Raw genomic sequence first — 144,179 nt, forward strand, 5'->3', positions numbered from 1 at the left:
TTTCCTTTTTCCTAGGGGTTGTAGTATAAGAAAACAAATAGAATATATTTGAAGTATGATTGGTTGGAATTAATGTGATTGGAATTTGCAGCGCCAAGGCAACAGGCTGATAAAGGAGATAACAACTCCAGTTTGATGCCTGCTGACTAAGGAAGTCGATCTGGGTATCGTTCTGACTGGGAGATCCAACTGTGCGTTATGCAGTTGACTGAGCGAGCTCGACGCTGACGGAGCGAGGGAATGGCAAATCCCCTACTTCTCACCAACAAGCCCATGTCTTGTAACCAACAATGGACAGTCCAGAACAATGGAAGGACATCCTCTCCTTCCACAACAAACATCTGGTAGCGGAGGAACCCCTTGGACATTCAGCACTCACGTGCCACGGAGGCTGGCAAAATCCTCTTCGTCTGGGTCTGTTTGCTGTTTTTGCCTTGCTGTCTGATTGCTGTCGACTTGGGATAAATTGTAAACTTGTGTTTCGAAGCCTTTTTCCGGCTTTAAAATGGAGTCAGTACAAGGTGTTAGAACTAATGTGAGTTTGGCTTTTTGCCCAAGTTGTTAGGGTCGCGCCTGCCGGGGTCGTTGGAATTGGGCTAGCGTGGTTCTGGTGATTTGGCTGGCGTAATTCCAGCAATCTGGCTAAAAGGTCAAATTCTGACACCAAGAAATCATAACTGACATCGGAAAATTGCGTTTGAGAGAAAATAATCATAATAATAATTATTGCTATAATAATAAAAATAATAATAATTGAACTGCTTTTAATTTGTCGCATGCACCGTTAAGGGATTCGAGGATACGTAGATTAGGTTTCCCTGAGACCTAGGTGATGTGTGTTGTTTGAATCGCAGCCGTAAAATTAAATTTGTCCACAGACAAGGTTCGTAGTCGTCAAAAAGAGGGTTGTATTTACACAGCTACAAAAAAAAAAATCCGACCTCAGAATTTTGTGGTCACAGATATAAATGCCTATATACGAACACGAATGCTTAAATATGAGAGCGAATATTTTGTATATGAAAACAAAATACTAGTAAAAATCTTTTTGACATCTATATTACGCGATATGTTCAAGTCATCAGCTAATCAGATGTGTGTTTCCTTAAGTCTGTTAAGCTTATTTTCAGTTAAATGAAAGTCTAGATTTTTTTTTTTTTCAAGAAATGTAAGGGCACTTTCATTTTTCATTAGACCAAGAGGAGCAGCGTCCAATTGGAGAGCTTCCTCGCAGCAACACTTGTAAATGACTTGTTGAAAAGGTTCAGTATTTACACTGCACCAACTGAACTTTCCGAGTAGCAACACGTGGACAAAAGGTGCACTCATTAGCCACGTTCACATGCTGACTTTTATTCATACCGATTCAAATCATTCCGAATGGAAATTTCAGATCAGCTGTTTACATGTCACTTCATCTATTCTGATCCAGCGTTTACATGTGACTGCCTTTATTCCGAAAGGACGTTTGACAACTGCCGTCTGACATGCGCACATTAATCAAAACAAAGCGTCACGGTGCAAAACATGGAGATCGATCGTCGGAGTGCTGCTGTTTTAACTTTAACCCACTTGTTGTGTTTGTGGGGTCGTATCCGCTTCTGCTGTTTTGCTCTTTTGCCTTGTAGTAGCCGGTTTTCCACCGATTTCTAATCTGGTCAACGCTCCGGTCAACGCAACCAGACACCATTCCGCTTCCCTGTTTACATGATATAATTTTACTTCTAATCGGTTTGGGAAAAGGAATATTCCACCCCTGTGAATCGGAATGAAATTCCATTCGGTTTGGGCCTGTTCATTCCGAATGAGGTGTTTATATGGAACAAATTTATTCGGTTTGAACAAATATTCCGATTGTAATTGGAATATTTGGCTCCATGTAAACGTGGCAAATGATTGGACAAATAGAAGAGGAAATACCTCCATCCTGGGATGGGAATGAAGCATAAATTAATTCACCGCTTGGCCAGCGGTGGGGTCGCTCGCTTCCGAGTCTATGCCAAGCAAACATGAGTATATAAAAAATGCATAGGGTAAAATTAAACCATGAAAGAGAACCGCGTGGTACCCCAAGTCACACAGGTGTACAATCGCTCTTACTTTTGTGACTTTTTGGACTGCCTAATTGTAGCCACTTCCAGGGGAGCAAGACTCACGAAACGGCAGCCCCAAGAGGCTCCGCCTCTGTCGACTACTGTCACTCTAACACAGGAATGTGAAAAAAAACACATACTGTTCAGAAACAGCATGCAAAATACAACCACCACATTAGGACATTTGGACTCGTTTCTGTGTATGAAATGAATCAACAACATTTTGCCATGGTTCATCGTCTGTCATCTTGCCATTGTTGATTTTGAATAGCATGCGTGCTGTACTTCCAAGGATGCCCTGCGTGTAGCGTCACAGCCTGAAGCATCACAGCTCCAGGCTGTGATGCTGCACATAAAGAAGCAAAAGCGCACACTGCTCCTGCTGTATTCACAAGCAAAGCAAGGTGCGCTTATAGCGGACCGAGACCAGAGTTCGTTTGTGTGGACCGAGTTCGGATGCGTGTTCACATCAACAAAACGAAGCGGACTATCTGGGAAAAAGAACTCTGATTTATAATTATATATTAATCTGATTTAAAACGGACCACACTCTAGTGTGAAAGCACCCTCAGTCAGTATAATTTACTTAAAGCACTGGAAGATAATTTCACTTATTTCTAGTAGATTTACACTGAAAACAAGGGAATTTAACTAGTTTTAAGGAGCTGTTTTTGCAATGTATTAAGCTGGATGATATCGTCGACGCTCGCATCACTGATTTAAAGTGCTAAGTGTCTTCTCACTTGTTCTCAAAGATACGATGAAGTTTACTGTTTTATTGCTTTTATGTATAGTATACAAGTGTAACAATATGCATTTGTATTTGGAGTGTTTTTTCCACTTGTGACAATTATAGACATTTAGAACAATAAATATGTGACAAATTTCCAGAAAATTGGAGTGTGAAAACCAGAGAAACCCTTTTCGAGGACACGATGTAGTGATTTACTGTGCATCTCCGCAGGTGTAACTCATCCCATTGTGTCGAAAACGCAGTAGGAGCTGATTGTCTCCCCTATTCATGTCAGCTGCAGATCATCATCAGCACTTAGGGGCTATTGTTTGAACCTTCAACGACAAGTTTTTTTCCTCCCCACCATGCGGAAATTTGTCTGAAAAGGTAGATGATTTAGATGATTTCTCACAACAAATGTTAACTTTATGTCTACCAAATGGCCCTTGATTGACACATCCCACGGGACTAGGCTGTGCCTGTCTTACAGTGTGAACCACAGCCCATCTTGAGTCAGTTTAGTTAAGGTAGTTTCGCCCATTTCAGAGAAACCTCCGTGACCCATCAATTTTCAACCACAAAGCCACAGACTCCACTCGGAGCCAAATTGACTCTGTCTTGACGACGCGAGAGAGGCAATAAGTAGGTTTGAAAGTTCAGATCCCTTAAGTGTCGCTATTGAGGCAACGCTGTTAAATAAGGAACATGTCAATAAGGCTCACCGAATAGAAACCAGCAGGGGTTACCTATCTTTTCAAGGCACTTTGAATCACAGAGAGATCCTGCATAGTTTCCTCATCAGAGTCGTAACACTAGATGCACCATTAAACCGCCGTTATACTAAACCCAAGTGAAATGGGATATTGCTGCAACTCTGTGTATTTTTAACCAACAAAGACTTCCCTCAATCAGATTATGTTTACACAGGACTATCTTTGACATACAATATAGTAGCGATGTGACTGAAAATTCAGCGCTGAAAACTTTCAGCCGAAAATAGCTAAAGTAGCATTTTCGGTTTCGGTTTTCGGTTAAAAGGCAGAAAGTTTGCCATCGAAACGTGTGAAGAACCTTAGTCCGCTTGTGTTGACATCATCAAAAGACGGCGAGCTAACATGGTTGGCTCACAGCCAACATGTTCGCTGTTTGGAAGAATTTTTTAGGTATCAAAGACAGAGGTCGACCGACATAGTACTTTCAAATGCCGATACCGATATCGAAACACATTTTCAGCCGATTGACGACTTTATAAGCTGATATTTGAGATGATATACCGTATTGGCCCGAGTATAAGACAGTGTTTTTTTGCATTGAAATAAGACTGAAAAAGAGGGGGTCATTTTATATTCACAGTCTAGATATTATATCCATTCACGACGCTAGATGGCGCCAGATATCAATGAAGTGATGTTCTGTCATGACAGATCTCAGCTACTCTCCCCATTCACGGCGCTAGATGGCGCCAAATATCATTGAAGCGATGTTCTATCATGACAGAGCTCAGTTTCTCTCAAGTTTAACCAGTTTGCAATTTTTTATTGCAATGTTTTTCCTTATTCAGATTTGTTTCAAGACCACAGTTACAGTTAGACTTCACTTTGATGGTTAATGCAATTATTGCAATTTAGTTGTTTTATCACAATAGATTGGTTTATTTACATTTCAAAAACCAGAAGCCATTCATTTACGAATGTGATTACACTTTAGTTTACATATTTAAATGTTCAGATATTAAGATTTGAATGAGGCAAAATAACATGTTTTTTCTCTCAAATATATTGTTATAATCATTTGTTTCGGATGTACTGTAATTATTTTCTGTATAAAAATTAATTTGGTGTTCAAAAAGTCTTTTTTCAAAATTGAGTCTTGAAAAAGAGGGGGTCGTCTTATAATCAGGGCCGTCTTATATTCGGGCCAATACGGTACTTGTTTTTTTTCAACTACGTTGATTATGAAAGGCAATTTTTAGAAAAAAATCTTCAACCGCTTCAAATTTACAATGATGAACTAAGACTTAAACGATTAGTTCAGTCTAGTGCTACCAAACCAACGAACGCACCACTTCTTTTTATGAATATACACACTCAGCAAGAAAAGTACATTATTTTCAAATAATTACACTCACCAGGATGTCACAACGAGATGCAAACAAGTGCTAGTGAGAGCTAAAGAAGATGCTCGTCATGCTAAGGCTAATGCTAGCGCGAATGCTATGCTAACGCTACAAGTTACATTTAAAGTGTAAGGATCACTTAGTAAACGCCTTAAAAGGCTAAAGCAACACTGCATATTGTCTCATGGAAAATTAAAAAAAAAACAATATTTACAAAACAGGCAACCCTGAAGCTTCCAGTAGCAGCCTGCCATCAAGCTGCTGCGGGGTCCTACAGCCAGTCAGCGGCAGCCACAGATGCCAACACTGATGCCTGATCAAAAATATTTTTTATTACTGGCTTATTTTTGTTAATCGGCCGATGGCCGATGTTGGAAAAAAGTCCATAGATCAGGCCGATATATCAGTCTACCTCAAGTCAAAGAAATATATCAATTATTAAATGAAGGAAAATAAAACAAATTTACTTCATTGCTGTGAAACGCTTTTTCTAAAGTTGCCTTCCATTGATGTCCCACGTCACATCGAGTAGTACAGTACATTTGAGCCCGTACAGTACGTGAATAGGTTGGAGTTTACAGTACATTTGAGCCTGTACGGGAATAGGTTGGAGTTTATCTGTTTACTGTTCTCTTGAATAAAGTAGTATTTTAAGGAATACATGTGCATTTGCTGTGGTTTTGCACAATGCGTTTATAGCACGACCACTTCCTCTTTTTGTCACTTTTTTCCCGCGACTTCCACACCCCCTCTGCCAATCGCCATTTAATCTGGCTGGGAGGTACTTCGCTTGGTTTCGTCGCTGATAGAACTCGGCCCTCTTGCCTCTCAATTGATTCCACTTGTTGCACAAGAAAATGCCGAGTCTTATTTTAAGGAGTATGAGGGATTGTCATAGCCTTGTAAACACCTTTACTAGTTTCAGTGAAAACGAAATAGCTTTTTGGTGTCGTTGTGAATTATAGTTCCACATAAACGTCATCGAGATCTCATTTATCTTAGCAATTGGAGGTGTGAGACACATTTTTCGAGTGTCTCAAACTTGCCGCGAGTACCAGTTTCTGATGGGGTGCAAAATCTGACAGAACACCTGGATATCACCCTCTCATGGGTTTTCAGAATCGGCAACTTTCAAACTAAATGTCTCTAGCCTCCAGGGTTGTAGAACCAATGCCAAGGCAAAGGCCATTAATCGGAAAATAATGAAATAAAATAAAAAATAATAATAAAAATAAAGAATGAATTATATGCACGCGTATTCTTCGGCCTTTCGGTTTTCGGTTTTTCCAATATTCGGTTTGCAGTTTCGCCCAAGAATTTTGCTTTCAGTGCATAGCTACGAAATAGTTGTTGGACAGTTGTTCTCAACACAACAAAGCGAAAGAAGGGATTGTTACACTTCACACCCTGGTTTTGTTATAGTGGAACTCCCTGAGACGTCTCTGTCGTGGTAATTATATTGCCTCCTAGGCTACAATATTCTCACGTCAGCTTCATCGCACCCTTTTGTGCAACAGCTCATCACCCTGATCCTGGCTGCCTACCTACAGTACTGGCAGACTGACTTGCTGGCAGACTATTTGGTTTACAGACTGACTGACTGACTGACTTTTCAAATGTTTAATTTTTTTTCAAATGGTATATGCACTTTCTTCTTTCATTATCGCTTTAATTAAGAACAGAGCTGGAGTCTGTTGTGTAAATAAAATGCTCTTAATTCCAAGTGATTGTTCTTTGTGTATTAACAGAGTTAAATTTACTGGCACTTTCAGTTCTAATAAAGAAAAAAATAAGTTTAACATCTAAGACATTACAAATGACTTTATTTGTCATTATTTTCATTTTACCAATTAATCGTAATCGACATCCAAAAATCGGATTTGAGAAAAACTAATCATAATATTAATTATTATAAAAATAATTGAACTTCTTTTGATTTGGCGCATACGACATTAGTGGATTCAAAGATAGATTAGTTTTCCCTGAGACCTTTGTGATGTGTGTCGTTTGAGTCACAGCCTTAAACAGGCAAGATTTGTAGTCGTCGAAAAGAGAGTTGTTTTCACACATGTACAAAAAAATCTAACGTCAGAATTTTGTGGTTACAGATACAAATGCCTTAATATGAATACGAATGCGTAAATATTAATACGAATCTTTTATATACGAACACGAATGTGTGAATGCTAGTACAAATCTTTTTGACAGCTATCTCACAGACTTATTACCTTTTTTCATGTTTGAGTTTGCTTCACTACAGTGATCCCTCGTTTTTTGCGGTTAATACCCGCCGCGATATGTGAAAAAACGCATTTATTTATTTATTCAATGTGTTCAATGGTTTTATTCAGATTTATCATTGGAAAGAGATACATATAATAGTAAGACATGTTTTTTCACTTTTTTTCCCCCCCAAAGTATAAGAAGGAAAAAATATATATATACAGTGTATAGCTTTATACAGTGTATCACAAATGTGAGTACACCCTTGCATTTCTGCAGATATTTAAGTATATCTTTTCATGGGACAACACTGACAAAATGAAACTTTGACACAATGAAAAGTAGTCTGTGTGCAGCTTATGTAATGGAGTTAATTTATTTTCCCCTCAAAATAACCCAAACTATAGCCATCAATATCTAAATCCCTCGCAACAAAAGTGAGTACACCTCATGGGAACTACATACATCCCTAAATGTCCAAATTGAGTACTGGTGTCTTTTTCCCTCCAAAATGTCATGTGACAAGAAGAATCAAGAAGAATCATTTTGAACAGGAGGGCATTTAAAAAAAAAATTAAACAGCAAAACCCTATCAGGAGGTGAGAGCATGAAAGAGCAGAATTAAAGACGCCATGACTTTAACGAGATATTATCGCGTACTTACCTTGTTTCGATCCAAAAACTCCCTGTAGCATGTATCACTGAGTGTCAAGACACAGCTGTGAATAGCCACAGCTGGATTTTTGGGGATTTTATGAGTAAAACATGGTAATATAACAAGGGTCGCGATGCAGAAATCGCTGACATCAAGGAGTGGTCGAGATTTTCTTTTTCATATATTTACCATTTTTTAAAAAATGGTTCAATTTTTCCTTGTTTGGATCGATTATTTATCATCTAACATATTGGAGAAAATCCGACAGTAACAAAAAAATACAATTAGGCGATAGTTATGAGGTAGATATCCTTGACTTTTTTACAGACACCATTTTTTTCATTTTGACGTAATTTGTTTAAAAGTTTAAAATATGCGAGTCAATAATGTTTTAAAGTCGTCTTTTTTTAAAAAAGAAATATTAGACACCAATTAATGATCCTAAGCTAAAAATGACAGACATTTTAAATAATAAATACAATTACTTACCTTCTTTTTAAGGCTGGGTTGAATCAAAAGCTGTTGGACGGTGGCTGTAAACGGGGGTTTCCAGGGTAAAACGGACAAACTAAAAATAGTTCGGGGGCTTTATGCGCAATGAATCTGCTATGGCAGCATACAGACATATTGTTCTATCAAATACAACAGTTGTTTTGGCTTAAAATTCAGCAGTTTCTTTTAAAGAGGAGTGCAAGAGCAGAAGCTGCTTTTTCAGTGTTGTCTGTGTTTTCCGCCATATATTTTTTTAGGGCTGTCAAACAATTACAATTTTTAATTGAGTTAATTACAGCTGAAAAATTAATTAATCGTAATTAATCGTAATTAATTGCAATTCCAACCATCTATAAAATATGCCATATTTTTCTGTAAATTATTGTTGGAATGGAATGATAAGACACAAGATGGATATATACATTCAGCATACGGTACATAAGTACTGTATTTGTTTATTATAACAATTAATCAACGAGATGGCATTAACGTTATTAACATTCTGTTAAAGCGTTCCATGGATAGAAAGACTTGTAGCTCTTAAAAGATAAAGGTTAGTACAAGGAATAGAAATTTTATATAAAAACCCCTCTTAATGTTTTCGTTTTAATAAAATTTGTAAAATTTTCAATCAAAAAATAAACTAGTAGCCCGCCATTGTTGATGTCAATAATTACACAATGCTCATGGGTGCTTAAGCCCATAAAATCAGTCGCACCCAAGCGCCAGCAGAGGGCGACAAAACTCCAAAAAACACAAGTAACAAGTTGGCATTGCACCGTGCTGTCATTTTAATCTGTTTGAGCGGGGCATGTGCGTTAATTGCGTCAAATATTTTAACATGATTGATTTAAAAAACTAATTACCGCCCGTTAACACGATAATTTTGACAGCCCTAATGTTTTATTAATAAATGGTTTTTAAGGACTTCATTTGTAAAAATTATGATAAGTTTTCAACATGTTACTGTCCCACCGATTTATTTTTAAACAAAGAGTAAAGTACGTAATGTAGTAGAAAAATGCATGGCTTTATTAAATTCTCCTGTTACCTTCCTTGGCTGTAACTCTTGGAGTGACATGTGATAATTACAAACTGCTCAGGATCACTTTTAACATGTGGCGTTTATTGCCGCGAGCACAACACATTCGGCTGCCTCGAACGTCGCCACACACACATTCATTCCAGCGCACGCTTCTTTACCCCCCAACCCCCCCCCCCCCCCCCCCCCCCCGCCCGTGCAATGCGCACACAGAGCCTGTCTGTTCCAGGCCAGCACTTCATTGAGTGAGTCTACTCAAATCCTCTCACTTATAGAAAATGAGTTGCCACAGCAACTGTTTAACAAGTTAAACAATGATTGACACATGCAGCGCTTTTGAAGCCCGTGACTCTGGCAAGATCAGACACAAACATCTGTCAGCATCGTTAACATCGCATGTGCACTGCCTGCCTGGGGAACAAAGAGCTAAATTGAAAAAAATCTGCGATGGACTGAAGGCGCGAAATTTGAAACGCGAAGTAGCGAGGGATCACTGTATATGCACTTTTTTCTTTCATTATCGCTTTAATTAAGAACAGAGGGTTATTTTGTTTTGAGAGAGTTCAATTCACTTTCAATTTCACTTTCAATTCTAAGAAAGAAAAATTAAGTTTAAATAGCAGAGATTCCAAATACTTTATCATTTTTTATTTTGGCAAAAAATCGTAATCGAGATCTGAAAATCGGGTTTGAGAGAATATAATCAGGATTTTCTTGTTGGGCAAAATTGAACAGCCCTAGTCTAATCCATTTGAATTGGGAGGGTTGGCAAATGAATGGTAGGCAATGAGTTAACATTACCGTAAGATTTTATGTGTTCTATTATGCTTTCAAAGCAGGAAAATATTGAATTTACCTTCAGCGCCATCAGTATATTTAGATGACAATGCAATACTAAAATGCAGATTTTTGCTGTTTTTGATTCATTTTTCTGGTTTACCCAAACCAAAGCATTTCGCCGTTGGCTGCAAATGAATCTAAATAAAAGGATTCTGGTTAAAAAAAAAAAAAAAGACTTGATTTGAATTCACAAATTTTATTCACTTCAACACTGAATGAACATTTTGAAATGAGCAATTTCATCGGAACTGTATTCAACCCTGATTCCTGTCTTACAGAAAAGAACAATATCTGATCCATGTTGATGTGATAATTAGAAGGCAGATCAGATCGTCTGTTGGAGTGTACGGTCATGAGAAAAACAATCCATTCTCTTATAATGTTTTGAACATATGTGTACACCACGGCACCAGACGATAAACACTAAACACGTTTCACTTCTTAAATACTCTTTAAAAAAAAAAAAAAAAAGATCGGATTTAGCTGGCACAATGCAACAAACTGATTTCACAGAGTTGACACAAAAAAATTGAGGAAAACGCTCCTCTGCTGCTCTATACTGGCTCAAACACTTAAAAGTCACTCTGAAAAATTAAAAACAAACATACATTGATAACAATTTCTCCCATTCTGGGTATTTACAGACATTACACACTAGAAATAAAACTGCCATGTTGCTGCATGGCTCGAAAAAGTAGATTGTCATCAACTGCAGCAAAGTTGAGCACAAATTCTCCTTTTTTTAAGTTCTCCTCTAGACGTTTTCCCTGCAACTAAATAACACAGCATGACAGGGATTGTTTTTTTTTTTAATCAGGGATTTTTTCCCCTCCCGAATATCACTCAGTAACTGCTTCATTTTAAAGTACTCCCTCTCTTTTTCGTCTTATCAAAATAACTGCCCTTGTTTAAAGCCAGAGACATCAAAAATTAGAAGTAGCACTTAGCAATCCGAACCATAATGACAACAATAATAACAATAATAATAATCATAGATAAAGATAGCAATAAATAGGGTTGGTGAGGTTTAAGTGCGGGGAGGTGTGGTTAGACACAAGACCGTGGGCACCAATTAGAGAGGGGAAAAAAGGGCGTGGGGAGGGGGTGTGTGTTGAAGGAAGGGATAGACTACCGCTTGTAAAGTGAGTGATTGCTTGCCTGCTGAATCTTTGCACGATTCCCACTTCCTTTTTTGCGGGGCTTCCTGCCACACATGATGATGTTGCCGGGAAAGGTCTGAGGCATGGAGTTGAATGTCCTTTTGCACACATCATTATTGAGTTGGCCTCCCTGCCAAACTGTCCACAGTGTCCTCTTGAGGTCTCACAGTTAGTGGGACTAACAAGTGGGAATGGAGCTGGATAGGTAAGGTAGGCTAGGCACGGGTACACCACATCCATGAAATAGTCATAAGTGCTAGATTGAACTGGTAGTGATTCTTAAGTGTACGTGGGATGTTTGTTTGGTCTTCCCCATCAAGGAAAAGCAATAGCAACACAAGCGTCCATCCTGAGGTTTTACGAGGTGTCAAGAAGTCCGAGTCTGTCAGAATCTCTCCTCGACTCCAAGGGTCTTCCGTCACTGTGCTGCTCAGACTCAAGAAAGAGATGACGTCAACTGTCTTTGGCCAGAGCTGATCCTACCCTGCCAACCCATTTTTAGAAGCACTCGAGTTGTTCTTGAGTATGTCGACCACATCAGCAGCTTTAGTTGCGCTATTGAGATGTTTCACATTTACACAGAGCCCTACAATGGCGTCTCAGGGCCAAAGTAAATAGTCCACGATTGTCATCATGAAATGTTTCTGGCCAGTGGTTTATGTTTCATTTATTTACTTCAGCTGTACACTTATACCGTACTCCATTTATCAATAAACTATCAGTTTGATTGTCTTTTCAATCTCTTATCCTTTCGCTATTTCTTTGTTGTGTTTTGATTGTCTCTACCTCTGGTAGTCAGGCTGCTCTCGTGGGCTAGATGAGGCGCTTCCTGGAGCCAGAGGGCCACTTGTTCGGGAGAGACCCTTGTCCTTGCCCTCCTCCTGGGCCAAGTTGTTCCCAGAGTTCCCCTGGCTAGAGTTGGAAGAAGCCTGAGGCTGGCTTAGTCCTGCTGTGCTCCCAGCACCACTCGCTTCAGACTGGTAGATTTCCTCCGCCCCATCCTCGCTGGACTCTGGATCTTCGGAACCCGAGAGCAACTCCTCCTCGCGATATTCGCTGACATCCACGCCTCCGCTGGCGGTGGCTCCCTCACTAAGCTCTTTGAGGCGGCCGTGATGCTTGACGTGATACCGCTGGTTCTGGAAGAATTTGATGATGGTGTGCTTGGGCAGGTCTAGCTGTGCCGACAAGGTGTGGATGGCCTCTTGGTCTGGATACAGGCCAACATCCTGGATGAAGCTTTGCAGTATGCCGAGTGCCTCCAGAGAGATCTAAAATGGATTGGCAGAAGATATTTAGCCCAGCCACAGTAGCTTTCATAGAATGAAAGCTTCTTAGTGCCACAACATGGATACCCAAACTGTGGCATGCCATTGACGTTGTCTGCGAGAATGAAGATGATGCCTTTATTGGGTGTGTGAATGTGTGCTATTGTAGCCTTTTGCTTCTAACAACGTCACAGATAAACAGAGCAGTCAATCATTCAATCAACAGATCTTTGCACTATGCAGTTGCATTTGTCATACACAACACTGTTACATTTATTATTTTACTCCCCAAGCTTGACTACATTATTACAGCTTCTGACTGGTTTATAGTCAATCCTTGTTCTCCTCGACCTCACAGCTGCCTTTGACGCCATTTCTCACACAGTCCTTCTCAACCGGCTCTCCTCCATTGGTATCACCCACACACCACTTTCTTGGTTCACCTTCTACCTGTCTGAAGTTGTCAAATTTGGCCCCTACAAACCCAAATCCCTCCCTGTCTCCGCTGGCGTGCCCCAGGGCTCTGTCCTAGGGCCACTCCTTTTTATCATTAACATTCATCCACTCGGCTCCATATTCCGTAAATACAACATTCACTTTCACTGCTAAGCGGATGACACCCAGCTCTACATTTCTTCAAAACAAACTTCCTCCCTCAGATTCTCCTCTCTAATCCTCTGCCTAAAATACATTAACTCATGGTTCTCCTCTAAGTTCTTACTACGCAATAGCTCATAACCAGAAGGTCTCTTGTAGGCACCTCCGCCATGTTCACTAATGACAATAACTTCTCTATTACAATCAAAAATGGATCCATCTCTACTTGTAATCAGGTTAAGAGTCGACAGCACGGTGTCCTCCCATGCTCATATTAACGACATTACCAGATCCGCCGACTTCCACCTTTGTAGTATTTCTTGCCTCCTCCCTTCTCACCCCCCACACTGCTTCCACTCTCGTTTGCAGTCTAATCACCTCCCGGCTTGACTATTGTAACTCTCTGCTCTTTGGTCTCCCAAATAAGTCCCTCCAGAAACTGCAGCTCCTCAATAACTCATGAGTTAATGCCTAAAAGACATTAACTCATGGTTCTCCTCTAAGTTCTTAGTACGCAATAGCTCATAATCAGAAGGTCTCTTGTAGGCACCTCCGCCATGTTGACTAATGACAATAACTTCTCTATTACAATCACCAATGTACGCATCTCTCCTTGCAATCAGGTTAAGAGTCGACAGCACGGTGTCCTCCCACTCTCATATTAACGATATCACCAGATCCGCCTACTTCCACCTTTGTAATATTTCTTGCCTCCTCCCTTCTCTCACACCCCACACTGCTTCCACTCTCGTTTGCAGTCTAATCACCTCCCGGCTTGACTATTGTAACTCACTGCTCTTTGGTCTCCCAAATAAGTCCCTCCAGGAACTGAAGCGCCTCCAAAACTCAAAGCACACCTCATCACTCGAACCCTCAACACAATGCATCACCCCCATTCCTCGTCAACTCCACTGGCTCCCAGTTAAACAAAGAACTTACGACAATATCCTAATATTAACACTCCCCCCCGTTCACTTCACTCTTTTTCTACCCTCCACCTTTCTGTCCCGTGTGTCCTGTCACCACCTTCGGTTTCAGAGTGTTTAGTCACTGTGCCCCCCAGCTCTGGAACTCCTTACACCCTGCCCTTTGGAACATATCAGCTCGTTCTCTTTTCAAATCCCGACTCCAAACACATCTGTTCAATCTTTCTTACCCACATTGATCTTTAGCTCTGTTTTGGCTCAACACTTTTATCCTGCTTTTAATATGTGTTTGTTAATTGTAATGTATCTCCTGTACAGTGTCCGTAAGTGTTTTGAAAGGTGTTTGAAATTAAAAGCATTATTTTTATTATTCTAAAAGACCTATCTAGACTATACCTTTGTGCGCAATCTGGGCTTCTTGCTGTTGCCAGAGCTACCAGTGTTGCTCTGTGCACCTCCTGCAGCCGTTACCACAGTCTGCGTGCCCTCCTCGTTAACAGGGGCCGATAAAAGCTCCTCTCGCATGGGTGATGAACGGTGCTCCTTCATCTGGGTTGGGGGTGGTCTGTGGAGTGCCTGTCGAGAAAGGCAAAAGAGCTAATTAATGGGGCGCAATGACCCCTGATCAAGACTACAGCCTGGGTAAAAGTACTAAAGTCAGTGCCTTAAACAGCTAGACTTCATTTCACATGTTTGGCCATATTTTCACACCACACTGTAAGAGCTTGTCATTGGAGCACACAGCAGCTAGGCCTTTCAGGGTGAGTGAGGGCGTTCACAGTCCACAGTTTGTCACGCACTATTAAACTGCTAGACGAATGGACAGTCTAACTACCATTTATCCATTATACCTTTGACCTAATGTGATGCAGGCTGACAGTTCTAGTAAAACACCAACTCTACATGTCTCTCAATTATTAAATTGTTAACTTATTCATAGTGACAAAGTGTATCTTACATAGATGATTAAATCACATCAATTTAACGCGGTGAGTCTGTGAGAGGAATTGGATGAAAATGTTATTAATTTTGTATATTCAAAAAAATTTAAATAAGGAGATTGAATTTGACATGGAAATTGATAGTCACTTTAAATACCTTTGAGCTGACCTTGATATAGGAGCGACTAAACCAGGGGTATCCAACTCCGGTCCTTGAGAGCCTCTATCCAGCTTGTTTGTCATGTCTCCGTCCTCCAACACACCTGACTCAAATAATCAGGATCGTTATCAGGCTCCTGCAGAGCTTGCTGATGAGCTGATCATTTGATCCAAATGTGGTAAAGGAGGGAGACATGGAAAACAAGCTGGATAGACGCTCTCGAGGACTGGAGTTGGATACCCCTGGTTTAGTTGAGTGAACCAGGGCTCATGACTACAGTGTAAAACAAAAGTGAGTACACCCCTCGCATTTATGCAAATATTTAAGTATATCTTTCCATGGGTCAACTTTGACAAAATGACACTTTGACACAATGAAAAGTAGTCTATGTGCAGCTTATATAATAGATTTAGTTTATTTTCCCCTCAAAATAACTCAAAATATAGCCGTTAATATCTAAACCCCTGGAAACAAAAGTGAGTCCACCCCTTAGAAACTACATACATCCCTAAATGTCCAAATTGGGTACTGCTTGTCATTTTCCCTCCAAAATGTCAAGTGACTCGTTACAGGAGTGCTGTCAGCATTGCTGCAGAGATTGAAGAGGTGGGGGGGTCAGCCTGTTAATCCTCAGACCATACGCCACACTCTACATCAAATTGGTGTGCATGGCTGTCACCCCAGGAGGAAGCCTCCTCTCTACACAAGAAAGCCCGCAAACAGTTTGCTGAAGACATATCAACAAAGCACATGGATTACTAGAACCATGTCCTATGGTCTGATGAGATGGGCGGGCTTTCTTGTGTACTGTCGCTTCAATCTCCGCAGCAATGCTGACAGCACTCCTGTAAGGAGTCACATGACATTTTGGAGGGAAAATGACAAGCAGTGCTCAATTTGGAAACTTAGGGATGTTCGTAGTTTCTAAGGGGTGTACTCACTTTTGTTGCCAGGGGTTTAGATAATAATGGCTATATTTTGAGTTATTTTGAGGGTAAAATAAATATATAAATTCTATTATATAAGCTACACACAAACTACTTTTCATTGTGTCAAAGTGTCATTTTGTCAGGTTTGTCCCATGAAAAGATACACTTAAATATCTGCAGAAATGCGAGGGGTGTACTCACTTATGTGATACACTGTACATTTCACAAAGGAAACTAGATTTGCTGACTTTGTTCTTTTAGATTTATAGTTCTTTTTTCCTCTCATTTCGGGAACTGGAGGTATAAAAAGAGGGAATAAAATAGGAGGAGGCAGAGATGCAGAGTTCCTGGCATTATCCAGTTTGAGCTGGCTGAGCTTGACAGAGTCCTTCTTCAACTAATCACTCATGATGCATTAGACGTGAGCAGGGATGGAGGAGTGACTGGGTAAAGTTTTTAAAGGAATTTCTCAACAACTAAATATGTCACTTTCCGTTAAAGAAGGCGAGTATGGCCAGGGAGGGAAAATATAAACATACCAAATTCCTGTAAGCTGACCATTCCCCCCTGCGATTGAAACTGGAGCCTGCCCTCACCATTATTGAAGTAATACCCTGTCATTATTGAAGAGAGAATGACTATTATCTTTACGTGACTCCTTTAATTTTAATGCGCCGCAGATTTATAGCTGGGCATTCCAGTGGTGGCGGACCCCGCCCTGCTCTTTAAGTGACACGACCACAACACGCTGCCACCTTCTGACAAACAAGCCAAGTCTCACAGCACTCGATCCCCGAGCTGTCGGAATGGCAAAAGCATTCACAATCCCAGCCTCATTTTGTCCGCGTGCAGCTCTCAAGGCTGCAGGCAAATTCTTCCATTCTGCCTTACAGAATTTTTGCATATACAGTGGTATTGCTACTTACGAATGTCTGTAGATACGGAATTTTCAGGTTAACTGGAAAATATTGCCTCTTGTTATGGAAGAAATTTCATGACACAAAAGGCAAGAATACAGTTTGGGCTGCTGCTTGGAGCTCCCAGAGTATACTGAACGTAACATACTTATAGCTGCTCTGCCATTGGCTTGCCTGGCTTTCCTGGCATCCATTTGGCTAAGAGGGACCTACACTGTATATGTACAGTGGGGCAAATAAGTATTTAGTCAACCACCAATTGTGCAAGTTCTCCTACTTAAAAAGATTAGAGAGGCCTGTAATTGTCAACATGGTTAAACCTCAACCATGAGAGACAGAATGTGGAAAAAAATTTAAAAAATCACATTGTTTGATTTTTAAAGAATTTATTTCCAAATTAGAGTGGAAAATAAGTATTTGGTCACCTACAAACAAGCAAGATTTCTGGCTGTCAAAGAGGTCTAACTTCTTCTACGAGGTCCAAAGATGCTCCACTCGTTACCTGTATTAATAGCACCTGTTTTAAATCATTATCAGTCTAAAAGACACCAGTCCACAATCTCAGTCAGTCACACTCCAAACTCCACTATGGCCAAGACCAAAGAGCTGTCAAAGGACACCAGAGGCAAAATTGTAGACCTGCACCAGGCTGGAAAGACTGAATCTGCAATAGGTAAAACAGTTGGTGTAAAGCAATCAACTGTGGGAGCAATTATTAGAAAATGGCAGACATACAAGACCACTGATAATCTCCCTCGATCTGGGGCTCCATGTAAGATCTCACCCCGCCGTGTCAAAATGATAACAAGAACGGTGAGCAAAAATCCCAGAACCAAACGGGGGACCTAGTGAATGACCTACAGAGAGCTGGGACCACAGTAACAAAGGCTACTATCAGTAACACAATGTGCCGCCAAAAACTCAAATCCTGCACTGCCAGACGTGTCCCCCCGCTGAAGAAGGCACATGTCCAGGCCCGTCTGCGGTTCGCTAGAGAGCATTTGGATGACCCAGAAGAGGACTGGAAGAATGTGTTATGGTCAGATGAAACCAAAATAGAACTTTTTGGTAGAAACACAAGTTCTCGTGTGTGGAGGAGAACGAATACTGAATTGCATCTGAAGAACACCATACCCACTGTGAAGCATGACGATGGAAACATCATGCTTTGGGGCTGTTTTTCTGCAAAGGGACCAGGACGACTGATCTGTGTAAAGGAAAGAATGAATGGGGCCATGTATCGAAAGATTTTGAGTGAAAATCTCCTTCCATCAGCAAGGGCATTGAAGATAAGACGTGGCTGGGTCTTTCAGCATGACAATGATCCCAAGCATACAGCCACAGCCCCATAACATCATTGCTCTAGAGCAGATATGCATGGAGGAATGGGCCAAAATACCAGCAACAGTGTGTGAAAAGCTTGTGAAGAGTTACAGAAAACATTTGGCCTCCATTATTGCCAACAAAGGGTACATAACAAAGTATTGAGATGAACTTTTGGTATTGACCAAATACTTATTTTCCACCATGATTTGCAAATAAATTCTTTAAAAATCAAACAATGTGATTTTCTGTTTTTTTTTTTTTTTCCCGCCACATTCTGTCTCTCATGTTTGAGGTTTACCCATGCTGACAAATACCGGCCTCTCTAATATTTTCAAGTGGGAGAACTTGCACAATTAGTGGTTGACTAAATACTTATTTGCCCCACTGTATGTATGTATTCCAGTGTCGTCTTCATCCGCCCCTCATGTTCTGACAGCTTTACATGAGTGTATGAACTTTTATTCTTCACTCTATTCTTGGTTATTTTCATTATGCACATCTCTGATTGTATGCTTATTGAGAAATAATCTCATTCGAACATGCATTTGTTAAATGTTTTGATGCATTTTTATGCATTATGAAAGATTAATGTCTTAATTTTAGGGAGCTTGGAATGGATTAGGGCAATTACATAGAAACACATCTCTACTTACAGAAAGTTACAAAACTACTTCCAGAACCAAATAATTTCGTATGTAGAGGTACCACTGTATTTCTATCTTGAACCTTTCACTAGAGATGGGAATTTCGACAAATTTCCGTGTCATCTCCATGTCAGTCGACCCAGGAACTGGCTTTCAGACATAAGGGCTACCTGTTTAAATCCCGGGACTTATGCTGCATTTAACCGACTAGTAAAATACAAAACGTTTAATTATGAGTAGGCGTAGTAGAGTAGTAGAGTATTAAACTACCTTTAACTCTCTAGTTTCTTGCCCCCCCCCCCACACACACACACACAGTATGCATGGCTTTAAAAAAAAAAAAAAAATCAACTTTCCCGTGAATTGAGGCAAATTATGACTAAGAACGATAAAAGAATTATAAAACATCAAATATTCATCTCGTCTTTAATGAGCCCTCATCCTCACCCTGTGAGATGTAGGGCTGGGACAAGCACACGTGTGATCACTAGAGACACCATTAACACAGAGATAAATTTGTAATGAAGAGAAAAATCACTTTTCTGTTAGTTTTGTGCTTGACTTAAGACATCATGTTATCAGGGAGTGTGTTTTTTTGTTTGCTCATTTACTCACTTTTATTTATCTATGTGCGTGTGTGTAAGGAATAGATGAAGTCACGGCACTTCTCTCTGATACCGTGAAATGATTCTTAGATGAAAAGCCAGTATATATGTTGTGTTATTGAGACCAACCAGTGTTTATAATTGTAATTTTTGCTTTAATCCAAAGGCCTCGTGTGTGTCAGCAGCATTAATTCAGTTTTTCTCTAATTAATGTATGTGTTAATTGTGACATACCCAAAAAAAAAGAAAAAAGAAAAAAGAAAAAACAAGTTTCAAAAAGGTCACCAGGGAGCTGAAATCCACTTGCTTAAAAGTCCAGTTTTAGCTGAGTTGAACAACAATTAAGAATTTGATCATTTTTCATTAAGTCACATCAAACTGTAACCCCTCACAAAGATCTAGTTTGTTTGGGATGCACTGCATTTATTGGCCAGGGTTTTACTTGTTTATTTATCAAGACTGTTTATATTTACAGTGGGGCAAATAAGTATTTAGTCAAACACTATTTGTGCAAATTCTCCCATTTGAAAATATGAGAGAGGCCTGTAATTGTCAACATTGGTAAACCTCAACCATGAGAGACGGAATGTGGAAGAAAAAAAACAGAAAATCACATTGTTTGATTTTTAAAGAATTTATTTGCAAATCATGGTGGAAAATAAGTATTTGGTCAATACCAAAAGTTCATCTCAATACTTTGTTATGTACCCTTTGTTGGCAATAACAGAGGCCAAACATTTTCTGTAACTTTTCACAAGCTTTTCACACACTGTTGCTGGTATTTTGGCCCATTCATCCATGCAGATCTCCACTAGAGCAGTGATGTTTTGGGACTGTCGTTGGGCAACACAGACTTTCAACTCCCTCCACAGATTTTCTATGGGGTTGAGATCTGGAGACTGACTAGGCCACTTCAGGACCTTGAAATGCTTCTTACGAAGCCACTCCTTTGTTGCCCTGGCTGTGTGTTTGGGATCATTGTCACACTGAAAGAGCCAGCCACATCCCATCTTCATTGCCCTTGCTGATGGAAGGAGATTTTCACTCAAAATCTCTCAATTCATGGCCCCATTCATTCTTTCCTTTACACAGATAAGTCGTCCTGGTCCCTTTGCAGAAAAATAGCCCCAAAGCATGATGTTTCCACACCCATGCTTCACGGTGGGTATGGTGCAATTGAGTATTCTTTCTCCCCCAAACACGAGAACCTGTGTTTCTACGAAAAAGTTCTATTTTGATTTCATCTGACCATAACACAATCTCCCAGTCCTCTTCTGGATCATCCAAATGCTCTCTAGCGAACCGCAGACGGGCCTGGACGTTTACTGGCTTCAGCAGGGGGACACGTCTGGCTGTGCAGGATTTGAGTCCCTGGCGGCGCGTTGTGTTAATGATAGTAGCCTTTGTTACTTTGGTCCCAACTCTCTGTAGGTCATTCACTCGGTCCCCCCGTGTGGTTCTGGGATTTTTGCTCACCGTTCTTGTTATCATTTTGACGCCACGGGGTGAGATCTTGCATGGAGCCCCAGATCGAGGGAGATTATCAGTGGTCTTGTATGTCTTCCATTCTCTAATAATTGCTCCCACAGTTGATTACACTAAGCGAAGAGTGAAGAGTTACAGAAAACGTTTGGCCTCCGTTATTGCCGACAAAGGGTACATAACAATGTATTGAGATGAACTTTTGGTATTGACCAAATACTTATTTTCCACCATGATTTGCAAATAATTTCTTTAAAAATCAAACAATGTGATTTTCTGGGTTTTTTTCTCCACATTTTGTCGCTCATGGTTGAGGTTTACCCATGTTGACAATTGCAGACCTCTCTAACCTTTTCAAGAGGGAGAACTTGCACAATTGGTGTTTGACTAAATACTTATTTGCCCCCACTGTATAATGTAAGCTTATCTCTACTGAGCACAGCTAGCGCCTCTGCATCACAGGTCAATGGTTCTGGGTTTGAAACTCAGCTCGGGCCTTTTCAAGCTTTTAATTTTTTTTTTTTTTTTTTTAATTGTCATTGTCATTGTCATCATCAACATCATCAGATCTTTAACAGGTTCCGAGTATGGACATTATCGGAGTGTAATTTGTTTACCCGAAGGAAAGAGAAGATGAAGACAGACAAGACAAGGAAGACGGGAAAAGCAGAAGCTTATCGGAAACCCGTCCCCCTTCCACCTGGGTCGCACAAGCAGCATGTTATGTATCAGTCCAGTCCACATTTCGTTCAGATTTTGTTGAGGGGCATGTCCTGATATGTCTTATTTATTTGACCCTGACATTTAAGCGTCCTTTACTGTGAGAACATCTTATCTGTGATGTGTGTGCATTTTACAGCTGAGTTTGGCCCATGTACTGGTTTATTATATCTCGTTTATACTTTTTTTTTTGAAGTAACTTAATGAATTAATATTCGTTAGCGCTGCATCACATGTATTCCACAGGCGAACCCCAGTGTTTACAATCGAGAAAGATTTCATTGTAGTCCTAATGGTCTGGTAGGAAAACATTCTGCTTACTCTCAGATCATAGGAGGATTCTTTTATTTGGAATAATACTTGCAGGTTAGTCGGGAGACTGTTTGTGTTGTATAGGATGAATAGTTTCGGTCCCAGGACGGAGCCTTGGGGCACGCCACATGTAATTAGACGTGTTGACGATCTGCACCCATCATATGTAACATATTGCGAGCGCCTTTCCAGGTAGCTTCTTACCCAGTTTAGAACGATACCTCGCATTCCAAGTCTCTCTAGTTTGTCCAGTAGGATGTTGTGGTTTACTGTATCAAAGGCTTTTTTTAAGTCCAGGAAAATGCCCACAGAGTATTTTTTTTGGTCAACAGCATCTGTGATCAGTTCTACAGACTCAGCTAGGGCCTGCGCCGTGGAGTGGTTTTTCCTAAAGCCGTATTGGCTATCGTATAGTAAATGATGTTTTGTTATGTATTTGTCAAGTCGATTATTAAAGAGCTTTTCAAGAATTTACGAAAGTTGGGGCAGGATGGAGATAGGTCTGTAGTTGTTGAAGTCATGTGGGTTCCCACCTTTGAATATTGGGATAACTTTAGCTATTTTCATTTCATCAGGGAAGATTCCAGTCTCAAAAGATGTATTAAAAATCTGAGTTATGGGGAGCAGAATTTCATTATGAATGCTTTTAATGAGTTTCATGTCAATTTCCTAAAAGTCAGTGGAATCTTTATTGTCACACTGCATAATTAGACTCTTTACTTCAGTTGTCAGTATTGGTGCCAAAAACATGGATTTTAGAATGGGGTCAGGGCGCATATGTGTAGTTACAGGAGGAATTTTCTCAGCTAGGTTAGTACCAACTGTTACAAAGAAGTCATTGAATTTATTAGCAATCTCTTCTTTGTTTCTCATTTCACTGTTATCTCCATAGAAGAACTCAGCGCTTTCCCAGGTATTTCAGCCAAAGCCAACGTTCCAAAAGATACATTTTAGGTTATTTGAACAGTCTCAATTGTCCATAGGTGTGAGTATGAAATGCCGTTTTTCTAAATATACCATGAAGTTGGTTACCGACCAAACCAATATTCAACTGAGATAGGCTTCAAGTCACCCACAACTGTAATGTGGACAGGCACAATAGAAAACATAAATTAACTTGTGTAAAAAAAAATAAATAAAATTTTTAAAAAAGCCCCTTTCAAAAGCATTTTTGCATACGTCTGGTGTGACATCTCACAGCAACAACACAGGTGGGCGAAAAGGGTTTCTGGTGTTGGCCCGTCTCAGTATCGAGGCCTATGTTACAGCTGACAAACCTTGGAATATTGGCAGGACAACTTCATCTGACCAATCCCTGTTGTTTTTCATTAATGTCAAGCAGTGCATTTACATAATAGCTGTGCCGTAATTGGGGATTAACCTGACCTAATCCTACTCACCAGTGTTGATTTAATCAACAATGACGATAAAAAAAATATTTTGTCGTAGATTTTTTCATGACGAGCAAAACACATGGTTCGGGAGACTAGAACATCACAAGACAAATGCCAGTTTTCGTCAGACGAGACGAAAATGCGACATAGTTTCTGTCATATGTTCACAATGCAAGACATTTTCATATTTTACATGGAATATGTCAGCTCGCATCTTGGCAGTGTTTGGGTCGTGTCACTCACATACCTGTCAAGTTGTACGGTTTCGGCGTATTTTGTACAAGTGAGCACTGATTTTTAAATGTGTACGCCATACGTTCAAAATCTGTACTTTTTTCGTGAATTATGTGTTTGTTTTGTAACCGTTTCGGCAACGAGACAATGTGCATTACTATGCGTTGCTATGTTGGTTGAATGACGCGTGAAAAGTCAGAGATACGGAGAAAGAAGAGTGGGAGTGGGAAGGAGGGAAGACTGTTGTGACGCTGTTGCAAACGCGATGCTAGGCTAGGTGGCTCCAATATTTCCTGACTGTAGCCGACAGCCTACAATCTACGCCCACTTGATGCTATACTAGATATCATATGTATATAGAACTAGACGCGAAATGACAGACTCGGCGGCGTTAGTAAACAACCGCCATCTTAAAGCAGTACACTTCTCAGAAAGGCTCTGTTGTAATGAACCTTCCTAGCGAACCTAAGTAACTTTTTATCTAAAATATTCATAAATCGGCAAAATCTTGACTTGAATCTATCTTTAAATAAAATTTTCTCATGTCGAAAGTAGACAGAAGCGAACTAATGCAAAAACAGGAGCAATCTTAACAACTTTAACAGTTGATTCACAACATTAAATGACTTCCAAACATAGCAAAAGTTACTATGTTTTTTCATTTTTTTTATTTTTATTTTTTGAAAAAATGAAAAAAAAACATGAAAAGCAACACCAGTTACTTTGCCAAGTAACTCATTACTCTTACATTCAGGTAACTGAGTTACTAACTCAATTACTTTTTGGGAGAATTAATTATTAACTGTAATTAATTACTATTTTAAAGTAAGATTAACAACACTGCTCATCAAGACGCAGTCTGCAGAATAAAAAGTGACGAAAGCGGAGATTTTATTCTGCTAATTTGTTGCCGAACACAATTTGCCTGCAACTATTGCTGATCACTTCTCAGAATTAGCAAAAGAAATGTTCCCAGATTGCATGGGTAAGTTAATTTTATCAATTGACCTTTTTAATTTATAAGTGAACACACTACCGAACTACCTTCAAGTTAAACTGAATTGTGAGCTGAAGTGCTATGAAGTCAAATCCCGACAAAATTTGTATGAGATTTTGTTGACTAAAACTGGACGAAGACTAAAACATTTTGAAATTACTAAAATATGACTAAAACTAATGAGTATTTTCATCCATAAGACTAAAACAAAAATATAAAAGGGCTGAAAAACTAGACTGCAACTCACAATACTAGCACTTTCAATTTCTAATTATACATGCCATTAATATTACACAAAAAGTTTATACAAGAGTTTGCAATTGTAGAGCGTAAATTGTTTGATACAGATCAGAATCATCTAAATTTGTCAAAGCATCCCACATTGAGTATAATAAAACAGTTTTTTTAATCACAAATTTGGGACATTTCTCCATCAACATTTTACACCAGATTTACACTATTACAATTCCGAAATGTTCCGGAAATTGATACGATTTAGGGTTTTATTTTCATTTTTCCATAAATTCAGTTTAACCAAAAACTTAGTTCTTGACAAAAACAAAAAACATTCATATCCAATGACCCTTTCCTCAACGTGGCTCCTTCAATTTACATTGTCACTCATTAGCAACCATGAAAATGTTTCCATTTTTCCTATTGATTTCCAACTTGGACCAACAAAAACCATCACTGGTTGCGCAACATTAAGTTATCCATTATCAACTGGAAGTGTCCCACAAGTGGCCTGAAAATACTCCCACATCAACGCAAAAGTGACCTGAAATCAATAGGAATTGCCCTGAACATACCACAAACTCAAAAGGAGGTGATTTAAAATTACCCCAAAATCAACAGGAAGTGACCAGAATTACCCAAAAATCCCTTTATACGATATTATTCTTCATCAGTTTATGCACTTGCAGTTTAGCGACCAACATGACAGTATTCACACGCATGCTTCAGAAATGGCATTTTTCTAGTTAGCTGATAACACAGCAAAAGTGAGTGAGGAAATTTTACATCTCATCTATTAAACTCACACAGAGACACACACAGAGGGACATCATGTACCCATGAATTGTTTTTTTTCTTTTCTAGTCCTGGACTCCTGGGGTCCAGACTGCCGCTACATAAACCAAAAGGCACACACACATAAACACACAGTGTCTTGCAGCAGAAATCAATTTAGCAAAAACAATAAAGAAATTATTTATAAGGGCAGGCTGTGCCAAATTAGCTGTGGGACGCACTTAACTGCAAACGCCATATGAATAAAAGCTGTACACCAAGCATGGGGGGCATGTCACTCATGAAGAAATGCGAGGCTACTGGGGCGGGGTGGATTCAAACACACAGACGCACACGCAAACACCTACACACCTTCATCTGCACACCTAATAGACACACACTCCCAAAGCCCCCAGACATGAAGCAGTGTTATTTTCGTCAACAATGACGATAACGAAAATATTTCATCGACGAACAATTCTTTTCATAACGATGACGTGACGAGCTAAAACGTGGCTTTGGAGACTATAACATAACAAGACAAATGCCTGTTTTCATCTCACGAGACGACAACGAGACGAAAATGCGACATAGTTTCTGTCATATGCAGGGGTGAAAGTGAGCCAGAACGGTCAGGAACGCAGTTCCGGTATAAGATTCAGGGCCGGAATTCTGTTCCGGTACACAGTGCTTTGATTCCAAAAATATACTTATTCATTTCCCTATGATTTAAAAAAAGTCAATGTATGCGCAATCTTCAAAATATATTCCATTTCACTCTGCATGATATAAGTCATTTGTACTTATTTCATTGGATGTATGTTACTTGTATCTTTATTATTTAAAAAAAAAAAAAAAAAAAAAAAAAAGCAAAAGTAAATGTTTACATTAACTTCAATTTTAATATACATCCTATGTTCTTAAGTAGTTAAAATAGAGATTTGGCATTTAGTATGTGAGGAAATGAGGGAAAATAAAAATTAGGAGATGGAGGTTGGGGTTATTGCTGTTTATTAACTTTTATTTTGCAAATCATTGAAAAACTACAATTTTGAACGAAAATCAGTTTTTGTATGTGTTATAGAAATAACTGTTCCAAAACAGTTTTCTTTGCATTTCAGTAGTTTTAGGAGGTTTGACCCCCCCCCCCCCCCCCCCCCCCAATAAAAATAAATAAATGAATAAATAAACAAAATTTCTGGCTCCGTGGCGACCTTCACGTCGGGGAATTCTGGCAAGAAATTCTAGCCACTTTCAACCCTGGTCATATGCTCACAATGTGTGACATTTTCATGTTTTATGCGGAGTACGTCAGCTTGCATCGTAGCAGTGTTGGGGTCATGTCACTCATGTGAGATGTGCTGAGCCTCTCCCTCACCCTCCTCACTTTAGGATGTGTCTAAAGCTAGGCTGCGCTCCATCTTGCTTGTTTGGATACACGGCAAGATTTGTTTTCCTATCTTAACAAGAGAGAATATGCAATGCTGCTTTAGGCTTTAAAGATCTGTGCTGAGTGATCATCAGATGCTAAATGTAACCCAAAGCATTAGCATAGCATTCTCATTAGCATTAGCTTCAGAATGGTGAGCATCCTCTTAAAACACTGGTGAGTCTTAAGCAGAGCCATTTGGCTTCTCTGGTCAGTAAGTCTTGAGGAGAGCCAGTTGGCGAAATGACTTTAAGCTAATAGCCCACTTCGGCTGTTTTGTATGGTAAATAAACAATTACTGGGAAATAGAAGAAGAACAAAAAAATCCCACACTTTGCAGTTTTGAACACCCGGACAACATTTTTTACATACAGTTTGTGGATTTAATGTGGGTTTAATTGAAAATAATGTACCGTAATTTTCGGACTCTGAGCCACTAATGTTTCCCTCCGCTTTGAACCCTGCGGCTTATAGTCCAGTGCATCTCATATATGGACTTTGTAGGCCGATAAGGTGTATGTCTTTAGTAGGGTTGTTAAAATTATTGATTTGTGTTGATACTGAAATGTTGTATTGGGATACAATATTTGATTACTCAGTTATTTATTGGTTTTTGGGCTACCACAGGTTGAGAGAATTTTGTTGTCATGGGGTAAATGTGATTCTCCACGACTCTCGATAGTAATTAAGGATTTGTTCTATTTTTCTATCTAATTCGTTGACTTTGAATATTGAATAAATGTTCATTCACTTGCTTTAGTCTACTAGTGATAAACTCCTTTAAATATTTGTAATTTTTCATGAGCTACAAGAGTGGACATCTATCATCGTCCAATAGCACTGAAAGGTTTCTTATAAAAAACTTTTTTTTTAAATTATGTAGTATCGAAAATGGAATTTAGTTTTTTTTTGTTTTTTTTTAAATATGGATATCAAGTTGAAAATATTATTGTATCACGACAACAGTAGTCGTTAGGTGTGACTATCCCTTTGACTTTTCCTCCACTGCGGCTTATACATGAACAAAAAGCTTTCTTGACAAATTTGGTAGGTGCGGCTTATAGTCTGGTGCGGCTTATCTATCCAAAAAAAAAAACATTTGTTTTCGTGTCATATTTGTTGGGTGTGGCTTATAATCAGGCCCGCCTTACAGTCCGAAAATTATGGTACTGCTTTTTCTGCTTAGTGTGTACTGTATTATCATCTCCAAGTTGGATTTGTCCTTTTAGATGCTACAATATGTGCTCGTCCATGTTCATTCGAAACTGTTGGAAACCTTTATTTATTTTTGGACTAAAACTAAACTTACAGACAAAAACATTTTGAGTAACTGTCGACTAAAACGAGACAAAATTTATATGAAATTTGAAATGACTAAAATTTGACTAAGTATTTTTGTCCAAAAGACTACAACTAAAACAAAAATTAAAAGGGCTGCCAAAAACAACACTGAAATGAGGCAAAAGCTGGACACAAATCTACATGCATGTGAGGATTTGTGTTTGTGTCTAGTGTACATCCATTTTTAATCTAGCATTGTGTGCTTGTCCCATTGTCCGAGGACAAAGGAGGCATTCTCTGCTATCAATGTGTGTGCGACACATGGGATGCATGTGTGGTGGGTTTGTGGTCACCTCCCACGAAGACGTAGACGCACGTCTCGTATACAGTATATTTAGATGTATTAAATATACACTAGCACCCACCTCATTTACCATTAATAAGTTAGCAGCTCTCCACCACATGTGGCCGCGGGTGAGGAGGCTTTGGAGGTTCTAAAACGGCAACTGTATTTCAAGAGAGCGGAGGAATGTCGTCACGATGCCACCGCAGCTTCCTTCCTTCCTGTCCCGCTATTAGTCTTTAATACAAAGCTAGCCATTTGCTGGCTGAGTCATGACATGTGGTGAGGGGGTAACGATTTTACTCCGGCAATGTGGGGGCAACCACTTTCGGCCTTTTGTTGATGTGGTTCACAGTGAGTAGATTTCAGGTATCTGTACACTACTTGAGTATTTCTCTTCCCAACAACTTTTTACTTTTACTCATATATTTGAAAACAGATTATCTGTCAAAATACGTCACTGATGGAAAAATAGTTTTAAATACAGCGAGGTTAGGTCAATTAAGGGTGAAGTCGTGATTGATGGAGATATGATTGAATGATAAACATATATTTGGAAATTTGACATATACCAGAATATTTCTTTAATGCCACTGGCCGATATGAAAAAAATCCATTTAAAACTGAGTTATTTCGGCTCAGGTGCAGCCACGCCTCTCTCCTGCCTGCTGTCTCCTGCACTAGTATTCAACCCGTCCTCTGATTGGTTAAATAGTAATGTTAAATGGAGTTACACATGTATTGCACCTTTCCACCTTTTTAAGGCCCTCAAAGGCGCTTCACACTATATCTTCATCTACCTACTAGTGACCAGTATTGTTAATAACGGCGTTCGAGTATAACGGTGTTACTAACGGCGTTATTATTTTTTTTCATTAGTGAGTAATCTAATTAATTGCTTTTCTCATGTTTGCAACGCCGTTACCCTTAATGAGGTGTGCATTAGTGCGTTACTGCAATTTGGTTGAGTATTGCAAACGCAATGCTAGGTGGCTCCAATAGTACCTGACTGCAGCCGACAGCCTACAGCCTACATGATGCTACGGTAGATATCACATGTATATAGAACTAGATGCGAAATGACAGACTTGCCTGCGTTAGTAAACAGCCACCATATTAAAGCGGTAGACTTCTCAGGAAGGCTCTGTTGTAGCGAACCTTCCAAGCGAACCTAAGTAACTTTTCATCTAAAATACTCCTAAATTGGCAAAATCTTGATTTTAATCTATCTTTAAATGATGAAACAATTTTAAACCTTTCACATGTCCAAAATAGACAGAAGGGAACTAATGCAATAATGGGAGCAATTTTAACAACTTTAACGGTTGATTCACAATATTAAATGATGTCCAAACATAGCAAAGGTTAAAATCTAGTTATCGCAATAAAAGCAATACCCCTGTGTCTAGTTAAGTTTAGGGTGAAGAATTGGGCTAGGGCCTATTGTCCCAAAAACCCTTTGAACTTCACACAGTGTGACATATGTTTTGTTTTGTTTTTTGCATGAAAAAAAGCAGTTCAATTGAATCAGTTAATATAAACATATTTGATGTGAAAGACGTTATACAATGGATCATTTAATAATGTGTAAAACACGAAAAGTAACGGCAGTTACTTTGCCAAGTAACTAATTACTCTTATATTGAGGTATCTGAGTTACTAACTCAATTACTTTTTGGGAGGAGTAATTTCCAACTGTAATTTATTACTTTTTAAAAGTAAGATTAACAACACTGCTGGTGACGCAGCACCAGGAGCAACGTGGGGTTTAGTATCTTGCTCAAGGATACTTAGACAAGGTCATCGGAGTGCAGAATCAAACCAACTAGTCCCATGTAGAATCTTCCACACTTTCCTTATTATTTCTAAAATATTTTATTAATGTCTGGGGATGTCGCTACTCACACCAGCTGTGATAACACATAACATTTTTGCCACACACATAGCCACAACAAAATGTTCCCACAACAAATAGATGCTAGAATGTCAGGGACAATGACAAAGCCATAACCTTGTACGCCCTAAAACTCAGACCACCAATCTTGTGCACGAGAGCTGCTTGACTGGACGCTGAGCTATTGTAAACCCAAATTGTTGATTGTGTTATTGTAAAGTTTGTGGCCATGTGATGTATCTAACTGTACCATGTCTGATTGTGCGTCTTTAGGGGGGGGACGGGAAAATGATAAGCTTATGCTTCCTCCCGTCTGCCTTTGTCTTTTTTTTTCGGTTCTTTCTTCCTTCGGGCAAATCATATCACATTTTGTAATTGTCAATGATTGTCAATGATACCGATGATGATGACAATAAATATTTCATTCATTCATTCATTCATTCATTCATTCATGTTAAATTAATATTCTTTTGCACATATTTATCGTTTAGCACCTTCAACTGGTTTGATAGCGTTAATAAATGTAATATTCTTAGCAAATACTGTGTTTTGGTTGTTGGGTAGTACTAAGTATACTTCATGTGCTGGATTTTGTGGGTCAGTCGTTATTGTTTTTTTGTTTTGTCTTGTCTTTTTTGGGGGGGGGGGGGGGGGGGTCTTGTCGCCCAGGGCACCATGTAGGCTAGGAACGCCACTGCTCAAAAATTTCAATTTTTAGTCACTGCCTCTGGTAGGTCTTGCTGATCGGCTGAAGAGTAACCAAAGAAAAGAAGAAAGAAAAATCCAAACACAAACAAGTTAATCATTTGAGGCTGAACTGGGCGGTCAAATTCAGAATTTAACGACATGATTCGTGTTTACTTAAATGGTTTTCACTGTAATTTATTTCTTTAATGGCGGGAAAGCCACTTTAATCTTCGAGGTAATTAACTGCTTGCCTTCCTATTGTTTGGTTTTCTCATTTTTTGTGTGTGACATTCTTCTATTTGGCAGAATTGATTTATGCATTAAAAAAAAAAAAAACAGCTCATCCATAAAGGTAATTGTTTGGCCTTGAGTTTAATTTATTAAAAAAAAAAAAATAGATTTTTAGAGATATTAAATCCATAGACTTGCTACTCACTAGTCATGGTGCTTGATGTCAGACCTAGAGTGTAAACATGTACACGTTCCCTCTTTTAGGCCTCCTCAAAATGTAATGTGGCATTTCCTGTTGTGCCACCCAGCAACAATGTTTATTCCCCACTCAGCTGGGACAAATACTGATGAAAAAGTAACAATAGCCACATTTCTCCCAAAAGTTAGATTATGTAGTAAATCCTTCAAATAAAAGATTATATTCAAATGTGTTCTGCATGACAAACCCTGACCAGAAATTTCCTTGGCCTTTAAATGTACTTAGTAGCCGAATCATCTTTTGCTTTTAATTGAAACTAATACCTAATTAAAAAGAATGCGCAAATAAAATACCTCAAAAATGGACTCTAAGGACTTGTTTAAATAACTCTAGCAATAAGCACATTTTTTTTCACATTGATGTCTTGTGCAGGGACTTATATGATTTCGCAAAAACGAATGAATGAAAATCTTCCATGTGGCCATGAGGGCGTGAACGTGTGTGCCCTTTAAGGACATGTTTAAGTTATAGTCAAAAGACATTTGAAGGCAGTTTTTCTACCTGTGTGTCTTGTGGAAGGTGAAGGACAGTGTGTAGCCTCTCGCTGTGATGGTGCCGAGACTCTTCCTCATATGCCAGGTCCCGGTCGGTCTGCGGAAGCGCCAGGAACCGCCGGATGGTGCACAGGTTCTCCCACAGGGTTCGGTTCTCCGGGCTGGGGTTTTCTTTCCAGCGGAGCAGCTCGCACAGCCAACCCTGTGATGACAGTGTTAAAGCTGTTGCTCGATGATTTATTTTGAGGCATTGGTGTCTATATATTGAAATAACTACTTAATTGTTTGATGTGTTGGACTGTAGCGACAGATTGGTTTTGGTGGAGGCCTACGTCATGGGAGAAGGTAAGTACAAAAAGTAGACAAAAGTTACATTGTTTTTCTTTGGAGTCTGCAGGGTGTGTAAGGTAGGTGTATATCCAGAAAGGGAGATAGAGAAGATTCAATTATGTCTGCGAGACTGGCTCTGTTTGTGACACCAGCTGGTGCGTTCAAGCCGCCACCTCAGGCATCGTGCGACGCTAATAGCCTGATCATCTCTTGCTGCTGCTCATACCATACTGGTGGCCAGCTGCAGCAGATGGGTGCACTGAACTGTGACCCTCCTACCCACTAACCAACTCCCATCTTGACCTGGGGGACTTCGCTAATCATGCACACACACAAGCACAAGCATGCAAGTACTGTATAGAAAGTGCATATCAGCCCTTGATGGTCTTAGGCATGCTAGCAGCCACACGCTACTGACCTACTGGTTGAATAGCTTGATTCCTGATGATGCAATCCATGGAGTTGGACAAACCTTTTTTTGGAAGAGCAACCGTTATATGCCATAGGCCAGTGGTCCCCAACCTTTTTTGCACAACAGAGCGGTGTGTTGTAGGCCTTTTTTTTCACGGACCGGCAATGCATGGCAGAAAATTACAGTAAATATAAAAATGGGCCGAAAAACGAACATTATGTGCAGGGAAAATTTAATTCGCCATACGCTGAGTCAACCTTTTTAACAGCAGCCATAATGAGTTCTTGTCCAATCGTGAAAGGTTTTTAGGCTTTAGCAATACAGTTCGCTATGAGATACGATGCTGTCAGTGCATTTGGTTTTGTTGCCTCATTTGCTAGCTTTTAGCCACATCTTATGCAGAATGGACTTCATTGTAGGCTCCTTTTCTTGCTCAGCAGGAGGCCTTATCACTGTAAAAAAGTTGTCCAAAGACAACGGATTTAGAGTCATCTTCGCTAACGTGTGAGCTTATTATTTCCAGGAACAAATTTGATGCGCCTACGTCATTATCAAGGACGAGTGCACATAGATCTAAAAAATAGATGTTGGCTGCTAGCTCCAATGGATTTCAATGACAACGTCCTATCCAGTTTTATTATTTTATACTAGGGCTGTCAAAATCATCGCGTTCGGGCGGTAATTAATTTTTTAAATTGATCACGTTAAAATATTTGACGCAATTAACGCACATGCCCCGCTCAAACAGATTAAAATGACAGCACAGTGCAATGCCAACTTGTTACTTGTGTTTTTTGGAGTTTTGTCGCCATCTGCTGGCGCTTGGGTGCGACTGATTTTATGGGCTTAAGCACCCATGAGCATTGTGTAATTATTGACATCAACAATGGCGGGCTACTAGTTTATTCTCTGATTGAAAATTTTACAAATTTTACTTAAACGAAATAATTTTTAATATAAAATTTCTATAACTTGTACTAACCTTTATCTTTTAAGAACTACAAGTCTTTCTATCCATGGATTGCTTTAACAGAATGTTAATAATGTTAATGCCATCTTGTTGATTTATTGTTATAATAAACAAATACAGTACTTATGTACCGTATGTTGAATGTATATATCCATCTTGTGTCTTATCTTTCCATTCCAACAATAATTTACAGAAAAATATGGCATATTTTATAGATGGTTTAAATTGCGATTAATTACGATTAATTACGATTAATTAATTTTTAAGCTGTAATTAACTCGATTAATAATTTTAATCGTTTGACAGCCCTATTTTATACTAATCCGAGCAAAACAACAGGAAGTACCCCGTCTGCCATTGCTGATGTGTGCCGCCCAATGCACACAGTCAACAGCAGCTAACGTTACTGTTTGCTTTGACTGACGCTGGGCTGCTATAGATGTGAAAACACCCCAGTAATGGCGGCCAACCATTAGAGTACACAAATCTCTACTGGGATTAGTCAATAGAGTGGAAAGGTATATTGATTTGTCAAGTGACACAGGCCAAATTGCTGTCGTTGACAAATGATTTCTTTGTGGCCCGGGAGCAAATGCACCACCGACCAGTAGCGGTCCCTGGCCCGGTAGTTTGGGATCACTGTCATAGACTACTAATTTTGGGCACAGAACTGCCATTAAAAAATTGACATCAGCTACTTAACCTTATTTTAGTTAACATGAAATGGTTGAAGCGGAGATTTCGTTCTCTTTTGTAGTAGATCTTTCCAAACAAAGTACCTACTTTGCGAACAAAGTACCTTCTTTGCTTTGCAATTGATAGCATTGTGCTTCACTTGATTGGCTTCCGTGCAGGTGATATGAGCTACGGTGACCACCTGTCCGATTTTAGGACAGACACTCAGCCTTTTCAATGATGTGTCCGACATCCGGCACAACACATTAGCCGGACGCTATTTGTCTAGCTTTTAAAGAAAATGGGCCGCTGTGCAGTTTGTGTGACGCAACTCAGCCCTACGGTTGTCACAACTGGTCTGTGATTGGCCAAGAGTGGCTTCAGTTAATAACGTCCTATATCATTGGTTCAATAAAACGGAAACAAAGCTTTAGGTGTGGCTATCTGATGACATCATTTCCTCGCTGGGATTTTATAACAGGGCTAGCAAACATGCCAAAACGTTGGACATCTTTTAAAATTGAATGGGCGAAAGAGCACGATTTCCTCGCCAAAAGTAGTCGAGACACATTCCGCGGTTTCTGCACACTTTTCCGGTGTGACGTAGACGTGAGCAGCTGGGGCAAAGCGACCATAGAACATCACGTGGAAAGAGTGAAACATAAAAGAATGAGGCAAGCAACAGATGTGTCTACATTGAAAACATTTTTTCGAGACCACCATCGCTTCTGGATAGCAAAACTGCTGCTGACCTTTGTACAGTTGCTCCACTTATAAAGGGTTCACTTCTTTTGAGCAGTTCAATTCGGACATTGTTTATACACAAAACATCTTTTTCTGAAGCATTTTGTTTGTTACAAATGTTCCTCGTCAATACCGTTACTCTGCCAAAATATCCTACTATCCTATTTGACTCACTAAGTACTACAGTGTGCTTTTAAGATCGTTTTGTTTAGATGTATACAGGAAGAGCGTATTAAAAAATGCATTAAAAAATACTTAAATGTAATAATATCAAATAAGGATGGTGTAAATACATATACTATATGACTAATGTCAACAGTGCTTTAAAGCTACCATAAGAAAACACAGTGCTTAAAGTGCCTATAACAGCAAAAAGCATGTTTATTTCATATTTCACGCAGTATTTTATGCTCCTGAATGAAATGGAACGGTTGCATGTGTGTGAAAGTGATCGTTTTATTCAATTTTTTTTCATCCAGCACCATGAAAATGAGTGACTTCCGGCTTCACTCCCGAATTGAGGACGAATGCGACTGTGACGTCACCCGGGTCAGGATCTCACAATATAGCATTGCTTTAAAGCATGCAGATGGACTGCTGATTGAAATGATTTTGCGGATTGATTTGTGTATTTTTCGCATCACGTCAGCCAAATGTGCTGCAGGGTTTTGTTGCTGCACCAGGGAGAGGTGTGTGAGCCTTTTTGGGTATCAGAAAGTTCCTGTTTTATGTGTGTGCTGTGTTTTTATATGTCACCCAAACTTGTAAATCGAGCACGTAGCACAAAATACTACTGTATATGCTGCCTCATTTGTTCCCTTACCTGACTCTTGTTGGCAGCCACTTTGGCAAACAGCGCTTGGGAAACCTTTGCTCGCTTCATCTCCTGCTGGATTTCGTCATAGATCCCTGATGTGATGTTAACCAGCGATTCCAACTTGATGGGTAGGTCAGGCACAGGGCCTGTTGGCTTTGGCTGAAAAGGGTGTTATGTAACAATAACACAGTGAGTGCGGGTTGGAGGTAATTCTAATCGCTGAAACTATAAAATGGTATATTAACAAATTCAGTATCCATGCTGGAATTGGGATTTGTGCACACAACAAAGGATCGTTTTATTGGAGGATGCCTGCTTTTTCGTTTGTTTTGTTGTGTTTGTTTGGTCATTGTTCTAGTTTGTTTTCAGATAGAAATTTTGCCATTTGAGTTGTATGTTTGGATTTTGTAATTTAAAGGTCAAATGGTACGCAGAGATCTTAATAGGTTGGAAGGATAACTCTAAAAATAATGCTTAATGTAATGGTAAATGGAGAGTACATATATAGCGCATTTATCTACATTGTTACCATGCCCAAAGCACTTTACATTAGCACATATTCACACACCAATCGTCCTGTTGCCATGATAGGCGCTGCCAAACCATTGGGGGGAAATTAGGGTTCCATGCCTTGCCCAGAGGCACCTTGACAGTGGGCAGTTGTAGCCAGGGATTAATCCACTGACCTTTCTGTCCCAGGACTACTGGAGATACCAACTGCGCCACAGCCGCCCTTACAAAGCCATGATTTGCTTTGCTCTCTATAGTCAATGTTAAATGTTAACTGTTTGGCAGTTTCGCGGATTGTTTTGGAACAACTTTTATGGTGGTATCATACAGTACAGTGGTATGAAAAAGTATTTGAACCTTTTGGAATTTCTCACATTTCCGCATAAAATCAATATCAATGATCTGATCTTTGTCAAAATTACACAAATGTAAAAAAACAACAACAACAACAACTAACTAACTAACTAACTAAAACCACCCAAACATTTATAGGTTTTCATATTTTAATGTGGATAGCGTCCAAACAATGACATAAGGGGGGAAAAAATAAGTAAGTACCTGTGCCTCTGTAAAGTCCTTTGAGACATCTGTTGTGATTGAGGGCTATACAAATAAAATTGAATTGAATTGAATTGAATTGAATTGAATTAAGTAAACCCACTGCCTAAGGACACTTAAAAAGCAATTGAAATCAATTTTTACCAAACAATTTAAGTCAGGTGTGCCCAATCACACACACCTGGTAAGAATTGTCTTGATGAGAAGCATTGTCTGATGTGCATCATGGCTCGGTCAACAGAGCGTCTGAAGACCTGCGATCAAGGATTGTGGATTTGTATAAAGCTGGGAAAGGATACAAAACCATCTCTAAAAGTCTGGATGTTCATTAATCGACAGTCAGAGAGGTTTTCTACAAATGGAAAGAGTTTGGCACTGTGGCTTCTCTCCCAAGGAGTGGCCGTCCAGCAAAGATGACGCCAAAAGTTCAGCGCAGAATACTCAGAGAGGTAAAAAAGAACCCTAGAGTGTCTGCTAAAGACTTACAGAAATCACTGGCACAGTCCAATATCTCTGTGCACACATCAACTATATGTAAAACAATGACTAAGAATGGGAGGACTCCACGGAGGAATCCACTGCTGTCTAAAAAAAAAAAAACATTGTTGCTCGTTTAATGTTCGCAAAAAAAGGCACTTGGACACTTTGGGACAGTTTTGGCAAAATATTTCGTGGACTGATGAAAACAAAGTTGAATTGTTTGGGAGTAACACACAATGTCATGTGTGGAGGAAAAATGGAACAGCTCACCAACATCAACACCTCATCCCCAACGTGAAGTATGGTGGAGGGAGCGTCATGATTTGGAGCTGTTTTGCTATATCAGGGCCTGGACTTCTAATCATTAATGGAAGAATGAATTCAAAAGTTTATCAGGATGTTTTGCAGAAAAACCTGCAGCTGTCTGTCAGACAGTTGAAGCTAAAAAAGAGGATGGATGCCGCAACAAGACAATGATCCAAAACACAGAAGTAAATCACCTTCACAATGGTTTCAGAAGAACAAAATACACGTTCTGGGTGGCCAAGTCAAAGTCTAGACTTGAACCCCATTGAGATGCTGTGGCATGACCTAAAGACAGCGATTCATGCCAGACATCCCAGGAATCTGACTGAACTACAGCAGATTTGTAGAGAAGAATGGGCTAAGATTAGTCCTGATCGATGTGCCAGACTGATCTGCAGCTACAGGAAACAAAATATGGTTAAAGATATTGCTACCAAAAGGGGGGCCACAAAATATTAAATGTGATGGTTCACTTACTATTTTCCCTCCTTCTGTCTTTCTTTGCATATTATTGTCATTAAAATATGAAAACTTATAAAAGTTTGGGTGGTTTTTGTTAAAGCAGACACTTTTTTCATCTGTGTGATTTTGACAAAGATCAGATCACATTTGATAGTGATTTTATGCAGAAATGTGAGAAATTCCAAAAGGTTCAGATACTTTTTCATACAACTGTATCTACATGTCAACAGTTTACATATCATACTCATTTCGCTTTTTTGCCTCTATTATGGCCAGGCTTTTTGTTTGCTTCAATGTGTGTCAAGCTCTTAGACCGCTCGCGTTGTTTTGAAGTCGCTCACAGAGACATGTACAGACGAAACTAGCTTACATTCCAGATACAGCGATAATTTGCCTTAGACATAATAAATAATAGCCCACACGGCATCTGAGTTAAAAGGCCTTATCACTAAAAATGCTCTATTACATCCTTTATGTTTAAAATAGGCTCGTATGATAGCTTTGAAGTTGTTGTTCCATTATACGTGGAATTTGTTTGAAAAAAAACCTGTAGACATTATTCACATTATTTACGCGATGTGCAAGATTGCAGAGAACTCACCGAGTTGGCTATCTTATTCTTGTTCTTCCAAATGGAGGCCCACGTATCAGGTGTTATCTGCTCATCCAAGCTCCTCTCCCACACTTTCTAAGGACACACACAGGACACACAACATGTTAAATTTGAGCGTGTCCAATGCCATACAATAGTGATTTAACCTTTAAGTGTGTTCTACCTGCGAGAGGCGTGGTGTGCCAGGATTGGACGAGTTAGAGGGAGGAAGGCCCACAGTAGGGTTCATGGTGCGCTCCCTCTCCTCTTGGTAGATGCGGTCACGCTCACCCTCGGGCAGGTTGAGGAAGTTCTGCATGGCCTTCAGGTTGACCAGCAGTGACTGAGAGGCTGTACGTGGGTCTTCCTCCTTCCTCAGGATCTCAGACAGCAGTCCCTGAATTGCAACACCATTTTGTTAATGTTTGTTAAAATTGTTGAAGTTCTTTTGAACCATATCAAAATCCACTCAAATTAGTAGATCTGTGGTATGAGATTATACTCTTCAAAATAGCACATCTATCCCAGACGTTCAGGCCCACCCCTTCAGCTACAGCAGTATGGCCACACACAAATAATGTTTACCGTGAGGACACCAGTGAATTAGCTAGCCTGACTAGCATGTGCGTCTGAAAAGCAATTTACTTGAGTAACCTTTTGAGAAAAATGTACTTCTATGAGTAGTTTTACAAAGCCATACTTTTTACTTCACTTGAGTAGATTTGTGAAGAAGAAACGCTACTCTTACTATGCTATCTTGGGCTACATTAGTTGTCATATTTTCCCTTTTTATTCTACATATTAGATTTTTCGCCAGAGACGCCAACAGTGGCTCTACCAGTTTCACCAATGAGATGTCACAACAATAATCGCATGACTCCATTATACCAATCAGACTCAAGCTGGCCGTTCTATGATCACGCCAACCTGTTCAACCACGTCTTTAAACTACCGTCTACCATGTATTGACTGTGCGTCCTTGGTTGGTTGAAGGGGACGGGACTTGATAAGCATATGCTTCTCCCGTCAGCCCTTGTCTTTATTGTCTTCGGTTTTGTTTCTTCGGGTTAATCATATCACAAAGCTTGTAATTGAAATGATACCGAAGATGATGACAATAAATAAATAAAGCACCTTAAAATTTTAAATACACCATAGAGTGCCGCCATCAACATGACTCGAAGTCGAAAGAGCGGATTTAATCTCTCTCCCAGTTTCTATATGGCGCCAATTGGCCACGGAAAACTGGAGATATGATCCCTATAGTTTCAGAATACAAAATATGTTTTTTCCACTAGAGGGCACTCGTGCTCTTTGGACGAATAATGCCTCATTTCTGTAGATTTTTTTTCTCTTTTCATAATTCAATGGTTAGTATAATAACAGTTCATACAAACAACTTTGTGTTGACAAAAAACATTTAAAAATAAAATTCAAATAACTTAAGCAGTTAAACATAATGTTACTCATTACTATTTTTTTCGCCAAATACTTTTTTACTTGAACTTGAGTAGTGTTTGGATGACTACGTTTACTTGAGTAATATTATTTTTAAGTAACGCTACTCTCACTTGAGTAAAATATTTGGCATTCTTTCTGTACCGATCGCTTATCCAAACTCAATGGGGAGCGGCTTGTTTCAATGAATGGGGAATGTGGTTATGGCGACGCCTGGGATCAAGACAGAAACGGTAAAAGGATTTTTTTTAAACTGATTTTGAGGACATTTGTTGACCGATGGCTTAAAACATATACCATAATTTTTGGACAATAAGGCGCACCTGACTATAAGCCACCACCCACCAAATCTGACATGAAAACGGCATTTGTTCATAGATAAGCCGCATTGGACTTTCAGCCGCAGCTGTCCTCACTGTATTATTGGATATTTACACCAAAATATATTGAACAGTCACACTTTGACAGTGGCCTTATACGACTGTCATAAGACCAAATGAACCAACATTAAATTTTGAGCCAATTGGCTACAAAGCTTCATTGCTTCAAGAAGCTTCATTTAGCCCTCACTGCTTCCTTGGGGGAGACAGTCAACATCGCTGCCACCTGCTGTCAACACTGCTGTTGTCTAACATGCTTCCTAGCATGCACTGCAGCGCTCCAGATGTAAATAACAATCAAAATTCATGTTCTGTGCTAATTATGTCTTCAGTTACTGTTCCAGTTGTTTCATTAATTGCTTGTTATGGGATTTGGTAACACTTTCTTTGACAGTGGCGACATAAGACTGGCATTAGACAATCATAATTATATCAATCATAACTGTCATGTGCATTAATGAATTGTTGTAACACATGTCATTTAGTGTTAACTGGCCAATTATCTCACTTTTTAATGGATGAAAAAGATCCGAGCTGGACATAAATGGAGTTAGTGACATAATTTGCCGGATGACATTCAATGACTTCGGTCATACGCATTCATTCATGCCCATGATAGTGTCATGTTATAATGACATACCGCACGCATGCTATTTTTAGACCGTGACGTCACATCGTAAAGCGGAAGTAAAGCCGAAGTGGGACATTATAGACCCGCCCTCGCATAGAAACAATGTAATTTGTGGTACTTTTCTCCGGTAATCTTTCAAAAACGAACATGCCAATCACACATTGCTTTTTTGGAACTTGTAGAAACAACTCTAGACATTACGACATATGAAGGATGTTTTCTTCATACGTTTCTGGAAACCAAAAACTCGGGAGGAAAAATGTGAAGACCGAATCAACTTGCGCGGACTTTAACACCAGCTTGGTGAATCCATTCACATTTCATATGCAGTAAAAATTTTGTTGGGTTGGCATGGTCTTTCAGAGGACAAAGAGGTAAGCCATTTTTATATTTTTAACTTATTTTTTAGCGTAACGTTGTGCCGTACTGCTTCTGTCTGACAATGAATGACCTGAAAAGAATTACAATGGTATCTGACTGCCACTGTTACCGTTTCTGTTATTAAAAAAAATAAAAATAAATAAACTTTAGTAAGAGGGGAAGTGTAAATAAATTATAGAATTAAGATTTGTTATCAATGAAAAAATTAAAAGGGTTCGTTGGCTGTCACTGAGTAGCATTTGCGATCGCTACACAAAGCTAACTAAAGTACCCCCAAGAATGGTCAGAGACATAGGACAACCAGAGGATATATATGAAAGACAGTGCTGATGGTAAAGGATAGCTTGTTGAAACAGGAGAATGTCATTGTCAGTCACGTCGATAAAAAAGCTAAGGCTATGCTTAGGTCGGCTCATTTTTTTCCCGTCTTTTTCAGCCTTCGACACTCAAGCCATCTTTTTAACTGAACATTTTTAAGTTCTTTCACATCTTTGCCAGTGAATTTGGCACCGGGGACATCATTTTCGGAGAGAATTGGTAGGTTTAGCTCTGTACACATCTCCTTCGTAGACGATTTCCATTCATTTCCTATTAGGGACAAACGGTGGCATGTCCCTCCTAAGCAACAGTAGCTAATGTCATGAATATTAATGAGCGGAAGTGACGTGTTGCTTGCGGTACACCATTATGACGGTCTTTTGGCACCACTGTCAAATAAAGTGTTACCTGTTAACCCAAAATAAATCAACAAATAAGCCGCACTGGACTATAAGCCGCAGGATACAAAATGAAGGAAAAAAGTAGCAGATTATAGTCCAAAAATAACGGTAAACATATTTTTTTACTGCACTAGCCCACCAAAGTTTGACGACAGTGCAATTTATAGTTTATGAATGAAGCCGGACGGAAAAACAGAGACATGCAAAATCTGGTGAATTATTGCATGATGGTTAATGTTCTAGGGATTTGTTATCTAAAGGTGCCATTCACGGCTTCTTTTAAGTGAATCCTATGTGCCATCTTTAAATTTTTCTATCGACGCATGCTGTAAAGTGTTTAGCTCAGCCTTGAGTGCATCAGGTGCTTGTGCCTCTACAGTGGAAACATGAGGGCTAATGACCTGGAAGCTACCCCACCACGCTTTTGGCAATCCTGCTGAAAATACCTCGAAAGTGGGTGTCCACAAATGAGCCCAACCCTGCGTGAAGAAATAAGCGTCTATAATTTGAATGGATCTGAATTAAGTACAGCAATTATCTCTTCACGCCCACAGTTGATGTGACTGTGCTCTTTGTGTGTACATAATGCATAGGAAATTTCTTCACTATCCCAACTTCGTTTGACTTTGTAATGACAATCATAGTTTCCTTACTTGAGTGCGATTGAAGGCGACTCGGGCAAACACGGCCTGGGATACGCTGGCTCTCTTCAACTCATCTCGAACCTGCTGGTAGATTTCAGAGGAAACCTCAGAGGCTGAGGGATTGCTTCCTGGATGGTCGCCGCCGACTTTGGAGGGTCCACGTGGAATGGGCGGGTGGTTGAGAAACTGTTGGTTGATGGCTTGCGGGTGCTGATGTGCCAGCAACCGGCTGACGGCTATCTGCTGGTTGATAAGGTGGGCCATGGCGAGCTGCTGGCGCACCAGCTGGGGGGAGAGTTGAGGTGAGAGCAGCCCACCTGGGCCCAGCAGGGGTTGGAGGGCGCCAGGCGGGTGGGGTGGTGGTGGCGCGGGCACCTGGCCCGTATGGAGAGGGGGGCTGTGGTGGAGGGGGCCGTGGGGTGAAGGCTGTTGCTGTGGGTGAGGAGGTTGCTGAGGAGGCTGCGACGGTGCCTGCGATTCTCCAGATCCCGCTTTCAAAAGGGGGCTGCCGCCAAGATGACCGAGCTGCGCCAGGCCAGCCAAGTGAGGAGGCGGTCTCTGGCCCAGCATGCAGAAGTCAGCCATGTTGTCCCGTTCAACTGTACAGCAGACCAGATTGTCATTTATTTACCCCAAAATATTGTTTGTGTTCAAAAAGAAAAGAATGCTTACTTTTGATGTCAGCGGGATCTCGTCCTGACCACATCTTCTCCAAATAATCCACTGCTCAAAGCAAACACAACAAGTAAAACAAATGTCCATTTAATGCATGTGCAGCAATATGTACTATTCAAAAATAAACCTATTATCTCTTGGAAAATATCTCCAAACTGTATTTAACCCCTTGATTTGTTGTATCCCTTTAACATATCCAATCAGAATGATGTCCTTTGTATTCTCTAATGCCTATTCTGCTGCTTGAGGCTATATATTTAATGAAATACATATCAGTTATTTTTCTCAGTTACAGTTTTTGGGGGTCATGTTTGACACCATCAGAATTGCTGTACGAAAACAATACTGCGATTTTCCCATATAAATTAAGCCATAGACTTCACTATCAGTTGACGATACAGCTCCCACAGACATTGCGCAACGGCTTCCCGTAGGAGGCCGGGCCACGGAGAGCATCCTGGAAGCCTTCACTGCGATAAACTTAAACATGCTGCATTTTAATGCCGGATTTAGGTGGAAACAGGACAAAGGTTTCCATGCATGAAAGCAAGCAGGAGTGATTTGGTTGAGGATTCAAGGTAATTATTATATAAAATAGCACAATGCATGCACTTTGAAACGCTGTGAAAAAAAAAAATGAATGAAAAAAATTTGCGTAACTTCAGGTTGAAATATTTACCTAAAATGAATGATAACTGCCCGTTTTTTGTTTTTAACCAAGAATCTAGACTGTTTTCTGTTCATATCGATAGAAATTCTGGGATTTTTGCATTTATTTACAAGAATTTTCAATTTAAAAAGCTCTCCGTTTTGTGATGGCCGCCACGTTGGATTTTGTTTCCATACACAATAGCGTAACTTTACATTCAAATAATCAGGTAATTTTCGTCCAACTGCCTGTTATTTGTTCCAAAAACTAGTAATTTAGACATTTCTGCGCCCATAAATCTTTTTTTTTTTTTTTTAATTGTCTTTTAAGTGTTGTATTTTATGTAAACTTTTCAATCTAAAAACGACGAGGGCCGAAAGTGACATCGGAATTCAACCTAAATAAGTTGTGATTTTAAGTAGAAAAATGCCAAATTTGCTTTTGCTGAGTAAAATTAAGATGATTCTGCATGTTTTCCTCAAGTATTGAGTTTCTGATGCGATAATTGAGTGATTTATTAGCTATGGACTACTTATGTCAAAATTGCACTAAATTAAAAAAAACAAGTTGCTATTTCGGGCAAAAAGAATGTGATATGTTAAATATTGCTATTGATCCTGAAAATATTGATGATTATCTCTGCATTTGGTGGTGTTTGTGCATCTACCGTGACATCTGAGAATTTTATAGCCATTTTAAGTTTTGTGAAACTTCTATAACAAATAATTAATCGGGATATAATTAGGATTTTTTTTTTTTTTTTTTTGATGCCGCTGCTCATGTTGACTCATATATGCCGAGAGGAGGTGCCCGTTTTGGTTTTGAAAATATCTGAATTTTAGGTTTTTGAAAATAGGCCCCCTACAGATCGGCCCCGCGCCCAGTTTCCCGTCAACTGATAGTGAAGTCTATGATTAAGCAAAAAATAAAAACTGCAGTACAAGAAGTTTTAAGAAGACCTTAAAGGGATTAGGTCATAGTAATTTGAATTCACCTAATCAATTTGTTTGAGTTGATGTTGCAAGGGTGTTTATTGGCCGTTAAAGCCAAACTGTCAACCTTACCTTTGATTTTCTTGTACTTCTTGTACCAGCGACCAAACTCCTGGCATTTAGCGGTGGAAACGTTGGCATAGTAGGAGCTGTTCACGATGGACGAGATCATACTCTGTGAGAAAGAAAAGACACGGATAAAGATAATTAATAGCCAGAGCGATACCAAATGTTTACAGTCAACCAAACATAAAAAATGCAATGTGACACACACACACAATTGAAACAGACAGTCAGTAATCATGACTGGAAGCCACACGTGGAAATTTGAGCTAGCAGTGAACAGCTAGAGAATCTCCACTCAAACACACACACACATATGCTTGCAATTGATCCACTTGCTGCCATCAACGCCCCCACCAGAGCTCCATTAAAGGCCATAAATCTCCCGCAGCAGCCATTATGATGCGGCGAGAGCGCTAAACATGCAGCTGGGGAGTTAAAACACGCCAGAGTTTGATTAAAATGTAGCAACAGTTATTAATCATATTTATTTTCTAGCTTTCTAATTGTGCAGGGTGTGAAGACAGACAACCTTTCACGCTTGACTCTAGGTTGTATTTTGTTAATGTTTTTTTTCTAACCTGTGACAGAGGACACTCTTTAGCTAGAGTGCTTTGGTTCATTTCCTTGAGGAGCTCCTTGAGAGCATTCCGGACAGTCGCGTGGTTCCATTGTTCACAGGGGAGGTCTTCAAGCTTGGAAAAACTACAATAGGAAAAAAGACAGTCAGAGGTTGCTGGTATGAAAACTTTCTGATATATGAATGGCTATCATCTAGTCACATGGGACTACAGTGGTATGAAAAAGTATCTGAACCATTTGGAATTTTTCACATTCCTCATAAAATCACCATCAAATGTGATCTGATCTTTGTCAAAATCACACAGATGAAAAAAACAGTGTCTGCTTTATTTAAAACCACCCAAAGATTTATAGGTTTTCATATTTTAATGAAGATAGTATGCAAACAATGACCGAAAGGGGGAAATAAAAGTAAGTCAACCCTCACATTTAACATTTTATGATAGGCTCCAGCACCTCTGACCATTGTAAGGATAAGCGGCATGGAAAATGAATGAGTGCCCCCCCCTTTGGCAGCAATAACTTAAACCAGACGCTTACTGTAGCTGCAGATCAGTCTGGCAGATCGATCAGGACTAATCTTGGCCCATTCTTCTCTACAAAACTGCTGTAGTTCAGTCAGGTTCCTGGGATGTCTGGCATGAATCGCTGTCTTTAGGTCATGCCACAGCATCTCAATGGGGTTCAAGTCTGGACATTGACTTGGCCACTCCAGAACGTGTATTTTGTTCCTCTGAAACTATTCTGAAGTTGATTTTCTTCTGTGTTTTGGATCATTGTCTTGTTGCTGAATTCATTCTCTCTTTAGCTTCAACTGTTTGACAGATGGCCTCAGGTTTTCCTGCAAAACATCCTGAAAAACTTTTGAATTCATTCTTCCATTAATGATTGAAGTTGTCCAGGCCCTCAGGTAGCAAAACAGCCCCAAATCATGATGCTCCATCCACAATGCTTCACGTTGGGGATGAGGTGGTGATGTTGGTGAGCTGTTCTATGTTTCCTACACACATGACGTTGTGAGTTACTCCCAAACAATTCAACTTTGGTTCTATCAGTCCACAAAATATTTTGCCAAAACTATTGAGGGGTGTCCAAGTGCCTTTTTGCGAACATTAAACGATTAACGGTGTTTTTTTTTTAGACAGCAATGACTTCCTCTGTGTAGTCCTCCCATGAACACCAATCTTGGCCATAGTTTTACGTATAGTTTATGTGGGCACATAAATATTGGACTGTGCCAGTGTTTTCTGTAATTCTTTAGCAGACAGACTAGGGTTCTTTTTTTTTTACCTCTCTGAGTATTATGCGCTGAACTTTTGGTGTCATCTCTGGTGGATGGCCACTCCTTGGGAGAGAAGCAACAGTGCCAAACTCTCTCCATTTGTAGACAACTTCTCTGACCTTTCTATCCTTTCCCAGCTTTGTACAAATCAACAATCCTTGATCGCAGGTCTTCAGACAGCTCTTTTGACTGAGCCATGATGCACATCAGACAATGCTTCTCATCTAGACATTTCTTACCAGGTGCGTGTTTTATAGTGGGCAGGGCAGCTTTAAAACACTCATCAGTGATTGAGCACTCACCTGACTTAAATTGTTTGGTAAAATTTGGTTTCAATTGCTCTTTAAGTCTCTTTAGGCAGTGGGTTCACGTACTTATTTTTCCCCCCTTCTTTCCTTGTTTGCATAATATCCTCATTAAAATATGAAAACCTATAAATGTTTGGGTGGTTTTAGTTAAAGCAGACACTGTTTTTACATCTGTGCGATTTTGACAAATATCAGATCACATTGGATGTTGATTTTATGCAGCAGTATGAGAAATTCCAAAAGGTTCAGCTGCTTTTTCATACCACTCTAAGTGTACCAGCAAGCGTCAAAGGACAGAGATGCTATGCTGTACAGGAATTGTTACAAAGAATTTAAGAGGAAAATTGAGTCCTTGTAATGAAGAATTTGATCCAAACAAGCAGCAGCTTGTGTCTGTTGTCATTCATTTTCGGCAACAGTTTTTCAAGGATAAGCAGTACGCCATATATCTTTTACCGTTAACACTGTGTGGACATTCAAAATACTAGCGCACCTACGCCTGGCTGATTACAAAGTCCCGCCCAATAAGCCACAGCATTATGGCCAAACACAAATAACCGTTTTGATTCAAGTCACATTTATTCTTTTTGATCCTTGACAAGCCATTCCCATTAGTATCCCTGAGTAAATGCATTCATCAAATCAATGAATGGATGTGCCAGAATTTTCTCCAGTTAAATGTGGAGAAGACAGAGGTGATCATTTTTGGGCCAAAAAAAGAAAGGTCAAAAATAAGCAGGCAACTTAGCTCAATGTCACTTACAGCTACAAATCAAGTCAGAAACATTGGCGTAATTATTGACTCAGACCTAAAATTTGATGGCCATCTAAAGTCCGTCACTAAATCCGCTTATTACCACCTAAAAAACATAACCAGAATTAAGGGCTTCTGACTCAACAAGACATGGATAAACTTATGCATGCATTCATTTTCAGCAGATTGGACTATTGCAACGGTATATTTACGGGTCTTGATAAAAAATCAGTCAGGAAGCTGCAGCTAATACAGAATGCTGCAGCCAGAGTCCTCACAAATACAAGGAAGCTGGACCACATTACACCGGTTTTGAAATCGCTACACTGGCTTCCAGTGAGTCAAAGGATAGACTATAAAATACTTCTGCCCGTCTACAAAACACTTAATGGCCTTGGACCAAAATACATGCTTGACTTGTTAGATTCCTATGAGACATCTAGACCCCTAAGGTCGTCTGGAACCGGTCTTCTGCATGTTCCAAGAACAAGAACGAAGCAGGGTAAGGCAGCATTTGGTTATTATGCTCCTCACCTCTGGAACAAGTTACCTGAACGTCTAAAGTATGCTCAAACTGTTAGCTCTTTTAAATCAGGGCTAAAAACGCTTTTGTTTAGCACTGCATATCCATAACTGTCTATATATTTCAATCTACTTGCTTTCTATTTCTCTTGTGCCTATCTCCATTGCTGATTTCAATTATTAGTAGTAGTAGTAGTTTTTGTTTTATTTATTTATTTGTTTTTTTTTTTTTTTTATTCTATTTGTTATTAAATGCAATTTTTATGTATAATTTTATTTCCGATTTTGATTGTCTTGGTTTTTACGTTGTATTGATTTAAATGTGATTTTTATGATCTTCATGTGAAGTAAAGCACTTTGAATTGCCTTGTGTTGAATTGTGCTATATAAATAAATTTGCCTTGCCTTTTAGCAATTTGGATTAATTTCAGTTCATTTATTTCAATGCCAATCACTTATACCACAGGTGTCAAACCAATTCCAGAAAGGGCCAAGTGGGTGCTGGATTTTGTTCCAACCGATTCCGTGGAGAGAGTTAAACCAATGAACTTCCTGCTGAAACAAGCAGCACCTGACAAAGTTCAACTGATTACACATGTAAAAGATCTGATTGGTGAAAAGGTGTCCTCTTCATTGGTTGGAAAGCAAACCTCCACCCACTTGGCCCTTCTGGAATCGGTTTGACACCTGTGACTTATACAAAATGTAAAGTTCCCATGGTGATGGCACCACTAATAGAGCCTAGTTCGGGCCTAAAAAATCCAGCCCGACCCGACACGGCCCGCTGGTATTGAGGCCCGACCCGGCCCGAGCTCGATCACTTAACTAGATTTGCAGGCCCGAGCCCAAAAAACCCGATTTTTTTTTTTTTTTTTTTTTTTTTTTTTTTGAGTGACGCGGAAAAAACACAGCAGCAGCAATTTATTTTCATTTCTTCGAGTTGGCAGAAAAAAAACGCAAATTTTCTTAATGTTTAAATAATCTACATATTTTTTTTAGAATTATCAAAGCATTCACACAACGAAATAACGCTGGGAAAGTTTGTTAAACATATTTCTGAGTGTGTGGGATATTGTTCTCACATGGACGCGCCTCTCTGACAAGGAGATGGAACAGGAGAGGGGGGCGCCTCGGCCGTGCGCAAACGGTAGAGGGGGAGGACAAGAAGGAAAAGCGGCCGGCGCCACGGCGTTCGTGCACACGCACAAGCAAAAGCGCAATACAGAGAGACTGCTCTCCATTTTTTTTTTTTTTTTTTTTTTTTTTTTTTTGGAGTGACGCGGAAAAAACGTAGCAGCAGCAATTTATTTTCATTTCTTCGAGTTGGCAGAAAAAAACGCAAGTTTTCTTAATGTTTAAATAATCTACATATTTTTTTGAGAATTATCAAAGCATTCACACAACAAAATAACGCTGGGAAGGTTTGTTAAACATATTTCTGAGTGTGTGGGATATTGTTCTCACATGGACGCGCTTCTCTGACAAGGAGAGGGAACAGGAGAGGGGGGCGCCTCGGCCGTGCGCAAACGGTAGCGAGGGAGGACAAGAAGGATAAGCGGCCGGCGCCACGGCGTTCGTGCACACGCACAAGCAAAAGCGCAATACAGAGTGCTTGCTCTCCATTTTTTTTTTTTTTTTTAAAATAATTTATTAGTCCGGCATGGCGGCCCGACCCGACCTGACCCGAACGTGAATGCTTAAAGAGCATACGACACCAGAAAAAAAGTCTTAAATGGCATTATTATGTGAATTAGAATCATATTTTGAGACGATTCGACCATATACAACAATTTAGCAAAGCGCAGATGACGAGAAATTAGTTTTTTAATCTGCCGGTTAGCCACGCCTACAATTATAGGGCTTTAGCGTCCCCAACAGGTGGATGACGTCAGCGGTAGACTAGGCTCATCGGTTTTACTATTCAGCCCATTGAGGGGGAAGTGTTCAGAACGAGGAAAACGAGACGAAGAGAGCTGCAAAATGTCATTGTTTCAGTCTCTCTACTCCCAATATTTTTACAGGATATTCTTTTTATCCAAGTATTTTCCCCAATAGCTATATAAATGGCTTGAGAAGGACCAGTCAGCCCGTCGAGGGGGAACTATTCACAATGAGGAAAACGCGACGAAGAGAGCGGCAAAATGTCATTGTTTCTGTCTCTTTACTTCAATATTTTTACAGGATATTCTTTTTATCCAAGTACTTTTCCCCAATAGCTATATAAATGGCTTGAGAAGGACCAGTCAGCCCGTCGAGGGGGAACTATTCACAATGAGGAAAACGCGACGAAGAGAGCGGCAAAATGTCATTGTTTCTGTCTCTTTACTTCAATATTTTTACAGGATATTCTTTTTACCCAAGTACTTTCCCCAATTGCTAAATAAATGGCATGGTCATGACAAATAACTTGTGCTAAATGGAATATAAAATAATAAAAATCCATTTATTCAAGACGACATGGCAAAATTACTCCATAATGGTCAAAACAGTCGACTTTACCTTTACTGTCACACCTGCCGAACGATATTTTATGACACCTAAATCGGACATATGTCATTTCCCCTCCCCGGCTTCGGAGAATGTAAACAGACCAGAAGGAGTGACAGCTAGCCGACATGCTAACCCGAACCGAGGGATGTTTCAAAGTCTTCGAAGTGGAAAATCACACATAACTAGCCTGGATTATTTGACATGACGACCCGGTTGTCGAGTTTCTTTGCGGATCGGCAAACCACCCGGCGGAGAGCAATTTACAGTTCGTTCCCTGGAGGAGGGTGGCTGGAATTGTTGTGTAGCTAACGTGCTAACAGCTAACTGCTAATGAGCGTGAGGATAGCTTTTTACATGCCTATCAATGATCAAACGTAAGTAGTCCTTTATTTCAAGGAATTTTATAGTGTTTACTTTGTAATCACTGTATTCGTATTTGACATAATACAAAACAAGATGTTTACTCACTTCCTTGTAAGTCCAATGGTCCCACAGTAAATATCCAAGGTGAATGGGAACCTTTTGAAACTCCAAAAAGGCGCATACGCCTCTCCCGCATACAGAATGATTTTTCTGCAGCCGTTTGGCTGGCGTGATGCAAAAAATAAAAGTATTAATCCGCAAAATCAGCTGAATCCTTCGTCCTCATACACAACAGTACACTGTAGCGTGAAGAGGACGTCTTCTACCGTACACGTCACAGCGCCCTCCTCCTCAATGCGAGACCGAAGCCGGAAGTCACTCATTTTCCTGGCGCGGGATTAAAAAAACTAAATAAATATAGCGATCGCTTCCACACACATCCAAGCGGTCCATATCATTCAGGAGCATAAAATACCGCGTGTATTATGAAATAAACATGCTTTTTCGTGTCACAAGCACTTTAAATTGTGGGCCCGACCCGACCCGAATGTCGGGTTCGGGTTCGGGCACAAAATCTAACCTCTAACCACTAAGCAATTATACACTGGCCAAGATACACCCTTCCGCCAAGTTTGACGACTGAGCGTCATGGGCGTCGCCAGACATATTTCACTGGGAAACGTGCCCAAGTATAAATTTCACAGGTTAAAAAACATAAATAAATAAAATACCTTGGAGTTTTAAGTCTTCATAGCATGATCTACAGAATGTGCCTATCTAATATGGTCATACCATTCTATTCACTCCATATACAAAATCTGCACATGGCTCCTTAATATGGTAATTTATGCATTAAGTTTTGGCTGTGATATGAACATGAGTTGATATTTCTGTGAAGCACTTTCAGTTCAGGAGATATGCTTCAATAATATGTTACGGGAAATCCAAGTTCCCAATTTGTGATGTTTCTGATGTGTTGTAAAGTCGTAATGTGGGATAAAAACATGGTTGCTAACTTAGAATGTTGCTGCTTAACTAAGAATAGTAGTCTATTTTTATGCTCCAACGATACATCACAAGTTGCGTGACTGTTTGCCACTTTTTATAGACACAAAGTAATAGAGAATCATTTTTTTCGATTACTCGAACAACACAGGAACGCAGCATCTATTTTACAGTGCATGTGTCAAACTGTCAATCATACAGTCGAGGGTGAAAATTACATCTTCCCACCTGATTTACAGTTTAGTGCCAGATACTGCCCTTACATGCATTTTATTTGTTACTGCAGTCCCTGTAATCTGTAACAAGGTGTACTATTTTTATTTCTATTTGACTCAAACAGCATTACTCTTGCAGATGGATAATAGAAAGTTATTTGCTCGCAGCGAGGAGGAACGAGAGTGGTAAGCTAGGTAGCTCACCTAGGCAACACTTTTAGGTCACAACCTACAAGTTGAGAAACACTAATTGCATAACAGTTATATATCCCTATTTCTGTCCAGACAAAGTAGAGCAGCAGAGCGTAGGAAGAGGTGAAGGAGAGATGGAAGTTGATGAGCATGAGCAGAGCTGAATTGACGATCAACAAGGAATGTCCCAATTTTGATTTTGAAAACTGATGGTTGAAAAACAAAGAAAAACGTAACAGTTTTACAGAAACTTGCACTTTAGTTTGAATATATATTGTTTAAAGCACTATTACTGACTTTTTGTGATAGATATCTGTTTGCTCGCTCGGCAGATTCCCGCTGCACCCCAGTATTGTATTAGGTCTAGTAACGCCCCTACTGTATGTATCTGCGTATATACCCAGACTGGGCATGTACCGGTATGAGATTCTGACGGTATGACAACCTTAAGCCAAAATATCACGGTTTCACGGTATTGTAATTACAGCTCTAAAATGTATTACTTTGAGAAAGCTGTGTTTAAAAAATAAAAAAAAAATAAAAAACTTTTTTCCATTGAGCAGGAACCTAAAACCCACAGCCACAGCTCAACATTATTGCCACCATAAGAAAAATAATTGAGTTATTTTTCCATTAAAAGCATGTGTCAATGACTCTTATAATGTATACACACACTCTCAACACAGACAGTTGCCACAGAGAAAAAAACACCACATTTTTTATCACTGCTAGACACACTAAACACGCTGGAGTTACTTTCGTAACCGGTGGGAAACGTTCATGACAGCTTTTACGAACCTTTATTTTTGTAAAAATACTGTAATATTGGAGATACTGCCTCCTTGGCAGCAGCCCTCCGCAAACATGTTTTACATGTCGGTTGGTCCTCCTCCTCTAAGGCTAGGTTCATACCGCAGGTCTTAATGCACAAATTCGATTTTTGTCATATCTGTTTTTTTGGCTTGCCCGTTAGGACAGCCTTTGTCCGTTGATCCAGTTCAAGTATCACGCATGCAAACTAATTCTCAGTCCGAGATGCGCTAAAGAAACTGATGCGCAAGGGCATCAAAACAAATGATAACACATGCCGGCTCAACGTCATTCAGAGGTGATCATATTTTGATTTCCAAAATGAGGACACAAATAACAGACATAAAAAATCCTCGTTTAGTCTTATATTCAAAGTTTATATGTATCGATAGAATGCACGCACTGTCCGTGCATGACACACACACACGGACTGTTTGCCCTGATTCTCGGCCGTCTAAGCAATCTTGAAATATTGCTCATATGGAGCTGAGAGAAAACCGAGCATTCTCAGGCTTATCCTCAACCCATTTTTTTTTTTATGACTGTTCTCAAGCCTGACCCTTCCCCAAAGCCGTGTTCAAGGCAAGCTAGGCGCTAACGCACAGCTGCACGCACCGCTACCGTAGTGCCCTGTCTTTCTCGCTCTTTGATGAGGTAATTGCTGCATGAATTCAGATTTGGGAGCCTTGCCAGTTCAGACCACCGCAACATTCTGGAAAAGTGTGGCCCAGATCGGATTTAAACCACATACGAAAGTAAGATCGGATTTGAAATGGTTCATTTCAATCCGACTTATCCTGTTCAGACCGTCAAGTTAATGCCTCTCTCAAGTCGGAAAAACGGAAAAATCAGATTCGTGCATTAAGACCTGCAGTATGAACCTAGCCTAAGCCGTGGCTATCTGTAACTTTTCTGTGTTCCCATACCAGCTATTTCATTTTCTTCAATGGGGGAAAAAGTTGTGGAAAAGTGAGGAGGGTTGAGCCTTTTAGCTGCAAGCGAGAGATTTCTCCCTTCATTTGTGGGACATAAAAAATGGCTAAAACCTTAGGGACGGTATGACGGCAAATTTTTGCGGTTTTGAAACCGTGACGTTTTCATACCACGGTATACCTTGAAACCGGTAATCGGAACATGTCTAAGTCCCAGACAGAGATTCTTTTGAATTACAGTATGACACTATATAAAGATATTGATCTCACTCCCAACCCCTTACTAACCGGTGCCTTCCTTGCCATCTTTTAACATCAAATAAATTAACCTAAAGCTCCGCGCACTGCTCTGAAGTCATTACAGATTTGCGCATCAACATGTCAACAAATCCTGTTTGGTATGTGGGAAAAAATGCCTCTCATCTGTACTTTATCTGTTTTTATCTTTCCATCAGGACACTGGCTCCACTCTTTTTCTTGGAGTCTGATGATAGATAAATCCTTACAAGCTTGAAGTGAGCTTTGGTAATCAATTCTTGATGTGCAATCAGACACAATGACATCACCACATGGGCTTCACCGCTGTAATGCGACCATGAAAGCCAAAACCTTTAAATAAATAACTGACCTTTGCAGTTGGATTCTTAGAGTGACCATATGGTAGACCTCCATGAGCATGTCGGCTACCGTCGCCTCCGGAGCGTCCGTCAGGAAGTGGATGGGCAGAGGGTTCCACCTCCCCACCTTGATGATACCTGGGTTGAACCAAACATTTGATTGATTGATTTTGAATTACACAACTCTGAAGTTGGAGTTAGACCTTTTTTTAAATCAACACTTGTATCGTATTTAACAACATTACTTGTAGAGTACATCACATGTTAAATAAAAGTGGTGTTTCAAACAAAACAAAACTGCCACTGAGGAAATTTGTAAAGAAACAACAATATTCAGTAGTACACAGTGAGGACATGTTTGAGTTGTTGATTCTGTTTTGGTTAGCAACAGAGTTCTAATAGGCTGACACGCTGTCTGCGTGTCAATTAAGTGTGACGTTTTTCAGCTTTACTATTCATAGAGGCGTCATCCTAAATGCCTGCTACTACCTCCTAAGGTGAAAAAGTTCCACTTTTATTTCATTAACTCCCATTACTTAAATTACTTGATCATGGATGTATTTGTCATCCACATGGTTTTCATTTAGTCGTCGAACATAGAATGTGAAGCCAATCTAACATTAACTTAATTTTTATGAATGCATCTTCATCACTTAGACTGTGGTCATGTTTGAGTTTTGAATGAATGAGTTGTTTCTTGTCTCTGTAGTTTTTGACATAATGTCAATATGGACCTCTTGATTCAAACAACATGCGTAACGTCTAAATTAGGATTATAAAAATGCGCGCACATAAGAGTACATTTACGTAAATACGTAGATAGACACACACACACACATACTCCGTCATATATGAACAGGCTTGCTGGAGCAGTAAAAACTAAACAAAGCTAATCACATTACTGTCCTCGAAATGAAATCCAGACCAGTCAAAGAGAAAACTCCCTCTTTTTTCCCTCTTACTACCCTCCTTCTTTTGCCCCTCAAATTCCTGTTTCTTGAAATTTGTCTTTTTTAATTCCACTACAATCTAATGGCATTCAATACATTGACCCTCGTGAGGGTCAGCGGTTTAGAAAATGGATGGATGGGTGTTTTTCTGGGTGCTGGCAGAAAATTTGGAGCATGGAGAAAAACTCACTTAGGGCACAGCCACTTCAATTTATAATACGATTTTCTAAATTCCATGTCAGTCATGCCCCCCCCCCCCCCCCCCTCCTTTGGAGGCTTCTGCTCAAGACCACCAAGACAACATCTGTTTGCAACACTTAACTTGGTTAAGAAAATGTGTGTTGTAAGCTGATTATCAAGCAAACATAAACTTTGATTCATGCCCTTCTATTTCCCCTCTTTAAGCAATCTGATACAAAACACTGTCGGAAAACCAAAATGTACTTTTGTAATTTTTCTTTTCCTAAATTAAAACATCACAACCAGACATGTGTTATATTAAAGGGCATCACTATGAACTTTCAAAATAACTGTTTATAATATAAACTTTTATCGCCTCAGAATGTTTTGGGTATTTTTATTTTATTTTATTTATTTATTAGAAAACAACACAACGTTGTAAAAGATTTTTTTTTTAAATATAGCAGCACCTGTTACTTACCTGTGAAACAAAAAAAAGGTGGTGGCAATAACTAAATCATACTTGCAGCCAGTTAAAATGGATTAAAGTTGACTCAACCTCAGTCCTGTGTCCTTGTGTGTACCACATTGAGCATGGAGAAAAGAAAGAAAACCAAAGAACTGTCTGCAAAAGCAAGCAAAATTGTGAGGAAGCATGGACAATCTCAAGGCTACAATTCCATCTCCAAAGACCCGAATGTTCCTGTTTCTATCGTGCGCAGTGTCATCGGTAAGTGTAAAATCCATGGTACTGTGGCTAATCTCCCCTAGATGTGGACGGAAAAGAAAAATTGACGAGAAATTTCTACGAGAGATTGTGGCTGGAGTTTGCCAAAACTTAGCTGAGAGAGCCAAAATGTTTTGGAAGAATGTTCTCTATCAGATGAGACAAAAGTACAGCTTTTGGGGAAAAGGCATCAACATAGAGTTTCAAAGAAAAGAGCACGGTCCCCACAGTCAAACATGGCAGAGGTTCCCTGATGTTTTGGGGTTGCTTTTCTGCCTCTGGGACTGGACTGCTTGACAGTGTGCAAGGCATTATGCAGTCTGTAGACTCCAACAAATTTTGCAGCATAATGTAGGGCCCAGTGTGAGAAAGCTGGATCTCCCTCAGAGGTGATGGGTCTTCCAGCAGGACAATGACCCAAAACACACTTCAAAAAGCACTAGAAAATGATTCGAGAGAAAGCACAGGAGACTTCTAAAGTGGCTAGCAATGAGTTCAGACCTGAATCCCATACAACGCCTGTGGAGAGATCTGAAAATGGCAGTTTGGAGACGCTTCAAATCTCAGAGACCAGGAGTGGTTGGCCAAAGAAGAATGGTCTAAAATTCCAGCAGTGCATTGTAAGAAACTCATTGATGGGTAGCAGAAGGGCTTGTTTGCAGTTATTTTGTCTAAAGGTTGTGCTACCAAGTATTAGGCTGAGGGTGCCAATACTTTTGTCCGGCCCACTTTTTGAGTTTTATGTAAAATGATAATGATTTAATTTTTTTCCTTTCATTCTCTTTTGTGTTTTTTCATTGCAAGCTAAATAAATGAAGATATTACTAACAGAGCAGTTGTAATTGCAATCATTTTCTAGGAGAAATTGAGCATTATCTGACAGAATTGCAGGGGTGCCAATACTTTTGGCCAGCAGTGTATATGCCGATTTTTCATTGGACAACAACATTGAACTACTGTTTTATAACTGTCGTCCAATGAAAGACAATAGTATTTTATTTGTATGTGTATATACTGCATATAGAGGGAATTTAGAGAGTATACATATTATCAATTTTTAAACACAACAAAAAAATTGACCTCATCTCTAACTCCATCTGTCTGCGTGGTTGTTGTTGTCTGCACTCAGCAGGCCTGATAATCGGTTGTTGGAATCAAACGCGTGAATAAGCAGACAAACACAAAAACTCACTGAAGACGTGTCCATGCAGCTTCTGGCATGCAACCACACACACATACACGCCAACACAATATACACACAGAAGCACACTGACAGTGTGATGGCAAGCACATGTAAATAATTGATTTATCATTTCTGGTCAGCAAGGACGCTCTCTGCTTGTTGTCCACATTTCAAAGTTAAAATTGTTGTTTCCCATGTGAAACATTCCAAGTGCCATCTGTGCTCCAGCATGGCACATGCACAATCCCAAGGCAATTCCCAGTGTCCCAGATCATTAGTTAAGAGTCATTTTAACAAGGCTAGACATTTTCAAGTTCAGCATTTTTTGATGCGTGTAACACGGTGAATCGACTGATGTTTGATTCACTTGGTTAAAAGGTTAATGAATAATGACTGGTTACACAATAATGAAAGCAGTAGCCAAAATGAATAGAACAATGGTAACTAGTAAAAACGTAGTACTACGTCAGAGTCAAATCACTTCACCTGCACAGCGATCAATGCCCTGACTGTTTTTTAATGTAATAATGTATTTTACTGTAACTTGTAACAAGGTCAAGCCTTTCACCTCAAGGTCATTCAAACTCAGTCAGTCCCATGAAATTGAGTACAATGCATTGCCTCTTTAACACACCAAGGATACAGCGATACACAATGACTGTCTGTAATATACTGCGCACAGACTATTTTGGGCACAGTGCATGCACCATACAATGTACTGTATAAGATCTGTTTTATTTGATGTTACAGCAAGTGCAACAACATTTCATTTCAGCACTGTTGTTTACGTCAACAATGACGATAATGAAAATGTTTCGCTGACGAGGATTTTTTTCCGTGTCGATGACGAGCTAAAACGTATTTTGGGAGCAATATTCCTTCTAAATTTTCATGTGTCTGAGCAGACACACAAGCTCCCTGAGCACACTGTGAGCAACATCAGATGTGTACCCTGTGGCTACACATCAGAATCACGCTTGTTCAAAACCTTGGATTAAGTAAGTTACATGGCTTATTAAAAGAATCAAATTACAGCAGCAATTTTCATTAGTTTACTTTTAATTAGAGATGCCGATCGATTGGGTCCGATCACGTCATTTTCAAAGTATCGGAATCGGCAAAAAAATATCGGCCATGCCTTTTTTTTAATAAATATATATATATATATATATATATATATATATATATATATATATATATACATTTTTTTTTTTTTTTTTTAAATCGTTTTCTAAATGTATTTTACGTTACAGACAAAATGTTACACTCATCCAAAGTCTTTAGTTTAGGCTTAAGGTAAGGTTATCAAATTTATCCCGATAACGCCGACAATTTTTTTTTTTTTTTTAAATGTGTCACGTTAAAATATTTAACACAATTAATGCATGCGCTGCATGACCCTCTCACTCATTGTCGCGCTCAATCTGTAATGACGCCGTTTTTTCTATATAGAGAGATAAAAGGCAGCGCAAAATGAGTAGAGTGAGTTTTGGCAGCCTTTGGAGCCATTTTTTAATTGTCTAAAGCCTTGCAATCCCTCTCCCTATGATTAGAAATATCATGGGAAGCAATGTGGGGAAGCAAGGTGGCAATTGATCTTTGTCTTAACACCTTATGTTACTTTCCAACGCAGAGAAGATATATCAATTGGTAGCACTACGAACAGTCATGGTTCCACTTCCCATCATGCATTTGGGATGGCCAAAGTATCATTTACTGAAAGCTCAACAAATACACTAAATGGCATTATTTAGTCACAATATACAAAGTCACAAGTCTTTCTACCCGTGGATCCCTCTCACAGAAAGAATGTTAATAATGTAAATGCCATCTTGAGGATTTATTGTCATAATGAACAAATACAGTACTTATGTACTGTACGTTGAATGTATATATTCGTCCGAGTTTTATTCATTTTTTTCTTAATGCATTGCCAAAATGTGTATCATCGGGAAAAAGTATCGGGAGCAAAAAAAAGCAATCGGATCGGGAAATATCGGGATCGGCAGATACTCAAATTAAAACGATCGGGATCGGATCAGGAGCAACAAACATGATCAGAACAACCCTACTTTTAAAATGGTTGATTTGGCCCACTTCAAATGAAAAAGACAAAAATCTTGTTGAGATGTGTACTCTGTTCTATGTGAGAGTCCTGCTTTGGCATGGGTAAGGTCCAGTTGTGGCATGGGTCAGTTAATATATAGTTAATAAATAAAACATAATGAACAACCACAATGGGAGTATAACGAACTGCACTGTTGTTAGGTAGCTAACCTGTAAAGCGCATATGGGCAGAGCCCATATGCAAACACTGTCGGTGCTATGATTGGCTGCGTAGTGTAGGTAAACTATCGTTTTATTGGCAAGACACCTGTCGCTCATTGAGTAACGTCGTTACGTTGCAATTGATAAATCTCATATCTAAATCTAAATCCTAAATGTTGAAATGAGTGAAACTAAATATTTAGCTAATATGCAAATTCAAATGACCGGCGATCGCAAATAACAAAATTAAAGCTGGCTGAGCTCAGACATTTGTTAGTCAGTTAGTTAGCTTGGTTTTAACATTCAAGATTTTGATTTTAGATTTAGATTTAACATTTATATTTAGGTTTTTGGTTTAATATATTATATATATATATATATATATATATATATATATATATATATATATATATATATATATTTAAGATTTATATTTACGATTTATATTCAATATTTAGATTTAAAGCAACACTTTGTAACTTTTCAGTTTTAGTCGATTTTAGCGACGTCGGTGGACAAAAGGGGTAGTGTTTTTTCCTTAGGGAAGAAAGAAGAAGAGTTTCCCATGGAGACCAGCACTGAATTTCCCATGAGAACGAGCGCACACCCGCAGTGTCGTAAAATCATGATGGTCGCGAAAGCGTTAGCATCGACTTCCATCTTTATAATGAATGGGGAAAAGGGGTGTTGACGTATACCATAAAGCAGTCAGCAAAAAAGTTAATTAGTGCCAGTGAAAGTGATACAGACCCTCTAATTATATTTAACAGCTGTGATTCAACTAGTTGTCAGTCAACATATCACAAATATTATGTTTTTATATTTTATAAAGATTAAAAAGTTACCAAGTGTTGCTTTAAGATTGAAATGTAACATTTATATTTAAATCAAATATTTAGTTCTGGATTTCAACATTTAAGAGTAACACTTAAAATTTTGAAATAAATATTTAAGTTGTTGTAAATGTGCAAAAACGATGTGCTAAAATTTTCACACCACAGTGTGACACAAAATGTTGCGGCAATTTTTGGTATGTGCCACTAATTTTTTCTGACTAGACATCAAGTTAGTCATGTTTTCCAGCCCCTTATTACTACTTACTCATTTAAATTTTGTCTTCACAACAGGTTGATAAAAATTGAGTTTGGTTCACTAATCATATTTAATTAAGTTGTATATTACATTACATTTCGTTTTTAATTACATACATGGGTAAGTGCAAATTTAATGATTTTTTGCCCTGAGAAAGTACAATTCAGTGCATAGTTGAAGCCGGTAGAGGGAAAGTCATATAAAGCACACTGCACTTTGTGCAAGAAAATTTGAAAACTTGGAATATTGGGTGTCAGGCATTGGAATCCCATTGCAAATCTAAAAAGCACAAAGCGATCATAAAATACCAGCAGCAAACATCGTTTGTGGTTCACATGTTGGTTCACAAAAGAGAGATTTCTAGTGTTTTTGGTTAGGTTAAGCATTTTGTATCACAGTGTGAAAGAGCTGGGAATAAATTCATATACAGTACTTGTCAAGTAATTCCGGGCCTCCAACTTTCCTTTAAATCTTTTGTACTTTTTTAGTCGGTATCAATGTGAGATGGGTCTTAAATTTTATTCATTATGGTCTTTAAAAAAAAAACAAGTCTAAAAACAAGTCTTAAATTTGGCTTGTAGAACCCTGCAGAGACCCTGACTTGGTTAATATAAGAATGAGTAATCAGTTACACAGTACAGAAGTCAAAAGTGAAAACAGTGCAATAAAAAAGGCCCAAAAAGTAGAATGTCCAGATTCTCGGTGCCGTGAGGACCCATCAGACGTGGCACTGCAACAATGCTGACCACTGTTCACTGTTCGCCGACGTCAAGCCCTAAAGTACACGTCTGCGCCCATCCGTGCTATAAAAGCCTTCAGCCCCTTATAATTGAAATAAACAATATCTCCCACTTAATTACCGGCCTGAGCTAATTAAAGAATGGCCGTGGTCCTCGGCCGGGCCTTTAAATACACCAGTGGGACGCAAGAATGCAGGACACAATTCAAACAGGCAGAAAATAGCTGGGACTCTGTGTAATTTTGGTCGTGGACCGCAGAGGGAAAAATGTATAATTTAAGCCAGAAATTATTCAGTTAACATAAATGGTTGTTTTAAAAAACAAAAAGTATTCATTAGAGAGAAGCCGGAGGGAGGCACGTCTATTTTGTCTGCGACGCTGCATGACTACACACTCTTCTTCTCACAGTGCATGCATGTGTGTTTTTGAAGGCATTTCAACCTAGGTTAAATCAAGTTGACGTGCGTGTACGAGCGCGCGCTCGCGTTTGCGTGTGTGCCTACATGCACAGGCAGTAAGTGGCGAGCGCTGCGCTCACATTGTTTTTTCATTCCATGTGTGGCCTGTGATGCCGACAAGCATTAGAGCCAAGTGGGACAGTACACCATCTTATCCAGTGGGTGGCATTTTGATTTCAAAACAACAACAAAATTGTTGCAGTCTCAAATGTTAGGATTTCATAAGGAAAATATTGTCAGTGAAGAAACTTCACACTTTTTTAAAGTCACTCTTTTAATATAATACAGCAGATATACAGTGGTACCACTACATTTGAATTTACTGTATTTTGTTCCAGGACCTGGTTTATAATAGAGGAAAACAAAAATAATCCTAGGTTTCTGTTCAGCACTGTAGCAAGGCTGACAAACAGTCACACCTCAATAGAACCTTATATCCCAACCACCCTTAGCTGTGATGACTTCCTAAAATTTTTTAACAATAAAATCGCAACTATTAGAAATAAAATAAATGAATCACTTCCAGTTATTAGGTCTGATAAAGTGCAGACAAAGAATTCGGAATCTCCTATAAAACCCTCTAAAATATTAAATAACTTTACCACTGTAGACCAAATTGATGTAATTTCAATTATAATGTCCTCCAAACCATCAACGTGCCTCCTCGACCCAATCCCAACCAAACTTTTTAAAGAGACCCTGCCTCTAACTATTGACACTATCTTAAATATAATAAGTACCTCATTAGTTACTGGCTACGTGCCGCAGTCCTTTAAATATGCAGTTATTAAACCGCTCTTGAAAAAACTTACTCTTGATCCTGATATTTTGGCCAATTATAGACCTATTTCTAACTTACCATTTCTCTCCAAAGTCCTTGAAAGAGTGGTAATTAAACAGCTCTGTCAGCACCTTCAGTACAATAGTTTATTTGAACAGTTCCAGTCTGGCTTTCGAGCTCATCATAGCACTGAAACCGCATTAGTTAAAGTAACTAATGACTTGTTACTTGCCGCTGACGTTGGATTAGTCTCAATCCTGGTTCTGCTGGACCTGAGCGCAGCCTTTGACACAATCGACCATAATATCTTATTGCAGAGATTAGAATGTGACATAGGCATTAGAGGAGCAGCCCTATGCTGGTTTAAATCATATTTATCTAATAGGTACCAGTTTGTCAATGTAAACCAGCAATCATCATCGTACTCTAGAGTTAGTTATGGTGTGCCGCAAGGATCTGTCCTCGGGCCCATCTTGTTTACGCTGTATATGCTTCCTCTAGGTAATATCATCAGAAAACATAGCATTAACTGTTACGCTGACGACACACAACTGTATTTATCAATTAAACCTGAGCAGGTCAGGCAAGTAGAAAAACTAAGCGCCTGCGTCCGAGATATAAATACCTGGATGAGCACTAACTATCTTCTACTTAACCCTGAAAAGACAGAAGTCCTTATAATAGGCCCGAAAAGTGCTAGAGACTCTTTATCTGCCCAGATAGTCACTCTGGACAATGTAAGTGTAGCCTCCAGCGCCACAGTTAAAAACCTAGGAGTTTTATTTGACCCTGACTTATCGTTTAAAGCACACATTAAACAAACCTGTAGAACGGCTTTCTTTCACCTGCGCAACATTGCCAAAATTAGAAATATTTTATCTAAAAGCGATGCAGAAAAATTCATTCACGCGTTCGTTACATCGAGATTGGATTACTGTAACTCCCTACTTGCAGCTTGTCCTAAAAACTCTCTAAAAGGTCTTCAGCTAGTCCAAAACGCAGCAGCAAGACTTTTAACAGGAACCAATAGAAGAGAGCACATCACCCCTGTGCTCCAGGCACTTCACTGGCTTCCGGTCGAGTTTAGAATTAAATTTAAAATACTCCTTCTTACATTTAAGACCATTAATGGGTTGGGGCCATCTTATCTCACCGATGCTCTCGTTCCATACCGCCCCAACAGAACACTCCGATCTCAGAATGTAGGTCTACTGGTAGTTCCCAGGGTTTATAAAAGTACTGTCGGAGCTAGAGCCTTTAGCCACCAAGCCCCTGTTTTATGGAATCAGCTTCCAGCTAGTATTAAAGAAGCCGAGACAGTCTGCACATTTAAGATTAGATTAAAAACGTTCCTATTTGACAAAGCTTATGGTTAGGCTAGTTGAAGTCGGAGTAGACTCACAGTTTAGTTTAAGCTGCACTAGAAGCTATAATGCTGGGGGCAGTACAGCCGCTGAGTTCTATCTCCTTTTCTTACTCTACCTACCACTTGTCTTACTTTATTTCTATTTTCCAATGTTAATATCTAGTTGTCTAGTCTCTTCATCACTAGTCACCCGGTGTCCCCTTTCCCCCCTCCCCTCTGGGGAGAGGCTATTTTTCAGCTGCAGCCTCCTGACTGTCCGGACCCCTGGCTGGATTGACGTCCTCGCTGCTACCCCCGTCTCATCTGACCAGAGGGACCTCTTCTTGCTCCTTTACTCCACTGTATTTTTACGGACTACAATTTCGCTTGCTAATTCCCATTAGCCGTTCTGGGGTTCCTGTCTATCCGTCCTGGGAGTGGATCTCTCCTGACTGTGGTACTCCCCAAGCTTTCTCATTTTTCTCCCAATTGACTCTGGAGTTTTTGGAGTTTTTCCTTGCCGGCATGGAGGGTCTTAAGGATAGGGGATACCCAGGACTTGAACTGTATCTATTCATCTTTGTTGCTTCATTTCTAATTGTGTATCATATTGCCTCTGTAAAGCCCTTTGAGACCTCTGTTGTGATTGAGGGCTATACAAATTGAATTGAATTGAATTGAATTGAATTGAATTGAATTGAATTGAATTGAATTGAATTGAATTGAATTGAATTGAATTAAGTCGAAATGGTCGTATGACGAGCGGGATTTTCCCATGAGAATACATTAGAATTTGATGAATTTGTCCCACAGCCCAAAAAACACCTCTAAATCCTTAATAAATACAATTACAGATAGAAATAAACATAGCAAAACAAATAAATTATAAATACAATTCAGAATAATAATAATAATAATAATTATGTAACGAATCGGGTTCTAATGTAGCTGTTGTGTTTTGCATGCTGTTCCTGAACACATCGTGTGACTGACGACAGAGTGAGAGAGGTGCGTTAAGAGTGGGAAGCTTTTACTTCTTTTCATGTTGTTGTTGGGTCTGAAAGGCGGAAAGTAGCCATGTTGTGTTGCACAAGTTCTGAAATAAATGATTAAAAACTTTCTTGCAGATGTTACAACATCAAATATCTGCTTTGGCTGCTGTTATGTGATTACATGCTATAACTCCATGCATTGCGCAGATCTAGACATCTGTACCAGCTTGATGCAAGGTGTTCTGACAAATTTCCAAATAGGTGCAGTGAGGCTAGCAATAGTGTTGTTTTCATCAACGATGAAACTAACGAAAATATTTCATATACAATTTCTTCATGACAATGACGTCACGATGACGCGCTGAAAACGTGTTTCGGGAGACTAAAACATAATGAGATGGATGCCAGTTGTCGTCTGAAAACACGAGAACGAGATTAAAATTCGCCATAGTTTCCGTCATAAATTCACAAGGTTTGATATACTATTATTGTATATGTAGTTAGCACGCATTTAGCAGTGTTTGGTCGGGTCACTCATGTGACATGCTGCGCATCCCCCCTAACCCCCTTGCCCCACACACACGCTTACTCACCGGTAAGGTTGTGCCCATTCCAGGCTCCTTTTGTGATATATATGTGTCAGTTGCTGCTTGGTAAGTTTTGCTTTCTTATCTTGGCTAGATATGCCTTGTTCTTTAGCCTTTGACGGTCCGTGCTAATTGATCATCACACACTAAACTAACTTGTAGCGTGAGCATAGTGTTCGGGTTAGCATGGCGTTCGGATTAGCATTAGCATTTAGCTCGGTGACTCGGTGTCTTCTTAAACTCTTGGAAAACATTTTACATAAAGTTTGTGGCATCCAGGTGAGTATAATTAATTGCAAATAATGTGCTGTTTTCCTGCTGAGTGTTTATTATCATCATGAAAATGGTGATATCCTTGTAGACTCTACAGTTATATGCTCGTGGGCCATGTTCATTCGAAATTGTTGGAAACCTTTTAGTTATTTATTTATTTATTTATTCATGGACTAAAACTTTTGAAGTTCATTAACGAAAACATTTTGAGAATTGTCAACTAAAACTAGATGAAATTTCTCTTAGTTTTCGTTGACTAAAACAAGATGAAGACCAACACATTTTGAAATGACTAAAATATGAGACTAATAATAATTTTCATCCAAAAGACTAAGACGAAAATTACAACAGCTGGCGAAAACAACACTGGCTAGCACGTGCACAGAATTTTTTTTTTTTTTAAACTAACAAAAAGATATTTTTTTAACACTTCAATAGGTATTCTGTAATGCCTATTCCAATGTGATCACTAGTGACGTTTGACTCCACTAATATTACAGTATATTTGTGATAAGTAGTATTGTTGGACAATAATGTTATAACTAGAGGTGTGCAAAATTTCCGATTCTTAGATTATTCGCGATTCGCCCGTGGAAGATTCGAGAACGATTCACAAACATCCAAATTCCGATTATTGAAATATGCCAAGTAAAGCAGAAGTACGACACACTCAGTGCGCCGCGCGGTACGCAATTAGGGACGGAGCGAGAGTAGCTAAACATCATGCTTCTCATTACCCGGCCCCTCGGGTAACGCCAATGCTCAACTCACGGCTCTAGCTCAACTCATGCCACGAGATAAAAAAAAACAACAACAACATACCTGACTGCTGCCGAAAAGCTGCTACAAGCCACATTATGTTACGGTAGATATCATTTATATAGGACTAGATGCATTATAGCTTCAGTATCGTTACCAGCACATCTACAAAAAACTAGATGCGGGCGTTAGTAACTGCCGCCATCTTAAAGCAGTACACTTCCCTGCAAGGCTGTTGTTGCGAACCTTCCAAGCGAACCTAATTAACTTTTTATCTAAAATACTCCTAAATCGGTAAAATATTGACTTGACTCTATCTTTAAAATAGTTTAAAAACTTTCACATGTTGAAAGTAGACAAAAGAGAAATTATGGAATAACAGGAGCAATTTTAACAACTTTAACGGTTGATTCACAACATTAAATTAATTGAAAGTAGTTTAAAGCTGCTGATATACAGTGCTGCTCGAAAGTTTGTGAACCCCACAGCGATGGTCAGATTTTTTGTAAAAAAAACTAAAATAACCTTATTAAATGTTAAGTTATACCCAAATCCACAATACTGACATTCCAAATAATGGACTGAAACAAAAGAAATAGTTATATTGTCATTCTTTATTTAACAAAAGTGGTTGATTTAAGAAAAACTCAGATATCATGTGTGCAAAAGTATGTGAACCCCTTCAGTTAATAGGATATTGCGCCTCCTTTTGCAGAGATTACCTCAACCAAACGGTTTCTGTAGTGACTAATCAGCCTCTCACATCTACTTTGGGGGATTTTTGCCCATTCTTCCTTGCAGAACGCAGTCAGTTGAGAGAGGTTTGATGGGCGTCTGGCATGAACTGCTCGCTTCAGGTCCCGCCACAGCATTTCAATGGGATTTAGGTCAGGACTTTGACTGGGCCAGTCCAGAACACGAATCTTCTTCTTTTTCAGCCATTCCTTGGTTGTATTGCTGGAATGCTTTGGATCATTATCATGTTGCATGATCCACCTTCTGCCAAGCTTTAACTTCAAAACAGATGGCGTCAGGTTATGTTCTAGGATTTGACAATATTCCTCAGAATTCATGATTCCCTGGACTATGTGGAGTTGTCCAGGTCCTGAGGATGAAAAGCAAGCCCAGATCTTGACATTCCCACCTCCATGCTTCACTGTTGGGAGAAGGTTCTTTTGGTGGTATGCAGTGTTGACTTTTCGCCAGACATGGCGGTTTTGGTTGTGACCAAACAGTTCAATTTTGCACCTACATCAGTTGATGAAAACTCTTTTTAATTTAGTCTCGACAACACAACTGTTAAAAAAACAAAAAAAAAAACTACTGAATTGATTGATTAGGAAATCAGGTTGAAATAATAGAAAATTCCAAAATGTTGAGGGGGTTCACAAACTTTTGAGCAGCACTGTAGAATGGGGACTGGAGTTTTTTATTTACTGTTATTTTTGTATATTTGTTTACTGCTATATGTTAACTTGATACTGAAATAGTAGTTTTGTTTAGCCTGAGAGGATTTTTGAACAATTTTGGAACTAATGTACAAAACAAATTTAAAAAAAAAAAAAAAAGGAGTGGGGTGCATCAATAATCGTTTTATAATCGAATCGGAGCCTCTTAATCGTAATCGTAATCGAATCGTTAGGTGCCCAAAGATTCCCAGCTCTAGTTATAACATTATAATACAGTTCAATGTTACTACTATTTTTGTTTGTTAAACCATCATGCGCAGATGGAAAATTAAAGAATCGTTATGAGCAAAAAATAATAATAACAATAATTGAAGTGTAGCTTTTGTGCAGCATTTGTTGTCAGGTGTTCTACCTTATATAAATGGCTCCTGATTGAGTGGCTGTGATCTACCAACAACCACCTCCCACCCAAAGTCAGTTGGGATAAGCTTCAGTATTTGTGGCGCTAATACAATAGATATTAGATGGATGCCATATACAAATAGGACTTGGTTCAATTTAAAATGAAGGGTACAGCAGTGCTTTTAATTGTTTCAACAAATACAGAACAATCAATATTGATTTTTATTTACACCATAGAAACAAAACCTCCCATTTTTTTGCGCACTATTATCTAAAGGAGCCTTGTAGCAACTTGTAAGGTCCGTCCATTGTATGTTACTGTTCACAAAGCTTAAAACCTGAGCAGGTGAGCTGCAGACCTGATAAGAACCACTGGCCTCGAGGCTGTAAAAGAGCATTTATACACAACAGTGTGTTTATAACTCAAGAAGGAAACGACAAACTCGATCACGCTAAAGGCAGCTTTTGGATGTGTATTTATGCATCCGCTAAATTGAAGCGGACCGGCGGCCGATGACACATGCAAACAGTTGGCTTAAGATTTCCACCAGATGGAAAATAATGGAGCCCAGCGTCTTGACAATAACTATGTTTCTATTTTTTCTTTTCATTTTTTTACCATCAGTGTTAACGTTGTGCATGCAAGGAGGACGGGAGTGAGTGTCACTGTCCTTTTACAGATGACTTCCATGTTTGCAATGGTTGTGTGCTATCATTTTTCTCCTAAATACTATATACATTCTTGTACAGTATATACAGTGGGGCAAATAAGTATTTAATCAACCACCAATTGTGCAAGTTCTCCTACTTGAAAAGATTAGAGAGAACTGTAATTGTCAAGATGGGTAAACCTCAACCATGAGAGACGGAATGTGGAAAAAAAAAACAGAAAATCGCATTGTTTGATTTTTAAAGAATTTATTTCCAAATTAGTGTGGAAAATAAGCAAGATAACAAGATTTCTGCCTGTCAAAGAGGTCAAACTTCTTCTAACGAGGTCTAACGAGGCTCCACTCGTTACCTGTATTAATGGCACCTGTTTTAACTCATTATCGGTATAAAAGACACCTGTCCACAATCTCAGTCAGTCACACTCCAAACTCCACTATGGCCAAGACCAAAGAGCTGTCGGAGGACACTAGAGACAAAATTGTAGACCTGCACCAGGCTGTGAAGACTAAATCTGCAATAGGTAAAACACTTGGTGTAAAGAAATCAACTGTGGGAGCAATTATTTGAAAATGGAAGACATACTGATAATCTCCCTCGATACGGGGCTCCATGCAAGATCTCACTCCGTGGCGTCAAAATGATAACAAGAACGGTGAGCAAAAATCCCAGAACCACACGGGGGGACCTAGTGAATGACCTACAGAGAGCTGGGACCCCAGTAACAAAGGCTACTATCAGTAGCACAATGCGCTGCCAGGGACTCAAATCCTGTGTTCCCCTGCTGAAGCCAGTACACGTCCAGGCCCGTCTGCGGTTCGCTAGAGAGCATTTGGGTGATCCAGAAGAGGACTGGGAGAATGTGTTACGGTCAGATGAAACCAAAATAGAACTTTGTAGTAGAAACACAGGTTTTTGTGTTTAGAGGAGAAAGAATACTGAATTGCATCCGAAAAACACCATACCCACTGTGAAGCATGGGGCTGGAAACATCATGCTTTGGGGCTGTTTTTCTTCAAAGGGATCCGGACGACTGATCTGTGTAAAGGAAAGAATGAATGGGGCCATGTATCGCGAGATTTTGAGTGAAAATCTCCTTCCATCAGCAAGGGCATTGAAGAAGAGACGTGGCTGAGTCTTTCAGCATGACAGTGATCCCAAACACAGAGCCAGGGCAACAAAGGAGTGGCTTCGTAAGAAGCATTTCAAGGTCCTGGAGTGTACTAGGCAGTCTCCAGATCTCAACCCCATAGAAAATCTGTGGAGGGAGTTGAAAGTCCGTGTTGCCCAACGACAGCCCCAAAACATCACTGCTCTAGAGGAGATCCGCATGGAGGAAAGGGCCAAAATACCAGCAACAGTGTGTGAAAAGCTTGTGGAGAGTTACAGAAAACGTTTGGCCGCCGTTATTGCCAACAAAGGGTACATAACAAGGTATTGAGATGAACTTTTGGTATTGACCAAATACTTATTTTCCACCATGATTTGCAAATAAATTCTTTACAAATGTGATTTTCTGGGGGGGTTTTCCACATTCTGTCTCTCATGGTTGAGGTTTACCCATGTTGACTATTACAGGCCTCTGTAATATTTTCAAGTGGGAGAACTTGCACAATTAGTGGTTGACTAAATACTTATTTGCCCCACTGTACATACACTCACACACAAATACTCCCACATAAACACATACATTTTGTTGTTGGCTCTCTGTCTATTGTGTTTGCAGGAAACATTTCATATACTGTCATCAGCTGACAATTCTTGCCTGCTATAAACTCACCAAAAGTTCAACGTCTGCCTTAAACACAATGTAGCACTATCTAATGCTGTCATTCGATGGTAACAATAACAAAGACAACCAAAGACTTTGATTTAAAGTCTCATTGTACAGTGTATTTGGACTCACCGGTACAGTACAGTATCGACAGTACAATATCAGTCTAATACAGTGAATTATAAACACTGTAATGCTACCCTGTGCTAATTGTATTATGGCATATTTTTACAAGTTATTTTTTTCATTACAGTATACAAGCAAGTGTCTCCACTGAAGTTTTTTTTTTTTTTATTATTTACAGTAGGCTATACAAGCGAGTGCCTTCACTGAAGTACCACAATCATGTTTGGAACTTATCCCCTGGAGTAATAAAGTGGGTACACTGTTGTCGTCTATTTACTGGTATGGTCGAGTATGTGCAAGGCTCTTTTCATCATAACAATGACTCCCATCTGCTTTTGTAAGAGGCGTTAAAGCCAAAACACTTAATTGACAACAATGGGCAATGACAAAGCAAGCAGATTGAATCGCTTTCAAGGACAATGGTGGATTTCAGTAGAAAAAACATACTAGGGTGTACTTTGTAACAGAATTTTCTGTACATCCAAACTGCTGCTTAACTAGACTTGTCTCACAATTGCCTTCATATATAGTATTAAAAGTATGCAGTAGTGGGTAGAGTAGCCAAAAATTTTACTCAAGTAAAAGTAAGTCATCCAAAAATGAACTCAAGTACAAGTAAAAAAGGAATTCGTTGAAAATAATACTCAAGTAATGAGTAACATTCTGAGTAAATGCTTACAAAGCCCAATTTTTAATATAATGGGGTTTTTTTCGTAGCACAAATGCATCTATATGAGCTGTTATTATTTTACTGTACTATAGCCCGGTGGTCTCCAACCTTTTTTGCACTATGGACCGGTGTGATGTAGGCCTTTTTTTCATGACTGGCAATGTGTGGCAGAAAATTACAGTAAATATAAAATAACACGACAGGGCTGAAAATGAATATTATGAACATTACCATATGCGGAATCAACGTTTTTTTAACAGCGCCCTCTCCTAAAACTTGAAGGCAACTATCCTTGGTCCCAGGCATAATGAGTTCTTCTCCAATCAGAAAAGGTTTCTTGACTTTAGCAATACAGTTCGCCACGAGGTATGATGCTCTCAGTGCATTCGCTTGTGTTGCCTCATTTGCTAGTTTTTAGCCACATATTATGTAGAATTAAATTGGTTGTAGGCTATTCTGTCTTAGCAGGTGGCCTTTTCCTTCATTAAAAAAAAGCTGTCCAAAAATGTTGCTGCCCGCGGCACACTGCCAACAGCAGCTAACGTTACTGTTTTACAGTACATTGACTGACGTTGGTTATAGGTGTACAAACACCTCAGTAATGGGGGAAAACCACTCGAGGGCGACGGACGCAAATCTGTACTCAGATCAGTCAAGAGGCACAGGCCAGATTGGTCGTCGACAAATTATTGATTATTTCTCTGCGGGCCACTAGCAAATTTGCCACTGACTAGTATCGGTACCCGGTTGATCATTGGGGATACCTGCTGAGTTGCTGAGCCTACATGACCGTATTATGCCAAAATCATCAAATTTAGACCAGAACACTATGACCCGTCCAAAGAGCATGAGTGCACTCTAATGGAGAAAAAACATTGTTACCTCTGAATGGTATAATTGAGTGATGTGTTTATTGTTGCGACATCTCATTGGTGAAACAAGTAGCGCTACTGTCAGCATCCCTAGCAAAAATAAAGTCAATATGTAGAATAAACAGCAAAAATGTAACGACTCTAGTGTAGCCCAAAGCAGCGGAGTAAGAATAGGGTTTCTTCTACAAAAATTTACTCAAGTAAAAGTAAAAAGTATTGTATGGTAAAACTAAGAAGTACATTTTCTCAGAAAAGTTACTCAAGTAACTGTAAGAGAGTAAATATACCGTGTTAATACCCACCGCTGAATGTATGGGTGGCACTTCAACATGACAAATATTGTTCAGCGATTAAAATGTTGTTGATCAAGAGATGTATGAGACTGACCATGAGCTTGTGCGGCTGAGCTGTGCGAGTAGCCGAGGGCCAGAAGTGCTGTCTCCACCAGCTGGGAAAAGAGAATGTCCTTCCGCACCAGAACAAACTCTGCGTGTTCCTCCCGTCCGTCACATCCGTCCACCTGGATCCCTCCATCCGCCTGTTCCACCACACAGTAGACGGGAATCATCAGACCTAGCGGATGAGTCATTAAAAAAACAACAATAATTAAGATTATAAGAGTCATTAAGATTAAGAAAAGTAAGTACCGTATGGTTATATCATCTGTTATCATGAGAGAAGATGCATAAAAAAAGACACTCTGAACATCCTGCATTCACATAATAAAAAGGTGTTCAATTTACGTGCACATTCTCAACAAGCCAAAATGGTTTGCCAAGAAAAGGACCTGTCCAGCGATGGGCAGTAACACATTACATTTACTTGAGTAACATTTTGAGAAAATTGTACTTCTTAAGAAAAGTTTTACCACACCATGCTTTTTTACTTTTGCTTGAGTAGATTTATGGAGAAGGGACTCTACTCTCCGCTACTCTGTACTGCAATAGAGTCATTACATTTTTCCTCTAGGTAAGTACGCAATAATATCTCGTTAAAATCATGGCATTTTCAATTATGCTCTCGAGTGCTCTCACTTCCAGTTAGGGTTTTGCTGTAATTTTTTTTTTGTTTTAAATGCCCTCCTGTTCAAAATTTTTCTTCCCCCAGAAAATTGAGATTTGAAGCTTTCCAATGATGTATCACACATGCATATAGGACAGTTTTGAAATTTGGCAAAATTGGGGGTCTCACAGCGGAACTTCAAGTCACCTGAGTGTTTTCTACTACAGATATATATACTGTATGTAGAGAGAGAGAGAGAAAACGAGAGAGAGCAAGAGAGAGAGCGCAGTTTCTGCTCTTGCACCCCTCTTTAAAAAACACAGCTGGATTTTAAGCCAAAACTGTTGTGTTTGATAGGACAATATGTCTATATGCTGCCATAGCAGTTTCATTGCGCATTAAGCCCACAAACTATTTTTAATATGTCCGTTTTACCCTGGAGACCCCTGTTTACAGACACCACTCAACCGCTTTTGTTTTAACCTAGCCATAAAATGAAGGTAAGCAATTATATTTATTATTTGAAATGTCTATCATTTTTAGCTTAGAATCAATAATTGATGTCTAACATGTAGTTTAAAAAAAAAAAACACTTTATAAAATCATTCACTCGCATATTTTAAGCTTTTAAACAAATTACATCACAATGAAAAAAATAGTGTTCGTAAATAGGTCATGGATAGCTACCTCATAACTATAACTTAATTCTGTTTTTTTGTTACTGTCGCATTTTCACCGATATTTTAGATGATGAATTATCGATCCAAACAAAGAAAAATTGATTAAAAAAAAAAAAAAAAAACGTTTAAAAGGGTAAATATATGGGGAAAAAAATCTCATCCACTGCTTGATGTCTGCGATTTCTGCATCGCGGCCTTTGTTATATTACCGTGTTTCACCCATAAAATCCCCAGAAAGTCCAGCTGTGGCCATTCACAGCTGTGTATTGACACTCGGTGAGACATGCTACACAGAGTTTTCGGATCGAAACAAGGTAAGTACGCGATAATATCTAGTTAAACTCATGGTGTCCTTAATTATGCTCTCTCATACTCTCACCTCTAGTTAAGGTTTAAGGGTTTAATATTTTTTTTAAATGCCCTCCTGTTCAAATTTTTTCTTCACCCAGAAAACTGAGATTTTAAGCTTTCCAACTTTCCTTTTTTTTTTTTTTTTTTTTTTTAAATTTTTTTTTATTGCTGACACTGCCTGTCCCTCTCTGCTCCTATAAAGGTCTTTCAAGGATGTCTACCCAAAATAACTCTACCCTCCTCCCCATTTATGAAAGGGTATTGTTGTGTAGTCACCTGTCAGATGGCACCTCATGAAAGCTGTGTGTGTGGACATGATTGACTTGAGAGTGTTAGGCAACGGCCCAACACTAATAATGCACCGTAGCATTAGTCCCCCCACCCCAGCTGCCCCCCCCCCCACTTCAGCTCGATCCAGCTCATTGTTTTAATCAGTCAATTCCTATATTTCTATTTCCCCTCATTAATCACTCCACTCGCGGGCCCTCCAGGCGCTCATGGAGTGAATTACACACCGGAGCGCCGTGCCAATTGGAGTAAGTGAATTTTTCCCCAACAGGGAAATATAACTGTCAACACACTCCCTTCTCTCTCACTCTCTCTTGGTTCTTGTTGTGCTCGGCCTCGCTCGCCACTGAATGCTCTGGTTTGGATGATACGACGTGGCCTCAAACCTCTAATCCCGCTAATATGTATGAGGGGTGTTTAAAATAAGATGTGTGTGTGTGTGACTTTGCTGCGGCAGCGCGGTTTTGGCCGAGACACGTCCAGTTTCCTGTACAGAAGGAAAATGTTGTCGTTATTCCTACAACGGGAAACCCCTTCCTCCTTCATCGTCACCTTTTTCCTTGCGTCCCATCTAAGCTCCGCCTTGCTTCGATGACCTCTTCAACCTGAGGTCGAAGCCACTCTGTCGCCGCAAAACTGCTCAATTTTATGTTTGGCATTCCGGGAAAAGAACCCCAGGAATGTTTTATGATAAATATTGGGGAGGAGCGGCCAAATGTATAAATGTCCTTCTAATTTTAGCGTGAGTCAAAGGGAACATGACTCTTTGGGATGAAACTGGGGGCAAACATATGGCAGCAGCGTGCACACGTGCATAAATAAGAGTAAATCTCACTCTTTGAAAGCTTTTAGATCGATAATCCACACTGGTCTGCGTAAATCATATTTGCTGCAATCACATTTATATGTTGAGACCTGTCTTCCATGCTTTGTCGTGGTAAAGCGACATACCTTCTCGACAGAGGCGCTTGAGTTCAAAGGTCAAACAGACTACAAGGAAACCTCACAGGTAGACTCACAACTGTCAGATTTATCAGAGGAAATAATTGAAATGTGAATAATATTTCAAAATGTTGTACTTTACAACCTTTGATGACTGTACTGTGTGGTACGCTTTTGGTATGACGGTGCTTGAACCTTTCAAGTGAGACTTGAAAAACTTTTTTTTCCCACAAATATGTCTCGGTTTGGAAGTTTATGACTTCAGTGTTTGACTAGAAATTCAACTGAAAACCAGTTTGAAGGAGATTACTTCAATCTTACGCCAATTTGAAGACAATTTTAAAAACTCAGAACTCGTGCAAGTAAATACTTATTTGGCAAACTGATTTGCGGCCTGAAGTCTTTTTATTGAAGGATTATTTTCTTCCCAAACTACGTTCGTATTTAAAGTTGTCCGATATTATACGGTAGTTTATCATATCGGTCAATAAAAGCATTTTAAAATAATATCAGATAATATCGACATTGGTTTTTTGATTTATCGGTTATGGGCCAATGCGCATGTTGCCTTCAAAGTGAAGGTAGAAGCCTTCTGCCTTTGTACTGACCCCTGTTCTACGCAGGGGCAAGAGGGGGCAGTGCTCCCTCAAATAAATGTATTACCCCCTTAAATCAACATTTTAGAATTTGAGAAAGCACATTTTTAATATACTCACAAAATTAATACATGAAAAGTTGACAGATTAACCTGCAGTGGTGGGAAAAAAATCAGCTGAAAAGGGGACACCAAGACAATATAGCATCTGTTCTCTCTCATCTCTCTTTCCCTCCACTCTGTGTGTATTGATCACAGGATGGTCAGCGCGCGCACACAGTAAAGCGCGCACAGCCCCCAGTAAACATCCAATCACTGTTAGAATGTAAATGAGCCGAGAAATCGCCAGACAATGTCGTGTCAGGTTTCAGAGTGGCCACGGAGTGGGAAGATTTTGAAGAAGCAGTTGCGTTTTCTGAGTCACAACAAGCACAGAAATAAGTCCATGTTCACTTTACATGATAGACTGAAGACAAATGATCGGTGTTTGACAGACCCCTACGTAAAGCCCCACCCCAGACTGTAGTTCTGCACTGCTTTGTTTTGTTAAATAACAATGGTTTTTACAAAGCCATCTCCCTTATTTTCCACTCTAGCTTGCTGCAGCTCACAGAGAGAAAATGTAAATTGGCCCATGAGAAGTCAATAACAAATAACTTTACATGATACATGGATGAATTTGTGAGTTTTTGCAAAGGCAAGTGGGAGATTGTTGTTGTAGAGTGGAGTGGAGTGAAGGGAGGTTTTTGAACTGTTTGATTGCTAACAAAACAAAACAAAAAAAAAAGATAAAATGTTTTGTTCTATATCTCTTGTGGTTTAGCTTGAGAAGTATTTTTATTATTTGGCATTTGTTGTTTGTGTGTTTGTTGTTGTTTGTTGGCATTGCTTGGCATTGGGTTGTTTGTACAAGACTACTTTTTAGTTCTCAGGTTACAATTTATATGAGAATTAGGTCATCCAGTTAAGATATATGTTATGTTGTCCATCCATCCATCATATTCCGCTTACTCTGGGATCGGGTTGCGGGGGAAGCAGCTTTAACAGGGAAGCCCACACTTCCCTCTCCCCAACCACTTCAACCAGCTCCTCCAGCGAGATCCCAAGGCGTTCCCAGGCCAGCCGAGAGACATAGTTTCTCCAGCGTGTTCTGGGTCGTCCCGCCGGTGGGACATGCCCGGAACACCTCTCTAGGGAGGTGTCCAGGAGGCATCCGAACCAGATGCCCGATCCAGCTCAGCTGGCTCCTCTCAACGCGGAGGAGTAGTGGCTCGACGCTGAGTCCCTCCCAGATGACCGAGCTTCTCACCCTATCTCTAGGGGAGAGCCCGGATACCCTGCGGAGGAAACTCATTGCGGCCACTTGTATCCGGGATCTTGTTCTTTCGGTCACGACCCACAGCTCGTGACCATAGGTGAAGGTAGGAACGTAGATTGACAGATAAATCAAGAGCTTCACCTTTCGGCTCAGATTCTTCTTCACCACTACGGACCGGTGCAGAGTCCGCATAACTTCAGACGCTGCACCGCTCCGTCTGTCGATCTCCCGCTCCCTCCCACCCTCACTTGTGAACAAGACTCCTAGATACTTGAACTCCTCCACTTGGGGCAGGATCTCATCCCCGACCCGGTTATTTTGTTAGATAAAAAACCTGGACAAAGGATATTTTATTTATTTCATTGTTCAGTTTACCCCCTTAAAGGATTGCCACCTAATTGTGGTCAGGGGGGTTGCGTGCCTCAGTGACCTTACCAACAGGAGCTTAGTCCTCAGGTGGGACACACAAGTTAGACAGGTCTGAAGGTCGAGGCCTGACTAAGTGCAATCCATTTCTCTAGGTGGGGTTGGACACTGCTAACAACCCAGTTCAATGAAGAAAAAGCTGTTACTATTATCCCGGGGGGGGGGGGTAAGCCTCCAGAACCAGCATACTGTATACACGCTGAAGTGTACTGCTTTGTACGAGAGCTGGTCACAGCAGTTGTGCTTATTGTCCATTAGATGTCTCCAAACTAAGGTGTTTGGGATTTGTTATGTGGGTGAGATCATTATTAAAGCAACCACTGGGGCATCGCACTACAATTAGCCATAATATGTTAATTACACAACAGCATATATCAGTATTGATTTGATATCGGTTTCAAATTTTTGGAGTGGGACAATATCGGAATATCGGTTAAAAAGTCATTGTCGGAAAACTCTAGTCATATTCAGAATTTGATTGGGTTGTTTGGCATTTTCACAGGTTGTGTAGATGTCAACCGGTTTCGATATAACAAAGCAAAAATGAAAAGTGTCCCTTCTAACAAAATTCGAATGTGGCTTTTTGTGTATACAAAACATAACTAGCATAAAATTGTAACGTGTCAGTCACCAATGAATGGAGCAGGAATTGAAGTCTATCTTTGAGCACTTTTAACATAATCGCTCAACCATGTTTTTCCTAGAGCCTCAGAACATCGCTTACCTCCAAGGGGTCTTAGGAGCGCCCCATTTTGCCGTAGACGGGGCCCTGTAGGGCTGCCATTGAGTTCAGTGCGGCCCTTCTTGCCAGGTGGGGGCAGGCTACCAAGGTCCGGGCTGCCACCTCTGCGCTCGGGACTGTCCTGTGTGACGGGACTCTCCCCTCCTCTCTCCATCCTCTTCCAGACCCCCAGTGGAGCTCCAGCCAGAGAGAAAGATGCTAGGGGCATACAGAAAGTAGCAATATGTATTATTCGAATAATTTTCTATTATTATACAATAGCAATACACTAACACAAAAATATTATGGTTGTGTGATGTCTGAGTTAAACCTAATAGGGCACTCTTAGCATCCAACAGATCCATAATTAAATGTTTCATAATGTTATGTGTAAGTCCACTTAAGCATTGCAAAATAATTCATGTAAAACATTACGTAACTGTGTGGGGATTTAGAGTTATGGCTCTAAATTGAATAATAGTAGTTGTGAACCATTTCGGAAAAAATGCCAGACTTACATTTAGAGAACGAACATGTAAGTAGTTGTGTTTTGCACTTATTTTTACACTTCTTGTTCTTCAGGTGTAATGATCTTGTGTTCCATCATAGAGAATTTTCTTCTGACATCTCACTTATCGTGTAATCATTGTATAATGTTATTGAGCTTGACTGAGAAATTTTCATTGTGTATCTAAATGAAGATTGAAAACATGCAGACACAAAAACAAAATACTGTACTTTTAGAAGGAACATTTTGTTTTATTTTTTTGTCTTATCAATTATATGTTTTACTTTTATCCATTAATTTTTTGGTTGTCTTCCATCACGAAAATTATTGCAGTCTCTTTAGACCCCCCAGGGGCGGGCACACGTAGGCTAGGTTCATACCGCAGGTCTTAATTAACAAATCTGATTTTTTGTCATATCTGTTTTTTTGGCGTGCCTGTTGAGACTGCCTTTGTCCATTGAGCCCGTTCAAGTCTCACACATGCGCAATAATTCGCAGTCCGAGACTTGCTGAGCAAACTGACCCGCATTCGCAGGAGCATCAAAACAAATGACTACACATGACGCACACACACACATACGGACTGTTTGCACCAACTCCCGGCCGTGTAAGTAATCTTTAAATGTTGCTCCTTTGGAGCAGAGAGAAAACCGAGCATTCACAGGCTTATCCTCAACCCATTTTAATTTTTTTTATGACAGTTGTCAAGCCTGCCCTTCCACAAAAGCCGCGTTCAAACTAAGCTATTGTAGCGCCCTGTCTCTCGCGCTCTTTGCTTACATAATTTCTGCATATATTCCGATTTGGGGGACTTGATAGTTCAGACCGCAGCCACATTCTGGAAAAATGTGGCCTGGGGCAGATTTTAACCACATACGAAAGTGACCTAGATTAGATTTGAACTGGTCCACTTTTATGCGATTTTTCCCGTCAAGTTAATGCCTCACTCGAGTCGGAAAAACTCAAAAAAGAAATCAGATTTCTGCATTAAAACCTGCGATCAGAACCTAGTCTAAGGCTAGGCTAGGCTAGTCTAGTCTAAGGCTAGGTTCATACCGCAGGTCTTAATGCACAAATCTTCAAGGTTCTTTGAGTCATTGTCTGGTCATTGTGTGATTAGTTACAATGTTTTCATCGACCTAAGTTATAGTGTTCTAAAAGAATTGCATTTTTGCCCTTAAATTTTTCAAAAAGGCCTCTCCTACTAGGTTTTTTCAATGTAAAGCAATGTAAATTGGGGAGTCGATACCTTGTGCAAACCTGCACCAAAAAGTCACTTGGAACCATATCCCAAAACCAAATCAGGTTATTTTGGATTGAATGTGAAATTTTATCAATTTACAGGGTGCATATTTGAGACATTGGCGCCAAGGGAGTAAATTGGATCGTCCTAAAAATGGGTGAGCCTGTTCATGAGACATATGAGATCTAAAGTTATCAAAATGGTGAGCTTTCATTCACGGCCCTGACCTGGGTGGGGTGCCAAAGTCAGCCATTTTTTTGGCAACATGCAAATTTCAGTTAATGACTAATAATTCCCTGTTTGAAGATTCAGTCTTTTTCATATTTGGCATGTATGAGAGGTATCCCAGCCTGAACACGACTGCACTGAAAAATTACCCGTAAGGCCTGGCACCCCCTGCTGGGAAGAGGAAACGCCCTTAGACAGCCCCCTCTTCCAAGGGAAAAAGAATAATTGACCTCAAACCAGCATCAGAGGGGCCTTAAGACATGTGTTCAGGTGCCTGATGAAAAATACTGACATTTCGTTGAAGTAGAGGGGTCCAAACAGGAAAGTGAAAAAAGACTGTCGCCATTTTGTCTCAACACAAATTTTGAACAGTCATAACTTGGCAAATATACAACATATGTGCACCATAGTTCCCCTTACTTGATGAGATTCGTAATCTCAAAGGTCCTGTAGGGGTCATCTGCATCAAGACTACAGCGCCAACCAGTGGCGACAGAAAGTCACTCGTTTACTAACATGTCCAGTTCCTTTCAGGTTGGTCAGTTATAAGACCTTTTGTAATACTATATTTAAAGGCCCATGTTCACTTGTCTCTGTCTGTTGCAATGACGACCCTTTGTTCGCTATTAAGAGTAAGCGGATTTCTTAAAGGATAATTTGGAACACTTTGTCAAATTGGCCTAATTAGAAGATTCATTTTGGTTTTGAAAAAGGGTGTGGCTGCACAGCTCAGAAACACCTCCTTTTTGTAGGACCCTCTTCAATGGGGTTTTTTTCACCTTAGTGTGTGAATGTATTTCTCATCTCAAGATGTAAAAAAACAGCTCTGTCGGCCATGTCCACAACACAAAGATGTGTGTTTCAAGCACATGTTAGTTTCTCAGGAGATGATGAGAGGGGGACGATATCCCACCACCCTCAGCTGGGTGCCGCCGAGTTGCACCAAACTGCGAGGGCTCAGTCCTGCTTGCAGGCCTAGTTTTTTTTTTTTTTTATATAATCTTGATTTCTACAGACAAATGGGGCAGAGATTCACAGGATAACAGTACAAAATAAAACACCTGAGTGCTCGTGTGCTTGCCTGGTACACCAGACTCACCGCTGTTCCAACTATTGAGTCTGGCCACCATTCCCGCGGATACAATTTCCAGGGCGGAGCAAGCCACAGCAAACAGACAGCGGAGTGGACCAATCAGCGATGGGCAGACGTGACGTTAGTAAAATGACGAGGGAAGGACGAGGGACTTGCGCGCGGAAGTAAACATACGAAGAGAGCGGAGTTTATTCAACATGGCTAGCACGAGACAGACTGTTGTCAATGACTCGTGTCGATGTGTTTTTGGTCATTTAAAACGGACTTTACCGTGGATTGGCACATATTCTCGGCCCGTTCACCATCTGTGTTGGAGACGACTTTCGACGCGCAAGACTGACGTTGCTCGTTAAGAACACGTCACGCAAATAAACGAATCCGATTTGTCGATTGATTTTGTACATGCTCAAGAGGCCGTTAATGGGCTGGTTCCCAGACTATACTCTCAGTGTTTGAAAAATACAGGGAGAATAGTCTGGCAGAGCCAGGCAACTCGTGTGCATGTGTATGCTTGTGTGAAACTGTATGTGTGTCTAATACAGTCTAATGCATCAGAAACTGAGCCAAGCTTATTTTCGGGCCAAATAGACTTTCATCTTTTGTCATCATTAGTAGCACAGTATCTGCTGGCATGTGTGACGAAAGAGAAGCGGTGAGCAAGATGAGGAGATGAGATATTTACGGGATTGTATTTGTCTATTAGGGGTGGAAATGGAGGGTGAAAACAAAGTGTGACTTTTTCCATCGATTCGTCAGTGCAAATGAGAATAGATGCTAATTATCTGAACTGACTCTCATGACCATTTGATTAGAAAGTGCTCCATGCAACTCACATTTTTTAGCCCCTCTGCACTTTTTCATGCACCAGCTGTCCAAACCCTGCATGGAAAAACAATTACCTCTGCCAATTCTGATTAGGCATTATGTTGAATTAAAGTTTTCTGCTTTATAATATATATTTATATGCCAGTCCATCTCAGAAAATTAGCATATTGTGATAAAGTTCATTATTTTCTGTAATGTACTGATAAACATTAGACTTTCATATATTTTAGATTCATTACGCACAACTGAAGTAGTTCAAGCCTTTTATTGTTTTAATATTGATGACTTTCGCAAAAAAGTCAAGAAAAAACAAAAATCCCTATCTCAAAAATTAGCATATTTCATCCGACCAATACAAAAAAGTGTTTTTTAAAACAAAAAAGTCAACCTTCACAGACTTCCCACTGAGGTGCCTTGATATAGCACTCTGGGAACAGCCTATTTGCTCAGAAATTTCTTTCTGTGTCTTAGCCTCTTGCTTGAAGGTGTCAATGATGGCCTTCTGGACAGCAGTCAGGTCGGCAGTCTTGCCCATGATTGCGGTTTTGAGTAATGAACCAGGCTGGGAGTTTTTAAAAGCCACAGGAATCTTTCGCAGGGGTTTTAAGTTAATTAGTTGATTCAGACGATTAGGTTAGTAGCTTCTTTAGAGTACCTTTTCATGATATGCTAATTTTTTGAGCTAGGGATTTTTGTTTTTTCTTGACTTTTTTGCCAAAATCATCAATATTGAAACAATAAAAGGCTTGAACTACTTCAGTTGTGTGTAATAAATCTTTAAAATACAGTATATGAAAGTCTAATGTTTATCAGTACATTACCGAAAATAATAAACTTTATCACAATATGCAAATTTTTCGAGAAGGACTTAGAACAAAAATGTTTTTTTTTTCTATATACAGAGGGAAAATGCAGAGATCTTAAGTGTTTTATTAAGACAAATACATTCACCAATCAATAAATACTTTTATCACTTTTGGGAAGATAATTCATGTGAAAAAGAAAAAAAACAAAAAAGCTCATGGAATGTGATGTATGCAACTCTACCATGTTTGATTGTGCGTCCTTGGCTGTAGGGGGACGGGTATTGATAAGCATATGCTTCTCCCGTCTGCCCTTGTCTTTCTTGTCTTGTCCTTGTCTATATTTTATATGTTTAAAACAGAGCCTGGTTGCTCTCTTTAAGATAGGATCACTATCTTCATCCTAGCCAAAAATAACAATGTAAATGAATTAAATCCTTGTTTTAATTTTCAAATCCTTTTGAGATAATTTAAAGACCATAATATACCGGTAATTGTATCATTCATTTTGCGAAAATCAAAGAAACAATCGGTCATTTGCAAGTGATGCATATGTAATTGTAAAGGTTTGTCGTTTGCACTTTAAAATGTCAAACTTTTTAGTTAGGCTAACCGAGAGCTATTATTCCAAAAGTAATAACTTGGAGATTTCATCTACTGTATGTCGTCTATGACAGGTCCTGACCTGTTGTTCTATCTTGATGATGCCTATCAAGAGCTAGCTAGTTGTTGCCGACATCTTGCCATCTAACCTGAACACAACTTCATCTTCGTCATCATCCTAATCCAGCATCGTTGTCTCTAATCTCCCAACAATTAGATCATATTTTGTTTTGTTTTGTTTTGTTTTGTTTTTAACCAAGCAAAACAAAGTCTGCTGGAATTTCAAACGAAAGGTCAGTACACAATTTATCCTAAACTCACCAAACTACCATTGCTTGTTAGTTTGCTGGCACACAAACTTGAGTAATCTTGTGATACAATAACCAACACCAACAAAAAAAAACAACCACAATAGCCACAGCACAGACCCTCTCCCAAATAATTAGCTTCAGATTCCTCAAACTGCATTCCAGAAATTATTGTGACTCATAGTCACCCTGAGAGGAAGTGCCTGCTTGTGAGGGTACTTTTGTTTTTCCTTGCTGTTTTAAGTTATTTGGTAAATTTGGTCAAAGCTTTACCGATCATGACCACATACAGTGTCACCGCTACATACGAATTTAAATCGTTCCTGGACCTGGTTTGTAAGTCGAAACGATCGTATTTCATGTGGGATTTTCCCATAAGAATACATTATAATTCGATTAATTTGTTCCACAGCCCAAAAAACTATGCTAAATCCTTCATAAGTACTGCAGGTACAATTACAAATAGCAATTACACATAGCAAAACAAATAAATTATCAATTCAAATAAGAAAATAAGAATATAACAATTAGGAATCTTCCAATTGTATATTTTTGCACCTGAGTCCGGGTCAGATCATTTTGAGAATCTGCTGATACTGAGTCCTGATTTGATACTGAAAAAAAGTGTTGTTAAAAAAATAATAAAAAATTTACGTGTTACTGTCCCACCATGCTGCCTTCTTAATGTGAATTATTTTTATACAAGAATATGCTTATGCTTATCTTTATGAAATGCTTCATTGAGTGAGTCCAATCAAATCCATTCATGCTTTGACACTCACACTGCGGAGAACAGCCTCTCACTTACACAATGAGTTGCCACACAACACCTAGTGGTAAACAAGCTAAATGATGATTAACACATTGATGGGGGTTTGATGAGGCTCTACCTTTGATGGTAGAGCTACCAAGCTTCTCTGGCAAGATAAAAGTTACACCCCTGTCAATCATTGTTAACTTTAAATATGTAACTCCAGGGTACTGCTGACCAAGAACAGCAACAGGAGGGAAAGTGAGAAGCTGTACGAGCATGAAGCAGAAAAACATAAATATATATTTATGTATATGTATTTTGTATATATATATATATATATATATATATATATATTTATTTATTTATTTTTTTAAATTAAAAACCCGATCCTTTTCACCAGATTCCGATCCTCTGAAAAATGACGCAGTTGGCCCAATTTCCGATTACGTGATCAGATTGAGACATCCCTAATAATAATAATAACAACAATAATGTACTGAATAGGGTTCTAATGTGGCAGTTGTTTATTGCATGCTGTTCCTAAATGCACTGTGAGTTTTTACTTTCACTTTCCATGTTCTGTTGTTGCGTCGGCTACTGCGGACAGTAGCCGTGTTGTGTTGAACAAGTTCTGAATTAAATGATTAAAAACCTGTCGAAGCTTGCTGATGTTTCAATAATAATAATTCTTAGCTTAATTTATAAAGACTGGCGAACGGAGGTCGGAGGAGGACCATTGAGATTGTAGACATATTCCGAGCCACTGACACGCACAGCGCGCTCATATTTTTCTATCATTTCTATTTTAATTTCACTGGTAAGCGTCACCTTTTTCCACCACCTGCACTAAACTTCTTGGGACCCATGTTGATTTCTTTCACAAGAAAATCCGTCTTGGGTCCGTTTGGTGGGAAAACGGTGAAATTGCAACGCTGTCATTAATCGTCGTATTTCGAGCATGTCGTTATATGTCAAGACAAATGACGTGTCAAATTTTACGTCGGATTTCGAAAGGATCGTATGTTGATGCGTTCGTATGTTAAAGTACCACAGTATGTTGCTCACACAACATAATTATCTATGTACATTCAAAATATATATGGCGGAAAGCACAGACAAGACTGAAAAAGCAGTTTCTGCTCTTGCACCCCTCTTTAAAATAAACTGCTGTATTTTAAGCCAAAAGAACTGTTGTGTTTGATAGAACAATATGTGTAAATGCTGCCATAGCAGATTCATAGCACACGAAGCCTCCGAACTATTTTTAATTTGTCCGTTTTACCCTGAAAACCCCCGTTGCAACCGTTTTTGTTTCAACCTAGCCATAAAAAGAAGGTAAGTAATTATATTTATCATTCAAAATGTCTGTCCTTTTTAGCTTAGAATCATTAATTGATGTCTAAATTTCAGTTTAACAAAAAAAAAAAAAAAACTTAAAAAAATTATTCACTCGCATATTTTAAACTTTTAAACGAATTGCGTCACAATAAAAAATTTGGCGTCTGTAAAAAAGTCACGGATGTCTACCTCATAACTATCGCTTAATTGTGTTTTTTTTGTTACTGTCCGTATTCCCCAATATGTTAGATGATAAATAATCGATCCAAACAAAAAGAATTGAAAAAAAAAACGTTTAAAAGGGTAACTATATGAAAAACAAAATCTCAACCACTCTTTGTTGTCTGTGAATTCTGCACCACGACCCTTGTTATGTCACCATGTTTCACCGATAAAATCCGCCAAAAATCCAGCTCTGGCCATTCACAGCTGTGTCTTGCCACTCGGTGATACATGCTATATGGAGTTCTTGGATCGAAACAAGGTAAGTACGTGATAATATCTCGTTAAAATCCTGGCGTCTTTAATTCTGCTCTCGCGTGCTCTCGCCTCCAATTAGGGTTTTGCTGTTCAAAAACTTTTTTTTTTTTTTTTAAATGCCTTCCTGTTCAAAATATTTGTTCCCAGGAAAATTGAGATTTTAAGCTTTCCAATGATGTATCACACATGCATTTTGGACAGTTTTGAAAGTTGGCCAAATTGAAGGTCTCAGAGCGGAACTTGTTTTCCGCCATATACATATATATTTTATTTATTTATCTATTTATTTTGATGCCACGATCTACCCACACTAGTATTGCAATCGACTGATAGCTCGCGATCGACATAATGAGCACCCCTGCTCTACTTCTTCTATTTACTTTTCCATTGCTGCCTCTCACAGGTCTATTTTGATACTACAACAGACATCTAATTCTTTCTAGCGGAAAAAACTCAAGTTTGTCATTGGAGTGGTGGATGGTGTGACGTGTCAGTCATCTCGGTTACACTCCAACACATGTTGGTTTTCTCCTTCACAGTGGAGGCTGTCTCACACACTTAAAAAAAAATTGGTACGGCTATAACACATCCCCATTTGGGGAAAAATTGAGAGACTGTAGCATTGGTGCACCTTGGCGATTACAAGTTTTCTTTCAAGTAGCAATATGTGATCTTCGGTTGTTTGGCCTTGAGACAATCAAAAATGCTTTGGGAAAAAAAAGAATACTTCTCCAACCATATGATTACCCAAAAAACAACGGTTGTCGATTGCCAATGTGAAAGGTTCATCGATGCATTTCGCGCCACTATTCCTGCTAAAATGCTGAGTCACCGTGGACGTACACCCATGTCTAGATATTACGACATGACCTGAGTAAATAATAATGTTTATTATTATCTGTGCAATATTACCCAAACATCAAGCAACTGATAAAAATGGTGATCTACACTTTATGTGCCTTGTTGGGCAACTCCTTTTCTTTTGCGCCGTCTTTTTTACGACTTGATAAGCGAATAATGGCACGTACGACGCATCAACGAGGAAATCGAGCAACCTTTTAACAGTGTTATCGCCCCCCGGATGCATCCCCGAATCAGTCGCCAAATGGGGCGTGTGATCGTTAAAGCAGTTAATAAAGCAGCGATAAGAAGCCCTCTTACGTATCAGCCGAGAGACTGTAATGTCTTTTTGATAAGCACAAGTTCAGAACACATTTTCCAATTTATTGCTGTATGAGAATAAAATACCAAGGTTTTGTTTTTTATTTGAAAAAATATCCTTCTCTGAATGACAAACTAATTGGCACGATGTTTGTTTTGATGCATAAGAGCTATCCGGTTCCATAGTGATGTAACAATTGTTTATTATTGTACGGCATGAATTAAGTAATAAATAGGACAAAAAGCTGGCAACAAGTACAGAGTTACATCACCCGTTTCTATGTGAGCAGCAATTGAAGCTTATCAATTATTAGCACAGATAGCAGAGATAAAAGAAACCCTCTTCCCTGAGTAAGATGCACTTTTATCGGATTATGGAGCCATTGGTTAATTCTTGTCACTGCTGATAAAATGAGGCAGGAAGGAGCATAAAAACAAGCCAAAATTTTTTTTAATCTCCTACGCTAAAGGTCACTTTCCTGTCAGACTCTTATACACCAAAGCCATATGAATGTTTGTTATACGAGGATTAATTATATAATATATAAGAATTATTAGAAACAATTAGAGGTAGAGCGATATGGGATTTTCAAATGCCGAGGCGAATACCGATATCTGAAAAACTTTTCCATCCGATTGCCGATATCTAAAGCCGATTTTGTAAGCCAATGTTTGAGGCCGATATACTTTTTTAAAGCACGTAGATTACAAAAGGCGATTAAAAAAATTTTGTTTCAACAGTTTCAAATTCACAATGATGACATGACAATTAAAGGATTAATTCGGTCTAGGTCTACCAAACCAACAAACGCGGGGCTTCTTTTTATGATTATACACACTCAGCCAGGAGCACTGGAAGTCACTCACCTCTCAGCAGAAGGTGCTGAAAATCTTTTTTTAATTTTTTCCCATCCATAAACAGCCATTTCGGTCCAAATTTGTCATGCTCTTGAGTTTTCTCCATACAAGGCGTGCACAGTGGCAGTTCACACACATGCACGATAGTCTACTGTGGTTATAAAGTATCTGAACCTTTTGGAATTTCTCACATTTCTGCATAAAATCACAATCAAATGTGATCTGATCTTTGTCAAAATAACACAGATGAAAAAATAGTTTCTGCTTTAACTAAAACTACTCAAACATTTATAGGTTTTCATATTTTAATGAGGATAGTATGCAAACAATGACAGTTCGTACGTACTACTACTTGTCTACTACAAAGACAGTGTTTTGGTTCACCTACAGTGTGTGTTGGAGTTTTGCTTTGGAAATAAAAGAGCCTGTATTATAATGCAAATACCCGCTGCTAGACGGCGAAATGAAACACAAACACATTTGAAAACTAAAAGGGCCAATAAACCTAGGTTTAATACCCCCCTTTCACAACACTAAAATAAATTGAAATCCAACAGCACTCTGCAACTCAACTCAACAGCAACAACTAATAATAATGTGGCTACAATGCAAGAATGTCTTACCTATTTGAAGAAACCAAAGCTTAAAAAAGTTAACTGTTGACAGGGGAGTCAATATGGCACAAAAACAAAAATTTATTTCACTATTTTTGTAATGAAAAAATCGCTAATTCGTTATTGGGCCATGTTAACGCCTCCTCTGTCAACAGTTAACGTTTCTGTTCCAATAGCACCTTCGTCAATGTGACCCGTTAGCAAGCAATGTGTCAGGTGGTGACCATGTTATCAACAAAAAAAGTTTCTCAATTTATATATTTAATCCCAAAAGTTAAATACACTAATGTTTCAATGTGTTTTATTCATTTATTTATTTATTTTAGGGCTGTCAAACGATAACATTTTTTAATCGAGTTAATCACAGCTTAAAAATTAATTAATCGTAATTAATCACAATTCAAACCATCTATGAAATATGCCATATTTTTCTGTAAATTATTGTTGGAATGGAAAGATAAGACAAGACGGATATACTGTATACATTCAACATACTGTACATAAGTTTATCTTTTAAGTACATCTTAAAAGATAAATGTTAGTACAAGTTATAGAAATTTTACATTAAAACCCCTCTTAATGTTTTCGTTTTACTAAAATTTGTAAACTTTTCAATCAAAAAATAAACTAGTAGCTCGCCATTGTTGATGTCAATAATTACACAATGCTCATGGTGATTAAAATCAGTCGCACCCAAGTGCCAGCAGAGGGAGACAAAAAACACAAGTAACAAATGGACATGACACTGCTGTCATTTTAATCTGTTTGAGCGGGGCATGTGCGTTAATTGCGTCAAATATTTTAACGTGATTGTCATATCTGTATGCCTTCTCAGTTGTTTTTTCTTTCCAGCATCTGATTCAGCTGGATGGGCGGGGCCGTGGCCGCACACCTGTGGCGCATTAGGAACGCTCATTATTTAAGGACTCCTGTCACCGTCTGCGAGTGTCGGACTATTGCATATGCTTGTTCCTGCCTTGCTTACCGCTGTGTGCTCATCGTCATCCTCGGTGCCTTCCGACGTTCTTTGGTCGTGTTCTGGTTTGATCTTATTTACTTTTGTGCTCTTCTGGATTTTGTAGTTAGGATTTTGTACTCTGTTATATTCACGCCATCTTGGGTGCTCTTTTAGTTACAGGTATATCTTGTTATATCCGCGTTTTCTAGCATGCTCCCTAAGTTGTACTTGTTATATCCGCGTTTTCTAGCGTGCTCCCTAAGTTGTACTTGTTACATTCGCGTTTTCTAGCGTGCTCCCTTTGTTATACTAATTAAACACAAACATTTGCTCTATTGATCTCCTGGTCTGTGTTTTTGGATCCACATTAACGGCTTGCCGTCATAACAGTGATTAATTTAAAAAATTAATTACCGCCTGTTAACGCGATTTTGACAGCCCTAATTTATTTATTTATTTACAACCCACCCCCCCAAAGAATGAACCAAAACACTCATTTTTCCCCCAACACCAGGGGGTGCTGCAGCACCCTTAGCACCCCACTTCTCACACCATTGTCCTCAGCAAGTACTATGAAACCCCAAAATGGTCAAAGTTCAATAAAAAAATGACATTTTGAAATAAATACAGTGGCATTAACTAACCTCTACTTACAAATGTCTCTACATACAGAATTTTCAGGTTAAGCTACGTCTCAACTGGACAATATTGTCTCTTGTTACGAAAGAAATTTCAGGATAGGCATTCATTTGTGTTGCATTGAATGAAGTGTGTCCAAACTTTTGGCCTGTACTGTATATTAAAACAGATTCAACATTTGAAAGCATTGTGTTTACTTCTATCTATTGCATTATCATGGGATGGTTTAAAAAAGATAAATTATCCCCAAAAAATAGAAAAATGCATTTTTTTATTGTTTAATCTAACACGTACATGTCTTTATCTGCTGTTATCGCTCAAGAGAAAATGGGGTCGTTTCGCACATACGCAGAAGCAATCAATCCAGTAGCCCGTCATGTAACGACACTGCCTTCAAGCTGCTACGGGGTCCTTCCGGGGTCCCACCGTCAGTCAACGGCGGCCACAGTTGCCCACACAGATGCCGGATCAAAATACAAGCTGCTACGGGGTCCTTCCGGGGTCCCACTGTCAGTCAACGGCGGCCACAGTTGCCCACACAGATGCCGGATCAAAATACAATACTTTTTATCGGCTTATTTTTTTTGTTAATCAGCCGATGGCCAATGTTAGAAAAAAGTCCATTTATCGGCCGGCAGATATATTGTTCAACCTCCAGAAACGATAACGGTGGTTCAATGTCTAATCTCACATTTCAGATGAGATTTTATTGGTAATTTGAATTCACAGGCAAGCAGCATTAACATTCCCTGTAGGACGCTTGCGTCTCACAAGTTGTAGTTTAACCAACACTGACTTGGAGGTCGTGCATCCACATACAGGGACATACAGTATACATAGTTATGTAGAATATATAAATGTTCCGTTTTTTGTTTTTTGTTTTCGCCGCATTTCGTGTGTGTGTATACATATATATATAATTACAATATATACTTGTGTAGAGTACTGTATATTTTTACAGTATATACAGTATATATACATATACTGTATATGGCGGAAAACAAAGACAAGACTGAAAAAGTAGTTTCTGTTTTTGCACTCCTCTGTAAAAGAAACTGCTGTATTTTAAGACAAAACAACAGTTGTGTCTGATAGAACAATATGTCTAATGCTGCCATAGCAGATTCATGGCGCATTAAGTCCCCAAACTATTTTTAATTTTCCCATTTTACCCTGGAAACTCCTGTTTACAGACGTCGTGCAACAATTTTTGTTTCAACCCAGCCATGAAAACAAGGTAAGTAATTATATTTAATATTCAAAATGTCATTTTTAGCTTATAATCATTAATTGATGTCTAATATTTTGTTTAAAAAAAAAAAAACTTTAAAAAATTATTGATTCGCATATTTTAAACTTTTAAACAAATTACGTCACAATGAAAAAAATGGTGTCTGTAAATAAGTCACGGATATCTACCTCATACCTATCGCTTAATTGTATTTTTTCGTTACCGTCGCATTTTCCCCAATATTTTAAATAATCGATCCAAACAAAGAAAAATTGAAAAAAAAAAAGTTTAAAAGGGTAAATGTACGAGAAAGAAAATCTCGACCACCCCTTGATGTCTGCGATTTCTGCATCGCAACCCTTTTGTTATATTACCATGTTTCACTGATAAAATCCCCCCAAAATCGGGCTGTGGCCATTCACAGCTGTGTCTTGACACTCGGTGATACATGTGACATGGAGTTTTTTAATAGAAACAAGGTAATTACGCGATAATATCTCGTTAAAGTCATGGCGTCTGTAATTCTGCTCTCACGTGCTCTCACCTCCAGATAGGGTTTTGCTGTTTAAAAAACTTTTTTTTTCCTTGAAAAAATGCACTCCTGTTCAAAATTTTTCTTCCCCCGGAAAATTGAGATTTTAAGCTTTCCAATGATGTATCACACATGCATATCAGACAATTTTGAAAGTTGACCAAATTGGGGGTCTCAGAGCAGAACTTCAAGTCACCTGAGTGTTTTCCGCCATATAAATGTATATATATACATATACAGTATACAGTACTGTATATATTTACAGTATAGAGTATATATACATCTACTGTATATATATAAAACACACAGATCCCCACATTGAGCTTCACCTGTTGTCACCCCGCTCCTTATGTATCTGACCAATCTGCTTCCCTTCTATCTTTTGTGTCACCCACCTGTTACTGATCTTCTTGTGTATGTGCATTTATGTTGTCTATGTTGTGCGCCTTACACATTGTAGTTCATATACCTGCCTCTTTCCTTTTCCTCGCCCATTTTAATAGTGAGTTTTTTTATTTTATATTTTTTCTTTTGGTTTCACACTGCTTTTTTTTGAATGGGAACCTTTTTGTTAAGATCCCACACCAACTCCCTTGTTTGCCTGCCTTGTTTTCCCTCCTTTGTTCCTCTGCACACTGGATTCGCGCCCCATAAAGCAAAATGTAACAAATGCCGAGATGTTAAACTTAACAGCCTGTAGCAACACATAAAAAAAAGGAAGGGTCAATAAAATAGTTCATTTTGGGAACAATATAACTATTTGGAAATGTTCAAATATACTGAGCAACTATTTTGAAAAATGTTTTAGCTCTGACAGTTGGATTAAACTAATTTATGGGTGTGGAATCCAAAACTGATCTCAATTTTTCTCTTTCTCATCAAATATTTTCTCCACAGCTAACCCACTTACTATGTTGTTACTACTTGCGCACAACTACTTATATTGTTTGTAAAAACATGTTTCCTTTAAATTTCATTGTATATGTCAATATTTAGCTGATGCCAAGTACAGTATTTTTCATATATTTTAAGAGAACGGGAACTTTTGGACTCTCTCCCTCTCGCTCTCTGTCTTTCACACATACTGCATACACACACACACACACACACACACACACACACACACACACACACACACAAACACCAGCACCACCCCACACACAAGGGCCACACATACAGTGGCACACATGTTGACAATGCACACTGTAAAAGATGCTACAGTTACAAAGAGAAAGCCAACTATGTGCATGTGTTCCATGTGTAATGTATATTAACATAGTTTATGTGTAATGAGAGGGCTTTTAAAAATAATAATTCTGAAATTTAAGGAATGTTTATTATTTTTCTTGCAGTTCGTAGCCGTACATCATACTGAGAGTATAAATTAGAGTAATATTTTGAACAACAAAGAAAAAAATCAACCAAAAATATTACAAATACCGTATGATGACTTGGCAAACTGCAGGCACAATAATACACCTGATGTTATAAGAATGCCTTGCTTACATTGTTCAGTTAAAGTAAACATTTTTATTTTGTATGAATATACTTTTTTACTTTGAAAGAATTTTCTGGTACTTCATTAGATTTTGCGATTGTTTCTAATGAATTGGTCAAATGAGGGACAAACTTAAAGTCCTTTGGGTCATAGTGAATCTTGTACTAAAAATTCTTATAAAAGTTGTGTTTATCAATTACATTAATCTGAAGGCAGAAAATTGTGCTGGTCCTCAAGTTAGCAGTGAAAATTAAAGTATGTGAAATATACTCTATGTGACGTGTGAGATTATTTATTTGACTGTTTTGTATAGTTCACACAATTAATGGAGAGAGGATGTTTTAGTTCTTGTTATCAATTTAATAAAATTGGAGAAAAAAAATCTAAATAATATTCAAAAAAATTAAATATAATTGTTGATGTTTTGAGTAGTGCTTGGCAGAAACCGGCAGAAGTAATTGTATTCAACCAATTTATGCATAATTAACAATAACAATTATTAACAATAATAATAATAATAATTATTATTATTATTATTATTATTACTATTTCAATATTATATTATTTCAGATTCATGTGAGGTGACAAAGAGACTTGATTTCAGAGGTTAAAATATTACGAGGAGACATTTGAAAGTTCTCATTTTGCGAAGTAAAGTGTTTGTTATAAATACGCATTGCTGCTCACACGCTTAAAAATCATTTTTCGAAATTTTATTGCGTTTATCGGCTATTACTACACTGTTTAACATTTTTTGTTACATGACAAGTTAGATTTGTGATTCATTTGGATAGTAAATTCGCATTTGGAGGCCTTTTGTGGTCATGTCTCAGTTAGTTTTACTCGTCGGAGTGCTCTTTTTTATGTTAATCCTCACTATTTCTTGACATTATTTTTTTTATTATTACAAATGGTTTTGAAGGGACGTAATGAGTTTCAAATAAAAGTTTATATTCTTAACTTGCGCGTGTCAACGCATTATGCTTGTAGCAAACACTGCCAGATTTACTTTAAAATTAACTGAATTGCACGTTATAATACACATTGCAAATTACATCAAATTTGAAAAAAAAAAATTTTTAGCACAAGTTTTACAGGGCGTTCATACAATTTATTTTAACATTTTAGTGTAGTGTTTTTATGTTGTAAACCTAACGCGAATGAACAACAATCAAAACTAACTATAATTTGGATCGTGTTAATAATGACGTCAAAATAAAAATAGTTTGTCTGTTATTTTTGAAGGGGGCTAACATTTGAACGCCATCAGGTCAGTTTTGGTCTTTGTGTATCGGTACCGGCCGGGAGCTGAGCAGGTGGTCGTGTAGGCGGCTGCGGGGCTCCGATTGCCCGCCTTCATACTCACCGTTCACGGCGTGTTGGTAGCGCTGTTGGCCGCCGAGGAGGTTCTGTCCATTGATCAGCAGTAGTGAATCCAGGGCTGGGTTTGGTTAAGTTCGGCGCCCGGACGGATCACACTCAAAGCTGATCTGGTGATCCAAAAAGTTGCAAGTGTAAATGCGCGTTTTTTGTTCTTCCAGAACCGGAACCAAACGACGTTCTTCTCCGTTTTTTTAAGAGCTGCAGATGTGCACGACGGGGCTCGGCATGTTCCGTGACCGTGGAGTTGCTTTGGATCAGATTTGTGATCAGAGTCACTTTCAATGAGTGCCTGCATGCGCGCCGCTCAATGAGTGAATGACAGAAGAAGGAGGAGAAACAAAGGGGGAGGTAGGAAGGACGGAGGTAGGAGGGAGATACGGAAGGGGCGTCGCTTCTAATGTCATCTATTAAACCAGCGAGTGGACCCCATCTCAGTTCTCTTTGGATTTTTGTGGGCGTGTGTGTGTGTGTCCCAAAACCCATTTTGCACATAATTCTGCTTCTACTTTACAAGCATTATCCCCACTCTTAACTAAATGTTTCCACTCTTCCAATAATTTCCCACTCTTCCTCTCATTGTTTTCTAATCATTTCCACTTTCGTAAACATAGTACCAGATCCAGCAGTACCGTTTTATGCTTCTCACTGCACTAAATGTTTTGTCCACATCGATTTCCCTAGATTATATCATTGTAAGATTACTTCTTATGAAAACATTTCTTCTTATGATTCCCAACTATATACTTTCCCCTCAATGTTCTAACTACAGTGGTACCTCAACATACAAAATTTATTGTTTCAGGAAGTAGTTTCGTAACCTGAAAATTCTGTAAGTAGAGGCGCATTTTCCATGTAAATGCCCTAATCTGCTCCAAACCCCCCAAAATTCCGACATAAATCTTTTATAATGCATAAAAATGCATTAAAACATGTAACAAATAAATGTTACAATTAAATTATTGCACAATAAACATAAAATCAGAGTTGTGCATGATGTTAAAAAAACAAACAAAAACAAGAATAGAGTAAAGAATAAAAGTTAATACACTCATGTAAGCTGTTGGAACATGAGAGGCGAATGAAGAGGACGCTGGGATGCACATACACTAGAGGTCCGTCTTAGCCAATTGGATGCCACAGGAATGCTAGGCAATAGCCAATGGCAGAGCAGCTATACTGTAGGTATGTTACATTCAGTAAACCTCTTCATAACATGAGGCAATATTTTCCCGTCAAACCTCTCTTAACCTGAAAATTCTGTTTTTAGAGACGTTCATAAGTCGAGGCACAACTGTACTTCTTTCACTTTTAATCCTCACTGTGTTGAAGTTTTTCCAAAAAGTTTTCAGAAATTATTTTCTTCCCTCTTCTAAAAGACAATATGCGGAAGTGAGCACATTTTTCTCATCATGGAACATAATTTACATATCAAGTGTTTTCTTTTCAATTTTTGAGAATCCCCTATGCACCGCTTAAAAGTACGCCTATGTTGTTTCTGCGGCTCCAGTTTGTATTTCCATTCTTCATAAAATGTTTTTCTTATTGTTCTAAAATTGTTCCTGCTAACTCATTGTCATCACCCCCCCCCACACACACACACACACACACAAACAACGCCTGTATGACCCAAACTTGCTTTCGCTCTTGTAAAGGTTATGTAGTGTTCTTTGAAACACGGTTTGAAAGTGAAGGTGCTTTATAGTAATAGATGTTGTTTGTGTCCATGGCTTAAAGAACAATCACTGCATAAGTGTACTCTTTGTGAATATTTGGTGACGTTTTACAAACGTACATTGATTAGCCATTATAATAATAAAAAAAAAAAAAAAAAAAAAAAAACATATACACACACTACTAATAAAACACATATTTGATACACATGTGTCACGGAAGTCTAAGTTTTTAGTTTGTAAAGCTCCCAAGCACGCAGGACTGTATGTGTGGCAACCATCTGACTATCTCCACAACACAAATCATGTGAAACATGGTGATACATGGTGCTGGTGATGCCGCTGCTGCTACTGATGGTGATGATAATGATGATGATGGATTGTAAATATTAAGTCAAACTACATTAAATCATCTATCATTCATATTTTTGCTATTACATTTATGCAATGATAAACATTTGAATTTACTTAATAATTAACTATACAGTACTTGCGTATTTTTTTTCTTCAATTCTAATATTCAGTCTGACTGAGCTATAAAGTTCCTTTACACCATGCACCACCCACACCCACTGTTCCACAGGGACAGTTTTTCAGTGTTTTAGCAGCCCCCGACCACCACCCCCTCTCTCACTTTACCCCCCCCCCCCCACACACACACACACACACGCGCACTTTTACAGTTTACTTTTTCCCTGTTGTGTTATTTCCTTTCATGTTTGAAAGTTATTTTCCACCTGTTCTTATAAGTTGTTTTCATTCTCCCTTATTTTCCAAAGTGCTTCTAAAAATAATCATTTTCAGCGTTCTGCCCTCCACCACTGTTTTTGTAATTATTTCACTACCTTTCCTTTTTAAAGTAGTTCCCTACCATTGTAGTGAGTTATTTGCTTGAGTCTCCCAAGCTTAAAAGCAGATCATTATATGTTCAACTATATATTTGCTGCAGCTTTGACTGTTTGCATCTAGCTGTTTGAGTCATGGCATCCTACCAAGGAGGGTTCGTTGTCATCACTTTTTGGCAGCAGCCTTACCATAAAACTAGAAAAGAAAAGTTAAAAAAAAAAAAAAAATATATATATATATATATATATATATATATATATATATATATATATATATATATATATATATATATATATATATATATATATAAATCATAAATCATCATTTAAAATGACTTGAAATGAGAGGGAACGTTCAAATAATAACCAGAAAAATATTTATGTTCAAACTGTTGCAATATTAACTTCACGTTTCTGCAAATATCCACAAACGCACAAATAAGAATTTGTGATACTTTTTTTTTACTTATCAATGGATGCATGCTCATTAACAGGAAAAAATACCCCGCCTTGATGAATGTTATTTACATCTTTCTCTCTTTTTTTTAAATGACTGTTTTTGATTATTATTTACGCGTATAGGTTTTGTCATTTATTGAAATAATTAGGACTTCACAGTGGAATTTTCATGCTGAGTTGAAAGCATGTTTTGTTTAAAAAAAAAAAAAAAAAAAAAAAAACTAAATTCTTTGTATCTGAATAATTGAACGCTACCACGGAGGGATGCTTCTTCTTGTCTTTGTCTAGTTTGCACTTCTTGGGGATGAACAGCGACTCCACGTAGACGCGCAAACGAGCGTGAGGAATAAAATATTGATCTTAAAAAAAAAAAAATAACCCGCGCGGACTGGCACGATGAATTATGAATGACATGTCATTCACTTCGTCGTGGGTGGCCTTCGTGTGCGTTCACGCACGGGGAATGCACGCTCGTGCCTCATAAAAATGAGGGGAAATAAATATCATGGGCTTTTTAAATGGAGAAAAACATATATATTAGAAGGCTTGAACATTTGAACATGATAAAAATTAGTTTGAGTATTGTAGAAGAATTTGTCTGCTATGAATACTACCTAGAAACAGGAATAAACCATTTACGGAAAGACTTTGCATGCCATATCTGATCAAATATGTTCAGGTCCAAATTGCGACCCAAACGAATTAAATGGTCTCAAAAATGTAAATATTAAATGCAACAGGGACGTCATTTTTGTCATGATTAATGCTTTGCGTCTTCCAAGGAACTCCATGGATACTCAACATTATTCAAAGAGGAAACATTTAAAGTATAAATAACTAACATGATGTTATTTAAAAATATTATGATAATAATAATAGCAAATTCAAGAAACAGTAAGTGCATTTGACTAAATGGCGATCCCATAAACACAGGTCTAATTTTCAGAACTCCAACATGAGCTTTAAGAAAAGCTTATTGCTTATCACCAATTATTCCAATAACGAGGTCACAAATTTAGAATTCTTGCACGTCTTTTATCTTATGTTATATGAAAACGCATAATACGGTATATTTCTTGGGCTATTAAAGGCGTTTTGCTGCATGCGTTCGTGTTCCACTGGCAGACGGACATTTCACGGCAAATTGAGCAAAAACAGAATTAAAGAGAGGCTGAATAAGCTAATGATGATGATGACGATGGAGCGAGCCTCCTTGTTAGTCAATCAACATCATTGCATCTCTTATTTATGTATACGTATCAAGTCGCTGGAGGCATACACACACACACACACACACACACACACACACACATACACGCGCGCGCGCACATCTGCATGTAAGTGTTCAACCTGCTGGCCTCAAATCAGAATAATTAATAATACATGCAAAAAATGTGTTGTAGGATTTTATCAGTTCAAACATTTAAAATGCCAACGAATTGTTCGCTAACACTTTCTAATAAGGGTCCCTTAATTAACATTAGTTAATGCATTTTTAAACAATAACTAATGTTTAAGCAACATCATAGTAATTCATAGATTAATCCCTTATCAAACATTAATTAACATTACTTAATGCATAACCAGACAATAACTAAACTAATGGTTAAGTACCATTAAAAAAATAATCCAATGCAATACTTGCACACATTACACACATACACATTAGTGCATTATTACATAGTTATTAATGTTTACTGGTCCGAGTAAGTGAATATATTCTTCCAAATTGGGAAAAATTGCTCTGTGAGTCATTGGGTGCTGTGAGCTTAACTTTAAGTACGGTATTATTTAGCATTAGTTACCTAATATTTATCTTAAATACTACTGAATGCAGTTTGGACCCTTATTGTAAAGTGTAGTACATGTGTCCCTTAACTAAGAAATTACAAATGCATAAGTGCCTCCCCTAACCGTAATTAACCATTACTGAATGTTTTTTGGACCTTTTTTGTTAAGTGGACCACATGTAACTCTTGGGTAGCAGATATGCTGAACCATTAATGGTTGAATGAAGTTGAAGAACGGACCCTTAATGTAAAGTGTTACCACTTTTTCTTATTAGGCTATGTTGCGCACGTACATTAATGAATATTAGCTATACGATGATAATGATAATTGGATGTTTGGCAGACGCGTGTGTCTTGTTCTTGCATTTTATTTTATTTTATTTTATTATTATTTTTATTTTATTTTATTTCATTTACCAACTTGCGCGCTCGGACGCGCCATGCTTTCAATCAACTTTAATTGAAAACGAAAGTAAATAACAACAGGCACAAAAACGGCCCAACAACATCGACAAAACAGGGAACAAATAAACGAATTCTTTCCATGGCACCTCAAACTATAATCTTGTGTTTTTCGTTCGTGCCTTTAGAATGTATGGCGGGGGGGGGGGGGGGGGGGGGGCATATGGCTTAAAACAATGGAACATATATTTAAAAGCTTTTTTTTTTGTATTATATCCTTTTAAAGACGCCAAAAAAAATCTTAATTTAGGTGTTTTTAGTCATTCATAATAAAAATACAAGGGGAAAAAAATCAAAAACAGCTTTTCAAAACGGGCTTCTGTCAACCATTAATTTGTGGTGTGAGCAACTGTCAACTAACATTTTATTTATTTATTATTATTGTTTTTTGTTGTTTTTTTGCAATACATAAATTTCTTCTATTCTTGCACAGGTGACGTATTCATTTGTGTTCCTTCCCGCCATCGCCATATAGTTTATTTATTTATTTATTTATTTATTTATTTATTTATTTATTAATTACGCAGATTTGGTCTAATATTTCCTTTAACAAAAATATATATCATTATTGTCCTTGTTGTTCCCTTGATATCCGTCACTTAAAATTAAGAACATTACCATTGCATTAGGTTGTCAATCATCCATTGATGAAAATCAGTTTTATATCTGAAACAAAATACAGGGTCACACCTCAAAAAAAAAAAAAAAAAAAAAACAGTCATCACCTAAATTGGAATAAATTTTGAAATAATTAATCAAGTCTTTTTACTTTTCGGATTTACCCAGAAAGATTAATGTTCTTATAGTCTACCAAATTTGACCTTCGAGATGCCATGGACAACTGAGGAAAAGGCATTTATAGTTCAGACATATTTTCGGCTGAAGTCTATCCACGCAGCTTTATTGCCATTTAAAGAACAGTTCGGATGTCATGATTTTTCTGTCCACTCAATGATCTACAGATGGAAGTTCAGAATCCATGGGACTTTGCATAACCTCAATGGCAAAGACACGAACAGACAATCACACTCTGGACGACTGCGGAGGGGTCATCGAGAACTTTGCCAGCCAGATCCAAATGTGCCTGCAGCTCTGGGGAGCTGAGCACATATTGTGAGCACCAGTGAAACAGAGTTTTTGCTGTACAGACTTAAAACTTCGGAGATGTCGGTTACATAGGCTTGTGACGTAATGTAGCAGAGGTTTTGTGTCAATCTAAATAAAATTTGGGGTCATAACCGTTTTTTTTGTGTGTGTGTGTGTGTGTGTGTGGGGGGGGGGGTGTCACCCTGTACTATCAGAATTTACCGATACACCACCAAAACCTGTAGCTGACAGTAAAACACTGACATTGCACTTTATGAATACAGTAAAAAAAAAAAAGGCCTTGTAAAGAAGGCTTTAGTTAATTATTTAAAATGGGATTTTAAAAAACAATTCTTTTCTGGCCTTTCAAATGAGAACTGAAAGTTTAAAAAAATAATCATAATAACCAATAACCTGAGTATGACAAGTTGACCTTGAGGGTCTCTAACTTATTCTCACGAGTCTTATTTTCGGGAGCGAATTGCCTCTCTCTTGTGTGTCTCTTTGGAGCAAAAGCGATTATTTTCCTTCTCCTTTCTGCTAAATGGCTCCACGGCACCCGCCTCCATTGCACCCCCAATATGACTCCCTACCTGAAATGAAATCAGGCCCCCGCTAACGAGGAGGTTGTGAGTGTCGGCACTCTGCACTTTGTCATGGGGCCGCAACTATTTGACAGCTGGAATTATCTGTAAATACTTCATTTCAAGTAAGAGTTCCACCCAATGTTCCCTCTTGTGCTGCCCAGCCCTCCCTCTCATTGCACTCTTTACACATGATAACATAAACACCGCCAAAATTCTCATTGGTAACAGCTTGGAACAAATTTAAACTTGCCCCTAATATAATACTGGCAATACAGTCTATAGCAGAGGTGGCTAGTAACACGTTACATTTACTCCATTACATTTACTCAGTGGTTAATGAAGTACTCACTTTTTATACTTAAGTAAAAGTACAGATTCATTCATTCATTCATTTTCCATGCCGCTTTTCCTCACGAGGGTCGCAGATATAGGTGTAAAAAAATTATTTAAGTAAAAGTACAAGTATAAGTAAGTTTTCCGCCATTGAACTTCCGCTCTGAGACCCCCAATTTGGCCAAATTTAAAATTATACTATATTATAAAATTAACTATATGCATGTGTGATACATCATCATTGGAAAGCTTCAAATCTATATTTTCTGAGGGAAGAATTTTTTTTGAACAGGAGGGCATTTTAAAAAAATTTTTTTTTAATTAAACCCCTATACCCTAACTTAAGGTGAGAGCATGAGAGAGCATAATTAAAGACACCCTGATTTTAAAGAGATATTATCGCGTACTTACCTTGCTTTGATCCAAAACCTCTGTGTAGCAGAATGATGGCCAGTCTGGTGACTGGGCTGGCCAGTCCTAGAGGATCTTGATCTTCTTTGCCTTGAGGAACTTTGAGGTACGGATTGAAGTATGCGATCGAACTTCACTGTTTTGTGGCAAAAGGTGGATTTTTCAGATGAAACTTCCATTAAATTACACCACAGTCGCTGCAAATATTGCAGGAGACCTACTGGAGCCCGCATGGATCTGAGAATCACTCAGAAAACATTGAAGCTTGGTAGTGGCAAAATCATGGTCTGGGGTTACATCCAGTATGGGAGTGTGTGCAAGAGATCTGCATGTTGGAAAGCAACATAAATAGTCTGAAATATCAACAAATCTTAGCTGCCTCTTACATTCCTAACCATAAAAAGAGACAAATTCTGCAGCAGGATGGTGCTCCATCGCATACTTCAATCTCTACCTCAAAGTTCCTCAAGGCAAAGAAGATCTAGATCCTCAAGGACTGGCCAGCCCAGTCACCAGACATGAACATCATTGAGCATGTCTGGGGTAGGATGAAAGAAGAAGCATGGAAGACGAAACCCAAGAATGTTGATGAACTCTGGGAGGCATGCAAGACTACTTTCTTTGATGTTCCTGATGACTTCATCAATAAATTGTATGAATCCTGGCCGAACCGCATGGATGCAGTCCTTCAAGCCCATGCAAGTCATACAAAATATTAAATTCGGATCTCACGGCACCGCTACTTAATTCGCTTATGTTATGTAATATATTTTTGTATTTGAAGTACATTTTTTGTTCAATTTTCACACTACTTTCTGTAAGCGACAAAACTTTTGTCTTGCCAAAATTTGACCTTTATGTCTTCATTAAATGATAAATCTTTTTTATGTGAAACAAATATATTTTTGTACATTCAACATCATTTGGGAGGGTCTTAGCTTTCATATGAGCCATTTCTGAAACCAATTGAATAATTAAAAGTCAGGTTATTATGAATTGTTTCAACAAAATGGATAAGCGACAAGACTTTCAATGTATTCCTTATTGTTGCTTGTGTTTCTTCTGTATTTCTCTCCTTCTTTTCTTCTGTTCCCCCGTAACCCCTTCCTGTTCGCTGCTTTGTCTAAATAAACAAGATATGTTGAATGAATTCCATTCTCTGTGTCAAACAGCTGAACAGCACAGTTTAAGAACAAAAAAAAAAACATGTGAACATGTGACGAAAACTATTGCGCATTTACGTCTTTTTTGTCTCAATAAATGAAAACTAACATTCATTTTGTTATGTTTTAGTCTCCCAAAAACACGTTTTTAGCTCGTTATAATCTCAGCATTGTCATGAAAAAAAGCGTTCGTTGACGAAATATTTTCGTTAGCGTCATCGCTGACGAAAACAACACAGCACCAAATACTTTTTTACTTGTACTTGAGTACATTTTTTGAATGACTTCTTTTACTTAAGTAATATTATTTTGAACGCTACTCTTACTTAAGTAAAATTTTTGGCTACCCTGCCCACCTCTGGCCTGTAGTGTAAATACGTACTTGACATCTTTCGGTGAGTCATTGAAAAGTCCGTTTTGGGCCCGTGACTCTCAGTATGAGAACTGTTGAATTGCAACAAAACAGCGGAGGTCAGCCTAATGAGAGTTTGGAACGTGCGCAATGTTTTTGCTGCCAGCTCGGTATGTATTAACTCAAAATGTGGAAAATAATATGCCACTCAGGTTCATGCCCTCTAAACTTGGCCCCTAATAGTGCACCTTAATCAAATTAAGGTGGAATCCTTTCCCTTCTCGTTAGATATGTTTATACCATTAAGTCCTTCCTTGATGACGTCCCTTTAAAGCTTTTTAAAGAAAACACTAAATTCACTGGAGGCCTGGGAGTTTTTTAGGCACAATAAAATCACAACATGTCCATCCTAATAAGTGCCAAAGCGAACTCTCGTTAGGTCCATGTTTGGACGGGATGGAAAATGATACAGGGGAGGCGGTCCACTCTGTTATTAGAAAGGAAGTAAGGTAAAGCAGAAGGTGGTTGAAATGTTGCTCCCAGATCAGCTAAGAAAATCACACTTTTGATTTTCATCCTACCATGAAGCAGCTCGGCCTTGCAGCAAGTCGTCAGCGCCTCCCGAAATATCCTAAAGCCTTCTGGGTAAAGAAAGGTGCGGGATTTCACTTTGAGGGGCAGGGGCGGGACTAATGTAGGAGCTGTCAATCATTTACTGTCAGACACCAATGAGGAAGCGCTTGTCTGCTCTGTGATTTGTCTAGAAAGGGTCAATGATTGAAAACATGTATGGAGCCGGACGCCTATTTGCCAGTCATGGTGTGGTTAAATGGATGTTTGCGTGATAGTGATCTGGCGGGCCGCGCGGTTGGTGCGGGGTCAGAGGTCACCCCGTCGCTGTGATCCTGTGTTTGTTATTGCTATGCTGCCCTTGGACGGGTTAACATAGCACACGAGTGCGTCAGCTGGCATGTGAACTTCCTCTGACACAGACTCACACACACGCATACTAGGGGTCACTTCCATGCGTGTTGATGGGCCCTGAGTGGCTTTATCTAAACTGTGAAAAATTGTGAGCCCAAACAATGCTTGCCAATGGAATTGGGAGTTAGAAAAATCGAGATCTCAATTTACAACTCAGTTTTGTAATAGTAACTACTCAAGTGAAGTAATTACAAATTGTTTCACCTATCAGGTATTTTTGACTGGTGATGTGAAGAGTTTAATCAATAATAATTGAAGTAAAATAAAATAATAAAACAAAAGTATAAAAATAAAAAATAAGGTGTTGCTTAGCCTCGTACAGTTGTACCTCTACATACAAATTAAAATCGTCCCAGGACCTAGTAGTGGTGTGACAAAATATCAAAATGCATCCCAAAAGGTTATCGATATGCTCATGCCAAGAATCGAGATATTGTTTTAAAACGGTTTCAATGTTTAAAAAAATAATAAGGAAGCAACAAGTTGCTATCAAAATCTTCCACAATAATAGTGTCTGAGGCTACGTCTACACTAGGACAGATCATTTTCTCTAGGGTATTTTGCCCATTATTTTTATACCTGTTCACACTTACGTTTGAGGTGCACTTCTGCAAGGTACGCCTGCATTTGCGCAAACTACGAAATGAAACTCATTACTCGCCAGCGGCAAATTTCGAAATTACTAAACCTTCTAGACCATGCTTTTTTCATACAAGCATGGGTCCATTTATTAATGTCGGTCAAGTAGAAGGTAGGTTGAAGGTGGTAAAGGTAGTTTTCTTTTGACCAAACAAAAATACAATGTACATGCTGATTAAATAAAAATAAATTAACAAAACTTTTTTTTTTTTAACTTAAAATAAAAATACAATAAAATAAAAAAAATACCAAAAAAATGCAAGTACAATGTTTACACATGTACACTATTATTGACTAGATCTGTCATTAAGGTGCAAACAGTAACTATTGACTGCACATTTTGTAACTAAAACACTAAAACAAAAAAGAAAACGTACAAGTAGTACAATACATGTTCACTTGTTCGGAACATAAATGACAAGCTGTCATTAAGGTGCAAACATAACAATTATTGACAGTAACTTTAACTGTTAAACAGTGCTCAATGAGAGAAGTTGCATTTGGGGGTCACAAAGCTGTTTACCCACATCATCAGTGAGTCTTGTAGCTGATAAATCTGAGAGTGAGAGTTGGTTTTCATTGTCATTTCCTCCTTTTATTTCCCTTTGAACATTGCTGTCATCACTTCAGTCATTATCTCTTATTATTTCACCATCAGAGATCAGCTTCTTATGTTTGGCCAACACCCACGACACTCTGAGTGAGCACTCCGTTGCAATTTGTTGTTGTGTCATAGACTTAACAACAACCTCGCTTGACTCTTGTTAAGGATGCGTCAACCTGTTCATTTCTTGCCTTCTCAATTTGATTTAGGTGGAAACTTCTCTTCAAAATAGCTGTACTCTTTAACATAAAGGTGCTTCACATTTCCACTTTTTATCAGAGCAACTGTCTTTAAGCATATTAAGCACATAGGTTTGGTACTTGCAGTTGGTAAAATGGATGCATGTTTGTCATTCCATTCCTCATTGAAACAGCAATTTTCGTTGTCCACTTTTGGTCAACTTCGAACGTGCCATTTTGTTAGATTCGGTCTTCTACTGGTGGCATGTGTGGTATTAGTGAATGTTGTGATCTAGAATGTTTCCCGCATGCAGCGAGAGTGCCGGGGTAACACGGGGAAATAAATAAATAAATCACGTTTGCTCACTGTATGATTCACGTTCTTGAAGGAAAAATAAAGTACATGACAGCATGTAGAAACAGATTGAAAAGTGCCAGGTGCGACTTGTGTCTGAGGTTGCTGACACTGCTGTGGTCCATCCAGCTAGCGAGTAGTATGCAGGCACTTTTACGACCAGTCACCGAGTTGTGATTGAAGAAAACAAAGAAAGCCTAACATCGTTACTTGGGATGTTACAATCGATGCTCAATTGTGCTCTCACCACTTCCAAAATAACAGAAGCGTATGGTGTGGCGCTGCGTGTATTTCCTGGAAGCTGCAACCAGAAGTGCTTGTGCATAACAGGGGCAATCCTGGAAGTGGCGACAGTTTTGACAGGCAAAAATGTCATGGGAAAAAACTTATCGCGTGCCTCTTTGACTCGGGGTACCACGCAGGTCACTTTTCGGGGTTTAATTTTCCTCTACGCATTTTTATGTACTCATGTTCATTCGGCATTGAGTTGGGAGGGGCCAGCCCCGCAGCTGGCTGATCGGAAACAAGTGCAACGTGGGAAACGTGCTCTGTAAAAAACACTCATCTCCCCGTCATCTTTGATGGGAGGATGACAAATGGGCACTGAATTGAAGCATAATATTGAGACGTAGTTTGAATGCTCAAGAAAAATGGGTAGAAAAGAAAAGAGGAGAAGGAATGCCACGTCGTGATCGTCCGTCCATTGTCTACGATGCCATCATGCCGCACAAAAAATGGCGAAGGTATGACGTCACTTGCTTATTATCTGATTGTTGTACGGAAACAGCATTATGCATTAAGCAGTGTGTAATATTACCCGCTTACATTATCCGTCTAACAACTAATTCGGATAATAGGAATACTAGTGTATCTGAAATGCCGTATAGTCCTACTAATTACACGTTTAAGGCGATTATCCGTCTCAGTTAACCCTATAGCTGCCATTGACAGCGCTCGGCGCCCAATCCATTAAGAAAAGGGAGGGTGAATGAACATTCATTAATTCGAAACCAGGGCATTCACAGTTCCTTTCCGATTTCCGGGGCATTTACAGGACTCTTTCTGTTCTTTTTAGGGCATTTACTGTTCACTTCCTGTTGAGTTTGAGTCACTGCTTATTCATTTGGGAAATTCTTTGGTCACTTCCTGGTCTGTAACCCAAACTCAACAGAAGGTGACGATGAAATGCCCGAAAATCAACATGAAGTGACTGAAAATCAACAAGTAATTACTTGAAATGATCCAAAATGATCCCGTTGCCTGGCATTGGCTGCCACTGACGGCCATTGAAGTGGGAGGTTCCCGTTTGAAGTGGGAGGGGTTCATTCGCTGCCACCCTCCCAGTTCAAATGGATTAGACGTCTACTAGTGATAAACGTACAGTAGAGGGATGAAAATAGTTTGTTTTTCTGTTAATTACTTGTTGGTTGAATATTCTTAATGGATTTGCTGACCAATGTATGGATAATTGTTGTATCGCCATATCGTGAGATCATCGTTATCATGAGCTTTGGATCGCATATCGTATAGTATCGTGAGGTTCCCACCCCTAGAACCTGGTTTGTAAGTAGAAATGGTCGTCTGTCGAGCGGGATGTTCCCATAAGAATACATTATGATTCGATTAATTCGTTCCATTTTCAATTTAATGATCGTAAAATTGATATAATTATTGCTCTAGCATAAATTGCCATTGAACTGCATAGGTAACAGCTAGTATAAATGATTGTTTTCCACCATTTATGATGGACAATTCCTGGAATTACTAGGTTTAACACAGTTAAGACTCTGGGGCAGGCAACACCCAGAAAAAAATGTATATATAAATTTACAGTGTTGTGCTTTCATGACTGTTCCTAAAACTGCTTGTTTTACCTCACTCTATTTTTTCTATGTTTAAATCACTCCAAGAAAATGTCATTCAAACCCAGCCATTTTTTAAGGCTGCTGTTCCAGTTACATCAGATGTCTCCTTTCCTCCCTTGCCCTCCTACTCTTCTTCTCTGCCTCCTCCCACAGGGAATGATGGCCCATCATTCAGTCAAACCCATCAAAGTCCTGACAAAGGACTCCAGTTGTAGCCAGAGGAATCATCACCTGTGAATCTGCTAAAAGGCTCTGGCTAGCCATGAAAATACCTCCCTACTGCCATTCACTTGTAAAATGTTTTCTGTGGGTGGTGGGGTGTATTAGAATTATTGACGCTACGTCTGCACTAGGACGGATAATGGCCTTAAACGTGTAGTTAGTTGGACTGTACAACATGTTGGCTACACTAGTATGACTATTATCCGGATTAGTTGTTAGACGGATAATGTAGGCGGGTAATATTACCCGCTGAATAATATGGACTTCTGTCAACAATAATTGGCTACTAAGGAAGAGAAGTCATGCCGTCGCCATTTTTAGTGCGGCATGAGGGCATCGTAAACAAAGGAGGCGGACGATCACGACGTGGCATTCCTGCTCCTCTTTTCTTTTCCACACATTTTCCTCGAACCTTCAAACGTACATCGCAATAATATGCTTCAATTCAGTGCCCATTTGTTGTCCTCCCATCGTGGATTAGTTCAGGGGTCCCCATCTGCCGGGCCGCGGACTGGTACCGGTCCAAGGCGCATTTGCTACCGGGCCGCACAGAAATAATAATTTGATAACGACCGCATTCTGGCAGAATTAACCCTGTGCCCCTGCTTAACACACTAATATCCCTGTCTACTCTAGATATAATACTACGGGATAGATTAGAATGTCGTCATAGAAATCCATTGATTGGACTGCTAACAGTACATCTTGCTTGTGTATATAATATATCTATGTGCGCTTGTCCTCGATAATAATGTATTGCTCGGCCGCGGGCGCAGCACATTTGTTCCCGGAAATAATTAGCCCCCACACTAGCGAAGATGACTGGAAAACAGACGTCTTTGGAGATATTTTTACGGCAAAAAGGGCACCTGACGAGCCTACTACCTCGAAGACCCACGAACTGCGAAGGAGTGGATTCGTGACCCGTTTGTGAATAAACCGAGTGATTCGAGCTTGTCTGTGCAACAGTAAGATCAACTTGTAGAGATCGCTACTGACGGCGACCTTATTAAACGTACATTTGAGACAACATCTCTACCGAAGTTCTGGATTAAAGTCATTCTGGAATATCCTGACATCGCTACAAGAGCATTGAAAACCTTGCTATAATTTCCAACATCGTATCTTTGTGAAGTGGGCTTCTTAATTAATGTTTAACGACAAGGCGAAGTCGTTCATGGTGAGAGCGGTGTGAAGTTGTTGTGTGCAGCTTACAAGGCAGGATGTATCTGAGGAGAACTTTTCTACAAGTCCTTCCATGATCAAACGTAAGTTAATATTCCTTTCTTTCAAGAAAGTTTGTAGTGTTTACTTTGGAATCGCTGCATTTGCGCATTTTGCGGCTATGTTTAACGTTACGCCCATGCGCAGAACCGCATTGCTGCAATTTTTGATGGGTTGCAAAACTTGTCAGAACACCGGTCCATGAAAAAAAGGCCCATATAACACCGGTCCGTGGTGCAAAAAAGGTTGGGGACCCCTGGATTAGTTCATTGTTAACTCTCCGATCAGCCAGCAGCAGGGCTGGCCCCTCCCAACATAATGCTGGCCGAACTGGAGTGTATAAAAATGCGTAGAGGAAAATTAAACCCCGAAAAGTGACCTGCATGGTAAATTGGTACCCTCAGAGGCGCACAATCATTTTTTCCATGACATTTCTGCCTGTCAAAACTGTCGCCACTTCCAGAATCCCCACTGTTATGCACAAGCACTCCTGGTTGCGGCTTCCAGGAAATATACGCAGCGCCACAACATATGCTTCTATTTGTTATTTTCCAAGTGGTGAGAGCGCAACTGAGCATCGATTGTATCATCCCAAGTAACAATGTCAGGTTTGCGTTGTTCACAAAAAATTTATTTCAATCACAACTCGGCGACTGCTCATAAAAGCCGAGCGTGCTCTCCATTCACTCTCGCTCCTGCATGATGTGTTCAGTTGCGTTCACGAAAAAAACAGTGATCACAAAATAATGACAGTCTCGAAGGTGTAGTAATTTCGAAACTTGCCACCGGCAAGTACTGAGTTTCCGGTTCAGAAGTAACCACGCGGGCATTGACGTAACATATGAGGCTGCTCCTTTCTACGCATGCGTAGTTTGCGCAAATGCAGGCGTACTTTGCAGAAGCTGGGGGGCCTTAAACGCACCTTAAACATAGGTGTGGACAGGTATAAAAATAGTCGCTAAAATACCCTGGAGAAAATTATCTGTTCTATTACAAAGACGGATGATGGCCTTAAACGTGTAATTAGTTCAATTATACGGCATGTCGGTTACACTAATATTCCTCTTGTCCAGATTAGTTGTTACACGGATAATGTAGATGGGTAATATTACCCACCGCTTAGTATAGACTACTGTCTCCGTACAACAATCGGATACTAAGGAAGTGACGTCATGGAGCGTGCCTTCGCCACTTTTAGTATGGCACGACGGCATTTTAAACAATGGGGCGGACAATCAAGACGTGGAATTCCTGCTCCTCTTTTCTTTTCCACAGTCATTGTTTACAGTTTATAATTATTATTTAGAGTGTAGAACAGGTGTAAGGAACCTATGTCTTCGCGAGTCATTTTCGCCTCCGATGATTAGTGCATCTGCCTCTCTGCCAACCCGTAATTTGAATTGTGGTACCTGCCGGCCGGAAGAGCTGATAATGCCAAATTTTTCTTGAATCTTCAAACGTGCGTCGCAATAATATGCTTCAATTCAGTGCCCATTGGTGGTCCTCCGATCGTGGTATACACGGAGATGAGCGTTTTATTACAGAGCTCATCTCCCGCATTAAGTCTCCGATCAGCCAGCTGTGCGGCTGGCCCCTCCGAACTCAATGCCGACCGAACTGGAGTAAAGTATATAAAAATACGTAGGGGAAAATTAAACCACGAATAGTGAACTGCGTGGTACCCTCAGTCACAGAGGTGCGGGATCAGTTTTTTTCCTGACATTTCTGCCTGTCAAAACTGTCACCACTGTTATGCACAAGCACTCCTGGTTGCGGCTTCCAGGATATACACCACACCATATGTCTCTAATTGTTATTTTCTGACTGGTGAGTGCGTAACTGGCATCAATTGTAACATCCCAAGTAACAATGTCAGGCTTTTGTCGTTTCTAAGGATTCATTTCAATCACAACTCGGCGACTGCTTGTAAAAGCCAAGTGTGCCCTCAGTCCCTTCACTTGCTGACATTCCCAAACTTTGAGTGTATCTCTTCAATCATTTATCTTATTTTATTCAAACGTCATCAATCACATGACAGTTTTTGTTTGATACCGATAGCTCCGCGAGCCTGACAAGGATGAGCTTTGTTGAAAATGAATGAATGAATGAATGAATGAATGAATGAACTAATTTATTGTTCATCTCTAGAACTATATATTGCTATCTATAACAAACCTCTAAGTATGCAAGAGAAGAAGCAAGAGTCATTAAATCACATTCTAGATGGCAGATTTTTTTTCAAGGTTGAAAAGCTATTTTCACGTTGCCTTGAACTACATTTTAGGGGATTTTTTTTTTTAAATGTAAGTGCAAAATACACTCTCAATCACTTTGCTAAATAATAAACTAATGTACTAAATGTACTAAGCTAATAAACTAATCGTTTGTTTATCTCTAGAAGTACATATATACACTCACTGGCCACTTTATTAGGTACACCATGCTAGTAACAGGTTGGACCCCCTTTTTGCCTTCAGAACTGCCTCAATCCTTCGTGGCATAGATTCAACAAGGTGCTGGAAGCATTCCTCAGAGAGTTTGGTCCTATTGACATGATGGCATCACACAGTTGGTGCAGATTTGTCGGTTGCACATCCATGATGCGAATCTCCCATTCCACCACGTCCCAAAGATGCTCTATTGGATTGAGATCTGGTGAGGTGGTGTGGAGGCCATTTGAGCACAGTGAACTCATTGTCATGTTCAAGAAACCGGTCTGAGATGATTCCGGCTTCATGACATGGCGCATTATCCTGCTGAAAGAAGCCATCAGAAGTTGGGTACATTGTGGTCATAAAGGGAGGGACCTTCCAACGATGCTCAATTGGTACCAAGGGGCCTAATGAGTGCCAAGAAAATATTCCCCACACCATTACAACACCACCACCAGGCAGGATAGATCCATGCTTTCATGTTGTTGACGCCAAATTCTGACCCTACCATCCGAATGTCGCAGCAGAAATCGAGACTCATCAGTCCAGGCAACGTTTTTCCAATCTTCTATTGTCCAATTTCGATAAGCTTGTGCAAATTGTAGCCTCAGTTTCCTGTTCTTAGCTGAGAGGAGTGGCACCCGGCGTGGTCTTCTGCTGCTGTAGCCCATCTGCCTCAAAGTTCGACGTACTGTGCGTTCAGAGATGCTCTTCTGGCTACCTTGGTTGTAACGGGTGGTTATTTGAGTCACTGTTGCCTTTCTATCAGCTCGAACCAGTCTGGCGATTCTCCTCTGACCTCTGGCATCCACAAGGCATTTCCGCCCACAGAACTGCCGCTCACTGGATATTTTTTCTTTTTTGGACTATTCTCTGTAAACCCTATAGATGGTTGTGCGTGAAAATCCCAGTAGATCAGCAGTTTCTGAAACACTCAGACCAGCCCTTCTGGCACCAACAACCATGCCACGTTCAAAGTCACTCAAATCACCAACTGTTTGATGCCATCATGTCAATGTGGACCAAACTCTCGGAGGAATGCTTCCAGCACCTTGTTGAATCTATGCCACGAAGAATTGAGGCAGTTCTGAAGGCAAAAGGGGGTCCAACCCGTTACCACATGGTGTACCTAATAAAGTGGCCGGTGAGTGTATATATCTATAACAAACATCTAAATACAAACACAAAATGATTGGAGAAAAAGGCTTTCAAAAAAAAATATTCGAGATGGCAGGATTGTTTTTCAAGGTTGAAATGCTGTTTCATTGTGCCTTGAACTACATGGAAAGACACTACATACTATAGGTGAGAACTCTACCGAGTGCAGTTGTTGACTAGCCAGTCAAACCAGTTCTCAAATTTATGAAGCCTGTCTGCAACTTAGGGAGCGATTGTCAGGGGGGACGGAGGAGCGGAGAGAAGAAAAAAGCAAGAATAGCTTATCGCACAAATGCTATTTTTAGACCACAAGGCTGCGTGACGTTACCATCGTAAACCGGAAGGGGGTCAACACAGAAGCGCTCTCGCATACAACCAGTGCCAGTACTGCTTGCTTTCTGCCGATAATCTTTCAAAAAAAGAACATGTAGAGTAAACACTGCTGCTATGGAACTTGTAGAAACGACTGTAGACATTACGACTGTCCACATATGAAAGATGTTTTCCTCATACGTTTCAACCTCAGAGGGAAAAAATGAGAACAATGGATCAATTTGTGCGGACGTCCGAAAGATCAGTTTGACGCCAGCAAGGTGAAAACATTGACCTTCATATGCAGTAAATCTTTTGCTGGGGGACATGGTCTTACGGATGACAATCCTGATCCCTGAAGAAGTAAGCCATTTTGATATTCGTACTTATTTTTTAGCGTGGCGTTTTGCCGTGCTGCTTCTGTCTGACAATAAATAACCTGAAAAAAAAAAAAACAATTTATTTATACATCACAACAGTCATGCTGGCCTACTTTTCTAAAATAAGGATATTTAGAAATAATAACCATGTTTGGCGTCTGTCTTTTTCGTCGTAAGCCTGTTCATACCTACAGGTAGGCTGTAGATTTACCAGCTATACCTTTTCTGTTGTAAAGAAACAACCTTTGTAAGGGGGAAGTGTAAATATATTAAGATTTGATATCAATGAAAAAACTTTAAAATCTTCATTAGCAGTCACTGAGTAGCATTTGCGATCACTGCATAAAACTAGTCACAGGTTGTTGATCAACAGCAGTGAGCAATTCCTGCTCTATGCAAGAACAGCAGAGTGCCACACCGGGGACCGGAACCTGAATCCAGTGCCTTGGACATAATGCCAACACTACAGTGTTCAGTACCTGTGTTGCTATCACAAACCTTAAGCCATCAATACATGGTTTCTGTCACAAGTTGTCGATCAACAGCAGTGAGCAGTGAGTGAGTGAGTGAGTGAGTGTTCTATGCAAGAACAGCAGGGTGGCGCAGCGGAGACCGGAACCTGAATCCAGCGCCTTGGACCACTCGGCAACACTACTTTGTTTAGTACCGTATTTTTTGGACTATAAGTCGCAGTTTTTTCATAGTTTGCCTGGGGGTGCGAGTTATATGTGAAATTAGTAACACGCTATTATATCATTTCACATGTTATTTTGGTGTTTTGGAGTGACACTGATGGTTTGGTAAACTGGTTAGCGTGTTCTTTATGCTATAGCTATCGAATAACTCTTAATAGCTATATCACGTTAACATACCGGCCAAGTTCGCAGTACGTTGTTCATGCATCAAGTAACATTATCATACTATACACTTATTCAGCATATTGTTCTCTATTGTATTTTTATTTTAAATTGCCTTTCAAGATGACATATCTGTTCTATGTGTTGGATTGTATCAAGTAAATTCCCCCAAAAATGCGACTTATACTCCAGTGCGACTTATAGTCCGAAAAATACGGTACCTATCAGAGGTTGCGCTAGACATTTTCGTTGTCTGTCATTTTGACTGACAGGGTCATAAAAATCCGGTCATAATCTATTTTTACCAGTCACTGAAATTTTTAAAATGATAATGATGACATATTCAATAGTATTTAGTTTTCATTCATTTTTAATTTTGTAACGCTTGCTTGGCGGCGAAAAATTAGACACTGAAGTTGTATTTTTCTCCCTCTTTTTACTCTGCTTACCGCCAACAACACCAACAAAACAACTCCACTCCCAAAGAAAAAGAGGCAACCATATAGACCCCAATCACCAACGTCACACAATGATCTTAATTGTGGTTGTCAGCCCAAAATCTTCTAAATATATATTAAATGCATCTTACCAGATATAAAATGACTACTACATAGTCTGTGGTGATCGTTTGGTGCCCCGATTTCTTGTCGAATTACAGCAGTCCATCTCGCTCTCCTCTTCGGTAATTCCAGCTCCAATAGCATATATTTAAAAATGCTACCGTTCACAAGTTCGTAGTTGGATCACGGCGATCTCGGCGAACCACCGTCTGTCACAATTCCTCCCTCTCTCGGCCTCTCCCGGGAGTCGAGCTGTCATCATCATTGTGGAACGCAAACTATACATGTTCGATATATGTCCATCAACGTACAAGTCAAGTTGTCTTCTCTTTTATAACAGCATTTCCCAGCTGTAAACAAACGAATAAAAACTTGTAACACTTGGATATATGCGGTGCATTCAAACACGATTAGCAACAGGCGGCTAGCAGCAGTAGCAGAAGCTAGTTGTTGTAAAAATGATTAAACTTCGTAATTACAATCATCATCGTAATATCAATAGCAAAGGCAACAAGTCGTTTCATGCGCCAGATTTTAGGTTTCGCATTTTTAGAGCACATTACCTTCCATAACAGCGGGGGCATGACTGCAGGAGCTGTCAGTTTTGTCCATCTCCTTATGACGAGTACGAGCACCCATGGTTTGGAAATCGACATGGTACGAAGCATGGAGGCCTTGGCTTGGTTCTCCACCCGCCTACATCAAAATAACATTCCCGGGATCTTGTATAAAGACCTTCCAACTTCTATTCCACCGCCATTGACTTCAATGGTAAACAGGCGGAAACGGAAGGGGAAGGAAGATATAAGGAAGTAAACCGGTACCTCGAAAACTTGTCTATACACAGGCAGCAATCTAGTCCACCAATTGGATCACGCGCTAGCACACCGGGTGCACCAACAAGAACCTCGCGTTGATGTGTCAATCACGGTGCCGCCGCCAGACCCCGGTTACACTGCAATATTCTGACAGAATAGCCAACGACGTCATGCATTAAGAGAGACAATAGCTAATTAATGTGCCACCCTGTGGTCTGGGGTGTGAATTGCAACCTGTCAAAATGACTGACGGACTTCAGTTTTTTCCGTCACCGTTTTAAAAAACCGGTCAACGACGGAAAATTTCCGGTTAACGCGACCCCTGGTACCTATGTTGCTACCACATACCTTGAGGCTTAAGCTATCAATCCATGGTTTCTGTCCGAAGTTGTTGATCAAATGCAGAAATCCCTTATATTAGTGGTCTTAAACTGTCCATTTCGAATTTGCATTACAGGGAAATACATAGCAATACAGGTAAATACATTTAAATTTAGATATAGGAAAAGAAGAGCCACAGGACCACAATGTTCCAGAATCCATGAGTGCAAATAGAATCAGGTGAGCAAAGAGGACAATCTTTCTGTTCCTAAAAAGCCTTCCATTGATTCGAAAATATTGAATCCAGTCAAAATCAGGACATCCGGTTTGCAGTGGCTGGGTTCAAATCCACAGCTCCTGAGAGACTGGAACCTTAACCCAGCGCCTTGGACTGCTAGGCCACACTACCCTGTTCTGTCTCTTTACTGCTGTCACAAACCTTATGCAATCAATCTATGGTTTCTGTTACAAGTTGTTGATAAACAGGAGTGAACACTTTTCTTTTAACAGCTGAAAAGCAGAGTGGCGCAGTCGAAGCATGCTGGGCCCATAACCCAGAGGTCGATGGACTGAAACCATCTTCTGCTACTCGGACTTGTGTCTTCTTTGTCAGCGTACTGCTGGATAAATGTTGTGAAACTAAACGTCTTCAAATTATTGCAGTTGTTGTTTCAAGCTTTACCCTTCAGTCTGCTTGATAATAGGAAAATGACCTTTCCCCAATTCATGCTCTTTAATCAGGTGAAAATTGTCAAACTACACTATGAGATCATTAGAAATCCGCATTCTTAGTGGTCTTCAAGTGTCCATTTCAGATTACCATTTCAGGTAAGTATATTTAAATTTAGATATAGGAAAAACGACTGCCACAGGACCAGAATGTTAAAAATGAGTGCAAATAGATTCAGATAAACAAAGATAACAATCTTTTGATTCTTAAAATTTCTTCCATTGACTCGAACATCTTCAATACAGGCAAAAGCAGGATACCAGGTGGGGGATTCGGACCAATGCTTCCTGAGAGACCAGAACCTAAATCCAGTGCTACGGACCGCTCGGCTACACTAATGTGTTTAGTGCCTATGTTGCTATCACAAACCTAAAGCTATGAACCCATGCTTTCTGTCACAAGTTGTTGACCAACAGCAATGAGCAATTCCGGTTCTAGGCAATAACAGCAGAGAGGCGCAGCGGAGACCGGAACCTGAATACAGCGCCTTGGACCGCTTGGCAACACAACCTTTTTTTGCACCTCCATGCTATCACAAACCTAGACAATCGGTCATTGGTTATTGCACAAACAGCAGAGTGGCGCAGCGGAAGCGTGCTGGGCCCATAACACAGAGGTCGATGGATCGAAACCATCCTCTGCTACTCAGACTTGTATCTTCTGTGGCAGAGTACTGCTGGGTAAATGTTGTCAAAGTGTTTCAAGCTTTACCCTTCAGTCTGCTTGCGAAGTGGGGAAAATGACCTCTCTCCTCAATTCATGTTCTTTAAATATCCTCCCTACACTATGAGATGGTAAGAAATCCCCAATATTAGTGATCTTGAAGTGTCGGTTTCGGATTAGCATTACAGGTAAATATGTTTAAATTTAGATGTAGGAAAAGAACAGCTAGAGGACCACGACGTTACAGAATCCATGAGTGCAAATCGAATCAGCTAAGCAAAGAGGACAATCTTTCGGTTCTTTAAAAGCTATCCATTGATTCGAAAATCCAACCAAAATGAGGATATCTGATGGCAGCAGTGGGATTCAAACCTGCAGCTCGTGAGAGACTGGAACCTTAATCCAGCACCTTGGACCGCTCGGCCACACTACAGTGTTTTGTCTCTTTACTGCTATCACAAACCTTAAGCTATAAATTCATGGTTTCTGTCACAAGTTGTTGATCAACAGCAGTGAGCTATTCCAGTTCTACGCAAGAACAGCAGAGTGGGGCAGCAGAGACCGGAACCTGAATCCAGCGCCTTGGACCACTCGGCAACACTACCGTGTTTAGTGCCTATGTTGCTATCACAAACCTTAACCTATAAATTCATGGTTTCCGTCACAAGTTGTTGACCAACAGCACTGAGCAATTCCTATTCTAGGCCATAACAGCAGAGTGGCGCAGCGGAGACCGGAACCTGAATACAGCGCCTTGGACCGCTCGGCGACACAACCTTTTTTTGTACCTCCATGCTATCACAAACCTTAGGCAATCGGTCAATGGTTTTTGTTACAAATTTTTGATCAACTGCAGTGAACAATACCTGTTCTTCGGATGTACAGCAGAGTGGCGCAGCGGAAGCGTGCTGGGCCCATAACCCAGAGGTCGATGGACCGAAACCATCCTCTGCTACTTGGACATGTATCTCCTTTGGCGGAGTATTGCTGGATAAATGTTGTGACACTGAGTGTCATCAAACTATTGCAGTTGTTGTTTCAAGCTTTACCCTTCAGTCTGCTTGATAATGGGGAAAATGACCTCTCCTCAATTCATGCTCTTTAAATATCCTACCTACACTCCCAGATCGTTAGAAATCCACAATATTAGTTGTCTTGAAGTGTCCGTTTCGGATTAACATTACGGGTAAATACTGTATATTTCTATTTAGATATGGGAAAAGAACAGCTAGAGGACCACAATGTTACAGAATCCATGAGTGCAAATAGAATCAGCTGAGCAAAGAGGACAATCTTTCGGTTCTTTAAAAGCCTTCCATTGATTCAAAAATCAGAGGATATCTGATGGCAGAGTTGGAACACGCGGCTCGTGAGAGACTGGAACCTCAAACCAGCGCCTTGGACCGCTTGGCTACACTACAGTCTTTTGTCTGTTTATTGCTATCACAAACCTTAAGCTATAAATTCATGGTTTCCGTCACAAGTTGTTGATCAACAGCAGTGAGCTATTCCTGTTCTACGAAAGAACAGCAGAGTGGGGCAGCAGAGACTGGAACCTGAATCCAGCGCCTTGGACCACTCGGCAACACAACCTTTTTTTGTACCTCAATGCAATCACAAACCATAGGCAATCGGTCTATAATTTTGCTGCAAATTTTTGATAAACTGCAGTTAAGAATTCCTACTGTTTACATGAACAGCAGAGTGGCGCAGTGGAAGCGTGCTGGGCCCATAACCCAGAGGTCGATGGATCAAAACCATCCTCTGCTACTAGGACTTGTATCATCTTTGTCAGAGTACTGCTGGATAACTGTTATGAGATTAAATGTCTTCAAAGTGTTGCTGTTGGGGTTTCAAGCTTTGCCCTTCAGTCTGCTTAACAATGTGCAAAATGACCTCTCCTCAATTCGTGCTCTTTAAATGGCCTATGAGATCATGACCTTATATTAGTGGTCTTGAAGTGTCTGTTTCGGATTAGCATTACAGGTAAATGTATTTAAATTTAGATATAGGAAAAGAACAGCTAGAGGACCACAATGTTACGGAATCCATGAGTGCAAATAGAATCAGCTGAGCAAAGTGAACAATTTCTACTCCTTGCAAGAACAGCAGAGTGGCGCAGCGGAAGCGTGCTGGGCCCATAACCCAGAGGTCGATGGACCAAAACCATCCGCTCTTACTCGGACATGTGTCTTCTTTGTCAGACTCCTGCTGGCAAAATGTAGTAGACTAAATTGCTACAAAGTGTTGCAGTTGTAGTTTCAAGCTGTACTCTTCAGTCTGCTTGATAATGGGGAAAATCACCTCTCTCTAATCTGGTGGAAAATTGCCTACACTATCATATCATTAGAAATCCCCAATATTAGTGGTCTTCAACTGTCCATTTCAGATTACCATTAAAGATAAACATAGGTTATATTAGATATAGGAAAAGATCTGCTACAGGACCAGATGAAGTTAAAGAACGCATGAGTTTAAATAGAATCAGATAAGCAAAGAATATAACCTTTTGGTTATTAATTATCCTTCCATTGACTCTAAAATCTTGAATCCAGCCAAAGGCAGGATACCAGGTATCAAAGGTCTTCTTAGAGACTGGAACCTGAATCCAGCACCTTGTTTCGCTCAGCAACACTACCGTTTTGTTGTTGTTGTTGTTGTTTTTTTTTTTTTGCACCTCCATGCTATCACAACCCTTAAGCAATTGATCCATGGTTTTTGTTACAAATTTTTGATAAACAGCAGTGAACAATTCCTTTTTGACACATGAAAAGCAGAGTAGCACAGCGGAAGCGTGCTGGGCCCATACCCCAGAGGTCGATGGACCGAAACCATTCTCTATTACATGGACCTGTATCTTCTTTGTCAGAGCGCTGCTGGCTAAATGTATTGGGACTAAATGTCTACAAAGTGTTGCAGTTGTTGTTTCAAGCTTTACTTTTCCGTCTGCTTGATAATGGTAAAATAACCTCTCCTCAATTCATGCTCTTTAATCTAGTGAAAATTGCCTACCTACACTATTCGATCATTAGAAAAACACCAACGTGAGTAGATTTCAAGTGTTCATTTCAGATTAGCATTACAGGAAACGATAATTAAGTTTAGATATACAACCCCCAGCAAAAAGTATGGAATCACCAGTCTCGGACGAGCACTCACTCAGACATTTTATTATGTAGAACAAACCCAGATAAAAAGCTTGAAAAAATAAGGAATTAGTCCAAAAGTGCAACTCCTTGGCATTCAGAAACACTAAAAGAAAATAATAAAAAAAACATTGTGGTGGTCAGTAAATTTGTACTTTTATAGAGCAAGTGCAGGGAAATACATACTGTATAGAATCACTCCATTTTGAAGAAAACAAATATGGATTCACTCTATTTTGAGTAGAAAATACAGCCACATCTAGTTAATTTCCTTTCCTTAATTGGGCCCCTGCCTCAGATTAGATCTGCTCGTTAGTAAGCAGTTAAAAACAGTGCAGTTATCACACCTTGGAGGGCTGCTGGACCAAGTGAATTCACAAGAATCATGGATCCAACAAGAGAGATGTCTCTTGAGACCAAGGTGATGATTATAAAACCTCTTGAAGAAGGTAACGCTACACGTATGGTTGCCAAAGATGTGGGCTGTTCACAGTCAGCTGTATCAAAAAACTGGACCAAGTACAAACAGCATGGCAAGGCTGTTAAAGTTAAGCGTACTGGTAGACCGAGGAAGACATCCAAACGTCATGACAAACAACTAAAGGCCATATGTCTTGAAAACAGAAGATGCACAACAAGACAAATGGAGACGAAATGGGTGGAAGCTGGAGTCAAGGTATGTGACAGAACCATGCAAAATCGCCTAAAGGAAATGGGATTTTCATTCAGGAAAGCTAAAAGGAAACCATCATTGACACTTAAACAGAAAAGAACAAGAATGCATTGGGCCAAAGAGAGGCAATTATGGACTGTGAAAACTGGATGAAGGTTATTTTCAGTGATGAGTCAATAATCTGCGTTGGACAAGGTGATGATGCTCGAACTTTTGTTTGGTGCCGTTCCAGTGAGATTTACAAAGATACTGCCTGAAGAAAACCTCAAAATTCCCTCAGCAAAGGCACTGCTGTTTAATCTTCAATAAATGCACTAGTTTACATTGAAACTTTAGACAGCTTTTTATCCCTTCAGTTGAAAATATGTTTGTCATTTTCCAAGATGACAATGCATCATGCCACAGAGCTAAAACTGTTAAAGCATTCCTTGGAGAAAGACTCATCCGGTTAATGTAATAGCGTGCAAATAGCCCAGATCTCAACCCTATTGAAAACCTGTGGTGGAAATTGGAGGGAAAAAATGGTCCACAGCAAGGCTCCGACCTGCAAGGGTGATGTGGAGACTGCAATCAAAGAGAGTTGGCACCAAATTGATGAAGTCTGTTTGTCACTAATCACGTCCATGCCTCAGAGACTGCAAGCTGTCATAAAAGCCAGAGGTGGTGCAACTAAATACTAGAGATGTGTTTTGATTGTTATTTGTCTGTTTCTAATGATTCCATATATTTGTCCAATTCAGATTCTTGACTCTTGACACCTTGTCCAATGCAGATTCTTGACTCTTGACAAGGTAATGATGCTGGAACTTTTGTTTGGTGCTGTTCCAGTGAGATTTACAAAGACGACTGCCTGAAGAAGACATAAAAATTCCCTCAGTACTTGATGATCCTGTATGGGGCTGCATGTCAGGCAAAGGCACTTGGGAGACGGCTGTGGTTGAATCTTCAATAAAAGCACAACTTTACATTGACATTTTAGACAGCTTTCTTATCCCTTGAATTGAAAATATGTTTGTCATTTTCCAAGATGACAATGCATCATGCCACGGAGCTAAAACTGCTCAAGCATTCCTTGGAGAAAGACTCATCCAGTCAATGTCATGGCCTGCAAATAGCCCAGATCTCAACCCTATTGATAACCTGTGGTAGAAATTGAAAAAAAATGGTCCACAGCAAGGCTCCGGACGCAAGGATGATCTTGCAACTGCAATCTGAGAGAGTTGGCACCAAATTGATGAAGAATACTCATCAAGTCCATGCCTCAGAGATTGCAAGCTGTCATAAAAGCCAGAGGTGGTGCTACTAAATACTATAGATGTGTTTTGATTATTATTTCTTTGTTTGTTTCTCATGATTCCATATTTTTTTCCTCAGAATGGAGTGATTCCATATCTATTTCCCTGCACTTGCTCTATAAAAGCATTTACTGACCATCACAATGTTTAATTTTTCTTTCCGAATGCTAAAGAGTTGCACTTTTGAACTCATTCGTTTTTTTTTCAAGATTTTTATCTGAGTTTGTGCTACATGATAAAATGTCTGAGTGATTGCTCGTCCGAGACTGGTGATTCCATACTTTTTGCTAGGGGTTGTATAATGCAAATAGAGTTGCTTTAAAGTTGGTGGGGGCAATTTGAGCATCCTAAAAAGTTGGTAGTGTTACGTCCCTATGCAACCCTTCGTCCTTGATTGGATGCCATAGAAAATGCATATAGGACATTTTTGACCAACCTATGGAAATTTGGGGTAGTGATACAAAAACTGCACTTTCTTCAAATGTATAAAAGGTAAGTTAAAAATGTAAATGGCATTTTATCAAAAATACTTTTGAGGAATACCTGGAACATGAAATAATAACAATTTTTCACTACAAAGATATTTCAAGAAAACAACCTCAACGGGTCATTTTTGACCTACTTATGCATCTAAGGGTTAACATGTTCTTTTATTGTCCAACTTGCAAACTTTGAAAGTGACTATGCTACCTACCGTAATTATTCTATGGCCTTGTGCCGTGCCTCAATAAGTGCAACATCACAGTGTCATGATGTCAGTGGCATGTTGTTCACTCAAATTATCCGAAAAAATTATTTATTTTCTGAAAATTAATGAGACATAATACAGTGGCATCAAAGATGTAGCTTCTCTTCATGATTTCATTTTCTTTTTATCAACATCTCTTTAGAACGAGGTACACTGTAAGTTAACCACCACATTCTAGCTGAGCCATCTGAGGTATGCTAATGGTGTCAGAGGATAGTTTGTGTGCGTCAAACGTGCAGACCACCCTCCTCTACTTTCATCCTTCAAACATGGAGCACACACAGAAAGACACACGCTTCTACTAATTGGAAGCATATTGGAGGGAAGGAGCGGAGTTCAGAAGAAAGAATAGAATACCCTCATCATCGTTATTATCCCTTCATGGGGCTTTGTAACCTCTCTTCAATTAAGCACAACGTGGCGCCTCCATCCTCCCTCGAGATTATACCTTAAAGACAAAACAATCAGTACAGCACTTAATCAGTTCATCAATCATGACTACCTGAATCTTGGAAACCCTATCCAGTTGCATGCTTCCGATTTTGTGGGAAACGTTTGTATGAATTCTTGTATTCTGTTCCAATTTTTGCAAAACATGGTCCACAAAAGCAAGGTGGATGAATTTATTTCCAAACACTTTTGGAAACAATAGCAGTGTGAATTATTATGTGTAGTGGTACCTCAACATGCGATCTGTTTGACATCCGACGTAAAATTTGACTCGTCATTTACATATGACATGCTCGAAATACGACGATATACAACAGCGTCGCAATGTCATTGTTTTCCCCCAAGATGGCACGGCGGATTTTTTGGTGAGAGAAATCAACATGGGTCCCAAAAAGGTTAGTGCAGGTGGTGCATAAAGGTCAAAAGTGATGCTTACCATTTAATATATAAGATGGAAATGATGGAATATGTCTCTGATCTCAATAGTCCTCCTCCGATCTCCGTTCGCCAGTCTTTATAAATTAAGGTGGCAATTATTATTATTGTTACATCGCCAAGGAAGTTGTCAGCTTCGTCAGGTTCTTAATCTTTTCGGAACTTGTGCAACACAACAGGGCTACTGTCCGCCGTAACCAATGAAAACAACAGAACATGAAAAGTGAAAGTAAAAACCTCTCTCACTCATCAGTAAAAGGTGGCGTGTCCTCTTCAAGTTGGGGATGAGAACCTGCCCCAATTGGAGAAGTTCAAGTATTTTGGGGTCTTGTTCACGTGTGAGGACAGGAGAGAGCAGGAGATCGACAGGTGGATCAGTGCAGCATCTGCAGTCATGCGAACTCTGCACTGGTCCGTAGTGGTGAAGAAGATTTATCATCCACATTCCTGCAGTCAGCTATGGTCACTAGCTGTGGGTCGTGACCGAAAGAACAAGATCCGGGATACAAGCGGCCGAAAGGAGTTTCTCCCCGCGCGGTGTCAGGGCTCCCTTAGAGATAGGGTGAGAAGCTCCGTCATCCGGGAGGGACTCGGTGTCGAGCCGCTACCCCTCCGCGTTGGGAGGAGCCAGTTGAGGTGGCTCGGGCATCTGGTTCGGATGCCTCCTGGACACCTCCTTGGAGAGGTATTCCAGGTTTAGCGGTAGACGATGGATGGACGGACGGACGGACCTCTCTCGTCAGTCTGTTAAGGAACAGCATGCAAAACACAACCGTCACATTAGAACCCGATTCAGTAGATTATTGTTGTTATTATATTGTTATTGTTCTGATTTATATTAATGATTTATCTGTCTTGTTATGTGTAACTACTATTTGTAATTGTACCTGCAGTATTTATGAAGGATTATGCATAGGTTTTTAGACTGTGGAACGAATTAATAGAATTATATTGTATTCTTATGGGAAAATCCCGCTCGACATACACTATGACCATTTCGACTTAAAACTAGGCCCTGGAATGATTTAAATTTGTATGTAAAAGTACCACTGTATATGCACATAGCTTTCCACAACAACGCTGAACATCCATTGAAAGTAAAAATCAATATTATAATAATTTGAAATGATCTGTTAAAATTTGCGAGTGTACAGAGCTGTAATCAATTGGCACTGGTGTCCAAAAAGAGTAATTGCATGTAATTGACTTTCCTATATATGATTTTAAAAATAAGAGTTTTTTGGTAAAGTATTGGCTATAAAAATTGTAAAGCAATAAAACAAACAACAAAAATGAATGAAATGAACCAAAAAAGATATTTTGAAAATGGGTCAAAACAACTACTGAGCAAGAACCAATGATTGAAAATGTGGACCATGAAATGCCAGAGAGCACTGCCAAAATGTTGAGCAGAGTTTCAATTTGCCCCAATAAAGACAATAATTGAGAGCCACAGCTGGTGTCTTGCCAATGTAGTTACCCCCATCAAAAATTGTATCCCCTGGCCGTGAGAGCGCATACACACTCATTATTTATAAGTCATGTCGATTTAAACAATTAATTGAAGCTAGAAAAAAAACACAGTTATATATTTTGGACATCGAGGTTTAATAAACTGTAGAAACTCCATACAGGACCTGAATTACAGTAATAAAAGTTATAGGTGATCTTATGAGTAAAACAGTATAACATTGCCTTTTTTTACATTCAGTAAGTATGTTATGTTATACGACAGAAGGAAAAAAAAAATTTTGTTTTTTTTTGATAGTTGGGCCATGTTTCAAAACCTCATAGATAAATACATCACCAAAACACGGAAATCAAGCAAATCAGTGCAGCGCGGTGGCTCCGCCCAGGGGATACAATTTTTGACGGGGGTAACTACATTGGCACGACACCAGCGGGAGTACCATATTCGATGAATGACGATCTTGGCAAAAAGCATAGCTGTCCTAAGCAGCCTGATTTAGGATTCCCTTCAGGAATGATGGGAAACAACAACAAAAAAAAGGTTATTTTTAATGTATGATTATAAATATTCTTATAAGTTAATTTTATTGCTGACACGGCGCTTCGAGGTTATCAACATGTTGTACCCCCCTGCTCCAAAAGTCAAACCCCGCCTATGGTGTAGATGTATGCACACCTGCACATGCCCAAAAAAAGTATTTGATTTCATATTCTGTGCTCTCTCTCACCGGAGACCCTGTCATGGTCAACACATCGGAACCAACTAGTAACCAGTAGAATCTTCCACTCTGTCTTTATTATTTCTATAATATTTTATTAATGTTTGTGATGTTAAATCAATATTCTCTGGCACATATTGTATTGATTGTTGTGCACTTTCAACCGGTTTGATAGCGTTTATAAATGTAACATTCTTGGCAAATATCATGTTTTGGTTATTGGGTTGTGCAAAGTATACTTCATGAGCTGCATTTTTTGTGTCAACTGTTTTTTTGCCATTTTTCTTTTGGGGGTGGAGCGGTGGGGGGGGGCAAAGCGTCTTGTCACCCAGGGCACCATTTGTCCATGCATTGCATATCACATTACTGTACATAATTTTTCACGGTGAACCTCAAAGTAACAATCAGTCTATGAATTTATCTTGAAGGGTAGCTTAGCAATTCTCAAAAAAAAAGGGAAAATCATTAACACGTTTGCTTTGCTTTTAATTTTCCTGATGGAGAATCACAGTGGGGCAAATAAGTATTTAGTCAACCACTAATTGTACAAGTTCTCCCACTTAAAAATATTAGAGAGGCCTGTAATTGTGAACATGAGTAAATCTCAACCACGACAGACAGAATGTGGGGGAAAAAAACAGAAAATTGTTGAACATTGTTTGATTTTTAAAGAATTTATTTGGAAATCCTGGAGGAAAATCTCAATACTTTGTTATGTACCCTTTGTTGGCAATAACGGAGGCCAAACGTTTTCTGTAACTCTTCACAAGCTTTTCACACACGGTTGCTGGTATTTTGGCCCATTCCTCCATGCAGATCTCCTCTAGAGCAGTGATGTTTTGGGGCTGTCGTTGGGCAACACGGACTTTTAACTCCATCCACAGATTTTCTATGGAGTTGAGATCTGGAGACTGGCTAGGCCACTCCTGGACCTTGAAATGCTTCTTACGAAGCCACTCCTTTGTTGCCCTGGCTGTGTTTTTGGGATCATTGTCATGCTGAAAGACCCAGCCATGTCTCATCTTCAATGCCCTTGCTGATGGAAGGAGATTTTCACTCAAAATCTCTCGATACATGGCCCCATTCATTCTTTCCTTTACACAGATCAGTCGTCCTGGTCCCTTTGCAGAAAAACAGCCCCAAAGCATGATGTTTCCACCCCCATGCTTCACAGTGGGTATGGTGTTCTTCGGATGCAATTCAGTATTCTTTCTCCTCCAAACACGAGAATCTGTGTTTCTACCAAAAAGTTCTATTTTGGTTTCATCTGACCATAACACATTCTCCCAGTCCTCTTCTGGATCATCCAAATGCTCTCTAGCAAACCGCAGACGGGCCTGGACATGTACTGGCTTCAGCAGGGGGACACGTCTGGCAGTGCAGGATTTGAGTCCCTGGCAGTGCATTGTGTTACTGATAGTAGCCTTTGTTACTGTGGTCCCAGCTCTCTGTAGGTCATTCACTAGGTTCCCCTGTGTGATTCTGGGATTTTTGCTCACCGTTCTTGTTATCATTTTGACGCCACGGGGTGAGATCTTGCATGGAGCCCCAGATCGCGGGAGATTATCAGTGGTCTTGTATGTCTTCCATTTTCTAATACTTGCTCCCACAGTTGATTTCTTTACACCAAGACCTACCTATTGCAGATTCAGTCTTCTCAGCCTGGTGCAGGTCTACAATTTTATCTCTGGTGTCCTTTGACAGCTCTTTGGTCTTGGCCATAGTGGATTTTGGAGTGTGGCTGACTGAGCTTGTGGACAGGTGTCTTTTACACCGATAATGAGTTAAAACAGGTGCCATTAATACAGGTAACGAGTGGAGCCTCATTAGACCTCGTTAGAAGAAGTTAGACCTCTTTGACAGCCAGAAATCTTGCTTGTTTGTAGGTGACCAAATACTTAATTTTCACTCTAATTTGGAAATAAATTCTTTAAAAATCAAACAATGTGATTTTCTGTTTTTTTCGCCCCACATTCTGTCTCTCATGGTTGAGGTTTACCCATGTTGACAATTACAGGTCTCGCTAATCTTTTTAAGTAGAACTTTTCACAATTGGTGGTTGACTAAATACTTATTTGCCCAACTACTGTTGACTGTATACTCTGAAATCATGATTTTACATTATTTTGCATGATGACAGGTCATTGTCCATACCAGTGTTGTTAATAACAGCGCTAGAATATAATGGCGTTACCAACGGCGTTATTTTCTTCAGTAGTGAGGATTTTAATTACCGTAATTTCCCGAATATAAGGCGCACCAGTGTATAATGCGCACCCCAAATTTACTTGTAAACCCTAGGGGAAATTATTGTACCCATTAATAACGTGCACCCTTACTTTAGCATCAATAAATAGAAGAATACAAGAAAACAGAGCTCATGTACAGATACAGAAATGTCATTTTACTGAATGGTGAAACACAGCACAAGCATAGCATATTGGTAGTTCAAAACATTACCATAAACTGACAATATTTATGGTAATAATATGATTTGACAACTTCTCCAACTTACCAGAATCCAGGAGAAAACAAAACAGATGTGACTTTTCTTTTAAAAGCTGCTGTATAACTTGCTCGTTTCATCATGATGAATCAATGTTTCTTCCATGGATTGATACGGTAAAATGAAAGTAAGAACGTAAATCGGAAATCCGAGAGAGCTCATCGCTGTCGACACGACAGTAACAATAGGAACTATTGTTATTTGGGTTTGAGTTTCCCGAGGGACAGATATAGTTGACGGACACACACAGGAAGTCTGTGTTGTTACGTTTGTTATGGTCCGAGTTGCGGAGCTGCAATAAATGTTGACTCAAATGAGTTCAAGAAACTAAATTCTGTGCTTTATGAAGAGTGAAAAAAAGCAGAATTTAACATAGTCGAAATCATTCAGCCGATCAGAGTGAAGTATTACCGAAACAAAATGGTGATGTCACGTACCGTAATGGTCGGCAACGGATCGCCGCATACTTCTACTTTCTTCAACACAACGTGGCCGTGTCAATAAAAAAAAAAAAATCGGTGTACACTGTATATATATTTCTGTCTCCGTCCATGTACCTGTTTATAATGCGCACCATGATTTTACAAGTTGATTTGGGGGGAAAAAAGTGCGCGTTATATTCGGGAAATTACGGTAATTACTTTTCTCATCTTGGCAATGCCGTTAACGATACTGAGTCGCGAAAGGCGTACGTTACTATGTTGGTTGACTGATGCGAGAAAAATCTGAAAAAGACGGACTCGTGGAGACGAGAGAGCAGAGCAGGAGTGGGGAGGAGGCAAGGGAGGGTGACGCCATTGCAAACGCGATGCTACTATGTTAGGTGACTCGAATAATACCTGACTGTAGCCAATAGCCTACAAACTACGGCCACATGATGCTTCTGTAGATATCACATATATATAGAACTAGATGCAAATGACAGACACGGCTGCATTAACAATATGTATAATAAAGAACCAGATGCGTTAGTAAACAGCCGCCATCTTAAAGCAGTAAACTTCTCAGGAAGGCTCTGTTGTAGAGAACCTTCCTAGCGAACCCAAGTAACTTTTAATCTAAAATGCTCCTAAATCGACAAAATCTTGACATGAAAGTATAATTAAATGATGAAATAGTTTTAAAACTTACACATGTCAGAATTAGACAGAAGGGAACTAATGCAACAACGGGAGCAATTTTAACAACTTTTAACGGTTGATTTTCAAAATTAAATGACTTCCACACATAGCAAAGGTTACTATCTTGTTATCGCAATATCCGCAATACCCCTGTGTCTAGTTAAGTTTAGGGTAAAGAATTGGGCTAGGGCCAATTGTCCCCAAAAAACCTTTAAACTACACATTGTGTGACCTGTTTTTTTTTTTTTTTTTTTTTTTTTTTTTTTTTTTAAATGAATGAAAATTGAAAATTATCACCAGTTACTTTGTTAATTTGTAACTGTAATTAATTACTTTTTTAAAGTAAGATTAACAACACTGGTCCATACCCGGTAAAATACAGTAAATCCAACGCATAACACAACTTGGAGTAAAGTTCATCATCCACTCATTTTAACATTTTCAAACAGTTTCAAAATAAAACTTAATTGTGTGTTATATGCGGTGTGCTACACGTACATGTCCTGGGTATGTAATAATGCAAAAACACACGGGCACATGCTGGTGTGATGGAAATGATGAGTGAGGGGATGTAATGGAGGCATTACCGTGCATGCAGACGGCTCTGCTTAGGCTGTTTATGGAAGCGGTGCTAATAGAAGAATGGCAGATGACATTGCCAGAACTCGCCATGTGTCACTGATTAACTGACCAGATTTGCGGTGATTTCGTTGACAAAGCATCTGCATTAGCGAGCCGTAGAGTGTGTGTGTGGTGCATGTGTGTGTAGATTAATGACCCAGAGAAAGGCTGTATTAGTGTTGACACAGTCTGCCAGACTGATATGGCAAACCTTGTTTTATTTCTCATGGCTCATTCGTTTTATAATTACTTTTGTGTTTTTAAACATTATGTACAAAGCCCTCCATACCCATAGAGGCAACATCATGCTTGGAATTGGAGCTTTAATAATGCCCACTCCACTGCAAAATCCCTTATGTACATGCAATGTGATCATAGTATAGTTTGAAATTCAACCAGTTGTGTGTGTTGTTCATTAATTATGTTTGGAAGCAACTGAGGCTGGATTGAGTGCACTACCTGTCAGCAACCAGAAGAGGCGCTTTTAATTTTGAGTGCACTACTAATTTACTCCCAAACAGTAGACATGCGTACAGTATAACTAAACCTTTCTTCGCCACTGAAGGGGGGGGGGGGATCAGAATTAAATCTGAGGTGTGCTAATGTGTCAGGGCAGCATGAGGAATGCTAGATTAGCACTGATTGAGGTGGTGGGTTGTTTCTTTTTTTTTTTTTTAAGTGTGGCATGGGAACAGCCAACACTTTGGTCAATCTGAGGCCAGAGCTGTTTCATTTCAGTGTAAGTAGCTAAGGCAGTACTACTCAAATAGCCACCCCCCACCTCCCAAGGGTGCACAGAGCGAAGCCAGGGGTGGCGCATGTGAACTCGGGGAACATAATTTTTTTGCCTCACTCGAATAAAGTGTAATTGCACATCCACTCTGTGGGTGGCAGTGGCGCTCTCATTTTCAGAGTGTGCTTGTGCGTAGTATTTTTGAACCAAACAAGAGTACGCAGCAAATAGCACTGGGGATCTGAAGAGCTAAGACGAGGAAATATGATGAAGCGTATGTAGCGTTTGGCTTTTGGCTTTGACTTTTATTACAGTGGGAGACATGGAAAGATCTGTCTGTTTACTGTGTCTAAAAATGTTTGCAGCGAACAGCAGAAAGCCAAATCAATTAAGACATTAGACCGCAATCACATTGATAAGCCGCTTAATTTTTTTCCAGCGAAAACGTGCCTTATATTGCCAACAATCATCCCGCTTTGTCAGTGTTACATCAGTAAACCAGCGAGCACCGTTAGCATCATATAAGGTGGCATACCAAGTTGCTCAGTGCAAAATAACCCTGCACCCTAGCAAAGAAGCTGAAACTGCCTGCAACAAAAAATAAAATCCCCCTGTCCAATGACAGTGTTGTTTTGTTCTATTTGTTGTTAATTTTTGTTTTTTTTCAGTCAAATTGTTTGACATATTTTTCCTCATGAGTTAATGTTGCTAATCAATTTGCATGTATTATTATAATTAACCGCGACCCTCGTGAGGAATAAGCGGCATGGAAAATGAATGAATGAAAAAATATTATAATTAATTGATTTGATCAAATTTCATTTTTCAGTAGTAAATAGTCAAAAATTGTACATTGAGTGTATTTTTACAGTTTGAATGCGATTTTTTTTTCTGTTACCCACAAAATAGTAAAGTTATACTTTATTGTATGTAGGCATGTGCCGATATGAGATTCTAACAGTATGATAACCTTAAGCGAAAATATCACGGTTTTATGGTATCACGGTATTGCAATTACAGCTCTAAAATTTGTAACTTTGTGTTATCTGGGTTAAAAAAAAAGCAAAAAAAAAAAAAACTTTTTCTTATCGAACCGAGTTTTTATTTTTCAAAACATGAACAAATTGCAGCATTAGTATAATGTTAAGTTAAAATTAATTTTTTTTTTTTTTTTAAATCCAAATAAAATTAAAATGAATGCCACAACTTAACATTATTGTCATCAGAACAAAAATCATTATTTTCCATAAAAAGCATGTGTGTATGACTCGTATCATGTTACATTCTACACGCACTTTCTCAACGCAGACAGTTATTAGTAGAGCGTAAACCTGCAGCCACAACTTAACATTATTGTCATCAGAACAAAAATAATTATTTTCCATAAAAAGCATGTGTGTATGACTCGTATCATGTTACATTCTACACGCACTTTCTCAACACAGACAGTTGCCATAGACAAAAAAAAAAAAAAAAAAACACGCCACTAGACACACTAAACACTCTAGAGCTGACTCCCGTTCACTGCTGGCCAAAGAATTGGCACCCCTGCAATTCTGTCAGATAATGCTCAATTTCTCCCAGAAAATGATTGCAATTACAAATGCTTTGGTAGTAATATTTTCATTGATTTTGCTTACAATGAAAAAACACAAAAGGGAATGGAAAAAAAAAATTAAATCATTATCATTTTACACAAAGCTCCAAAAATGGGCCGGACAAAAGTATTGACAGCCTTTGAAAAATCATGTGATGCTTCTCTAATTTCTGTAATTAACAGCACAGGCAGTTACTTACCTGTGGCACATAACAGGCAATAACTAAATCAGACTTGCAGCCAGTTAAAATGGATTAAAGTTGACTCAACCTCTGTCCTGTGTCCTTGTGTGTACCACATTGATGCATGGAGAAAAGAAAGAAGACCAAAGAACTGTCTGAGGACTTGAGAAGCAAAATTGTGAGGAAGCATGGACAATCTCAAGGCTACACGTCCATCTCCAAAGACCTAAATGTTCCTGTGTCTACTGTGCGCATTGTGATCAATAAGTGTAAAGTCCATGGCACTGTGGCTAACCTCCCTAGATGTGGAAAAGGTTGACGAGAGATTTCAACAAAAGATTGTGTGGATGGTGGATAAAGAACCTCGACTCTCATCCAAACAAGTTCAAGCTGTCCTGCAGTCCGAGGGTACAACAGTGTCAACCCGTACTATCCGTAGGTGTCTGAATGAAAAAGGACTTTATGGTACGGTACCCAGGAAGACCCCACTTCTGACCCAGAGACATAAAAAAGCCAGGCTAGAGTTTGCCAAAACCTACTTGAGAAAGCCAAAAATGTTTTGGAATAATGTTATCAGGTCAGATGAGACAAAAGTGGAGCTTTTTGGGAAAAGGCATCAACATACTAGTAGAGTTTACAGGAAAAAAAACAAGGCCTTCAAAGAAAAGAACACAGTCCCCCCAGTCAAACATGGCGGATGTTCCCTGATGTTTTGGGGTTTGCTTTGCTACCTCTGGCACTGGACTGCTTGACCGTGTTCATGGCATTATGAAGTCTGAAGACTACTAAAAAAAAATTGCAGCATAATGTAGGGCTCAGTGTGAGAAAGCTGGGTCTCCCTCAGAGGTCATGGGTCTTCCAGCAGGACAATGACCCAAAACACACTTCAAAGTAGCAAGTATTAGGCTGAGGGTGCCTTTTGTCCGGCCCATTTTTGGAGTTTTGTGTAAAATGATAATGATTTAAAAAATGTTTTCATTCTGTTTTGTGTTTTTTCATTGCAAGCAAAATAAATGAAGATATTACCATACCAAAGCATTTGTAATTGCAATCATTTTCTGGGAGAAGTTGGGAATTATCTGACAGAATTACAGCGTGCCAATACTTTTGGCCAGCAGTTTAGCTGGTGGGAAATGTTAATGATAGTGTTTACTAACCTTTAACTTTTTATAAATGCGAAATCATGTGAAGTATTGATAAGGTCAGCAGCCACTCTCCGCAAACATGTTTTACCGAGGCTGTCTGTAACTTTTCTGTAGCCAAATATTCCCATACCGGCAATTTCATTTACTTCAATGACGAAAAAAAGTTAAGGTGTTTCACCTCCTCCACACATCGTGTAGCACAGCTGACTCACCGACACTGAGAAACAACCGGCAAGGGAGGGTTGAGCCTTGCAACTGCAAGCGGGGGATTTCTCCCTGCATTTATGGTACATAAAAAAATAGCTAATACCCTAGGGACGGTATGACGGAAAATGTTTGCGGTTTTGAAACCGTGACGTTTTCATACTATGGTATATATTGAAACCGGTTATCGGCACATGCCTCATTGTAATTTGAAATGTATTACTTTTTTTTCTTTAATATTAAAAAGGACACAATGCTTTGCAGAGCTGTACTTATAATAATAATAATTTTATAGACAAACGATATGATTTACAGTGGCGGCAGAGTAGTAACGTTTGTCTACCTGGGAGGGGCGTAACAGAAAATATTTAAGAAGCAGTCAGCTAAGGAGAGCCGAGGGTTCTTTACAGGGACAAGGCCAGGCTGACTATTGTGTGGCTGGAAGTGGAGGAAAACTAGAAGGGAGGGTTAAGATGAGGCTGCCGTTGACCCCAAGGAGGGGTGGGGAGGTTGTCTGTCTGTCTCTGTCTGCCTGCTGAGGGGGCTAACTGATTTGGCTTTAATTCGAGAAGTGCTCACCCCCCTTTTTCAACCTGTCACCCATGGGAAAACTGGATAGGCTGCAATAAGAGCTTTGCATAGACACACATGCGCACACACATAAGTATGCGCGCTTATGAAAGTGATGGATAAGCAGAGGTTGGAGATTGAGAACAGGAAGTGATTATTTAAACAGAGACGGCGTGCAGCCACAGAGGACTTTTAGTTTGGTAGTGTCGCCCCACCGATGGACTACAACTTCATGTTACCAATGGTGTCAACATGCCTTTGCATCATGACTTACTGTATGGAAAAGTCTAATATATTTAGAGAATGGTATGTAGCGTATGAAGAAAAAATGTAAACCAGTCTATTGTCAAATTTGTAAATGTCATCATTTGCCATTTTACAAAAAGAGGAACACATTTATATGATATAATGACAACTTCAGAAGATTCCCAGTAAAGTTTTTCCCAATATTTCTAATGGAGAGTGATACATTTTTCATTGGAACTAATAGATGCTAATAGACAGTGCTTAATTTGTAAATCATAAGGTGCTGGAACGCAAAGAACATATAACAGCGCAGGGATGATGAGACGGGCACAGGTCCAGGAACATATGAAGAAAATGGTGCTGAACACAACACACAAATGCCCACTTGCCATACTGTGGGATTTACAAGCCTTCATTTCAGATAGTATCCATGGTATAAATGTTATGACAACAATTTACTATTATTTAGGGTATACTCTGCACATCATGGGCAATTGCCCACATAACCACAGGTGGGACTTACAGTACACAGTCAGCAACGAGTTTCTCAACTGGTCTAACTTGTAAAACATCAAAAAAGAAAAAAAATCTGAGATTACAATAAATAAAACAAACCATTATTTTCGCGAGTTTCATCCCCCCGTCTTCTCTGGCCTCAAAGTTCCGACCGCCTTACAAATTGTGCAGGCCAAACCCGAATTTCCCATAAGGGTACAAAAAGGGCGCTGTAGCCGGCCCCCACTCCGGGTGGCGCTGAACCTGACCAGCTGCGGCCACGGTAGCAGCCTCCTGCTTCGCTTGGTTGGCTGTCCGTGAACCTGGCTAGCTGCAGCGGTATTAGCCTTCTGGTGCAACCGGTCCTGCCCGTTAGCGTTCGTTTTGAACCATATTCCTTCTTTTTGAAAAAAGTAAATACAACTGTCTTTTGGGTATGTATAAATACCCATTGATCCTGGCTGCTTGCTCCCCAGATGCCGTAAATGTCCTTTTTTTTTTTTTTTTTTTTTTTTTTTTTTTTTAATGTCAGCGGCGTGATTTGTTGGTCCAGCTTTTCAGTGGCTCAACAAATCTCCGACTCTTTCAAATTACGATAAATTTATATAAAGAGGTGCCGAATCTTGTTCCAGCAGGATCAGGCACAAATTAACCCCTGTTAATAGAGCTATGTGGCTAGTTAATTTTTGTATGCAACCCAAAGAGTGATAACAAATTACAGCTAGCACCACATTTTAATAAGACGTACTTCCCTCTAAATGAAATAAAAGCTGGTGTTTATCCAGCCAACACTGCTCGTCACTAAAACACATGTCTGCTTTATCAATCCTAATATTGCCCCCTGCTCATCCTCCTCATATTGTTTGGCCATTGCCATGACGCCGTTTGGGTCTCCACTGTCAACAAGCGCTCGGCAATCTCCCATTAGATCAGACGCTATTAGGGAAGCGAGGAGTCGCTGAGCAAACATCGTGGCTTGCTTTGAAAGGCGGGTTATCTAATCTAGACGACAGGGATGAGCTGGACTTTGGAGTTCACAGACAGACATAGCAGCGCAAGAGTTGTTTAGCGTGGGCATAAAACGCACTCGAGGTCAGACATAGTCGTCATTGGTCCTGCTCCCCCTTTTCCCCATGGCCTTCATTAGGAGTATTAGTTTTATGAGTGCAGATAAGAGCCTCTTTGTTGAAAGTTAGCTCAATCAGGACGTCATGTTAAGCTTTGCTCTTGGACTCCATGTAGATGTATTTGAAGTTACTCTATTGAGCTCTTAAAAAAAAAATTTTTTTTAAAAAAAAGAATTTTAGAGATCTCTTTGAAAATAGTCTTTTGCGGGAACTGCATGGAGACGACATTTGGATAAATGTGTATTTAAATTGTGTTTTACCAATCTACATTAAGCCTTTTAAAAAAAGGTCAAATTGAATGTACAATGTACTGTATCTTTAAAATGGTAAATGGACAGTAGTTACATAGCGCATTTATCTACATGGTTACCATGCCCAAAAAGAACGGCTTAGCTTGAAAATCGTCAGCCATAACTGCCTTAGTCTTCTCTTTGACTTCAAAAGTGTTGCCATGACAATCAAGCCAGGGGAGACTTCCAAAGGGCGGTAAGGGGAAGACAGGAAAGCTTCGCCAAGGCATGGGGCTCTCCCGCACGCCCACCTCCCTCTGGAGCTCCCAAGAAAAAATGTTGGCTAACTAGAGAGATTATGGAATGATTATGGATGTGATTATGGAATTGGAATCATTACATTTATTTTCATTATCATATTTCCACTAATGTTTTTGCACCATTTTACTGCATTTCCATTAAATCTTCCTAAAAAAAATGTTACTCATGTTATTCAAGAAAATTAAAAAATTTTCGTGATTATTGGGATCAATAACTGACGCGTTAATCAAGGTCAGTGGGTTTGACAGTGGGGCCAGTGAACTTCAAAGCCATAATTTCCCTTATTGTCTACCCCTGTATGCAGTCATGGACTTAACATATTATGGCTAATTTTATTGTGATGCCCCAATAGATGCTTTACTAATGATAAATGTAACAACTTCAAGACTTCAAACTTCAAAATACGACGACATGACAGCACCGCAAACGGACGCATGGTGGATTTCTCTTGTGAGAGGAATCAACACAGGTTTTAAAAAAGGTTGGTATAGGTGGTGAAAAAAGAAAAAAATTGAAATGAAGAGGAAAATGATAGAAAAATATGAGCATCCGTGAACTGGCTCAACAATACAGCTGTAGAATGGCTAGGCCACTCCAGGACCTTGAAATGCTTCTTACGAAGCCACTCCTTTGTTGCCCTGGCTGTGTGTTTGGGATCATTGTCATGCTGAAAGACCCAGCCACATTTCATCTTCGATGCCCTTGCTGATGGAAGGAGATTTTCACTCAAAATCTCTCGATACATGGCCCCATTCATTCTTTCCTTTACACAGATCAGTCGTCCTGGTCCCTTTGCAGAAAAACAGTCCAAAGGATGATGTTTCCACCCCCATGCTTCACAGTGGGTATGGTGTTCTTCGGATGCAATTCAGTATTCTTTTTCCTCCAAATACGAGAACCTGTGTTTCCACCAAACTGTTCTATTTTGGTTTCATCTGACCACAACACCATCTCCCAATCCTCTTCTGGATCATCCAAATGCTCTCCAGCGAACCACAGACGGGCCTGGACGTGTACTGGCTTCAGCAGGGGGACACGTCTGGCAGTGCAGGATTCGAGTCCCTGGCGGCGCATTGTGTTACTGATAGTAGCCTTTGTTACTGTGGTCCCAGCTCTCTGGAGGTCATTCACTAGGTCCCCCCGTGTGGTTCTGGGATTTTTGCTCACCGTTCTTGTTATCATTTTGACGCCATGGGGTGAGATCTTGCATGGAGCCCCAGACCGAGGGAGATTATCAGTGGTCTTGTATGTCTTCTATTTTCTAAAAATTGCTCCCACAGTTGATTTCTTTACACCCAGCGTTTTACCTATTGCAGATTCAGTCTTCCCAGCCTGGTGCAGGTCTACAATTTTGTCTCTGGTGTCCTTCGACAGCTCTTTGGTCTTGGCCATAGTGGAGTTTGGAGTGTGGACAGGTGTCTTTTATTCCGATAATGAGTTAAAACAGGTGCCATTAATACAGGTAACGAGTGGAGTTGTTAGAAGAAATTAGACCTCTTTGACAGCCAGAAATCTTGCTCGTTTGTAGGTGACCAAATACTTAATTTTCACTCTAATTTGGAAATATATTCTTTAAAAATCAAACAATGTGATTTTCAGTTTTTTTTTCTTCCCCACATTCTGTCTCTCATGGTTGAGGTCAGGGCCTGCCCAGGCCATTTGGGGGCCCTAAGCAAAATAATGCCAAGGGGCCCATATTTTTCGTCACAGTGCACTGTGAAACCCATACATGCAATCCAACCCATACGTCCATATTTTGTATATTAATCAGATTTTTCGTTTCTCTGCTCCAGAAGGATAAATTCTCTTAGACATATTCGTGCATCTATTTTCCAAGCAAGTTTGAGCACCAATCATTGCAAAACATGTTCAACGTCACTCCCCAGGTTGCCAGATTGTAATGACAAGAAAATGGATGTTTGCACCAATAAACGGCAATGCGCGACACATTATTCACGATGCTCTATTAACAACGTATAAAATTAGGTTGCCAGATTGGGGGCTCTTAGTGGTCAGGGGCCCTAAGCAGCTGCATAGTTTGCGTATAGGCTGGGCCGGCCTTCATTGAGGTTTACCCATGTTGACAATTACAGGTCTCTCTAATCTTTTCAATTAGGAGAACTTGCACAATTGGTGGTTGACTAAATACTTATTTGCCCCACTGTAAATGTTGATAAAGTTTTATTTGTTTTTTAATACCACCTGACACCTTGCTTACAACCAGGTCACGTTGAATAAGGCGGTATTGGAACGGAAATGTTAACTGTTGACACAGGAGGTGTTAACATTAATTTGAGTGTTGTGAAAAATGGGTCTTAAACTGAGGCTTATTGGACCTGTTTAATTTTCAAATGTGTTTGTTTGTCATCGTGCCATCTAGCTGCGGGGATTTGCATTATAATAAATGGATGATTTTATTTCCAATACAAAAACTCCATCAGACACAGTAAGTGAAATAGAACGCTGTTTTTGTAGTAGCCTAGTAGCAGTATGTAAACTATCTAGCATTCGTGTGTACTGGAGAAAAAGCACGAGCCTGACAAATTTGGACCGTAAGGGTTGTTTGTGGATGGGAAAAACAAAATAAGATCCTCAGTACCCCCTGCTGTGAGTGACTTCCAGCGCCCCTGCCCACATCTATCAAAAGGGTGGTAAGCCACAAGAGGATAATATTAAAGAAGCTGGTTGTTCACTGAGTTACGTATCCAAGCATATGAATCGAAAATGTAATAATATGGGAAAAGTGTGGTAGAAAAGCTGTGCCGGCACTAGGGATAACCACAACTTTAAATTATTGTCAAACAAAAGCCTTGATCTGGGGGTGCTTCACAAGGAGTTACTGATGGTGCACAAAAGAAAATGCAAGTTTATGTCACATTCCACTTGTCATTGATGTGCGATTATTGCGGTGTATGGCGACATGTGCATGTAAAAAACCTTTTGAAAGTCGTTTGTCAGTATTTCACTCAGAAACTCTGGCTGAAATGTTTCCTTATGTCAAAGGGAAATTTTGGGTATTTCCATTCAAGTACATTCTCAGGTTTTTTATTTTATGCAAATAATGATTGAAAAATCGAATAATACAAGTATTTTTA

The 144,179-nt window shown here is 39.4% G+C and overlaps 1 protein-coding gene and 1 non-coding gene across 3 annotated transcripts; one reads left to right on the forward strand and one right to left on the reverse strand.

Moving 5' to 3' along the window:
* Window positions 1-10,388: 10,388 nt before the first annotated feature.
* satb2 (SATB homeobox 2) lies at window positions 10,389-97,877 on the reverse strand. 2 transcript variants are annotated; one of them, XM_057852241.1, is made up of 14 exons: window positions 97,573-97,877; window positions 80,536-80,751; window positions 74,597-74,782; window positions 55,964-56,090; window positions 46,462-46,585; window positions 45,890-45,992; window positions 44,174-44,224; window positions 43,511-44,100; window positions 39,473-39,685; window positions 39,298-39,384; window positions 36,387-36,539; window positions 32,440-32,634; window positions 14,542-14,721; window positions 10,389-12,625 (listed from the first exon to the last, which is right to left on the reverse strand). In XM_057852241.1, the coding sequence occupies exons 2-14, from the start codon at window positions 80,705-80,707 to the stop codon at window positions 12,137-12,139; spliced, it is 2,670 nt and encodes an 889-aa protein (XP_057708224.1). In that variant the 5' UTR covers window positions 80,708-80,751; window positions 97,573-97,877; the 3' UTR covers window positions 10,389-12,136. The 2 variants fall into 2 exon arrangements, with proteins under 2 accessions (XP_057708224.1, XP_057708223.1); XM_057852240.1 differs by having other exon boundaries at window positions 14,542-14,742.
* A 24,871-nt stretch (window positions 97,878-122,748) lies between these two features.
* On the forward strand, window positions 122,749-122,820 carry trnam-cau (transfer RNA methionine (anticodon CAU)). Its single transcript has one exon. It is a non-coding gene; the product is annotated as a tRNA-Met (tRNA).
* Window positions 122,821-144,179: the final 21,359 nt, after the last annotated feature.

Source organism: Corythoichthys intestinalis, chromosome 12 (genome assembly GCF_030265065.1).
Source record: "Corythoichthys intestinalis isolate RoL2023-P3 chromosome 12, ASM3026506v1, whole genome shotgun sequence".
NCBI lineage: Eukaryota > Metazoa > Chordata > Actinopteri > Syngnathiformes > Syngnathidae > Corythoichthys > Corythoichthys intestinalis.

What these genes read in the sequence shown, in the direction of transcription:
- satb2 (XM_057852240.1), bottom strand. Translation starts at nt 80,707, where the DNA reads ATGGAGAGAGGAGGGGAGAGTCCCGTCACACAGGACAGTCCCGAGCGC. An exon ending in TCGCCTTCAATCGCACTCAA is followed by an intron (nt 39,686 to 43,510) that starts GTAAGGAAACTA and finishes GTTGCAATTCAG; the next exon opens with GGACTGCTGTCTGAGATCCT. An exon ending in ACCTTCCACAAGACACACAG is followed by an intron (nt 14,743 to 32,439) that starts GTAGAAAAACTG and finishes CCCATTAATTAG; the next exon opens with CTCTTTTGCCTTTCTCGACA.